Below are 144,179 nucleotides of genomic sequence, written 5' to 3'. Positions count from 1 at the left end.
ACTCTTCCTGGTGTTGGCTCATGGGAGGGTTTGTGATTGGTACAGATCATAATTCCTTATCTGCATAAAGGACTTGTGCCGTGATTGGTGCAAACGCGTTATACAAACCCGCTGTTTGGCTCTCTTTTCAAGTCAGCTGGGAAACACCCTTTTTGTACTGCCCCTGGCCGTTGCACCCTTAAGACCACTAAAAGGCTTCTCTCAAAAATAAAAACAAAATCTACATTTCAGTCTGTAAGATTGTGATGGCATGCTGAGCTGGAGAAAGGAGAGCTGAGGCAGCAGACCAGTGGGGGACTCAAAGGCCAAAAGGACAGGACAAGAGTAGCCCCAGCAGCCGACTCAGCGGCAAAGGTCCCACAGGGCGCCGAGGCACTGAAATCGTAAGAAGTGACAGAGGCAAGAATGGATGGTGGAAATATAAAAAAGTCAAGACAGGGCAGATCATCAAAGCTGAAGATGGAAGGACATGAAGAAACACGTGGGGTGGGGGACGTGAGAGTCTAGACTCACCTGTGAGACGGGCTTCTGGAAGGCCTGCGGATGATCACTTCGATGATGTTTATAGAGGCGAGAAGAAGGGCCCACTGTGGGTGGCACCATTCCCCTAGCTAGGGTCCTTGACTATATGAACGGAGAGAGGGAGCTGAGCAGCAGTATGCATGGGCTCCTCACTTTCTGCTTCCTGCTGATGGGTGTGACATAACCACCTGCTTCAGGCTCCAGCTGTCTAGACTTCCCAGTCAGGATAGTTTGTACCTTTGCACTATGAGCGTAAATAAATTCTTTCTCTATTGAGTAGTGTTGGTCAGAGTATTTTTTTTTTAATCATAGCTACAGGAAAACAAACTGAGATGGAGGGTAAAAGCCAGAGCCATAAATCTTCAACCACAGTACTTTGAATAAGTGTCTAACTTCAGAAGTCTGGAGCAATATGTCTCTACTTCCAGGCTCAGAGCTGGAAGCCTCTGGATCAGCCACTCTAAATGCTAGGCCTTGGGTCTTCCAGAGTGGCAGACTGTCACACTGAGAGAACTTTGCCTTGCCCACTTGTGATTTCTATCCGGGAGCAAGACTGTCCCCCAGGTGTAAATCTATCTTCAACCACAAAAATGCCAAAGCCAGAAACATGAGAGTCATTCTGTAAGTTTCCTCCAGTGGCGAACACTTGCTCGTTCTAGCCTGCCTGATTTCCATCCCATCCCCTCCTCACAGATTCCCAAAGTGCTTTTCAAATCCGCAGATGACATGTTTTGTCTTCATTAATATTTTATTGCTTAGTAGTGTCATTTGAAAACTTCTTAGCAAGTCCCTGGCAGGTCTCCACCACCATCCCAGGGACTAACAATCATAGTGTAGCAAATGGGTCTTGTGAAAAGGCAACTTTCAATAAGCCGGGCCCTCAAAACCCATCCTTACGTCCCCAGTCAGTCCTACTTATTTCCAATTCATCTTCCATACTGTAACCAGCCCGTTCCTAAAACTCTTCATCTTCTCCCTATTGCCATGTCTTCTTCCTCTCTGAATAATTGTTGATTGCATCTTTGTAGAGCATCCCTTCTTCATCTTGTTACTCTTCATTGGCCTTGAAGCCTCACTAAGGTGTTATCTTCCCTCACTCCATCCCTAGCCCAGGCTGGGTTAAAACCCCCTGCTCTTCCACAATAAGGTACTATACTTTTCTTGTAACTTCTTCCTTCTGGACAGAAATCTACACGTAGAGGAGTGCCCAGTAAATAATGAATAAAAGTTTATCAAATGAGTCAGACTGAGCAAAGAAAGCTGCTATCTTTCACTTTATCATCGGGTCTCACTACATGGCTCTGGCTGCCCTGGAACTCACTGCATAAACCAGACTGGCCTCCAACTCAGAGTTTCACCTACCTCTATCTTCACCCTGAGTGCTGGGATTAAAGGTGTGCACCACCACACCTGGCTGTTAAGATACTCCCTTGAGAGTTTCTGAAAATTCTGGGATTAGATTGTCCGGTGTGGACATGAAAAAGGTGGATCATTCCATATTTCCCCCTGTGTCAAATCTCTGGCCCTCACAAGGCTATGAGCCATAATTTCTTAGCCTAAAACAAAAACACCAAGTTATGTGGACTTCTATTTGCAAATCAGTTCCTTTGATCTAAAAGAGTTGGGACTGGAAGCTGCAGAGATAGCTCAGCAGGGGCTCAGAGTACTTGGGTTTGAGTCCCAGCACTCGAATGGTAGCTGACAAACTGCTGTCATCTTGTGGCTTCTGTGGGCACTGCACACATATGGTGCATATACGAATTCACAGGCAAAACGCACACACATAAAATAAATAAATAAATTGTTTTTACACTCTTTCTGGGTGCTCCAGATGTTGAATCCAGAGTGAAACTCTGGATTTCTCTGAGTCTCCCAGTAGGAGCTATGATCAACTCTGCTGGCAATACCATGTCTGTGAAGAGAATCAAGGGACAGCTGGACAGACTTCCTGCTGCTGGTGGATGACATGGTGATGGCCACATTAAAAAAAAAAAAAAAAAAAAAAAAAAAACACAAACCAGAGCCAGGTGTGGTTGCATATGCTTTTAACCCTGTCACAATGGAGACAAAGGCAGGTAGATCTCTATGAGTTTGAGATTCAGCCTGGTCTACAACGAGTTCCAGGACAGCCAGGGCTGTTTCACATAGAAACCCTGTCTCAAAAACAAACCAAAAAACAAAAAGGGCAAACCAGAGCTGAGAAAAGGGTCCATCCAGCTATGCCAATTTGACAAAGAAAGTCATATTGAAGAAAAGATAGGGTATTTCTTTATTTTTGAAGACAATGCAGAACTAAACAAAAGGAAAATAAAAGGTCAGTTACAAAGGAGAGTACAGACTTGTGGCCCAGAATTGCATCTAATGCAGGCAGCACTGCATGGTTCTCCAGTGCCTTTGTAAAATATAACAGCCATGGAAGAGCCTTTGCTCCAAAGCCTGGACTGTGTTGTGGGAGCAGCATGGTTGTGGCTCTGGCCCCGGATAGGCAGAGTTAGGGGAATCAATCGGGGCTTCCATCCATAGGTAAGAAAAGAGCCGAGCATTTATTCTCTCAGAAGAACGCTCGCAGGTTAACTGTTCCTACAGGGACAAGTGCCAACTCAAACAAACTGTTGAACTGCCCAGGACATGATGAAAACTCAAAGACAAAGAGAAAGAAGAGCATAAAGTGAGTCAGAGAAAGACAACTCTGGACTAACACAACGCTGTGGAGTGGCCCTTTCTTCTCTTCCTTTGGCTTAGAGGGGCTTTGCCAATGTGGATTATTTGCCTCCTCTTCTCATTTCCCAAAGCATTGAGATTTCCAGAAGAGGGAACGACAATCAGTGGACGCCATGGGGTGCTGGTGGAGTTGCAGAGGCAAGCCCTAAGCAAATTGCTCTGAACCCAGCTATATGATAGAGAGCCTTCTTCTATTTTCCCTGAGCCTGAGTTTCTTAACCAATTAAAACAGAAACAATTCTTCCTTGAGTTACTAACAGTACTCAGAGAAATATGACTTTAGCATAAAGCATTTAAAAGATATTCTTGGCCGTAGTAAGATGGTAACAGAGAAATGCTGAGGATAAAGCACAGAGATTAAGAAAAAAAAATGAAAGGGACTATTGAACAAAGAAATATCAATTCAGCACTAACAGCAACAATGAATTCTGTTGCTGAGGTTCTCAAGGCAATCTTAATGCAACCACATGACAAGTTATGTTACAATGTTACATAGTCTATACATTTTAAAGTACACATTGAACAAACACAAAAGTAGTGATAAGACTAAGGTGAATGCTTCTAAAATTAGTCTGCCCGTCAGCAGGAACTCAAGGGTAGAATTTTGCTCTTAGTTTAATCTTTCCATCTCTCCTGGGGTTGTGACTCTGGGATAGAGGACATGCTTAGGAGGTGCAATGCCCTAGATGTGATCCAGAACAACACACACGTGCACAGGTGCTCGCTGACAATCTCTAACCTCAAGCGTGACAACCCAGAAGCAAGTCATTTTTCTTTGTAGGGTCTGAGATGGAGGAGATAACTCTGTGATTAAAATGCTTGCTTCACAAGTATAAAGACTGAAATTCAGATTTCCCCCGAAATGCTGTATGTAGTGGCCAACAGATTCCAGCTTTATTATTAGGCAGGGTTCTCTAAAGGAACAGAACTTATAGAGTGTGTGTGTGTGTGTGTGTGTGTGTGTGTGTGTGTGTGTGTGTGTAAGGACTTTAGTAAAGTGGCTTACACTGTTGTCTGTGTAGTCTAACAATATTCTCTCCTGACAAAAAGGCCAGAATCTAGTAGTGGTTCAGTTCATGAGACCGACTGTCTCACAATCCCAATCTTGTGCTGGAATCCTGGGGAGTCCCAAGAGAGCTGCTGGTCTTCAGTCCATGTTGACCTCCTAAGAAAAATCCATTGTGAAGGAATGCCTCAGCAACAGGATAGGTGAACTTGCCAGAGAGGCTAAGGACAACCAGGAAAAACGCAGAGCTTTCTTCTTCCATGTTCTTTTATGTGGGCTGCCACCGGAAGGTGTGGCCAGGGTTTAGGATGAGTCTTCCTATCTCACATGATCTAGTCAAGAAAACAGCTCACAGGCATGTCCAGCTGCTTGAGTTTTAGTTGATTCCAGATGTAACCAACTTGACAACCAAGATCAGCCATCCACATGGGCCTTGGAAGGTAGAGACAGGATCCCCAGCAAGCTGGCTAGGGAGACTAGCCATATCACTGAACTCTGAGTTTGATTAAGAGACCTTGCTCAGTGAATAGGTGAAAGAGAAATCCAGAACTATTCCCAACATCAATTTCAGGCCTTTATATGCACATTCACATGTGTGCACACATGTAAACATGGAAAGAAAAAAAATGTGGGGCAAAGAGGTGGGGATTGAACTCAGAGCCTTACAGATGGTGAGCATGGGCCTGTAATTAGAGTGGAACAGAAGTGGGATGCTCATGGGACAGTCACTGTTATGTGTTCCGCCACCAACACTTTCTCGTCCTGCTACCACCTCCGTCTGCACTACTTGTGATTGAGGCCACAAACAGACAAGAAAAAAAATTAAAGAGGAGATATGTGTGTGATGTGTGTGTGTGTGTGCACGCGCGTGTGTGCATGTGCCCATGCTGTGACTCTAAGGGCAGTAAACAGGAGAGGACATGCTTGGCTATGTTGCCAGAAAAAGTGTGGCAAGTATAGGGGATGCAGATGTCATGGGCACCATTCACTACACGGAAAACTTCCACCCACAAGCCTCATGTAATGACCAATTACAAACACTAAGTTCCATGAACCACAAGCTTTCTGTGGAGTCAGGAATGCCAGGATGTCACCCATCCACATGACATGAGTAGAAAGAGTTACAGAGTGATCAGGGTCACCTAGAGTTCTAGGATGTCTGAAGAGAAGTTTCCGGAAGCCAGCATACTTTGTCTGGAATGCTGGTGACTTGAGTAAGTCCCCCTGAAACGTAACTCATGGTGGTCAGTAGCTGAGCTAGCAGTGTTCCTGGCATCTGAAGGGTAGTTTCTTCACAGTGTCTATGAAGTGCTCAAACCAGCTAGGACACTGTGATCACAGTCAAGCTGGTTACAAAAGAGCGGCTGGTTTGTGGATAGCTTCCTGCTCATGGTAACCAAGGCACTTTAGTGTTCTCTGGGGCAGGAGTACAGTGAAGGGGTGCCTGACCCCTGATGCCCGGCCATGGGTTCCAGCACACACACACACACACACACACACACACACACACACACACACACACACAAACCAAACAAAAAAAATAGATCTGTAGACTGTGCCAGTTGTAATTTACAAACCTGTACTCTCAGCTTTGAGTTTACAGAGTAGGTCCTGTCTTAGTCTTTTGTTGTTTTGTTTCGTTTTTTGTTTTTCAAGACAGGGTTTCTCTGTAGCTTTGGAGCCTGTCCTGGAACTCACCCTCCAGACCAGGCTGACCTCCAACTCACAGAGATCCACCTGCCTCTGCCTCCCAAGTTCTGGGATTAAAGGTGTGCGCCACCAACGCCCAGCTTGTTTTAGTCTTTGTTAAGTAAGGATTTCACAGCAGAGCTTGGAGAGAAGGCTCAGTGCTCAAGAAAAGTCACTGATTTTGAAAACCAGAGTTGGATTCCCAACAATGATATCAAGCCACTCCCGCAACAGCCTGTAACTACAGCTTTAGGGGGTCTGAAACCCTTTTCTGGCCTACACTGGCATTCGCATGCATGTTTGCAAACACATACAGATACTCACATAATCACATACACATAAAGTGAAATTAAATTTTCTTCATGAAGGACCTTTGTAGTGAGATATTCACTTTGTCCGCCTCTGTGCATTCAACCACAATAGACCTTCAAAAATTTAAGCCAAAAATGGGACAAAGTTTAATACTGATAAGTGCTTTAATCCAGAACTAGTTTTAAAAAAAAGTTAGGACATGCAATTTCTATCTTTATATGCTATCTTGATTTCCAAAGAATCTGGATTAATAAAATATTTCTGCAAGTTTTGCCACTGAGTTAAGCTGTGACTGTGGGTAAACAGGAAAGGAAATGTGGTCCAGACAAGCACATCCCTGCCAAAGGGCCGAAATACTCAGACATTTCCTCAGCGGTGTTTCGCAGTTCTTTGTATATTTCGGTTTTTTTTTCCCCCTCAGAAAGACCCTACTCTGTAGCTGAAAGTCTCTGAACAAAACTGTCTGGATTCAGATCTCTATTTTTAGCCCCTGTGAAAACTCCCTTGAGTAAATCACTTGGTCTAAGTGGAATGAGCTCTGGGGTTAGAACAGCTTCAGTTATATTCTAGTCTCTCCAGGTAAATTTAATGCAGTTATTAAGACCCCCACTAAGGAAAACAAATGGGAAGAGGAAAGAGGTCTAGTACTAGTGATAGGTGCAGCCCCACATAACCTCACACCCGTGACTTTATGAAATGCTGGCACTTTCCAAATCATTTCTTACAAAGGAAGGAGGGAAGAAAGGAAGGAAAGAGGGAGGAAGGGAAGGAAAACAGGAAGGAGGGAGGGAAGGAAAGAGGGAGGGAGGGGAGGAAAGAGGGAAGGAAGGAAGAAAGGAGGAAAGGAAGGAAGAAGGGAGGGAGGGAGGGAAGGAAGGAAGGAAGGAAGGAAGGAAGGAAAGGAAGACATGCTAGCATAGAAAGCAAGCATAGGAAGCTGGAGAGAAGGCTCAACAGATAAACATATGTGCTGCTCTGTGGTGAGGCCTGGAGGCCGGACTCCTGAAAACACAAATGTCTGTAACTCCGGTTCCAAGCGGTCTGATGTCTTCTTCTGATCTCTGTGAGCACCTGCACACACATGTGCACATACAGTCATAGGGACACACACACACACATGCACGCGCGTGCGCGCACACACACACACACAAACACAAGCACACATGCACACAGGCAAAAGAATAAGCAAGCACCTTAGAAATTTAGATAAGCAGGTGGGAATAAAACACCTTGTGTCTCTTTTTTTCTTTGAATGAGTAGATGAAGAGTTTTCAAAAAGTGAACGAAAGGGGAAAGAGAATAGGGCAAAAAAGAAAGAAAGAAAGAGAGAGAGAGATAAAGAAACAAGCAAACAAAAAGAAATCCTTCAGGGTTTTGTCTTCGAATCCACAAACCCACCCCTACCCAAGAATTTAAACTCTAGGTAGGCAGGCTCCTTAGATTGATTAGATTGATGTGAAGTTAAGGTAAGGGGCCAAAGTTTTAGGACAGGTAGCTTATAATTTTTGTGTGTGTGTGGAGGGGGGGGGTGTTTCAAGACAGGGTTTCTCTGTATTGCTCTGGTAGCTCAGAATTCATGGGGCAATATGAATAGCTAGTGGAAGTGGTCTTAGAAAAGTAGACCAGATAATGCAACAGACAAACTATATGGTTGTGCCCACATACGTTTGTCTGTTACCATCTCATTTTTCCTCAAAAAAAAAAAACTCAATACATGACCATTTTACACGTGGGTAAACTGCAGGTCAGAGAAGTCAACTGACCTGTCTAAGATCATCCGGGAAGTATCACAGCTAGACATAGCCTAGGTGATCCAACCGTAAGGTCCCTCTAGAAGAAGAAAGCTGAAATCCTTTATAAGTGACGCTGGTGTGATTTGTGCAACTAAGAAGCTCTGGAGTTAGCCGGGTGTTGGTGGTGCATGCCTTTAGTCCCAGCACTCAGGAGGCAGAAGCAGGTGGATCTCTGTGAGTTCATAGGCCAGCCTGATCTACAGAGAGAGTTCCAGGACAGACTCCAAAGCAGTACAAACAAACAAAAATCTCTGGAGTCTAGACTGCCCTTTCATATTTCCAGAAAGGTCTCTTTTAAATCTTTTACTAAAGGCTAGACTGAAGGGGAATAAAGAGAGTGGTGGTTGCAACACTGACTTAAGCAAAAGAGGCAAGAAAAGTACCATGCTGAAGGTACTGCTAGGGGTGTGGCCCATTGGTAGAGGTTACCTAGCATGCTTAAGTCCCTGAATTCAGCCTTCAGCTAGCACCCCCAAGTGTATACTGTTCTAAAATGTTTACCTTTCTCACAAAAGGTAAAAGAGGAGGTGGCCTTTCTACTCAAAGAAAGGCAAAATTGAAGAATTGAAAGCATTAACATGGAGTTATTATCCAATTATCACACGAATTAGTACTTATTCTTGCATAATAATATCTAATGCTTACCACGTGGGTAGTGTTTTTCATCTCATATGCTACATATAGTTCTGTCTGAGACGCGCAAGCTCATTTAATCTTTACTCCTTAAGAGCTTATTAAGTGATGCAGCTGACATCATGCAGAAAGCTGGGCTTCCCAGGATCACTTAACTGTAGCCTACACCTCCTTAGGTGCCTGCCAAATTCCTTCTGAGAATAAGACCTCCATGTGACCTTGGTTAGAAGGATCGTTCATACTGTGTTCTCATAACACCCTTCCCTCCTCCGTCAAAACTCTCCACATTTTATTCAGCCATGTAGTCACATCCTAAATGGCCTGTCTCTGTAGGCTCTGTAGGCTCTATAGGCTCAAAGGGATCAAAGTTATGGGAAGAGATTATATGACCATCTCATTCACCATCATATTCCAAGCACCTAGCTCAATGCATGGAACATAGTTCTCAATGTGTAATTTATTAATCTAATTAACAGACTGATCTAAGAAACACCACTAGTATTGTCTACTGTGTGCCTGGTACTGATTTAAAGAACAAATATTAAACAACTCTAGGAGGTATTATAATTCTGCAGTTAAAAGAGAGAAAGGAAGGAAGGAAGGAAGAAAGAAAAGAAGGAAGAAAAGAAGGAAGAAAGAAAGCTGAGCATGTAGTGGTTGAGTAATTTGATCATGGTCACAGTAGCAATAGGTAGCAAAAGTCAGGATTAAAATCCAGGCAGTCTGGCTCCAGAGTCCATGTCTACAACTCATGAATGAATGAATGGGAAGAGAGAAAGCAAGAAGTAGGAAGACACTCCAACAAACATGGATCTTCCTGATGGCTCTTGATGGCTTCCTTTGAGGGTCAGGTTGGTCATTTTTCACTGGCCTTCTCTACAGGAAAGCTGGTGAGCATTAGAGTTTTGACTTGGCTGGCGAAGCACCACACACCTCTCTCTTACTTGCATTACTTTTTTGTTTCGAGAGATGAATGGCTTAAGGTGGAAATGGTTGTCTAAATCTTTAGAAAAGAACTGAAGACTGGGACTGGAGAGATGGCTCAGCGGATAAGGGCACTGGCTGCTCTTCCAGAGGTCCTGAGTTCAATTCCCAGCAACCACACGTGGCTCACCACCCCATCTATCATGGGATCTGCCTCATATACATAAAATACATAAATAAATCTGTAGAAACAGTGATCCACACAGCATGCATGGCTAGATGTCAGCAGAGCACCAGTAGAGGGCATGGGTAGAAAGCATTATTTTATTTACAATCTGCAACATCATCTTGCTGAAGTCTCTAACGCCCTAAGTAAATTGGGGAAAGTATTCAGACCAGATTGTGTATGTTTAAAGCATGCAAAACTGCTGTTATGACATCCGTGCAGACTGTTTGACTTATTCTCCAAAAGCTCGTCTGTGAAAATAAGAACTGTAGAGTCTGGGGTATAGCTCTGGTAGAACGCTTGCCTAGCAATCATAAATGAGACTTAAGTTCAGTTCCAACCTCAATTACAAAACAAACAAGTTTGTTTAAAAAAAAAAACCTTTTGCCAATTTATGGACTATTGAGAGGAATGAAAAGCAAGCACAGTTTGAAAGTAGATGGGGCTAATGTGTTCCCCAGAGGCCATGTTGATGCCCTTGGCCTGTGTAGATGCTGAGGTCTATGATGGTGTCTGTGGTGCTCCGGCAGAGGACCATGGTGTGTGTTGCTGGATACTGAAGTTTGTGGCACTCACTGACACTGGAGACCACGTGAATGTTCATGATCCATGCTCCCACTAACTATAAAGGGGAAGGAAGCTACTTTTGCAGTAGCATCAATGATTGTAGAATCACAGTTGAGAAGAAGAGGGACATAGAAGGCTCCTGTCATAACCATACTCCCACCCCCCCCCCAAAAAAGGAATAGCCTAGACAGGAAAATATCAAAGAGAACTCTAAGAAACTGTGATAAGGGCTAGGCAGTGGTGTCAGAGGCAGAAGCAGACATATCTCTCATGAGTAAAAGGCCGGTCTGGTCTATAGCGTGAGTTCCAGGACAGTCAAGGCTGTTATACAGAGAAACCCTGTCTTGAAAAACCAAGCAAAGAAAAGGAAAAAAAAAAATGTGATAAATATGCTGAGGCTTCTGGCAGGAGTCAAGTGGGGAAGGGCTCAGTTTTCTTTAAGGGGCCGGCTATTGGGAGTTTGACCATGATCCAGTGAGTATATGAGCAACGCAAATTGGACTTGTTAGTTCTTTTCTTATTTGGGGGGGGGGTGAGTGAGGGGTCACAGGGGTGGGGGCAGATCTGGGCGTACTGGGAAGCAAACGTTAGGAGTGTGTGATGGTTTGAAATGCCCCCCAAAGGGCACTATTAGGAGGCGTGGCCTTGTTGGAGGAAGTGCATCACTGGGCTTTGGGGCCTTTTTCAATTGATTTCCCACTGGGTATGGAAATCAATTGACTTCTGACTTGCTGTTGCCTATAAGATGTAGGACTCCCAGCTCCAGCACCGTGTCTGCCTGCACGCCACCATGCTCCCCGCCATGATGACAGTGGATGGAACCTCTGAAATTGTAAGCGAGCTGCCTCAATTAAATGTTTTCCTTTATAAGACCGGCCATGGTCATGGTGTCTCTTCACAGCAATAAAAACCCTAACTAAAACAAGGTACATGACGTGAAGTTCTCAAATAATCAATAAAAATACCATGTTCTTAAAAAGAAAGTATAAGATGGGGTTAAACGTACACAATCCTCAAATCTTTTCACTGGTGTTTCAAGAATTGGAGGTGTTCTTTTTGTTTCGTTTTGTGACAGGATGAGCCCAGGCTGAACTCGAACTCACTACATAGCTGAGGTTGGCCCTCTGATCACCCTTCCTCTACCTCCCAAGGGCTGGGATTATAGGCCCACCACTTCCGGTTTATGTGCTACTAAAGGTCAAATCCAGAGCTGTACACACTAGTACTCTCTCAACTAAGCTATATCCCCAGAATTATCTCACAGGATTATGCTCTCAATAACAGAGCAAGAGTTAGCACTCTTCACGGGCTGCAGAGATGCTCAGACGGCTGCTGCCAAGACTGACAGCCTGAGTTCCCTTCCCAGGGCCCACATGGTAGAAGGAGAGAATCAACTCCGTGTCTGTCCCCTGATCTCCACATGTGTGCCCAGGCATGTAGGCCATCCCCCAGCATCTATACACAATGCCAGTAAATACTGTGGAATAAGCTTCTTGTACACTGTGAAGGTGTGTCTTTGCGAAGGTGCCTTTTGACTGGTTTAATACAGCTGAATGACCAGTAGCTGCACAGGCGGGACTTCCAGGCAGAGACGGAAGAGGAGGAGATCAGCCTCAGGTGGAGGAAGCACCAAAGAGCAAGGAGAGAAAGCAAGAGGGGTAAGATGGAAGAGAGGTAAAAAAGCCATGAGGCAAAACGCAGATTAATATAAATGGTTAAGTTGTAAGAGCTTGTGGGTCAAGCCTAAGCTATAGGTCAAGACTTCATAATTAGAAATACATCTTTGTGGTTTTGGTTTTTGTTTTGTGTGAGCTGGCAGCTCAAAAAAAAAAATCCACCTACAAATAAATGTTAATTTTTTCCAAAGTTACCATTTTTACTTTTTCCATATTTTTTCCCTCTCACTGGAGGCTCTGAGACCTACTTATGGTGTGTAAGTAAGACACCACAATTGACCCTGGTCCTAGAGATGATTGGTATTTGCTGAACAAGTCAATAACATAGATGTGGGGGTACATGTCAACTCCTGTGCCCTAGAATACTTTAAAATGCCAATCAGAACTGGGGTATAACTCAAAGGTACAGCACTCACCTAACATGGTAAAGTCTAGATTTAATCCTCAGCACCAAAGACAAAGAAAAGTCTCCAGAGAGGCCAAATAGACATTACAGGTCCTACTCCCCCAACCCAACTTAAATAAATTTATTTATTTTTATTTTATATGCTTTGGTTTTTTTTTTTTCCCATGGGTGTAAAATCCTCTGGAACTGTAGCCACAGACAGTTGTGAGCTGCCACATGGGTGCTAGGTACTGAACCCAGGTCCTCTGAAAGAGCAGCCAGTGTTCTTAACCACTGAGCCATCTGCCCAGTACCCACCAAAAAAATTTTTTAATGGTAATCAAACTGAGAAAAAAAATCAGAAAATATTTAACTTCTGAACCAACTGATGTTTATTTGTCATTGCCTCTGGATCTAGTAGGGAAAAAAGGAATCCAATTTTGCTACCACATTGAACCTCCAGGGAAAACAATTTCTCCCAACAGATGACCTCTTCAGAGCCAAACACTATGATGAACCCCGTGGACCCTTTTGGAATTAGTGTTTGCATGTATGGCTTTTTTACAAATGTAAATAGATCAGCTGGGCATTAGTGGCACACGCCTTTAGTCCCAGCACTTGGGAGGCAGAGTCAGGCGGATCTCTGTGAGTTTGAGGCCTGCCTGGTCTACAGAGCGAGTTCCAGGACAGGTTCTAAAACAATACAGAGAAACCCTGTCTCAAAAAAACCAAAACAAACAAACCAAATGTAAATAGATCATGCACCCTCTTCTGATCCCAATCCTCCTCCATTCATCTTCAGGCCAGTCTACATTAATCTGCATCGTCCTCTTAAATAGTTGCATAGGACTCTATTATATGAAAATGCCATAATTTCTTTAGCCATCTACTATCATTCAACACTTAGATCTTATTTTTGTCATCATAAACAATACTGAAAATTAAACCTAGGCCAACAGACCATACAAATTGGGGTTGGTGAGGTACAGGCCATGACAGTCAGAAGAACAAGTACAGGCCACAACCACAGAAGAATACATAGGCTGTCTGCACAAAATCCTCCCATACCCTCAGTTCAAATCCCGAAGACCCAACCCACAGCCACTGCTGTGTCCTGAGCCCCACCTCGGGTTGATATTTAGTGTTCAGGTGTAGGCCATGCAAGCTAGAAAAACGGATGGGGAACTCAGGCAGAGGGTCACTACTAGGCTAGATGTCACACTGACCACCAGGTGACCCCACCCACGGACCTTCTCCACCTTCTCGGTGCCCCCATCACTATCCCCAATCACGACTCCCCTTCTCCTCACCATGTCCCCCCTCAGTTCTCACAGAGATCCCCTGCTGGGCCAGAGGTCATGCCAGCTGCCAGAACTCCAGGCTGCGAAGACTAGAAGACCAAACAGGAAACAGAAGCCAAGGAAAAAATATACTCATTCAACAAATACAAACGCAGAGATCAGCATCTTGACCTATAGCCACCCCAAACCCAGATGCCTAGATGCCAGTGTAAAAACACAATCAATAAAAGCCAGGACAACATGTCAGCACCAGAGCCCAGCTATCCAGCTACAGCAAGCCTTGACTACTCCAACACAGCTGAAGCACAAGAAAATGTCTTTAAAACCAAATTTATGAAGATGATAGAGGTCCTTAAAGGGGAAATGAATAAATCCCTTAAAGAAATCAAGGAAAAGACAAACAAAAATTGGAGGGAATCAGTCAATTCCCCAAAGAGAGCCAAGAAAAAGAAAAAGAAGCAGAAGGAGAAAACAGTTGGAGGAAATGAATAAAACTGTTCAAGACCTAAAAATGGAAATACAAGCAATAAAGAAAACACAAACTGAGGGAACACTGGAAATGGGAAATGCGGGGAACTGACCAGGAATGACAGACACAGGCATCACCAACAGAAAACGAGAGATGGGAGAGAGATCTCAGGTGTTGAAGATACAGTAAGAGAAATAGGCACATCAGTCAAAGAAAATGTTTAATGCTGACATAAAACATCCAGGAAATCTGGGACATTAAGAAAAGACCAAACCTAAAATGAAAAAAAAAAAAAACAAAAAACAAAACACATGATCATCTCATTAGAAGCTGATAAGCCTATGACAAATTCCAACACTCTTTCATGATAACAGTTTTGGAGAGATCAGGGATACAAGTCATATACCTAAACATAATAAAGGTAATGCACAGCAAGCCTATAGCCAACAGCAAATGAAGCGGAGAGAAACTCAAAGCAATTCTACTAAAATCAGGAACAAGACAAGGCTGTCCACTCTCTCCATATCTATTCTATGTATTAGTTAAAGTTCTAGCTAGAGCAACAAGCCAACTTAAGGAGATCAAGGAAAATAAATTAGAAAGAGAAGAAGTCAACTATCATTATTTGCAGATGATATAGTATACACAAGAGACCCCAAAAACTCCTACAGCTGATAAACACCTTCAGTAATGTGGCTGGATACAAAATTAACTAAAAAAAAAAAATCAGTAGCCCTCCTATATACAAATGACAAATAGGCTGAGAAAGAAACCAGGGAAACACCATCCTTCACAAAGAGCCACAAATATTGTAAAATATCTTGGAAAGAAATTGAAGAAGATATCAGAAGATGGAAAAATCCCTCATGCTCATGGATCTGTAGGATTAACATAGCAAAAATGGCCATTTTACCAAATTCAATCCCCATCAAAATTCCAATACAATTATTTACAGATCTTGAAAAAAACGATACTCAACTTCACATGGAAAAACAAAAAACAAAACAAAACAAACAAACAAACAAAAAAAAAAACAGGATAGTTAAAACAATCCTGAACAATAAAAGAACTTCTGGAGATATTACCATCCTTGATTTCAAGCTGTACTACAGAACTATTGTAATAAAAACCACATGGCATTGGCATAAAAACAGACAGGTTGATCAATGGGATCTAATCAAAGACCCGTACATAAATCTACACACCTATGGGCACCTGATTTTTGGGGCCTCATGAAACTGAAAAGCTTCTGTAAGGCAAAGATCACCATTAATAGGACAAAATAGCAGCCTACAGAATGGGAAAATTTTCACCAATTCCACATCTGACAGAGGGTTAACATTATATATATATATATATATATATATATATATAATCCAATAGTATATATTATTACCCAATAATATATATATATATATATATATATATATTAAAAATTCAAGAAACAAGCCAGGCGTTAGTGGCACATGCCTTTAATCCCAGCACTCAGGAGGCAGAGGAAGGCAGATCTCTGTGAGTTAGAGGCCAGCCTGGTCTACAAGAGCTAGTTCCAGGACAGCCTCCAAAGCCACAGAGAAACCCTGTCTCAATAAATAAATAAATAAATAAAATAAAATAAAAACTCAAGAAACTAGACAAAAACAAGCCAAATAATCCAATTTAAAAATGGGGTACGGGCTGGGTGCTGGGTGGTGGTGGCATGTGCCTATACCAGTACTCAGGAAGCAGAGGCAGAAAGAACACATGGGAGGGGCCCACCAATGACTGGTCCAGCTTGAGACCCATGCCACAGGAGAGAGCCCATTCATGATGCTGCCTGCATAGCCAAGACCCAGAGTCTGGATAGCCCAGAGACCTGTGATAGAACCAAACATGACTGGCAAAAAAAGTCAATGAAATGATTCCTAATGATATCTGCTGTACTGGTAGACTGGTGCCTTTCCCAGTTGTCATCAGAGAGGCTTCATCCAGAAACTAGCCAGAGTAGATGCAGAGACCCAAAGCTAAACACTGAGTGGAGTTCAGGGAATCCCAGGGGAGAGGGGGGAGGAAGGATTGTAGGAGCCAGAGGACAGACATCCCAAGAACATGACCCACAGAATTAACTAACCAGGGCTCATAGGGGCTCACAGAGACTGAAGAGACAATCAGGGAGCCTGCATGGGTCAGAGTTAGGGCCTCTACATATATATTATGGTTGTGAAGCTTGGTGTTCCTGTTGGACTCCTAACAGTGGGAGTGGAGTATTTGTAGAATATTAGTGGAAGATGTGCTACATTTATTTATGCTGTGGGATATTTGCTTAATGATCCAAAGATGTTTGGATTCTTTTATGTTACAATTGCTTAACTCTGTGAAGCTGTTACTTTGCCTGTCTAAAACATCTGATTGATTGGTCAAATAAAGAGCCGAACAGCCAATAGCTAGGGAGGAGAAAGGATAGGTAGGGCTGGCATACAGGGAGAATAAATAGGAGGAGAAATCTGGGAAGGGATGATTGAGGATGGAGAAAAGGAGGAGAGTAGGACTCTGAGGGCCTACCACCCAACTGCACAGCAAGCCACAGAGTAAGGAATAAAGAAAGGTATATAAAATAGAGGGAGATAAAGCCCAGAGGCAAAAAGTAGACAGGATAATTTAAGTTAAGGAAAGCTGGCTAGAGCTGGGTGTTAGTGGCACACGCCTTTAATCCCAGCACTCGGGAGGCAGAGGCAGGTGGATCTCTGTGAGTTGGAGGCCAGCCTGCTCTACAGAGTTAGTTCCAGGACAGACTCCAAAACCACAGAGAAACCCTGTCTCAAAAAACCAAAATAAATAAATAAACAAATAAGTAAATAAAATTTAAAAAATAGAGAGAGTGAGCTGAGCTGGAGGACTCGCTGCTCTAGGCTTCCTTGAGCCCCTGTCACTGTGATTTCCCTCCACGATGGACCTGTACCCTGGATGTGAGCCAACACAAACTTCCCTAAATTGCTTTAGTCGAGTGCTTTTTTTCTTTAATCACAGGAACTGAAAAGTAACTAAGGCACACCTTAATCCCGAGTCAACCTTGGGCCCTTCCATCTCCACAAGCAGAAGATTTTGAGGAGGATGAGCCTGGGGTAGCTGGGAGCAATGAAGTAAAATATGTCTCGAGGCCCTCCCTTCTGGTCAGAAGTTGCTGTCTATCATGGCCCGGCATCCTACTCTACGCCCGGCAACATGAAAGACCCCTCCCCAGACAGACTTCCTGTTCTTTACCTGCTCTTATTTGGAGGATGTCTCTAGGCCCAGATGCCTGACTTATCTCAAGCATGACCCTTGACATACATAGTTCCCTGCAAACACATTTCCCCTGTGGATCACATGGTAATTAAGTAACATGCTCTAGCTACTTTCATAGTGCCATGCCACCACTAACTGAGCTTTATGATAGGACCATGCCACTTAATGCAAATTAAGGTTTGTCCCCAGGCTTCCCAAGCCCATATATTTACTATACTCTGGGATAAAGTTGAGTTGCCTCACTCACTGAAGTCATCACCCTGAGGGCTATCTCCATTGTGTCCACAGCCTTCTGAACCCTGTTCCCCTGCTCTGTTCCCTCTACCCTCAGGGACTGGTGGTGGCCAGCCATCCTGAGAAAGAAGAGAAACACCAAAATGCAGCGGTATGTGCACATAGTTCCAGCTTCTCAGGAGGCTGAGGCAGAAGGATCACATGAGCCTATAGATTCAAGGTCATCCCGAGCAACAGCAAAATCAAATGGAAACGGGCATGAGCTACGCGTTGCAATCAGATACTCTTTCTAAAACTCAGAATGAATGACTCAAGGGGGAAGAAGAGATAGTCACATTTTGCTTGTAGCAATGTAAGAGTTACAACAGTGTGATCAGAGCCACTGAACAATAGTAATGAATGCCACTGATGCTGGGGACAATCCGCTTTGCAGATCTACTAGCTGCCAACCTTTTGGTTCCTGCGTGTTTTTAATGTTGGTTATGTTAGGTCTCCATTTCCCACCCAGTGGTTTTTTTTTTTTTTTTTTTTTTTTTTTTGGAGTGGGACAGTATCGTTCTAATAAATTTATTTTCTTCTTGTGTTTGTTAAGGTTCTTGTTGTCCTTGGTATCAGTTAGTACAGTGAACATGAAGGGGAGAGGGTAACTGTGATGAGACCTAGCCTCTTTCAGAAACAACCAAAACTAAGGATGGGCAAAGAAACCTTACAAGCCCCACTAGTTTGTAAGGTAATTAAAAATATACTTTTCTTCTTCTTCTTTTTTTTTTTTAAAGGAATTTGTCCTAGCACTTTGGAGGAAGAGGCAAATGGACTTCTAAGTTCCAAGCCAGCATGGTTTACAGAGTGAATTCTAGGACAGCCAGGGCTATTCATAAAAACCCTGTTTCAAAATAAATAAATATTTAAAAAAAGCTTGAACAGAATTATTCCACATTAGTGAACAATGCTGCTTCCAGAAGATATAGATAAAGAACAATATCATTGACAGGCACAGATTACCTCTGTATGGTTTATTGGTCAGGGAGGCCCCAATATAGGTTATTACTATTGCTCATGGTTGCCCATCATAACTAGATGGTAACCCACTATTTTCTGAAGACAACACACAGTGGTTTCAGGACATGTAAAAATCAGCCGGAAATGACCAGAAAACCTATGCCTTCATGGCTTTGGAAGACACTAGGCAGGATGGAAGGGTAATAAATACATCTGTGGTCTTACCAAGCACCAGCACCTATACGCTACAATGTTGTTGACCTGATGGGAGGATGTGCAACACTGTTTATAGGAGTAACCAAACTGAAGATCTGATTGGATCTGAGGTCTGCTCCACAGGCAGGGATTCCTGCCTAGTCTTGGAAACATGGTTAAAACTAGTGGCCAGGGAAGCCACAAGCCCCAGGTCAGAGCCTTTTGGTGTTGTTTTTCTAAGCCTTCTTAATATTTATGTTCATATCTGTAGATCTGTGCTACTCCAACAAGAGAAGCTTCTTATTGTAGCTGTACTAGAAAATAAATGACTGCAGTTGCTCGGCCAATGATGGGACGTCTATATCAAACTAACCCAGAGGCTGTGGGACCACTGGGATGGGGGATGGGGGTAGAAAGAATGTAAGAGCCAGAGGAGGAGGAGGACTGTGAAATGCTGTCCTCTGGACATGGCATGCCTACTGTATATACGGACTCAGAGCAGCTGCGATCGCTTACCAAGACTTGGGCAACGTCATGCCAGTTAAAAATTCCAGCACGATGCTAGGTGTGTTAGTTTGCACCCCTTTAATCCCATACTTGGGGAGCAGATGCAGGTGGATCTCTGTGAGTTCGAGGCCAGCCTGGTCTACTGAGTGGGTTCTAGGACAGCCTCCAAAGCTACAGAGAAACCCTGTTTCAGAAAACAAAACAAAAAATCAAAACCAACCAAACACAGAAATCCCAGCATAGAGGAGATGTCCCTAAGCCTCACTCTTGGTTGAGGAGCTACTGGCAGTTTAATGGCTGCTGGGAGAGAATCAGTTTTTCTTTAGAAGTGTGGCTGTTGGTTGGTTCCCCAGTATCCAGTAGATGCCCCCATCCCATGCATATATTGGATTCAGTGGGTTAAAAATAATAGATATGTAAGCGGAGGTTTCTTTGTCCCACCCTGTTTCATAGACATTTCCAAATAATCACTCAGAGGCTTATATTAATTGTTAATGCTCGACCAACATCCCAGGCTTATTACTAGGTAACCCTTATATTGAAATTAACCCTTATTCCTATCTGTGTTTTGTCATGTGGCTCAAGGCATGTCACCTCATTTTCCACACGTTCTGCCCGGCATCTCCATTGACCCCGCCCTTCTTCTCCCCATCATTCTCAGTTTGGCTTTTCCCCCTAGCCTTGTCCTGCCTGGTTATTGGTCAGTCAGCTTCTTTATTAAACCAATCAGAGCGTAACTTACACTGTGTATAAGAGGAAACAAAAGAGGGGGAAAGCTGTGGACATAGCTGGCTATCTTGTTATGGAGCTTCTTTCTGGGGATATTAGCGAGCTCCTCGCACACACACTTGTTGGTGTGGAAGTCATTACTTCTCCATAGTAACCCTAGCCACCTTCTTCACAGTCTTGGCGTGAACGCCATCCACGTTAACAAGTCCCGGTAAAAGAGTGGTAAAGATACTTTAAAACCTCATCTTCTGTCATGTTGTAGGTCTAAGGATTAAACCTAGACCTTCAAGCCTGTACACTGGCTAGTGGACAGTGAAGGGGTTACATAAATCAGACCAGAGTAGCAAAGTTTATTTAGTACTTTTTTTTTGGTTTTTCGAGACAGGGTTTCTCTCTGGTTTTGGAGGCTGTCCTGGAACTAGCGCTTGTAGACAAGGCTGGTCTCGAACTCACAGAGATCCGCCTGCCTCTGCCTCTTGAGTGCTGGGGATAAAGGTGTGTGCTACCAGTTTATTTAGTACTTTACAAGGAAACAGTGTTATCACACAAGGTGATAGCAAAATTGCCTGCAGTCACACAATGATTGTAGCAGTGTTTTGGGTGGAGCTGTCCTCCTTGTGATTGGAATTTCCATCGAGCAATTTCCACCATGCAAATATGCCTAGTCCTGATTAGTGGGTGTTTGACTCTGGGCAGGAACTGGGTTTTTAGGGTTCCACTCTGTTGTACCTGATGGAAGCTAAGTTTGATTGGCTGCACTCGGTCATGTGATCCCATGCGAGTCACTAGAACCATTTCTTTTAAATGGCTTTAGTAGAGGTTTTTCTCCGACCTTGCATTGTGGCAATTCTCTGATGATTCTCCCAACAATGGCTTTTCCCTATATGAAGAATACTTTCTACCTCAGCATCTTTGGACACAATTCTTTTTCTTTTAGAAAGACTATTACTTAATTTTTGGTTATTTTGTTTCTTTCAAGACAGGGTTTCTCTGTGTTATAGCTCTGGTTATCTGGAACTTGTTCTGTAGATCAGGTTGGCCTGGAAAGCAGATATCAGTTGTGGAATTAGTCCTTTATACTGTGTGAATATATGTCACTGTGACTGGTTTAATACAGGAGCTGACTGGCCAATAGCTGGTCAGGTAGAGGTTAGGCTGTCAGACAGAAGGAGAGTGAGAAGAAGAGGAGGAATCTCGGGAGTTTTGAGAAGATGCAGAGGGAGCAGGAGATGAACTTGCTGTATTGAGAAAAGGTACTGAGCCGTATGGCAGAGTATAGACAAGAAATATGGGTTAATATTAGTTATAAGAGCTGGTTAGTGAAGGACTGAGCTATCAGCTGAGCATTTGTAATTAATAATAAGTCTCTGTGTGGTTATTTGGGAACTGGCTGGCAGGACATAAAAGTCTGCCTACATCTGTCTGCCTCTGCTTCCCAAGTGCTTGGATTACAGGTGTGTGCCAAAACTACCAGGCTAAGAGATTTATTTTTTTTTTTTATTTTTAAATTATGTGTATGTGTTTGAGAGTGGATATCCCTGGAGCTGGAGCTATAAATGGTGTGAAACTTGCAGTGCTGGGAACCAAACTTGGTTCCTTAGGAGGAGCAGCAAGAACTCGTAAATGCCGAGTCATCTCTCCAGTCCCAAGAAATTCTTATATTGTAATTAAGTAGCGCATTATTAAAGGTAGACCATGACATTATATTAAAGATATGTTGAATATATAAAGCCTAGGGCACTCCCCCAAACAAAAGAAGGTATAAACCTTCTAAGCCAGGCCTGGAGGTGAAATGTGTAATAAAATATGTTCAATAGAAAACAAAGCTAGAAAACAGGATCGAGAGGGAGAGAGAGAGAGAAAGCAGGAGAAGGGGAGAGAAAGAAAAAGAGGACAGAAGGAGAGTTGGAAAGAGGCAAACAGCTTACTAATGTGGTAGACTGAAATGCAATGATGACTACCCTAAATGTAAATGGTCTAAACGGTCCAATTTTAAAGACAGTGATCATCACATTGGAGTAAAGTCCTCACTGCTGTCCCTTCAGCAAGGGCTTCAGAATAAAGCCACATGGCTTTACTATTTCTCTTTTATTTTGGGGGTAGCTCATGAGGCATCTTAAATCAGTAAAAATCAAGGTCTTTTATTAGTTCTGTGATGTTCCCTCCAGACATAATATCCAAATGTTGCCTCAATTCTATTCTGTTTCTGCTCCTGTAGTTATAAAGATTATACTAGGTCATCTCATTGAAATATATGCACCTCTTATTTTGTTTTTACTTCATTTTGTTTCTGTGGGTCTCACTATGGATCTTCTACTGTTCTAGTTCAGTAATTTCTTTCCAGCAATGCCTAATCTGTAAAACTCATACTGCATTCTTATTTTTGGTGAGTATATCAGCTATAAAATTTCCAGTCATGGTTGGAGAAACTTAGCTCAAAAGTTAAGAATGGTTGCTGCTCTCACAGAGGGCCAGGATTCAGTTCTCAGCACTCACATGGAGGTCTGAAACTGTCTGTAACTCCAGTTTTAGGGGCTCAGCTGCTGTCTGTTTGCCTCTGTGGGCTCCCACACATATAAGGTTCACACAAACTGATGCAGTGCAGTCACACAGACAAACATAAATAAGTAAATCTCAAAAACATTCTAGCTGGATGGTTTTCAACTGTGATGTTTTATTTTAGCCAGGCATTGGTGGTGCACGCCTTTAATCCCAGCACTCGGGAGGCAGCTCAGGATGATCCTTGAATGTCTTGGAACTCACTGTGTAGACCAGGTTGGCCTCCAACTCACAGAGATCTGCCTGCCTCTGCCTCCTGAGTGCTGAGATTAATGGCATGTGTCACCACCGACCTGCTGCTAAGGCACTTTCTAACAGTTAGATGGGGTTGGGACTGTTTAGTTGACCTCCTGGAATTCTGGAATTGAATCTGCCCCCCCCCCCCCCCCCCCCGTTTTCAAAAGGGGCAAATTTCAATTTCTCAGGGGAGACAGAAACTCTCCAGCTCCAGCACTGTGTTGAATCAGTGTTTGCTCCTTTAGGCTCAGGTGTCTTTGAGGCCACTCCATTTTCCAGCCATTCCTCCTAGATTAGCAACCGACCCCCCACAAGCAAAGCAGTGATCGGTCAGCACATACAGTAAGAAGGGCACCCTCTGTCAGGACTCTTTACCTCTGGCCTCTGGCCAAAGACAGGCTGTTTCTTAGATTTATTTTATTATTATCATTTCGATCAAATGCCCCTTGGGGAGAAATGGATTCAAGCCACCTCTTTAAACTCCAACGCCTCAGCTCAAAGCCTACTATATTTTTGTCTTTTATGATTTTTTTAGTAAATGCTTTCAGTATTCATCCAACTTCCTTTCAGTTTTTTGTAGTGAAAAGATAAAAGAAAATCTTTATTGAGCCTCCAAGAAAGAAAAAGTGGAGGGAGACAGATGTGTATGGTTTTGATACGGACTCTTTCCTTCCATTATTTGATAAATAACTCTTCAGCAAATACTCACTCATCCGGCTTTCACAAGAAGACTCTGTTCACCAGAAATTCTGATGTTGAGCGTGCTTTGATTATTGAATTATCGCTAAGTGTGAGAAAAGGAGAGGTTTGGCATGTACTTGCATATCTGGGCTTATTTTTCTGCGTCTGCCGTCAGAAAAACCTCCCTCAGAGACATGCAGCCTCTTCACACACACACACACACACACACACACACACACACACACGGGCTAAGCCCAGCTCTGTGGTCAGTACTATCAGAGCATGGGCCTGGACCACTCTGACAACCTTCCTCAACAGGCTGAAGCACAACAGTGGGCCAGGTGTGGTGGTGGTAAGCAAGCAGATCTCTGTGTGTTCCAGACCAGTCTGGTCTGGTCTACGTAGAGTGAGTGAGTTCCAGGACAACCAGAGCTACATAATACAGAAATCATTTCTCAAAGTACAGAGCAAAATAACAAAAAATGAAATCAAACCACACCAACCAACAAAAGAACAAGCAAACAGCAAACACACACGCACATGCGTGCACACACAGGCACATGCATGCACACACACACGCATGCACGCACGCACGCACGCACGCACACACGCACACCACACCAGTGAAAAGCATAAAAGATTTTTTCAGTGTGGCCACATTGGGAAGAACAAAGAGGTCCAGTCCGTCTTGCAGGTCCTAATGTGAGATTTAGATTTAAAGAGAATACAAATGATAGAAATACCTAAGCAGTACAAGTCAAGGTGTGGTCCTGCCCTTCACCATTATTCTGCCTGCAGAGCCTCTTGTAAATTGATCTTACAAGTTGTTGGCATGGTGTGAAATCTGTAACTGACACTGGGCCTTTTCTTTCTCTCAGTATCAATCAGGCTCCTGGGAAAATTCCAGCTTCTTAGGGTTCACACTTTCAAAGGTCTGGTAATTAAAGGGAGGCACAGAGGTGTCTCTTCGGAATATCTTCATTCCTGGAGTTGTGATTAGGGACACTGGCTGCTCTTCCAGAGGACCAGACATACCTGTAGGCAAAATACCCATTCGCATTGAAAAAAGAGTGTTCTCGTACCTTCCAGGATGGTTACCGCAGCTTGAAGCACAGCCACCCAAATGGACCCAGCTTGGCCCACTGATTCCTGGCCCTGAAGACCAATAGTTGCATGGGAGAGAATAAGTGACTTTTGCTGTAAGCCAATGCGCAGGGTTGGATAGCTTGTTACACAGCACATTTGTGGCTAACCACACACGTAGCCTCCTGAGAAGCTGGCTCAATAGGAAAAAATAAAAAAGGCTCAGCACATGAGTTCATGAGTTCCAGAAGCTTCTCTTTTCTAAGAGAATGTTCTGGCCATTGCATAACTCCCAGGTATTTTCTACTTCCCATTCTCTACATGTAGTAAAACAGTTAAAACAGTTCAGTAAACGAGCAGGAGTGTGAGGTTCCATGCTAAGTAGGAGCACCTGCCTAGTGCGTACGATGCTGTGCCCGATCTCTGACGCCACCAAAGAAAAATTACTATATACTCAGTCATGTGCACCTGCAGGGCAATGAAGACTAACACCTTGGGGCAACTGTGTCCATACTTTTACTTCTCCGTGCTTAACTTTGTGTTTGTTTTTTGAGGAGGGGTCTTACTTTGTAACCCAGGCTGCCTGGAACTCACTAGAACCAGGCTGGCCTCAGACTAGCAGTGGTCCTTCTGTGTTAGCCCCTGAGTGCTGGCATTCTAGACATGAGCCACCATGCCCTGATCCCCACTAAATCTTATTTTACATTTATACTGTGCAGCATTTGTGGGGAGGGGTGGGGAGGGACAAGGCTCTACCTCTTGTGTATGTTAAGGGAAAAAAACTGTTCAGAGTCAACTCAGCAGTGTTTCTGAAAGCCTGAGTTTATAGTAACTTTACTAAAACCTACTAGCAAGCCAAGTTTGGTGGCATGGGACCATAATCCTAGCATCAGAAGGCTGAGACAGAAGGAAGGCAAGTTTAAGGCCAGCCTGGGCTACAAAGTAAAGACTTAACTAAAAAAAAAAAAAAAAAATCTATCATTAGGATTTAACAAATTATACTATTTTGTCACATGTATCCTTTTTGTGTATGACTCTGGAGACCCAGCCCCAGCTTTGTGCATGACAGGTAAGCACTGAGCTACAGCCCCATGCACATTTTTTTTTTTTTGCATTATTATGTATCATTGATCACTGAAATGCAGTGACACTGCTGATTTATGGGATTTTTGTTTGGTTTTTATCACATTGGATCTAATCCAGGGCCTAGCATGTGTTAGGCAAACATAATGTTACTGCTGTTTTTTGTTTGTTTGTGTTGTTTGTTGTTTTTGTTTCTTTGAGACAAGGTCTCACACAGCTCAGGGCTGGCTTCAGATTCAATATGTAGCTGAAGAGGACTATACATTTCTTGATCTCTTGCCTCTTCTTCCCAAATACTGAGATTACAGTCATATACCACAACACCTGATGAGTCACACTATTCCTTTCTTTCTTTTTCAGTGCTGGGATTGAATGTGATAGGGAAGCTTCCAAAACTGAGCTACATTCTTTTGTTTGTTTGTTTGTTTCTCTGTGGCTTTGGAGCCTGTCCTGGAACAAGCTCTTGTAGACCAGGCTGGTCTAGAACTCACAGAGATCCGCCTGCCTCTGCCTTCCCAGTGCTGGGGTTAAAGGCTTGCACCACTACCGCCTGGCTTTTGTCAGGCATAGTGGTGCATGGAGGCAGAGGCAGGGGAATCTCTATGAGTTTCAGGACAGTTTGCTGTACAGAGTGAGTTCCAGGACGGCTAGACCCTCTCTCAAAACAAACAAACAACAAAACAATAACACAGCAACAAAACACTGCCCCCCCCAAATGATTCTTCTCCATTCAGCCAATACCAATTGCTCATAGCTCCTTGGCTAGGGGTAGAGCTTCATGTTCACCTTCCCTTTCCATGCTGGGCTCTGGTCTGGCTTGAGCTTGCACAGGGCTTGTGCATGCTGTGAGTTCATGTGTGCAGCTGCCCTGTTATGTCAGAAAGATAGTGTTTCCTTGTAGCCATTCACAGTCTTTAGCTATAAGTCTTTCTGTTCCTTTTCCACGGTGATCTCGGAGCCTTGGGAAGAGGGTGCTGCCTATAGATGCTTCACTCAGGGCAGATCCTTATTCTCTGCATTCTGGACAGTGTGGGTCTCTGTGTTAATTATCACCTGCTGCAATTAGAAGCTTCATATATTATTTTATCTATATACAATCTTTTCTCCTCCCCCCCCCTTACTGTTTCTTTCTTCTGAGACGGGGTCTCACGTAGCTCTAGCTGGCATTGAACTTGCTACACACTGATGGATGACCTTGAGTTCCTGACCCTCCTTCCATCTCTCAAGTGCTCTCACCGATGTGCCCAGCCAGATGCCATTTTATAAATGTCTTTTTCTTTGTTTGATATCCTTCACCATGATGCCGAATAGTATTCATGGTAATAGTGAGGACACTTGGCATATCTTTAAAGAAGATTTTTTTATTTATTATGTATATATTGCGGTAAATAAGGATCAGGATAAACAAATAGGCCGGATAGATGTTTATTCAGGGAGAAATAACTTACAACCTAGACAGATGAACATCAGGAAATTCAACCCGATCCTCTCCTGTCCGAGTCACGCCAGAAAGAGAGCGCCTTTCCTGGCCCCCTCGGACCTCCTTCCACAGGTCACTTCCGCCCATGGCTCCACCCCCCAATGGGCGTGGTCAGTGCCACAGAAGGACTATCTCACTACATGTATACAGTGTTCTGCCTGCATATACGCCTGTACTCCAGAAGAGGGCACCAGACCTCATTATAGATGGTTGTGAGCCACCATGTGGTTGCTGGGAATCGAACTCAGGTCCTCTGGAAGAGCACCCAAGGCTCCTAACCTCTGAGCCATCTCTCTAGCCTCACAGGTGGTAGGTTTAAAGAAAATGTTTTTTAAAATTCCTTTAATATGTATAATATTTGCTGTGAGATTTTTAGTGGGCTAATGAAGTCCACTAAAGTCCTTTATTCCAATTTTGTAAAAAAAAAAAAATCATATTTTAAGAATTGACTTGTACTGAAAGCTTTTTCTGTATCTATTAGAAGTACGTATACTACTCCCTTTGATCTATTGATACAGTAAATTATACTACGTTAATCTCCATAAAGAGAAAGGAAGTTGAATAAGAGAAGGATTATGCATCTCTTGAATGACAGGTAAAAAGTAGCTGGCAAGAGCCTGGAAGATGGCTGGGTGGTTAAGAACACATGCTGTTTCTGTAGAGGATATGAGTTCAGTTCCCTGAAATCACAGGGCAGCTCACAATGGCCTGTAATGACAGCTCCAGAGGGATCCCACACCTTTAGCCTCAGGGGGTACCTATACTCCTTCCCTAAATACACATAATTTAAAAAAAAAATCTTGGGTTTTTTTTGTTTGTTTTTTTTCTTTTGCAAGGCAGGGTTTCATTATGCAGCACTAGCTGACCTGGAATTCACTTTGTAGACCACTCTGGCTTTGAACGCACAGAGATCTGCCTGCCTCTGTCTCCCAAGTGCTGGGATTAAAGGCATGCGCCACCAACACTGGTCACAGCAATATTCTGATGAGATAAACAAAAGACGAGTTCAATGGTCTTCTGTGCCATTGGGAACGAATCTAAACTTCATCCAAATCTGATTCTTTTCTGACTTCCTTTTGATAAGCCTCTGCATCGACTTGGTCGGATAACTTTCCATCCCTGGGATATTCTAAAGACATCCCTACAAGGCCTTTGCATGAGTCATTTCTTAAAAATGACATCAGTGTTTCTAACTCTTTAAATCTCAGATTAAGCTATCACTTTAGAAAATCTTTCCCTTTCAATATAATCCAGCCCAAGGGCTTTTAGCCTACACTTTATTCTTTTTCCTTCCTAATACTTTGACAATAAGTTAATAATTTTTTAGTTATTTTATTTGTTGCCTCTGTCTCTCTTTGCTTTCAAATTCTAAAATAAACCTGCATACCAATATCCCAACCTTTAACACTCAAATACTCACTAAATGATCGAGACTAAAAATAGCAAGTACCAATAAAATCCATAGTTAGGAGAGTTTGGGAAAAAACAAAGATTCACAAATAATGTGACATTAGTGTTAATTAATATTGAAGCAATCTGATTTTTCGTTCGGTACTAGGGATCAAATTCAGTGCCTCATAAATGCTAAGAGATCAACAACACTGAGCTACATTCCCAAGTATAGAACAATCCTCTTTGCATGTAGTAAGGATCATGTCTGAAACTACATCCCAAGAATATGACTTGAAATATTGATTCATTTAAAATATCCACATGAGTAATTTACAAAAGTACACACCGCCACTCACAAACATGCACACACATACGCAATAAATAAAAATTTAAAAATAAGCTTCCCAGGTTCAAGTGGGCAGTCATCATCTCTCCTCCCTTCCTACCTTCCTTTTTTCCTTTCTTCCTTTCTCCCTCCCTCCCTCCCTTCCTCAATCCTCCCTCTCTCCCTGCTTCCTCCCTCCCTCCCTCCTTCTTTCCTTCCTTGGTTACCAAAGAGCCTCATCAACAAGGCCATTTAGTCCAGAAAAATCTGACTCGTTCATGAGCATTCCTTCATTTCCAGTTTTATCAGTCCTGTTATTTCAATCTCAAAAAAAAAAAAAAAAAAAAAAAAAAAATCTCTTAAATTTGTTACCTTTTTTCCTGTCTTTTTTTTTTCCCCCATCATAATCAGAGTAACCATCTGGATGACTGAAATATTCTCCTAATTAGTTGTTTCAGTTTCCTTCCTATCTTTCTCCAATCCATTCTCAACACAGCAGAGCGATCTGTTTTTGAAAATGTATAAAACTGATTCATATACGTAACCATAAATCAATGCATCAATTTCTAAAGAAAGATATGTTTCCCCTCCTTTGCAGCCACAGTCCTCCCAAGTAACTAACTACACAGTGCATATTTGCTGTGTGCGGTATTTTGAATGTAATTAGCACTACATAAGCTTGAAGGGACTGTCAGTATTAGGAGGTGTGGCTTTGTCGGAATGGGTGTGGCCTTGTTAGAGGAAGTGTGTTAGTGGAGGGGCAGGCTTTGAGGTTTCCTACACTCAAGATACTGCCCAGTGTTTCAGTTGACATTCTGATCAAGATGTCGCCTGCACCATACCTGCTTGCAGCCTGTCATGCTCCCCACCATGATGGTAATGGACTAAAACTGTGAGCACCACCTCGATGAAATGTTTTCCTTTATAAGAGTTGCCATGGCTTGGCAATGGTGGTGTAAACCTGTAATTCCAGCACTCTGGAGGCAGAGGCAGTCAGAGCTCTGTGACTTCAAGGCCAGCTTAATCTACAAAGCAATTTCCAGGGCAGCCAGAGCTGGTACAACACAGAGAAACCCTGTCTCAAAGAACAACAACAAACCAAAACCAACCAAGCGAACAAAAGAGCAGTGGTCATGGTGTCTCTTCACAGCAATAGAGACCATAACTAAGACCATGTGTACGAATCCTGAGATCATCTTTGTGAGAGCTGTTTCTCTTTAGAACTGGATCACTCTTGTGTAGATTGGGTGGCCTTGGACTCACAGAGCTCCATCTACCTCTTAACCCTGAATTCTGGGGTTAAAGGTGTGTACCTCCACTGCCTGATGTAGCCTGACCTCAATAGCTTGAGGCTGACTTTGCTTTCTGAATCCTCAGACAAGATTTAATAAATCATAAATAATATATCACTACATCCTGTGATTTTTTTTCCTCTGTGATTTTATAGAAACATATTCTTGTGGTTGTAGAGTTGGCTTAGTAGTTAAGGGCACTTAATAATCTTCCTGCAAAAATGGGGGAACTGTTCCTCATAATTTTATGTGATTAGCCACTTTATTTCCCTCTGACTTTTAAATGTCCCACCACGGGTAAAGCCCCCCTTTGTAATTATATGACTACAACAAACATCTAATTATCTAAGGTCTAACTTGTTTTACAAATGAACACAGCATTGTATTTTTAGTTCTAACAAATGAGTACATTAGGAAACTATCTAATGGTGTAACTAGGATAGATCAGTGTTGTCCACCAGAACAAAAACGCATGCATGCCAGTTAGTATTTACAACTTTCACTTACAAGGGGATTTTGTTCTAAGTGCTAGTCAATGATGAATTTATTATACTTTTAGAACAATCATGTTCATGGAAATATTGATAATTTTACCATATGTTTATATATATATATCTGTGTTTTTTGTTTTTTTGGTTGTGAGCTTAGTCTTCAATGGCTGAGCTAACCCTCCAGCCCTATATAACTGTTTTTTATTAATTGAATTCAGGGCTTTGAGCCAGGCAGGTACTCTACCACTTAGCTAAGTCCCCAGGCTTTAACTTTGATTTTTACTTTGAGACAAGGTCTCATATGCCCAAATGTGTGCTTCATTTTAATTTTTAAATTTTTTTTTGGCAATTTTAGGCCTATAACATAAGTTTGGGTCATTTTCATCTACCCATTAACCTCTTTCATCTCTCTCCTACACTAACTGAAAAACACTATCTGCTCCCCGCCCTTTTTTTTTTTTTTTTTTTTGGTAATTATTTTTGAGACAAGATCTCACTCAGTAATCCTGGCTGGCTCAGAACTTGCTACTAGTCCAGGTTGGCTTTGAACTCACAGAGATCTATCTGCCTTTGCCTTCTGAATGCAGGGGTTAAAGGTGTGAGCTACAATAACAAACCTTAGGTCTTTTCTTTCTCCAAAGAAATTGCACAGGCAGGTGATTCTCAAGAAATGTCCTTATTGTGACAGTTCTTACTGAGTCTAACTGTCAATAACAAAAAAACTTGACTGGGCACGGTACCACATGCCTTCAATCCAAGTGTTAAGAAGGCTGATGCAGGGGAATAACCTTTGAGTTCAAGGCCAGCATGAGTTACATAAGGAGACACTGTCTAAAGTAAAAAACAAAAACCTTATTTGTTCTTCTAGCTATTTTGCTTATCCAGTGTAGAATTATACCATATATAATATATGTTATATATAAATAATGATCAGTTTTTAAAAATCCATGTGCCATGTATATGGAATATTTAGACATTTAACTACCTGAAGATGAATGCAAATGATTTTCCAAGCTTATTTCCAGGTAATCATTCTATATGACTTTGTAACTTCAGATTCAATTAAGTGTGAGTCTATTACCACTAATTCTTCACTAAAATTATCGACTCTACTTTGAGTGAAGATGGAACCATAGAAAACATAATCTTAAAATATGAAATGAGGACTGGTCGTTAAGAGATTCAGACTTTAACATTTGTGTCATTCCCTACTCTCCCATTTTCTGTTTTAAATTCTCTCCTCCCGCTTTTTGCTTTCAGGCCTCAAACGTGCCAGCCCACGCACTACCACTGTGGTGGATCCTCAGTCGCATCCTATGTGTTTTAATGCTGGATTTGAAATTTTGTTTCCTTTCACGTCTCCAAACCCCAGCACGTGCACACACACTGGAACGGGGACAGGAGACCCTGTGCTCTGCTCTTCAGCATACGGCTTAGGGCTGGGTGCCAAGGAGGAGCTCAGAATTTGTGCGAATGAGTGTAGGATATACTCGCAATAAAAAGAACCGACCGCCCGGGGAGCGCCACCTACAACAGAGTTCTAGAAAGCAACCAGGTAAGCGCAGTCAAGTGAACGGGTTTTGCTCTTTAGGATTTCTTGGTGCTGGAACCGGCCGAGGTCGCATTCACGTTCTCTGGGAGGTGCTTATTTGTGCAGTTTGAGAGCCTGACGCACACAGCTGTGCGGGCTGGACTAGCGGCCAACAAGAGTGTGCAGCGAAGTCCGCATGCGGTTCCGCATCAGCAACACTCACTGTTCTGACTGCACGAGTTCTCTTGGGAAGCGTGCATCCGGCAATTCAGGATTATTTCTTCACTGGCGATTTTTGCCGTAAGGATGAGATCAACCCTGCCAGGGGCAGGACGCGCAGAGACCAGGAAGCGAACGCTCGCTTTCCCAAACAGTATCGAATCCTCTCAGTCTAGTTCAAATCCCGCGCTCTTGCAAGCCTCAACCTAATTCTACCTCCACTCCGCCCCCGCAGGATACCTATCTGTGAAGGGCGGGCCAGACAAAACACATCCCTGCTCCCTGCAAACCAGCCAAGTTTCGTAGAGTTTTGGCTTCCTACACCTCGGCAAACATTAATGAAAACCGCCGACCACATGACACGGTAGCCACACACGAGGGCAGAGGAGGAAGCAAAACAAGAAGAAAGCCGGCGCTCCGGCGGCCACGTGAGGTGAGGACTCCCGAGCGCCCTCTCCACTGATGACTCCAATTCCCGGCCTGCCCCGGGGCCGGCCGTCCTCCGAGGACTACGACTCCCAGGGTGCCGCGGAGCAGTCCGCCGCAACCTCCCACTCGGCCGCCTGCCGCTGGCCCCGCCCCTCCCCCGCCCCTCCCGGCTCGCTCGGCATGCGCCTGCGCAGCGGAGGCCGGAGGAGTCTTACCCTAATGTAAGATGGTGGCCCGTCTAGCTGTGGAACCCACCGAAAGCTGAGAGTCTCTCTCTCAGCCGTAGAGGTCGGACTCGCTGAAGCAGTCAGGCCCGGTTCTGAAGAGTTTTTTTCGCCGGCTCTGGTTCACCGGTCTCCTGTGAGGACGCGGCAGCGCGTGGAGCCGGCTAAGGGAAAAGCGAGGCAAGGCAGGCGGGTGAGTGTCTGCGGGGCTGGGCTTAGGGGAAACCCGGGGCTGGCCGGCTACGAGAGAGCGGAGGCTTCGCTGGGGCTGTGCAGGCCGCACCCCCCTTCCTCCCCATCCCCCGCCTCGCCTTCACCCTCCTCCTCCTCCGGCTGCCGCCTCCTCCTCCTCTTCCTCCCTCTCCCCTCTACGCCACAGCAGTTACCACCAGGAAAAGGCAGCCGGGCTGGAGGCAGCGCGGCGGCGGGCGAGCGCCGGCTCTCCGCCTCAGGATTTCTTCACTTGGGGAGCCGAGAGGGCTTCCCATGGCCAACCTTCCCCCGCGTTTTCCCGGCAACAGTAGTATCCTTAGGGCTCGGTCCTCCTTGGTTCCCCGGTCGCCTTTCCCCTCTGACGTCCTTTCCAACTGGCCCTGGTCCCCGAAGCCACAACCATCACTTGTACTCCGGCCGCTGCTGAGACCGGCGCTGCTGCTCATTGCCCATGCCCACCCCGTCCTGTTTGGTGCTTGGGGGTTTTTGCCCCCCCCATTTGCCCCCTTTAGCCCCTCTGCACTGATGCCGCTCCGGATCTAGCCTCTGCCCCCCTCTAGTGCTTGCAGTCATGCAGTCAGCCCCCGGTCTGTCTGCCAGACCCGAGCTGATTCCGACGTGCAGTCAGTCTCCTTTAGCCACATCTGTCATCTGAAAGCCACCCCGTGAGTATCTAAATTGTGTTGCTGCTCCGTTGCTTCGTGGAACCCACCTGTTTCTCAAACCTTCTCGAGAATAGTCGGCCCCTTCCCTCTTTCCGATACAGATTCTTTCAGCACACACTTCCAGAAAAGGGGAGCTGCCCCTTGTTCCTTGAAAAGTAAAAGGAAGTTGGGAAGTGAGTGAAATGAGGTAGGATAGATACTATTAACGTTAAAAGACCTTTCTAAAGGCTACCAGGAAAGGAATGTTTTGCATCGTGTAATCGTTTTGTTGCTCATTCGCCGTGTCGGACCATGTCTTTTTACATGTCTTTTCATTTTCGACCTCCTCCACACCACTCAGCGTTCTCCTGAATTGCCTTTCCTCAGGACACTTGATGTGGACACTGATTATACCCATAAAGAACAGCTTAGCATTTCAAAACAAGATGAATCTGGCTGGCACACACACAGAATTCATCCGTGAACACCACATGCAAATACATATGGTATTTTGATTATATGTAGGTTACGGATTCCTTTTATATTGAGAATAGATTATTAGCTACGTTATATTGATGTTTAGGCTAACTGATAACATTTATTTGTGATTTGGGTGATTTCCTAGTGTAAAATTGACTTTTTTCTTCTTTTGATCTGGGAAGTTCCCTTTTGACATTTTTAAGATAGGAGTTATGTGAATAAGTTGTATGGAAAAATACATTAGGTATGTATGCAAAAGAAAAGTTGATATTTTGGGGTAAACTTAAATTCCTTTTTTTCCCCATAGAAAAGAAGGGGGCTGAGAAGTCATAAAGCTGTGCATATACAGTGGCATTTAGCTCTTATCACCTATAGTAAGAGTCAGAAACCCGAGAGCAGTGGCAGCTTACAGTCTACAGTTTAGTGAAAGCACAATTGAAATGTACTAGTTTGCCTAGAGAAGTCAGAGCTATTGCTATAATACACCACAGTGAAATAAAGAATTACCAGAAAAGCAAATAGGATTATTGAGGTCAGATTCACATATGTCAAATTGGAATGTAATACACACATCATGCTTTTAATATATATGCAGTCTAGATAGTGGTGCCACACACCTTTAATCCCAGCACCGGGGAGGTAAGATCTCTCTGAGTTCATGGTCAGCTACACAGAGAAACCCTGGATTGAAAAACAAATTTTGTTTTGCAAACAGTGTATATGTTTGTTTTGTTTTGTATGTATACGCGCGCGCGCACACACACACACACACACACACACACACACACACACACACACACGTGAAAATATTTAGAGTCACAGTAGCAGTCTGGATACAGTTTGTCTTGGGAAAACCAGTAAAAACACTTTGTATGTCAATACAAATGCAGTTCCTCTAGACACTTTTGCACATTCCCAAGTTATTGTTTTACATATTTTACCTATAACATTTGAGTGTTCTTGTATTTGATATTATATTCTGATATTGTGAAACAGTCTTTAAGAAAATGTTAGAAAAACTGCTTTTAAAGCTTACTTCTTTCTGCAGGGCAGTGGTGGCTCACTCCTTTAATCCCAGCACTGGGGAGGCAGAGGCAGGCGGATCTCTGTGAATTCAAGGCCAGCCTGGTCTACAAAGCTACACAGGGAAACCCTGTCTTGAAAAACAAACAAAAAGCTTGCTTCTTTTTGCACTTTTTCTTTTTCCTTTTCTTTTTATAGGCAGGGTCTTTGTGTAGCTCTGACCTGGAACAAGCAATAAAGATCAGGCTGGCCTTGAACTTGTAGAGATCCTCCTGCCTCTGCCTCCTGAGTGCTGGGTGTGCCCTACCACGCCTGACCAAAGCTCCTTTTCCCCCCTTTAGCCTCTTAAGCCCTCTCTATTCTTCTGAGAACTGGGAGCAATTAATGCAGCAAATCTTGTCTTGAAGTTAAAAAAAAAAAAAAAAAACTTTTGATTTAGTTTATCAATAACTTGTCTTCAACTCCATGTAAAAAAATAGATACTGGTAGAAAGCTTTCACTTTAAACAATCTTGTCTAGATACTCTTGGCAGTCATACTTGGCTGAATTGTAAGCAGTATGTTCTGAGGAGAGGACTGTTTGTCTGATAGAAGGGGTGAGTGAGTTTTTAATACATCTTTTCTTTTGGCTCACTCAGTATCTTGTCTTTTTTTCTCCTCTGGGGCTATCAAATTCTTTTTCTAGCCTTTTGAAATAAAAGTGAATTTACTTGGGATCTTTAGGATGTCTAGAGAAGATACAAAAGTTTTTTTTGACACATTGATAGGCAGTAAGCTGAATTTTATAAATATTTTTGTGTTTTGTAACATTTTCACCTTGGCAGTTTAATACTTAATGATTTCCTTTGATAATTTTGAATTCTTTCTGCCAAGTTGAATAGTCTTCAAATGAATAGTTTGTTTGTATGAGATTTTTAAACGTGAGTTACTTAAAGTTGGCCTATCATATAATTTTTCAGAAAGTTGCATAGACAAACCTTTAATTTGATTAGGATGAAAGATACAAACATCAAAATACAAAATAGAATTCTTTTGTGATATTTGTCGACTTCATTTAATGGAAATGGTACAGATAGCTTGCAACCCATTACTTTGTTTTTGTTGTTCTAAAAAGAAGTCTTAAGGTGTAGCTCAGGCTGTCCTGGAGCTGACTATGTAGAGTAAGCTGCCTTTAGCAGAGTTGTCCTGCTTCAGCTTCCTTAGACTGGAAATATAGCTTATACCCATATAACCAGTCCTGGATATAACTCAGGACTTTATAAAAAACAGAAGACATTGCCTAAGGATGAGCACTGAGCATTAGGGGAGTTTTACTTTTGTGGTACTAGGCTGTCAGATAGAGCCTCCTGCATGCTAGACAGTAGCTTTCAAGGAGTTTTATTGTAAAATGGATTTTGTGTCTTAAGAGAATGAAAAACAGTTTATTTAAGCAGTTTGATTTTTAGAAGCTTTATTCCTTCCTCTTTATCCAATTTTAAAATGAAGCTACACCCTTCATTTTAATGATTTTTCTTATGTGACTCCAAGTAATACTTGATTGAACTGTTACTGTTTTTTGTAGAATGTGTGAGATAGGTTTAATTTGTGAAAGGTTCAGTCTCTGCTGAAAATGCAAATAGATCTGCCACTACCTATATTACTTATTGCCTTGACTTTTTGTGAAGGAAGTTACAGTGAACTAAGTTGGTTTTGAAACAAAAACAGTAGGGAAATAGGTTATACAGGTTTCTGCTGATCTAGAAACAGAATAACTAGAATGTACTACATACATTTCCCAAAGGAGTTCTTAATCTAAATGGAACTTGTAAATGGTTTTCATCCCACTGGAATAGCATGTGTCAGATAAAACTTAGAACACATTCTAACGTTTTATAAACTTTCTGTTCCCTCGGAGTTATTAGGAAAAGTCTACAAATACCCACTTTTGAAAAGAAAGTTGTGGTAATCTTGGTAACTTAAAGATTTAATGTATTTTTTCCTCAAAAATTGAGACTGCATGAATAAATGATAGTGTAATCTACTTCTTTGATCAAGTTGTGGGTATTTACACATTTTATTTCAAAATTTTAATCTCATTTTGTAGACTTAAAAAAAAATGTTTTTTTTTTGAAACAGGGTTTCTGTGTTAACAGCTCTGGCTGTCCTGGAACTCACACTGTATACCAGGTTGGCCTCTGAACTCACAGAGATCCACCTGCTTCTGGCTCAGCCTCATGAGTGCTGGGATTAAAGGCTTTCACCACCATGCTCTGCTCACCACCATGCTCTGCCCATTTTATAGATTTCTTTAGTTGAAAGATTGTGTAGTAAAATGCCAGCTTTCCCAAATGTGGTAATCTAGTGGGATCTCTCACATTATTTCTTCATCATCATCATCATCATCATAATGCCGTCTGTTCTGTATGTGCATTTGTGTGTTCACACAGATTCATGTGTGTAGGTATGCCAGAGAACAAAACTTCAGGTGTCAATGTTAGCAATGGGGACAGAGTTTATCATTGACTGAAACTCACCAAATAGGCTAGATTGGCTCTCCATGAAACTGCAGGGTTATCCCGTCTTTGCCTAGTCAGGGCTGGGATTGCATGCATGTGCCCATCATACTCAGTGAGTTTTGAGGACAAATGCCATCCACGTAAACCATCCTCTCCCACCCTGGTTCCTTAAGTTTTGTGGGTTTTTTGTTTGTTTTGGTTTGCTGTTGCCTTCCCCCCCAAAGATGTTTATGGACTATTCCAACAATGTTTTTTTTGGCTCCATGTATTTAGTTTTGGTTAGTTTTTCCATGTTAAGGAACACATTTCCTTATGTATATGAAGCAAGTATGTTACTACTTAACTATATTCTTGTAACATATTTGCATGGTTTTCTTTTGTCAGAAGAGGAAAGCCTAAAATAAAGATATATGAGTATAAGGCAGTCTGAAATGATTTTTTTTTTTTTTTTGCCTCAGTGTATTTGTGAGGATGGATTCTTTATTAAACTGTTTATATGGGAAAATTTTCCTCTTTCAAGCTTTATTTGTACTAAATGATAGGTGATGTACTTACTATTACTAGGGTAAGCTTTACTATTTGAATAGCCTGTGTGTTGATAGCTCTTCAGAAACATATTGTTTGATATGGTCACTAAAAATCTCATCTCTTAAACAGTTATGGAATAGAATTAGGAATCAAAATGGTCAAGTTGACTGTGCAAAACCAGTGTGTAAAAACAAAGACCAAATACCCACCCTAGTGGTACACACCTTTAATCCCAGCATTGGGAGGCAGACCTCCCGAGTTTGAGAGCAGCCTGGTCTACAAAAGTAGAGAGTTCCAGGACAGCCAGAGCTACACAGAGAGACCCTGTTTCAAAACAAAACAAAGCAACAACAACAGGTAGAGGGGGAAAAACAAAAAACAAAACAAAACAAAAAAAAACCCAACCCAAAACCAAACTCGAGAAAAGCAATGTAATTGGAGAAAAGAATACCATTACTTAAAAATAGTAGGTGTTGTATTACTCTTTGTAGAAGGGGTTAGCAAGTGATGTAGAAAAAGCAGTGACTGAATCTGAATGGGTGCTATATGTTGACATAACCAAGGAGTGGAATGTTCTTTAACAGTAACAGATACATTGTCACTAAGCCAAATATCTGGAAATTCATAGCATGTTTTTCTGTCTCTCAATAAGATGTTATTTTGTGATAATGGAAGAACCTATTTAATTCATTCCCTGTTTAGGCTTCAGATGTATTTAGATTGTAAATTTACTGAGTTGACATTGTCTGACTTAGGTTATTGAACCTTGGTTGTAACAGTTTTTTCTCCATTTAAAAAAATGAAAAAACTTTGCTGCTTTCCATATTTTAGTTAATGGTCTTCTGATTTTTTTTTTAATTTTCAGCAATTGTTTAGACCACTTGTGGATGACCAAAATTAATAAAAATGTGTAATATAGACAGTAATCCATTGGTGGTAAGGTTAATTCTGTTTTTCATAGAAATTTCTTATATTTTGATGCCATATTCTCCCAATTTACTTTCAGTAACTTGCTGAAAAGAGTATAGATGCTGCAAGTTCACTGTCGGATTGGATCTTTCTAGAAACCTTTCTTTTACTGTCAGTGGAGATCTAGATATTTATTGGGGAAAGAAGTTAATTTACAGGTCTGTAATCCTAACTACTTTGGAGTGAGGTAGCTTGATCATGAATTCAAGGCATGCAAGCACACACACACACGCATTCTAACACTCGGCTATATTCCCAGCTCGAATCCCTTTTAAAATAAAAAAATGAAACTTTGTGAAAAAATTTCAGCAAATAGGAGGTAGCTATGAACTGTGATGTAGCTGTCACTGTACGTCAAAGAGGAGCTCACAGCTCGTTTTCATCTCTGCCCCACTCACTGCACCCTTCTTCCTAACACTCCACACCATTCTGAATCAACTCCTAGTCATCATGTTATTTTCTTTTGTACTAGAACTCTTGACATAATAAAATACTTTGAATTTTAATCAGTATCGTGCAGTCAGCTTTTCAAATTGTTGAGTGCATATTGTAGACCCACATGCTGGAAAAATGGCAGTTTGGTTTATCTTAACAAGAATACTTTGTAATAGTATAACCAGTCCCCTTTCCAGAGCAGTATTCAAATAATGTATATCATACATAAATTTAAGTCCATTGTCTTCACATCAGAGTTGTAGGAGTGAGGCTTCATGGAGAAAGTAGGAATTACATAAAGAATATGAACTCTTTGTATCTTCAGAGCATCTCCAAAAGAACATTCCATACATTCCATGTGGGGGATGTAAGCATGAGCAAACACTTGGTGATGAGGATCAGCTTGATGTGAGGGGGATGTAAGAAGTCTTGATTTTTTTTGGAAGAAAATGTTAATTTGGTTTGTAGCAGATTATTTTGTATAAGTACACTAGAATTGGTTTATGAAGTACCTGTGTAGAATCAGATTGAATTTAATCTGCAGAGCAGTTAAGCACCCCCACCCTCACAAAAAAAGGTAAGAATCAGGAGTCACATGGTGGTATTTCTTTAGAAAGATGAATTGTTCTTTCAGTACTGTGCAGAATAATTTGGGGTTAACACCTGAATTTTGTTTGAAGCATTAAAACCAGTGGGGAAGCTGTTCTGAGAAACGTTAAAGCATGAAGGTGGAAATTCTACAGGGTTCAGCAGTGCATTAGGCCTTCTTCTTCTTCTTTTTTTTTTTTTTTAAGATTTATCATTATGCATATATGTGTGTGTGTTTATGTGTATATGCTAAGTGTGTACGGGTGCTCAGAAGAGGGTGTTGGATCTCTTGGAGCTGGAGTTACAGGTGTTCATGGCCTCCTGATATAGGTATTTGGAACTGAGTTCAGGTCCTCTTCAAGGGCAGTATGCCTGCTTAACAGCTAAGCCATCCCTCCTGTCCCTGAGTCTTTTCTTCAGACCCTTAACTTAAGCCACAAAGTGACACCATATTTGGATTGGAAAATAGGACTAAAGAAATGTGTTGTTGTCTTTCATAGTAAACTGTAATTGTTTTATACAAGGCCACTCCCTTACCTGCTCCTAGTAGAGTCTCATGTTATCTAGGCTGACGTGCAGCTCGGGCCCAAGTCATTTTTTTGCATCACCTTTCTGAGTTGCTGGGACTATAGGCCAGCATAATTGTAGCTAATTTAGAAGCAGGTTTTTAGTGAGGTAGTTGTACATGATTACGCAAATAGCCTAAAAAAGAAATTCCGTTTTTGGCAATTTTAGATACTCATTCACTGGGTAATAGTGAGGAAAACATAGAAGAAACATTAAGATAGTAAAAAGTAAAACATCTTTCTCCCCTTGGCTTTAAGAGAGTCTTGCTTTGTAGAGCTTCGAAATGTGCTGATCCCTTCTGCCTTTGCCCCTTAGAGTGTTAGGGTTACAAGTGTGTGCCACAGCGCCTGCTCACTTTTTACAACTAGAAATTTTATTGTATCTGCTTCTGTGTGTTTATTAGTATAGATAAGATGTGAGACTGCTTATTATTTGGATATTTCCACTCAGGAAATATTACTGGGTTTCTTTAAAGTTTAATGATGGCTTGATGAGATAGAAAGAGTGGCAGAAAATTCTGATGAATAAGGGCATTATATATTGAAAACTCCAACTAATCTTAAGGTTGAATAGGATTTTAAGGTCATCAGGACAGAGTATAAGGACATTGTGGAATGAAAATTTATTCTCTGATTTACTTTGAGATGCTTGGTTTTTATAAAAGTACTTTTTGGAGGCTGGGGAGGTGGCCTAGTTGGTAAAGGGCTTGTTGTATAAGCACTAGGACCTTAGTTTGGATCTCCAGCAACTACTTGCAAAACAAAACAGAACAAAACAAAACAAACAAAACAAAATAAAAAAAACAACCAACCAAAACAGCTGAGTATGTTGGGCACCTGTAATCTCATCTGGAGTAGGAAGAGAAAGGAACATCCTTGGAGTTTGCTGAATCCTTGAGCTTCATCCACATTCAGTGAGATTTCATCCACATCAGTGGGTAAGTTAGGGAGTGAATGAAGTTATAGTCCTCTGTCTGTGGCTTCCACATGTACACGAACACATGTGCAGATATACATGATCACAGGCCAGTGCATACAGATTTTAAAGATCTGGTTAAACAGCAAACCCACCCCCCCCACCCCCCCAACCCCCCGTCTGTGGGGTGTGTGTGATTGCTGTTCTGAGACCCTTGGAAGTATTTTATTCAGGTTGTCAATCCTCATTAAGCTGAGTTCCTTCACATATTGTGTATTTCTAGACAGCATGCTTCACTTTGTGAAGAAATTTTCACATTTTTAAGTTCTTCCTGCCTCTCTCCTCTCTATCCCCCTTGCCTTACTCATGCTAACAAGTGCTGTACTGTTTCATCCCCAGTTCTTTCTGGAGACAATATCTTATGTAGCTTAGGCTATTCAAAAGTCACAGTGATTTTTTTTTTTTTTTTTAGCCCTCAGTTTATTTATTGTGTACTTGTCTGAGCATGTGCCTTCCATGGGTTGCATGTGGAGTTTGGGAGTCCTTTCTTCTACTATTTGACCTCCAGAGGTCAAATTTACTGCATCAGGTTGGTAGCAAGTATATTTACCTACAGAACCGTGTTGCCAGCCCCTGAAAAGCTACTTTGTAGCAGGGGATAACCCTTGAACTGCTAAACCTCCTCGGCTCCAACTCCCAAGTTTTGAGATTAAGGACCACTACACCCAGCTCACTTTGTGTTCTTTCTTTCGTTTTAAATTTTCTATGTTTTTAGTTTTATTATATAAATGGTTTGCCTTGCATGTATGTCTGTTTGGTAAATGTGTGCCTGGTCCCTGTGGAAGTCAGAATAGGGTATTAGATGCCCTTGAACATGTGGCTGAGGTCCACTGTGTGGGTGTTGGGAATTGAACCCCCCAGTCCTTTACAAGAGCAGCCAGTACTCTTTAACTGCTGAGCTATTTCTTCAGCCCCTTTACTTTGTTTTAAAGTTTGTGTAGGGGGGGTTCTTTTAGCTTTGTAAATGGTAGATGAATAATAAATTTATTTACTTATACTTCTTGCTTCCTTCAATATCTAAAGTATTTTTATGTTGTATTTAATTTGTAAATCTCAAAGTTTTTCACAGTCAAGGCTAAAACTGGCTGAAGCCCAAAGTGTTTAGAATTTTAAATTTACACTTTTACCAGTCATTTTCTTTCTTGTGTTATAAAAGTTAGGATCTACATAATGCCATGGGTATTGTAGCTTTTGTATAATATTAATAATAATAAAAACCAAGATGTAATGCACATTATTGGGAAATACAAGTTGACTATCCCTAACTTCAAGTTCCAAAATGCTCCTAAAATCTGAAATGGGACACTAAACACTAACATGATAGCCATAGTGGAAAGTTCCATACCTGCTGTCAATGAGAGATCACAGTCAAAATGCAGATAAACTAAAGCTAAAAGATTTTCTTAGCTATCAGGTTTGTAAGTTAAGGTGTATATGAAAAATAAGTGAATTTCATGTTTTTATAGTTGTGTGCTAATCTCAATTTTGTACTTGTCTCATTAGGTATATGTATATACTCTAGACTCTCCCCATACTTTGAAAAACACATCTTCCAGCATTTCAGGGATATGCAGTCTGTATTCCTCGACATGCCCCCTATCCTTAGAGCCCCTTCATCTTTGAAATGTGTCAGAGCTAACTGTCTTGTTTTCAGTTTCACTCTATTTCAACAGCGTCTTGCTGTATAGCCCAGGCTGGCTTCAAACATCCTGCCTCAGTCTCTATAGTGCTGGGATTATAGGCCTGTGCTGTCAAGTCTAGCTGGCAGAGTTATTTTGACTTTTTTTTTTTTTTTTTAATTTATTTACCTGGTTATGGTTCTTAAACACAAACACCATTTGCCTTCTCTTTGGGGACTTTTTAGTATGATATTTTATGTGTTAATTTTGGATTTTGTAAAAGGGAACCTTTTTATTTGTTTGTGTGTGTGACATATGTGAGTGTCTGCACGGGCCAGAGAGGACATTGAATGGCTTAGAGCTGGAGTTACAGATAGATGGTTGTGAGATACTTGGGTCCTCTGAAAGAATAGGAAGTACTCATAGCCTCTGAGCCATTTCTCTAGCCCTGTGATTTGTCTATTATTTTTAAGTATGTATATAGGTGTTGGAAAAATTGTTACACCCAGGCATTTTACAGGATAGGCAGGTGGTTTTAGGGGAAACCTTTGCCTGTTAAAAAATTTGTCTGACATTAGCAATGGGGACTCAGACATCATTTTTTTTTTACTAATAATTTTAAGGCAACAAGAGATTTTTTGAGGATTATTATTATTGTGTTCTTTTTTTCTTTTTGATACTGGAGATTCCTAACTCCCCAGCCCTACTCTATTCTTTTATTATATATTACTGAATCTAGAGCCAGGAGTAGTAGGTCATGCTTGTTGTAATTCAGCCAGCAGGAGGCAGAGGCAGTAGTTTCAAGCCTGATCTGAGTTTCAAGCCTATTGAGTGAGACCTTGTTTGAAAAAAAGAAAGAAAAAAGTAATTTTAAAACTTGTAATGCAGGCCTGGAGAGATGACTCAGCAGATAAAAGCAGTTGCTGCTCTTACAGAGGAGCTGTTAGGTTTCAGTACCTGCATCGATGGCTTACAACTGCCTGTAACTTCTGGATTACGCCGTCTTCCCCCCCCACCCTCAATATACACACACTTAATAAGTAAAAACAAAATGTTTTTAAAAATTCAAAAACCTTTGGCATGATACTAAAGAAAATACTGTTTTTAATTATTTGATATATAAAGGATAAAGGACTAACTTAGATGGTTTTTATTTGTTTTGATTTGTTTTTGTTTTGTTTTGAAGCAAGGTTATCATTATCTAGCCCTGACCAGCTTGGGATTCACTATATAGATCAGGTTAGTCTTGAACTCACAGAAATCCACCTGCCTCTGCCTCTCCAGTGTACCACCATGCCCAGCCTTAGGTGATGTATGGGTGTTTGCCTATATGCACATTTTTGTATACTGTGCATGCTGTGCCTATAAAGGCCAGCAGAGTCATCAGATTCCCTGAGACTGGAATTACGGAAAAGTGGTTTGCAAATGTTCTTATCGCAGTTTCTAATACCTCTTCACAGAGCAAAAGTTTATTTTGTTATTTTGAGGCAGGGTCTCACCATTTATTTAGTCCTGACTGTCCTGGAACCCATTAATATAGACCAGGCTGGCCTTGATCCCCGCCCTTCACCTCCTTCATTCCTTCCTTCCTTCCTTCTCTTCCTCCCTCCCCCTCCTCCCCCCTCCCTCCCTCTTCCCCTCCTTCCTTCTCTCCTTTCCCCTTTCCTTTTGGAAAGTAAAACATCAACAACCCCTTTTGAAGATCAAGTAAACACTGTATACAATGTACAGGTGGCACAGAAAGTTTCTAGTATACACTTAAAACTGAAACTGATGGTTTAGTTCTGGTCAGTGGTGGAATGCTTATATTGATTTAATTTTTTTCATGAAAATGTTATGTTTTGATGTGGTCCAAATCTTCCTTTTGTAGATAAGACTTTTGCATCCTTTACCTAATGCTGAGTTGTGAAGAATTTTCAAGTTAAAGAAGGTTAGAAGGGTTAGAGGTGGAGATTTATTTTGTCTGTGGTGATGGGAAGGATGATGCTGTTTTGAGAGAGTTTTACTATATAACACATTCTGCCCTTGAACTTCCCAATCTTCCTGATGCAGCTTCCTAAGTATTAAGATTATAGGCATGAATCACCCCCATACGTCATGTTTAAATGTGTGGTCCATCTCAAGTTGATTTAATTTAACATTTCCTGATTAGTAAGATTTCACATCTTAGCATCATTGCTTCAGCATCATTTGTTATAAAGGTGTTCTTTCCTCCATTGAATTGCTTAGGTTAAAGTTGTGAAAAATCAGTTGGGCATATTTGAGCACATTTTTCTGGGGTTTCTACTCTGTTCATTCAGTCTGTGAATCTCTCCATCAGCACTCCGTGGTGTTGTAAGTTGTAACATTGGGAAGAGTAATTCTTCGCATTGGATTGTTTTTACAAAAATGCTTTAGGTATCTTAGGACTTTCCCCTTCCCTTACAAATTTCATAAACCCCATTCATACCTGCAAAACCCTTTTTTGTTATTTTTTATAGGAATTACATTATTCCTGCAGCAGAGGTGATTAGTATCTTTACTGTATTATGTCTTCCAATCAGTAAGCATGATAAGGCTCTTGAGTTATTTAAATCTTTTACTTCTTTTTTATCACCATAGGTATATAACTAAGGACCTAAGAGATATTGGGCATGCATTATACCATTGAGCCATATCTAAAACTTTTTTTTTAAACTTGCTTTCTTGCTAATTTTCAAGATAGGCTTCTCTTAGGATGTGCAGACATCCTAATAGAATGTGCCTTGAACAAGTAGCTAGGACTGCAAACCTGTACCACATTGGGTGTTTTGGTTACCTTGTTGCTTTGACATAATCCCTAACTCTAGGAAGGAAGGGTTGTTTTAGTTCACAGTTTGAGAAGATGTGGTTGATGATGCAGAGAAGGCATGGTAGCAGGAGCATGATGAGGCTGGTTATATTATGTCCGGTTAGAAAGCAAAGTGATGAATGATGAATGCTACTCAATTTGTTTTCCTTTCCCTCTTTGTATTATGTTGGAAATCCTAACCCATGGGATAGTGCTGTTTACATGCAGCATTGGTCTTCCTTCGTGGAAAAACCATCATAGATAACAACCAGGCTGTGTCTCCTAAGTGATTGCAAATCCAGTCAAGTTACAGTGAAGAATAACCATTGCATAGACTAGTTTCTTTGAGCAATATAAGAACATTTTTGGGTTCTAGTTATATAGAAATGTGCTTGTTTTTGTTTATTGATCTTGAATCTTGTGATCTCCCTGTAGTAGAATTTCTTCTTCTTATTTTCTAAGTAAATAGTTACAGGATCTGTGAATAAGAACTTTGCAAAAGCTTTCCCAGTCTGGTTTGCTTTTCATTTTCTGTTCTTTACTGTGTAGCCTTCCATAACTGTTAAGTAAAACTGGTGAGAACTACTGTCTTTGCTTTGGGCCTGTACTTTAGAGGAAAGATTGTTTTACCATTAAGTGTGATGTTAGCTTGTTAGTTGTGGCTATTTTTTTTTTTTTTTTAAGCTTTTTCTTTGCTAAGTTGTTGAAGTTACCCTTCTGTTACTGGTTTGTTCAGAAGTGTGTACCTCCCACCCCAAATCAAACCTAGGCCTCAGGTAAGCCCGGCATGTGCTCTTTACTACTGACCTGTGCCCCAGGCCCTGTTGAGATTTATTACCAGGAACGAAACATTTTTAGTGTGAGTGCCCGTGTGTCTGCATGACAATTTGTGCAGTGTTTCTGAAGGCCAGAAGACAATGTGGGATCACCTGGTGTTGCAGTTGGGAGCTCTTCTACATGAGTGCTGAGAACCAAATTCAGATCCCTGGAAGATCAGTAGAGTTTTTAACCAGTTGGTATATTTCTCTACATCCATATGGATTTTTTTTTTTCTTTCAAGAGTTGAGTCAGGGCTGGAGAGAGAGCTTGGTGATTAAGAGAATTGGCTGCTCTTCCAGAGGATCTAGGTTTGATTGCCAGCACCCTTGTAGCACCTCACACCTGTCTATAACTCTAGTTCCAGGGGACTCAACTCAACATCCTTTTCTGGCTCAAAGCACCAGGCATACGCTTGGTACACAGACATGCAGCCTATCTCTTGCATAGCTGGAACAAATCCCATTTTGTTATGGTTTACAATCTTCCTTATGCATTCCTGGGTTTTAATCTAATACTCTTATTCAAGATTTCTGTGTCTTAAGTTCACAAGGGATGTTGATCCTAAGTTCTTTCCCTTCCTCTTTTTGTATGCGCTATCTTTGTCATTATTATTATTATTATAATTATAATTTCCTTTGCATTACTGGGGATCAGATCTGGAGCCTTGCATATGTCAAGTAAGTGCATTATCATTGAGTTGTATTATAAGCTGAGACAGCAAAGAATGAATTATTTAATTTTTGATAGAATTTACCTAGGAAGTTGGTTGGGCCAAATGATTTCTATTTGGAAAGCTTGTTAATTATGGCTTTCACATCTTTAGTGGTTTTAAGAGTGACCAGATTATCTGTTTCATCCTGGTTGAGTTTTGGTAGCTTTTTTTTTTTTTTTTAAACATGTCTCTGTCTGTGTGTGTGTGTGGGGGGGGGGAAGTGGTTTTGTTTTGGTAGTAATTGGGATTGAGCCCAGGGTCCTGTGTGTGCCAGGCAAGTGCTCCATTACTAATTTATATACACAGACCTGAATAATTGCATTATTATTATTACTATTGTTTTTGAAACAGAGTCTCACTGTATATATAGCCTTGATTGGCTTGGAACTTGCTGTGTAGATCAGGCTGGTTTCAAACTCATATTCACCTGCCTCTGTCTCTCAAGTATTAAAGGAATGCACTTCCACACCTGGCATGAACTACATATTAAGCATATTGTTGGAAAATAAATGAGAGAGAAATCTGTGTCCCTAAGGCATTTCATGTGACTGTAAAACAACGGACACCAGAGCCACAGTGGAGAGTACTGTTGGAATTCACAAAACTGGAGGTCAAAGACTGTGAATAGGATTAATGTGTTCAGAGTTGTGAAAGATAATACTGAAATGAGTGGTAAAGAAGGGTTAAGCAAACCCAAGGAACACATCTATACAGGAGAACTACTGAGCCAAAGTGAACATGTATGGCCAGCAGTGAGAGTCAGGACATGTTTTGAGGCAGCAGAATTAGGCAGCATAAGGAGGATACTTTCCTAAACTCCAAGAAAGAATTTAAATTTGAGTAGAATAAAGGACTAGTTTAAAGGTTCCTCCCCATTTATTATTTTTGTGTGTGGGTGCTTTGTCTGCATGTATGTCTGTGGATTATCTGTGTACCTGGTACCGACAAAGGGCAGAACATTGGATCCCCTAGGACTGGAAATTGCTGTATTTGGGTGATAAGAATTGAGCCCTGGACCTCTTAACTGCAGAACCATTTCTCCATTCCTCAGTTTAAAGGTTCTTCCTTCTCCTCCTCCTTTTTCTTCTTTCATATTTTGAGACAGGGTTTCTCCATCTTAACAGGCTGTCCTGGAACTTGCTTTGTAGACCAGGCTGGCCTCAAACTCAAAGAGATCTACGTGCCTTTGCCTCCCGAGTGCTGGTATTAAAGGCATGGGCCACCACAGCCCAGCAAAGATTCTTAATTTAAGAGTGACATGAACATAGTTTAAAACATGGGCACCATCTAGGAATTTATTAGAAATACAAAATTCTATAGTCATAGTGAATCAGAATCAGCATTTTGGAGCCTGTCCTGGAACTAGCTCTGTAGACCAGGCTGACCTCAAACTCACAGAGATCCGCTGCCTCTAGAATCAGAATTTTTGACAAAATAAGTAACCAGTTACTATGTAAAATCATGTTTGACAGGCTTTCATTTTAAGAAAATTGGACAGCTGTATAATGCAACATGAATTGTAGAGAACAGAGACCAGAAGAGTCAATACAGATTGCTTTTGGTCTTATATTAGTAATCCAGTTGAAATAGAGACCAAAAGGGACTTCTTAAAGAAATGAAGTCAGTAGGATGTAATGACCAGATTTAGAGGATGATGGAAAATGCTGAAGCAAAGATGATCAAATTTTGGCACTGTGTAACAAAAAACTGAGTGGACCATTGACAGGAAGTCAAAAGCCTGGGTGGTATAAAGAGCTGTGATTTGTAATAGAAAAATCAGCATAATAACAACTCTGGAGAAAAATCTCAAAAAAGAAAAAAGAAAAAGAAAAAAGAATTCTTACAATTCAAAAGCCCTAAAATAAATATCTGTTTATTATTTTCATATTATCTTGATTTTTTTTTTAAAAAATATGTGAATTTGTTTTTAAGTCATTCTTAGTTTGGACATTTATTATACAATTATCTATCCTATTTCTTTATAATTTTGAAGGAATTTCCCCACTATAAAGTATATCACTCTCAAAATTGTAAATATTCAAACATTTAAAATTACAATGCTCACATGTTAAACTGTAAAGGATTAAATTGGCTTTATTGAGAATGTGGATTGCAGAAGTATTTTATTTAATACCCTGACACTGCCCAAGTTAAAAAAGTTTCTACGTATTTACATATTCTTGATGAAACAGTGTAATGCCTAGGAATTGATTCTTTAGATACTCTAGCTTTGTGTCAATTAATCCACAGACCAATTGTCAGATTTGTCAATTTTGTTGGTATTTTCAGGAAAATATATTTCTAATAAATTTGGCCAAAATTTTATCATTTTGTGTGAGAAATTTTCAGTTTGTTTTCTAATATTTTAAAAGGTTACTTTATATTTTCCTCTCAGTATTTTAATTATTAAGATTTTCCTGTCCGTTTCAAAGTATATATAATGGGCTTGTGAGATTGCTCAGTGGATAAAGGCTGAGTGGATCCCTAGGACTCACATGGTAGAAAATAAAGTAAAATAAAGTAAAACCAAAGTACATATACTAACTTTGCTCTTTAAAATTTAGCCTTTTATATCTGATGGATGCTCTTATTAGCTATTGAAGATTATCAAAGAAATTTTGGTTGGCAGTTCATCTTAACATTATTTTCAAGGATTTTTCTGCATTTTAAACTCAGGACCATGGCTTATTTAAGTCTGTTAATATAAATAATTTTCAGAAAAGCATTTCACAGGGCCTTGGGGTATGGCTCTGTACATAAAATGCTTGCCATGCAAGATGTGAGGTTGGGAGCTTGGATCCTCAGCATGTACTGATCCAAAAAGCTGGGTGTGGTGGTGTAAACCTAAAATTTCAGTGCTGGGGAGGTGGGTATGGATAGATTTTTGGGTTTAGGGTTATTAGTGAGAGATGTTATATCAAAAAGTAAGTGGTAGAAGATATTTGATGTCCTCTGCGTACATACACATGCACAAACACATGTATATACCACACATAAAATTACACAATAAAGTTTTCAATAACAATCTAACATACAGAGCTGGAGAGATGGCTCAGCAGTTAAAGCACTGGCTGTTCTTCCCAAGGACCCGGGTTCAGTTCTCAGCACCTACTGTCTGAAGCACTCTGTGGTGCATGCACTCTAATACGTGCAGGCAAAACAGTCAAATAAAATGATAAAAGGCTAACTTACATGTGTTTTGAAAATTTTATGCAGCAACCATATCAGTTAAGAAATGCTACTATATTAAAGTTGAAAGTATTTTAGTTGACACACTGGAGATAATAGCATAATCCAATTACTGGAATGATAAAAGAAATCACTCAAATATGAAAGTTGGACATTATGGTATATTGTAACCGCAGTGGCATGCACACCTATAATCCTAGCATTTAGAAACTAAGTTAGGGGGAATCAGAAGATTAGCGGCAAGCCACCCTATCTCAAAAAGATACCAAGGGGCCAGTGAGATGGCTCAGCAGGTCTTGTCATTCGCTGTCAAGCCTGATGATGTACATGTGATTTCTTGAGCCCATGTGGTAGAATTCAAGAACTTACTTTCCACAAGCTGTCTTCTGATTTCTATGCCCACACAGACTGCTGTGCATGCAACACACATACAACATTTTAAAATTTAGATTTATTTTATTCTGTGTATGTAGGTATTTTGCCTGCATGTGTATCTGTGTGCCATGTGTGGGCCTGGAACCTGTAGAGGCCAGAAGAAGGCATTGGATCCACTGGAGCTGTAGTTAGGGGTGTTTGTGGGCATCATGTGCTGAGAACTGAACCCTGGGTCCTCTGCAAGAGTAGTAAGTGCTAGCAGTTGCCCAGCCATCTTTTCTAGCTCCATAAAAACAAATTAAAAACAAAACAAAAACAAAGAATATGAAAACATTCAAAGAGTGTTTTAGGAGCTGAAGATATGGCTCAGAGGTTAAGAGCACTTTTGCAGGAATAGAGAGAATTTGGTTTCTGGCATCCATGTGGGATATCTCACAACTACCTGAAACTCCAGTGCTAGGGGATCTTTCTGTCTCTTTGGGTATCTGCAGACACATGGACAAACACACATACCCTAAGCGAAATCTCACTGTGAAAAGCAAATGTTTAGGGCTGGTAAGATTGTTCAGCAGGTGAAGGCTTGCTGCCAAGTTTAATTGCTGAACCCCCCTGGTACAAGGAGAGATTGATCAAGCGTGAGTGTTCCCACAAAGTTAAAAAAACTTTTTAAAAAGATGTTAGCCAACTGTGTTAAATCATAGTAGTACTCCAGCACTTTGCAGCTGCAGGCAGGAGGGTTGGAGGTTATGTTTGGCTTTTGCTACAGAGTAAGTTCTATGTCAATATGAGCTGTCTCAAATAAAAAATGACTAGAGAAATTATTGACAAATATGTTTGTTAGTATATTACTAAATGCAAACATGTCTGTAGGGGAATGCTTCTATCACATCTATTAATAAATATTCACATGTTAACAAACATATCTGAATTATAAATATATGTAATATTAGTTTATCAAAATAACTGGTGTAAAATATCAGGCTCTTGTTTCTGTTTTCTTTAGGTAAACATGTAAGTTTGGTAATTTCAGTGATTTTATTGTTTAGTAAATAAGTTTTAGGGAATATTTGAATATATGTGTTATAGGTTATGGGCCAGATGATTGAAAACAGAAGGGTCAGTCATAAGAGGTTGTTAAATTCTGTGTGACCATGTAATGGAATGTATTATGCTAACAAAAGAATGAAGTAGGAGCATCTCTCTCAATATGGAAGAGTTTCCAGTGTATGTTATGTATAACAGTGCAAGTTGACAACAGTGTAGCAGTCCTTAGCATTTTTTATTTAAAGTTAGTTTTGTTGTTTTCTGTCAGCTTTCTTATTTTGCTTTTTGCTTGTAATTGTTTGTGTTGTTTGAGACATGCTTTGAATAATTAGCTCTGGCTGGCCTTAACCCTCCTCAGACTATAGATGTAGGCCACCACCACTGGCTACATTTTTAAAGCATTAGCCTTTTAAAGTTACCATAACATTAGTATTTTCTACTTGTCACATACTGTATTATATACTTTGAAAAATGGAGGATATAAGATAAATCTACAAGCAGAATTTTTAGCAGCCACTTAGGAGGTAATGTGGTTTTGTGTTTACCATGTTTGTTGGCTGGTCTGATGGCTGATTTGTGGGTTTCCTGGTGACATCTTCCCTTTGCAGAGTTGTTTCTTTCAGATTTCTATAGCTATAGAGGTTGATGATAGTCTACTGTATAAGAAAACCTTCCTCTACTGAACTTTGTTTAGAGACATGTCCCCCACTGAGATTTTTTTCAATCATTTTTCCCTCTTCCTCCTCTCCCACCTCTGAATAGACTTTATATATGAACAGATTATCTTATGTGTAAAGTTAGTTTAAACTAATTTATTTGTCAGTATAGCAACATTAAGCTTTCCGTATTTTTATTTTTAGATTTATTTATACTTTATGCATATGAGTGTAATATATATATATGTGTGCACCATGTACATGCCTGGTGCCCGCAGAGGCCATAAGAGGACATGGAACTGAGAAACTTAAGAGATGGTCATGAGAACGATGCTATGAGTGCTGGGAATTGAACCTAAGTCCTCAGCAAGAGCAACAAATACACTTAATCTCTGAGCCCTCTCTTCTAGTCTTCTAGCCTATCCTCATTTTTTAAAGATTTGCTTTATGTGTATATATGTGTGGCTGAATATGTACGTGCACTGTATTGATGCAGTGCCCTCAGATGTCAGGAAAGGGCATCATCTGGTGGGTGTAGTTGCCCAGTGTGGTTAGGACAATAACCTGTGTTGTGGACAAGAGCAGCAAATGCTCTTAACTGCTTAGCCATCCTTCTAGTTCCTCTTCCCCATTTTTTTTTTGTTTGTTTGTTTGTTTTGTTTTTTTGAGATTGGGTTTCTCTGTGCAGTTTTAGCTGTCCCAGAACTCAGTCTGTAGACCAGGCTGGCCCCCTCTTAAGTACTGGGATTAAAGGTATGTGCCCTGTATGCACGCCTTTAATCCTAGCACTCCCGGAGGCAGAGGCAAGTGGATCTCTCTGAGTTCAAGGCCAGCCTGGTCATCAGAGCTAGTTCTAGGACATCCTCCAAAGCCACAGAGAAACCCTGTCTTGAAAAACCAAAATAAATAAACAAACAAACAAACAAACAAATAAGTGTGTGTGTGTGTGTGTGTGTGTGTGTGTGTGTGTGTGTCAGTGTGTGTGTCAGTACCGCCTGGCCTTCCCCAGTCAGATTAATCAGTTTTTTTTTGACATTATTATTTTATACTATAAAATGGATGTTTAATTTGTTCCTTCAGGTTGTCCACTCCCCACCCCCTTGAGACAGGGTTTCTTTGTGGCTTTGGAGGCTGGTCTTGAACTCATAGAGATCTGCCTGCCTCTGCCTCCCGAGTGCTGGGATTAAAGGTGTGCACCACCAACATCTGATATTCCTTCAGTTTTTAAACATCTTTTAATCTACACACGCAAGGTATTTTGATCACACCCTCCCTCATCCCATTGTCTTCTCATATCCCCTCCTCCCACAGAACATTTTATTCCCAAGTCTCCCTTATACTTTAATGTGCACCACACTGTGTGCATGCGTGCCTGTGCCCACCCCATGGAATTTAATTAGGGCTGCTTGCATGAGGATGGGTAGGGGATTTAATTAAGAGCAGTTTACCAGTTGTTACATCAAGGAACATGACTCCCCTCCCCACAGAACAACCATTAACTACCTATCCCTCTTCTGGGAAGGGTGAGCTGGCTGTGCATTGATGGAGTGTTGATGGGCTCAGTCTTCTGAAGGTCTTGTGCAGGACTCATGTAGGTAACCACGGATACTGAGAGGGTCATGGTGTCTTTGTTTTGAAACTTCACAGAGATGACATTCTTTTTTTTTTTTTTTTTGACAGGGTCTTTCCATTATCAATGATGAGATTTTAAAACATGAAATAAATTGCTTGCTGTTGATTTTCCCTTGGCTTTGAAAAAGCTTAATTTTATATATCCCATTGATTTTTTTTTTTTTTTTTTTTAAATCACCCAGAAAGCATCTGGGGAATATAGCAGGTCAGTTTGGATGCTCTAAATTCAGGACTTGATACTGTCTTAACCCAGATTTTAATTTGACTATGAGAATGCAGTAACTGCGCTCTAAACTGCTAGGCAAAATCGAAAGAACCAGCATTTCTTTTAGTTAAACTGTTAACTTAGGCTAAATATCCAGATGTAAAGTTATTTCACTGGAGAATATTATAATTGATGTAGATTTTTGCTTTGTGTTGATTTTCAGATACTTATGATGCCATTTTAGTGCTTTCTTTAGAATTATGTATCTTTTAAAATGTCTTAGAGTAGAAGTTTCTTAGAAAATTTGAAAGGAAAGTTGCTTATATTTATGTTTTAGTATATTTTAGGAATTTAATAGGAGTAAGACCTTAGAAGTAAGTTACATAATGATGGCTTTTCCCCCTTGTGGTTCTAGGGATGGAACCCAGGTTCTTGGGCATGTTAGGCAGGCAGGTACTCTGAACAGTGAGCTCCTGGGTTGAAGCAAGTTGATTCTTAACGATAGCATTTATTAACAATACAGCCTTCTGTGTTATGCATTAATGTGTTGAGTCAAACCGGTTTAAAACAATATGATTGGTTATTAGCATAATGAAATGGAGTGTTCTTGGAAAGAAATCCTTAAAGAGTATTACTATCCTACTCCTAGAACAGAAGACATTGTTCTTTTGTCTTATGCCCTTCTAGAATGTGAATAGAATGATGGGCTATTTTTATCTGCAGTTTCACACACTACTTAAAACTTTGATTGAGACAGTTTAAAAAATTGCTTTTAATTCTTTGCCCAGTTAGTAATATATTTTCTGGGAAATAAATAGATAAAAGGTATTTTTGTTCTGCTTGTTAATTTTTATTTAGCAAAACAATTAGTAGAAGTGTATTACCTAATTGTTATCTTAAAATTTTATTCTTATTTTTAATTATTTGTGTATGTGTGTCTATGTGTGGGTATATGCTCATGGGTGCAAGTGTCAGGTCCCCTCGTCTTATAGGTGGTTCTGAGCTGCCCAGTGTTGGTGCTGGGAACTGAACTCAGGTCCCCTACAAGAGCGTATGTGTGTCCTTAAATTAACCGCTGAGCATCTTTGCAGTCCTCCTTGCTGTCGTTACTGTTGTGTTGTGTTGTGTTGTGTGTAGCTGCTTGTGTCAGGCTCGCTCATGTGTGCGGTGAGTTGGTTTTCTCTTTTCATCTCAGTGCAGATTCTGAGGAGTGGACTCAGGCTGCCAGGTTTGCTCTCTCTCTGGCCCCTCTTTACTGCTTTTTTAATATGGCTCTTGACTGTGAGAGTGTATTTATTATTAAATGAAGCATATCACTAGCTCATTTATCAGAAGAAACACCCAAATAAGACACTAGTTAATACTTTTATTTTCCTATTTATGATACCTTTAGGATTTATATTCAAACTTTCAAGCCAGTCACTTTATTATAGAAGGCTAATTATCTCTCTTTCATGTCCAAAAGAAAATAAATTGTGTCAGGCATGATGGTGTGTGTTTATTTTAATCCAAGCATTGAGGTGGCCAGTGTGGTCTATCTAGTGAGCTCTAGGCCAGTAAGAGCTGTATAGTGAGGCCCTGTCTAGAAAAAAATTGTCCTGGTTGGCTGTAGTACATGCCTTTAATCCATGAGGCAGGCAGATCTCTGTGAGTTTGATGTCAGCCTGGCCTACAGAGCAAGTTCTAGGACAGTTAGGGCTACACAGAGAAACCCTGTCTCCCTCCCCTCCAAAAAAAATTCATTCATGTTTTTTTAAGTATATTTATTAATTTTTCAGTTTTCATAATTCATCAATTATATATTTAAAGTCTTTCTATACATATAATATTTTATATCATTATATTGTACATTTAACATTATTAATAATACACACAATATATTAATATGTTCATATGACATATAATATTAATAGGATTAATTTGAAAGAGTTCAGTGCTTTGGAATGCTTTCTGCCATGATTTGTTTGTACTGAGGGTCACTGGAGATGTTTTACATAGACATAGTCTCCTTTGATTATGTATAGGGAAACTCACACTTGTATCGATCCTGCTAACTCCGCCTCCCAAGTGCTGGAACTAAAGGTGTGTGCCACCACTGCCTAGCTTAAAAGCATCTTTTTATTACATTTATTTATATGTATCTGAGTGCATGTGTGTCACAGTGTGCATGTGGAGGCCAAAAGACAGTTTGTGGGAATGGATTCTTCTGCCATGTGAGTCCTCAGGGATCAAACTGCAATCATTAGGCATGGCAAGAAGCTCCTTGTCTCTAAGCCATTTTGTAACCCTGCTGACTTTTTTCAGTCAATCAGAATCCCTTCTGTGTTTCCACATCTCTCTTATTTTTACTGAATAATAGCTGTGTAGGAGACAGATGTAAATGTTTGGGTTGTAGTTGTAGGTGATGTCCCAGATTCTGTCCCCCTTCCTCTGTGTTTTAATTTCATTCAAATCTCTGACTGAATAGAGATTTCAATTCTCACTGATCCAATTTCTAATGGAGTAGGCTTAAGCCTGTAGAGATTTTGTAGCTTAGTTTTATTTAAATTTGAGGTCTTATGTACAGTGAAACAAGTTTTGTTAAATATGTTGTGACGGATATGTACAATTGCGTAGCCCACACTTCTGTCAAGATTGAGAACATTTCTGTCACCTGGGGCGCTCTTCAAACTGCTTCCCACTCAGTACTTATCACCCAGACTCTTTCTGTCATCAGAGCTTAATTTTGTCAGTTTATGTAAAAGGGTTAATTTTGTGACAGGTTTCTTGAACTGAGCATAATTCATTTCACAGTCATTAGTACTATGTTTATTATGCTTTGTTTTTTTTTCTGAGCAGTTTTTTTTTATTCCATTGAAAGATTTGTTTATTTATACAGTAAACATTTGTTTTTTTTTTCTTTCTATACTTTGGCTATTATGTAAAATGTGTCTATGGACATTTGCATGTAAGCCTTTTGTGAATCATATTTTTATTTTTCTTGGGATAATATCTAGAATTAGTATTATAGATCGTGTGTTAACCAGTGTGTTTAGAAACGTTACATAAAGCATAATGGTAGAGGTGTATGGAAATGAGAGATGAATCAAAAGGCTGTAATAGGCTCAGGAGTTGGATCATTTGGTAAGAATGCTTGCTGTATAAACATGTGGAACCGGGTTCAAATCCTCAGTACCTACATAAAAAGCTGAGCATGATCATGTGTGCACCTATAATAACCTCAGCCACTTTGCAGGGCAGAGACAGGAGGCTTGGGCTCCAGGTTTTGTCGAAGACCCTGTCCTAAGTGAATGAGGCAGAGAGTCATAGAACTGGGGCACCTAACCTTCTTTGGTCTCTGTATGTGCATGGACCACATGCTTACACATTCATGTACACGCTGGCACATGCGTGCGCGCACGTGTACACACACACACACACACACACACACTCATTTTAAACAAGGCTGTTATTTTCATAAGTACCACATAAATAATTTTATTCCAAGTACAAATTAAATTCATGGGAAAATTTAAGGCAGGAAAATAAAATTATAAAAATCACATTTTTACCCTCATTCATAAAGAATATATTAAAGATCCAGCAAAGAGATTTGTCACTTAGGACTCTATAAATGACAGAAGACATGGTCTAAACTAGTTTAGACCACATTAGTGAGGAAGTCTGGGCAGTGTCATTCAGTCTCAAAGCTTTAAAATACTGTATATGTTTGACTCAATGCTTTATCAGCTCTTAAATCTTTCCTGAACTCTGTATTCATTTAGCTGAGTTGAAAGTGTCCGTGAATAAATGAAAATTCAGAGTATAGCTGGATTGGTGGTTGTTTTCTCTTTCTGTTATGTGGTCTGTCCTCCCATGGCGGGAGTAGTTTTCAAACTTCCCATTTCTTTTTCTGTCTCCTTGTAATGATACTGCTGGTTCCTCTGTTTTTGAGTGTCATCTACAGGTTATGCTTCCTTTTCCATTGAAGTCACTGAATTACTTCATCTGTGGTTCTTTAATCTCTTCTTTTTACCTTCACCTGTCTAGGTTTAGAAGTCAAAGATGTTGATACAGTATTATCTTCGTACTCCTGGGTTGTGATTTCAAATCCAGGGCCTCACACATGTTAGGCAAATAAATGCTCTACTATTAATTGATACTCTTAGCCTAGGCATGGGATTATAAAATGACATTATTTCGATATACAGTAACACTATGATTTTTTGCTATGAGGAAAGTTAGAAAATTTCTGCTTTTTTTCTATAAACTAAAGGAATAGATAGATGAAAATTAAGACAAATTTCTAATTATGTTCTTCATGGTTTGAGAATGGGGAAATGTTTATTCCTTTGTCCAGAGTCTACAGATTGCTTGCAAATGTGAAGAAATTCATCAAGCATAATTAATTGTCTTAGTTACCATTGTATTGCTATGAAGGCATCATGCCAAGGCAACTTAAAAAAGAATGCATTTTAATCCAGCCCTCAGGAGGCAGAGGCAGGTTGATCTCTGTGAATTCAAGGCCAGCCTGGTCTACAGAGTGAGTTCCAGCCAGGGTTGTTAGAACCACCCCCCCCCCCAAAAAAAAGAAAAAGACAAAGATGTGATTGGAGGTTTGCTCATAGTTTCAGAGGGTGAGTTCATGACTGTAATTGTAGGGGACCTGGTGGCAGGCAGGCAGATCTGTGGTGCTGGAGCAGTAGCTGAGAACTCACATCTGATCCCCAGGTTGGAGGCAGAGAGAACTAGACTGGGCCTGGTGCAGGCTTTTGAAACCTCAAAAAGCTCATTCCATGAAGACTTTCTCCAACCAGGCCACACCTCCTAACCTTCCTAAAACTGTCCACCAACTAGGAATGTAGTGCTCAAGTAATGTGCTTGTTGAAGTGCTAATCTAATCTTTATCAGTCAGGAGTCAGATTTTGGGGTAAGTGCCTGAAAGATCAGAGAAGCAGGGTAGCAGCCACCAGTGACTTCCTACTTCTTCTGTTCTTCCTTGCAAAAGGGCTGAGATCCTGTCAGCCCTGCCCTACCACTTCATGTCTGTTCTCTCTATAGTCGTCCAAACCTTTATGGCCAGCTAGTAGCTAACTCTTCCCTCCTGACTCCAAGCAAGCTTTATTTGTCAGAACACATTCAAAATATCACACCACAGCTTATGGGGGAGGACATTCTCATTCAAACCACCACAGTAATCAATTAGTCTGTCTGTCTTCTGTCTGTCTGTTTAGGTTGTTTTGTTTTGTTTTCTTCTATTATATGTGTTGGGGGTGGATATGTGCACGTGAGTGCAGTTGGCCTCAGAGGTCAGAGGAGAAGGTATTGGATCCTCTGGAGCTGGAGTCAGAAGCAGTTTTGAACACTCACTTAGGTGCTGAGAACTGAACTCAGGCCTCTGCAAGAGCAAGAAGCTTTCTTGCTTGATGAGATATATTTTCAGAGCTGTATTTTATTTTTTTAAGCTAACAGGTGACTTCAAATTTTGACAAGAAAGTGGAAAAAAGTATTGCATAATTTATCTAAAGCATCAACATTTCCCTCTTCTCTGCAGCCTTAAAATTCCCACCTTATGTTTTCCTGTGATGTTTAGATTTTCTAAAGATTTTAATATGTACGATATCAGCTGTTTACTCAGTGTGATGTGAAACAACTGGCAGCATGGAGTAGATAGACTTACACAGTAGTTTGCGTGGCTATGTGTAGATTATGACTGCTAAGGGTTTAAATCTCAAAGTACCTGAAATTTGCCTGTATAAATAGGATGAGGGCCACTGAGGATATAGTCAGTTTATTGATGGTTAATATTCTCAGACATTACCATCATTGTTACAAATGTCTGGTGCTATATCTGATATAGTGGGCATCTATAGGATTAGCTGTTTTATTTATTTTTGATTTTACTTTAAGGCGTTTTAAGATAAGGTCTCTTTTATACCAGTCTGAATTTGAACAAACTGTAGCCAAGGTTAGCCTTAAATTCCCTGTCTTCTAGTCTAGCCTTCCAAGTGCTGGGGTTATAAACATATGTCACCATACCTAGCTTGCACTTAGCTACTTTAAAAATGATGAACTTCATTTCTTTATAAAATTCAAAGGTGAAGAAAAGTGCAAGTAGATGCTAAGGTGATCGCTCAATTTGTACATCACTTGTTAGAACCTTAGTTTGATTGCCAGCACCATGTGAAAAAGAACCAAGCATAGTGTGCACACTTGAAATCCCAACACTGGGGAGCTGAAGAGGCTGGGTCCCTGGATTTCACTGGCTAGCCAACCTAGCCTGTTTTTGAGTACTATGCCAGTGAGAAACCCTATCTGAAAAAAATGGTGGATGGAGAAAATACACCTTCTGAATGAAAGATTGCATCTCTTGATATTATTTAAGGAATAATAACAAACTCATTCATATTATGGAGTAGTGTATAAATTACATAGATTTTTTTTTTTTTTTTTTTTTTTTTTACAGTAGATAGCTCTTAATTCTCCATACTTCTTCCTTCTGTCATTGGATAGAAATTATAGGGAAGGCTGAAGTGTTTATACATTTTATAAATGTATTATTTTCTTTAGCAGAAATAAAATATAAATATATAGGAGTGATACATGCTTGTAAAGTATAGCATTTTTCATTTCACTTTATTTTAAAAGCATGATATACTGACACCTCAAGCAATTTAATGAGACTGAATACATTTAGAGACACCTTTCTTTTCCAAGTATTCTGAATGCTCTGTGCATTTGCTCTTTTAAAATATCTATACAAGTAATCTGTTGACATAGATGGCATATATTTTCATTATAAGAAGTGTATACTTTCATTATAATAAAATAGTGGTGGTGATTTGATGGTAGAATGGGAGAAGATAAATTTCCCAGTTCTATTTCTTTTTAAAGTCCACAGTTTGTTGTTTTTATATGATTATATAAGGGATCAGGAGTATCAGTTTAGTGATAGAGCACCTGTTGATAATAGCTTTTTATTTTGAAAGCATCTCAGTGTGGGTAGTTTAAAGAGTAATAAAACCCATGTTTTGACTATTACTTTGTAGATTGGAAGCATAACCTTTGAGTTGGTTGAATAGGTTTACATTGCCATGGATTTAAAACTCCCCCCTCCCTCTTTTATTTTTTGGGATGGGTGGTGTTGGATAAATGTGTTTCATGATTAGAATCCATCTAATTTCTTACACAAATAGTTCTTTATTTTATGTTTTATTATATGTAATATATTTGCTGTGTTATGCTGGGGTAAAACCCAGGGTGTTGGGTATGTTAGGCAAACCCTTAGTGTTTTGTTTTTGAGACTGTTGTATGTCTGTTCTCTGCCTCTCAGGTTCTGGCATTACAGGAGTGTACACAACTCCTGGCTGTTATTTTTAGGGAAAAATTTTCTTTTGGTGTGATGGGACTTTATTGTACTGTAGCCCGGGTAGGCCTAGATCTTTCAACAATTATTCTGTCTTCACCTCTTGGGTACTTTGAATATAGATATGAGCTTTTATACTAGATACTATTTAAAACATTCTAATTTTTGTATGAGAATATTAGCTTGGTGAATTTTCCCTCTCCTTCTCCCCACACTCGTTGGTTTTTCAAGACAGGGTTTCTCTGTGTAGCCTTGGCTGTCCCAGAACTCACACTGTAGAGTAGGCTGACCTCAAACTCACCACTACCTGGCATGGTGGACCACTTTTACTAGCAGTGCAATAATTAATTGTATATAGAACAGAAGATTTTTGGCAGTACTATTTTAGTTTAATGCTGTTAAACTGTTAACATCCTAGAATTTACTGAGTTACAATAGAAAGGGAAGGAAAGTAAAGCAGCATTTTCCCATCTTTTAAAGGATTAATAGCTTTTCTGTGTTTTGGGCTCCTTATATATCTTATTATTTAATTTTATTCTCAAAGGCTGCATAACAACAACACACCCAGAAAATCTAATAAAATTGAACATTCCACCAATTTTTTTTAATATGTAAAATTGATCTGTGTGTTTGTTTAACAAATTCTAAGCCCATTTTAGATCCCTATTAAAAAATCACAAGTAGATAACCTAATTTTTGCTGTTTTATAAATTTGGTCTCAAGGTTATGTTTCTTCATTCCCCCTTCCTGTGCTCCACTCAGCCAAAACAGTTGAAAAGGTAGACTTCTCTAAGAAGCCGTGCTCACTTTTAAGCCACAGAAGTGGGGCTATATTGACTGTAAGAAGAGATGGGTGACTCTACAGTGATCCTTCTTACCCCAGTCTTGGATAATTTGAGCCAGTACATAGCCTTGTCTGGCCTAGACCTCATAGTAGTCCTAGCATACTAGCTTCTGGAAGGCTTTTAGGTACGTGCCTAAAAGGCTTAGAGATCTGGTCCTCCCCTCCTATACTAGTTGCCTGGCTACTCAGGCTTTCAAGTATTTGTGACTACAGGCATTTGCCATATTTAGTATTCTTGAATTAATATTTTCTATTGTGTTCATCACTACTGACACATTTTAAATTGATATGAGAAATAATATTGTAAGGACAAGTTTGTAAGTCTAGATTAAGGGAAAAAATTAGGATACCTGGACAAATTTTTTTTGAAATACAGGGTTGGGTTCATCCTTAGACTTTTATACAGGTGTGGCCTTCTGTCAGATTGTTTCCCTGGAATCCACCTGTTTTTTCAGAATTGAAAATAACTGATACAAGCAGCTCTCTCTCCCTTAGTTTGCACAGTTGTGGTAGAGAGTAGTTAAGTACCACACTTTAGTCTGCTTTGATTCTATGCAGATTTGATTTTCTCTTATGATACTTTCATCAGGTTTAGCCTTTACTTTTTAAATTCCTAGCCACGTTCTGAGAGAACATGAGAGAACAGGGAGCATGTTGATGCTTGTTGTCAATTAGTAGTGTTTTCTTTTCGTCTTGTCCGTCATTTTATTCTTAAGTTTTAATTTAGTGTTTTTTTTTTCTATTAGAAAAACAAATTCATTTCTAAAAGTTCAAAAATAGAGGAACATTTAAAAAGGAAGCAAATATTTCTGACCCTATGCTTAAATGACAAATACTATTTATATGCATTTCTCCGAGTCACTCCTTTAGGGTTCTCGTCCCTTCATACACAGTTCTAGGAAGCTGTATTTTGCAGTGTGTGTCTGTAGTACAATATAGAACAAATTAGACACATTCTTTAAGTGCAGAAGTTTGAAAGTTTAATTGTATTGATATTACTTATGATTTATTAAAGCTTGACTGAGGATCAAAGCTTGAGATTAGTTTGAGGTCAGTCTCAAACTATAGAGATCAGGAAGTGGTGATACATATCTTTAATCCTATCAGCCAGAAGCTAGGAGGTGGTGGTACACACCTTTAATCCTAGGACCCAGGATTAAGAGATAGATGGATCTCTCTGAGTCCAAGGCCACCCAGATCTACACAAGAGTGAGTCAGTCAGTCTAAAAGTAATTATAATTATAGTTCACACCTTTAATCCCAACATTAGGGAAGTATATAGGATAGAAGCAAAGGCTCGAGCATTTATTCTGAAGTCAAACTGGAGAGTTTACAGTCGGAGGCTTGGTGAGAGCCTAGGGAGACAGGATCAGCCCATTCGGTCTGAGCTAGAGGTAAGAAGCTGCTGGTCAGTTGCTTTGCTTTTCTGATATTCAGCTTGAAGCTTGAACCCCAATATCAGTCTCTGGGTCCTTTTATTAATTCGTGTGATATTTAATGTCCTTCAAAAAGTTTAAAAAAATTAAAAATCTTGCTCTAATACTAAAACAGGAAAGGTTTTCTTGAGTCACCACACATTCCATAGTGGGGCTAGTTTAATCTCCTAGAGCACAAAGCATGCCAAATGGTAATTTGGAATCTCAGCTGGGCATTTGTGCCTGTAATGTTTTCAGTTATGACTGAAAACTTAGTAGAACTGTTACCTAAACAAACAAACAAAAAACAACCCACTCCTCTCTCAATCCTGGCCCTTTTAAAACTGTAACGTCTGGTCATGGTCCTCCATTTTCCTATCGCCTGTGATAATGTGCTGTGAAAGATGGAAATCTTGAGTATATACTGTATGTGGTATAAAATTGTGAGTCAGTGAGATTAAGAATTACGAAGAATTATGAGCATTTGATGGTTATGTGGGGTCTTAGGGAAAACTAGTCAAGTGTGAAGATGGACCATCTCTGGTATAGGTTCAAAGAGAAATAACACATTGCTCTTTTGGGTATATGAGTACAATATATGACTCTTCAAGGTTGGTGCATGATTTAAGAATTGAAATGTCTGTGTACTCTGCTCTTCAACCAATAGAATCTCAGTTGTGAAAGACTGAAAAAATTGCTGTTAGAGAAGAAAAACATGGATAGTTTGCAAAAAAAAAAAAAAAAAAAAAAACCGAAAAACTAAACAAAACAAAAAAAAACCCAGAGTGGGACTAGAGAGATTGCTTAGCAATTGAGAGCACTGGTTGCTCTTCCAGAGGACCCAGGTCAATTCCCAGCTCCCAAAAAATGCACAGATAAGGTTTCAGTTCTTAGGCCTCCTGTTTCTTCATGTTCCAACTGCTAATATTTATCATTTTATTTCCTTTGCCCCATGAATTCATTACATAATTATATAGAACTTTTGCTTTGTTTTATTTATTTATTTTGAGATAGGATTTTTCTGTCTCTGTGGCTGTCTTAGAACTCAGAGATCCTTCTGTGTGTACCACCACACCCAGTTATTTAGAAAACATTTTATTTTTTGTTTTTCTTTTTTTCCCCGGAGACAGGATTTCTCTGGTTTTGATGCCTGTCCTGGAAACTTGCTCTGTAGACCAGGCTGCTTCAAACTCACAGAGATCCACCTGCCTCTGCTGCCTGAGTGTGGGATCAAACCCGGCTATTTTTGGTTTCAGGGCAGGATTTCTCTGTGGCTTTGGAGCCTGATGTGGAACTCACTCTGTGGACCAGCTGGCCTTGAGCTCACAGAGATCTGCTTGCCTCGCCTCCTGAGTGCTGGGATTTGAAAAATATTTTAAATATAAAACTTGTTATTTGTTACTTCCAGCTAGCCTTTTCATTCATATTTTGATGTATATAGATTCATTTTTGTCCGTTTTTATTATGTCATTTTTGTTCAAGTTCACACTTTGTTAACATTTATGAACCTTTAATTAGCATTGATTAGCTTTAGGTTTTCTTCTGTGTTCTTACACTCTTAGTTTTAGCTGATCACGTGTGTCCACTCCACTTAGCTGTCTCCTTGCCTGTGTCTCTGCTTGTGCCTTTGTGCCCCAAGTGTTTCTTCTGCTTTCATATGTTATGTATTCTCTTAATCCCTTGCACCCACCTCTCTTAAAGCACCCCCTGCATGAGCCTCTTCCATACTGAGTTCCACATAAGTACATTCATATATAAATTAGTTAAGGTCCATATACATATGAGAGAAAATGTGGTTTATCTACTTTCCACTTTCTGCCCAGGCTGGCCTGGAACTTGGAGCAACCCTCTTTCCAGCTTCCAACTCCTGAGTGCTATTGTAGCCCTTAAACTACATTTTAATTAACCTTACAGAACCTACCATTTCCCACTAATGGACATTTAGCCAGTTATTTGCTGTAGCAAAACAGTGCTCCAGCAGCTTATCCCCATCTCCTCGTAGTCACCCGTTTCTCTGAAGTAGTCATAAGGACATGGAATTAGTGATTACAAAGTGCTATGTTGGTTGCCTTTTAAATTTTTACCATCCTTGCAGTTGGACTTCAGAGTGTATTAGCCTATTTTACTCTTCTCCTACCTATGTTTTTATTTCCAAATTTTTATTAAGCCTAACAAGTTAGATGCTAATACTTTATATGTGATTCTTTTTATTTTTACTTTTACTAGGTTCTTTCCTCATTGTCTCTTTTTAAATTTTTGACTGTCATTCTGGGGTATTGTCTTCCTTTGGCAGAAATAACTTAAAATAATTTTTAAAATTAAATTTCCGTGTATATTTTTACTCTGTGTGTTTGCTTGCATGTGCTGAAAACTTGTGCAGAAGTTTGTTCGCTTCTTCTACTGCATGGCTTCCAGGGATCAAATTCAGATCTTTAGTCTTCTGTTAGTATTCAGGGTCTGTACTGGCCTGCCCTTGGGGTTTTGACAGGGCACACTCTCAGCTGCAGCCACTAGGAGCACCACCTGTGCACATTCACTACCTTTCCTCTTTGAAGAGGGCCCTGCCCACCTCCTGTCTTTCTCTCTCTCCCTCCCTGTTTGCCTTTCTCTTCCACTTCTCTTGTCCCCAGGTACCGGACTCTGCCCCATCTCGCTCTCTTCTTCCAATAAACCTCCTATGTGAGTGCTGAGTCCTTTTGTATGACGTGACTTCTCTTCTAGGCTACCCCCCCCATCACCTTTACTCTCTGAGCTACTTCACTGGCCTTATTTACAGTGTGTGTTTGAGGTAAGTAAATCAAGTCCTAGAACTTTGGACTGGGTTACCCAAGATCTTATATCTACTTAATGGAAGAGAGATGAGGTAGAAATGAGCACTTATTCTTCAAATGCCAGATTGTCCACATATATTTTACTACTCTTGGATAACATTTGATGACCTGCTTCTGTGGAATCTCTCCATAATGTCAAAAGTATTCAGGTGAAGATGCTTTTGTATTAACTATCTCATGATCCCTCTTGCTACTTTGTCCCTTCCTTCCCTCTCAATGTGAATATACAGTCTTACAAACTTTTAAAAATTAAAAGCGTAATTTAAAAAGCCTGAAAGTGTTTATTCAATATGTCTTTTATTTATAGTAGTACACTTTCTAGAAAGATTTGGTATTCCTAAGCCCCAATATTTGTTTCCTTCTCAGCATTTAATAAATTACTTCACTAAAATGCTAATGATATTTAGTTAAAAAAAGTCTTTCAGTTGGTCATGGTGGCACATGTCTTTAATAACCAGTACTCAAGAGGCAAAGACAGGCAGAGCTCTCTGACTTTGAGGACAGCCTCACTTTACAAAGTGAGTTCCAAAAAGCCAGTGCTACATAGAGAGACCCTGCCCTGCCCCCTGCAACCCCCTCAAAAACAAAAAATAAAGAGAAGAAAACATCTTAAACCTCTTAAAGTCACAAATATTAGAAGTACAGATATCAGCCCTTAATTTCAGTTCATTTTCCTGTTGGTAGGAGCTGTTTGGAGCCTATTTTCTACCGCTTTGGATGCTCAAATTACTCAGCAGAGATCTATTCTGAATCCTTGGTTTTAATTTGGAGAAAATGGCTAATTCAAATGTATAAACTAGGTATGTTGGATTGCTTATAAATATACATGCATCTGTTTCCTTTTTTAACTTTAAATTTGAAATAACATTATAGATTCATAGGACAACATTCCAGGAACACAACTGATTAACAGCTGATTCCATCTTGGCTGCCTCATACTTACTGTACAGTAGAAAACAGAAGACACTGTTTTAGCATCCCCCATCTAATCATTAAGGTCAGACATTTTCTCAAGAAAATGAAAACAACCCACCTAATTGTTTGGCCACTTGAATTTAAAAATAACATTTTTATATCAATTCAGATAGCAACAGATTTTTCTAATGAATGATGTCTACTTCTGCTTTTGCTATGTCAGCTTCCTTATCTTATTTTCTTAGTGAAATTAAGTTTATATAGAAAAGCACTTGTAAATAGTTAGATAGTAATCCTCTAGCTTCTTGGTTTTTTTTTTTTTTTTTTTTAAGTCTAAAGAATAGATCTCTTTCTGAGTCAGTTTACACAAATTTACTGAGCTGCTCTCCCTTTCTAAAGCCAGGGTTTCATACTGTAGTAGCCCTACATGGCCTACAGCTGGCTGTGTAGTGTAGACTCACAGCATTCTTGTATCTTCATGTCTCCACTTCAGTGGTGTTGAGTATAAGTATTCCCAGCTAGATAGCCATGTCTTAACTGCTAATGATTTCCCTGTTTGAGGGTGTTATATTGGCAGTTTCTGTTCTTTGATATAATGCTTACTGAACTGAACATAGCACAGTGGTTGGTATATGGATGTGTTTATATAGAAGAGCTTCGTACTTAGGCAGCATATTGAATAAAAACACAGGCTTTTGTCTTCTTTATCCATTAACTGTCTACCTGTCTGTCTGTCTTTGTCTGGCTGCTTATTTTTTAAAGATTTCATGTGTGCCCTTAAAGGCCAGAAGAGTGTGTTGTTGGATCCTCTAGCACTGGTGTTATGGATATTTAAGCGCCACCATATGGGTACTATGAACTTTACTTAGTGTTATTTTCTTATAATTTTGTTTTCTTCTTTTCATGTTAGTCAACTCTATGTTTTTGACTTTTGGAGACATGGTTTCTCCTTGTAGCCGTGGCTGTCCTGGAACTCTGTGTAGACCAGCCTGGCCTTAAACTCAAGAGACCCAAGTGTTGGGGTTAAAGGCCTATGTGCCACCATCCCACAGGGTGTTATCTTATTATAGTATAAGTTAGATATGTATCAGTGTTTTTCATTATTTATAAAATGGTCCATCCCTACCAAGGACACTATCTGTGCCAGTGTTTCTCACTATTTATAAAATGGTGGGACACGTCTTTTATCCTGACACTGGGGAGGCAGAGTAAGGTGGATCTCTGAGTTCCAGCACAGCTTGGTCTACAAAGTAGTGAGTTCCAGGACAGCCTGGCTGTTACAGAGAAATCTTGTCTCAAAAAAAAAAAAAAAAAAAAAAAAAAAAAAGGCTGCTGGGTGGGCCCATCCATCTGTATTGATTTCTGTTAAAAATTAAATACAATTTTATTATTTATTTTTATAGCTTAGGTTTTTAGTTTCTTTGATATTTTCTTTACTTTTCTGAAGTAAGAAGTTACAGCTTCATAGAAGACAGTTGAGTATCTGATAGGGCTAGTCATCACGTTTAGCTCTCAGAAGTGGCAGTTTTTCTCATATACTCTTCATTGTAATCTTTAAAAATTGCTTTGTTGAATTGTGTTGTTTTCAAACCATTGTGCTGTGGGATTGCATCAAGATGTAGATTAGTTTGCAGTTTTTCCATTTTTCAACTGCCAATAGTGATTTCAATTCACCCTTTAGCATGAAATTCTTAACTGATTTTCAACTCTCCATAACTTAAAAAGGATTCACATTTCACAAAGCATGACTGGGTTAGAAAGATCTATTCGTTCTCTGATTTCTTAAATGCTTCTTGTAGCACTTAGTATAGAAATATTTTATAAATACATCTGTTTGCTCAGCAGTTTTCACTGGCATAGTATTATGTACCCATAAACAGTTATGGCATGCTTGTTTAATTTTAAACTGTATTTTTCTCTGGCAAGATTTTTATATTTGTAACTATAGGTGATTAAGTCTCATTTTTATCAGTCCCTTTTGTAAATTGTGATACATTTTGGCATATCCTAATTGTTTTGGTCCTTATTGGCTTTTAAGATACATAGTTAAATGTGGTAGTTTTCAACTTTGTATTGTGAGAACAACTATGTTGTCATGCACACATCATGTGTGTAGAAGTCAAAGCAGAACTTCATAGAGCTGGTTCTCTCTCGCTTGTGAACTCTGCTGATGGAGCTCAGGTCACTAGGCTTGTGCTTTCACCCACTGAGCCTCAGATTCACTTTACTATATGTTTTCCTAAAATGTGTTATAAACAGTGTGTAGATCAGGATCAAATGTCTTAGCAGGAAAAAATGGGAATTCTTTTACATTTCTAACCTAATCATGTCAGTTCTTTTTTCTTCATATGCAAAAATTTTCTGACATCTATCCTACGAACATAGCAAAAGTTAGTGTTTTTTCCTGTAGTAAATGGTGTTTTTATTTTTTTTCACATGCAGGTCTTCAGAGTTCTACATTTTAGCTCTCAGTGCTGAATTTCCTTCTCCCTTAAATTATTATAAACTTTTGCTGCTGTCTAACAAGCGTGAAGATGTCTCGCAGTCCTGATGCAAAAGAAGACCCTGTGGAATGCCCTCTTTGCATGGAGCCCTTGGAGATAGATGATATTAACTTTTTCCCTTGCACCTGTGGCTACCAGATATGCCGATTTTGTTGGCATCGCATTCGCACTGACGAGAATGGGCTTTGTCCTGCCTGTAGAAAGGTAAGTGCTTCTAAACAACTTTATTTTATAGTGTATATATTTTTTCCTATCCAGTATTAATTGTATAGTTCTTTCCCCATGAGAATGAGTGGGTCCCCCCCCCCCCAATTTTTAAAATTTATTTAAATTTCATTTTATATTCCAATCAAAGTTCTCCCTCCTTTCTTCTGCCTCCCTGGTCCTCAGGCCAAACCACCCCACTCCTCCATCTGCTCCCTCCAACAAGTAAGGGCTGCCATGGTTGGGGCAGGACCAAGCTCCTCCCCTCTTCATTAACTCTGAGCATGGCATCCCTTCATAGGCTCATGCACCGGGGCAGATCCTAGTCCTACTCCCAGGGCCCCTCACAACTGTCTCCACATAAGGAAGGCCTATACAGTTCCATGCAGGCTCCACAGCTCAGTGCAGTGCTCATGAGTTCAGCTGTCTGTAGACTTTTCCATCATGGTCTTGATCTCCCTTGTTCATACAATCCCTCCTTCCTCTTTGACTGAATTCCTGGAGTTCAGCCTGGTGCTTTATTGTGGATCTCCACATCTGGTTCCATCAATTACTGGAAGAAGGATCTAGCTTCTCTGGAGCTGTGGCTTGTAGTCCTGCTATCCTTTGCTTTATATCTAATATGAGGAGGTGGTTTTAAAACATTGTGTGATCTTTAAGGCATAATGATTAGAAAGAACACTGGATTGGGGGTCAGTGTTGTTTGTTGCCAATGTTGTGTTAACTAGCTGGATGTCTTACATCTGTAAAGTTATATAATCTCTGGCCAAGGAAATAGACAATCTTGGTGCTTTCTAATTAAGATTGGATATGATAATGTAGAACTAGGAAACACATTCTGTATTAATGTGTGGCACTAAGTGGGAAAGCAGAGAGGGGCATTCTGACGCTCAGCTGACCTTTCACCTTTTCATTCAGTTGTGCACCCCAGTCCATGGGGTGGTGCCAGCCACATCCATTAGAGTGGGTCTTCCCTTCTTGGTTAGTCTTCTCTGAAAACACCCTTCAATACAAGCCCAGAGGTGTGTCTCTAGATGATTCTAAATTCAGTCAGATTGACAATGAAAATTAATCATCACATCTGCCCTGGGATCTTTATACAAAATTTTAAATAACTGCCATCCATTTATTGTGTTAGTAGAAGTACTGATAACTGTGTCTTTATTACTGATTTGTGAAGAACACATTTTAATCACTTTTAACCCTAATGACTTCTACAAAACAGTTGGTTACAGATGAGAAGGCTCAGGCAGAATGGTCAAATGGTTTTGGAGAAAGATGGCTGTAATTCAAGCCTGGCACTCTGATTTTACATTCTTGATCCACCAGTGACCCTGATATTAGCTGTAGGACAAAGACACACAACAGAGAGATTGCTAGTAGTTCTTGAGGGCACAATGATAATTGTTTTACTTAAAGTAATAGAGTATTACTTAATCTGTACATCCAATTTTAGGATTACTTTTACTTTATACATGAGAATGCTGAGGCTTAGAGACTGGGTTGTTTTAGGGCACATGGCCAGGTAATGTTAAAACTAAATTTGAATTCTTAAGCCGGGCTTAAATATTTATGCTCATCCTTTTTTTTTTCTGTTAGACTAGCAAGGTTTTTAAATAAAAAAAGGATATGGGTTGAGGACCTGGCTTAGTAGGTCCTGAGAACTATAGTTGGATCCTGAGGATCCAGGCATATAAAAGCCAGGCATATTTTTATGACCCGAGGGGTGGGAAGGACCCTAGAGCTTGCTGGTCTGCTAGCTTAGCCATCGGTGAGCTCCAGGTTCAGCGAGAGAGCCTCTCACATGAATGAGGTAGAGGCCTCCATGTATAGACACACATCTGCGTGCACACATACACACATACCAACAAGTGTATAACAGTATTTTTGTACACAGTAGGATTTCTTTAAATATGTAGACATTCATATTTTGTTGATCTATCTTCTTTGCTTTTTTTATGTTTAACACAATCCCAATTCTTCTCACCTCCTAGTCTCACCACACACACACACACACACACACACACACACACACACACACACACACACCCCTATAGCAACCCCCAAACAGAAAATAAAAACAAATCATACAAAAGCAAAACAAGCAACAAACAAAAGAAAAAAGAACAAAACAACAAAAACCTTCTTTTCTCCCCCGTCTTTCCTGACTGTCCAATACCTCTTCATTCATTGTGGAGGTGCTCGGAGCTGCGGTGTGTCACACATTATACCCTTTTGTTCAGTCAACTTTATTTGCAAATGTCCATTGCAATGAGTCTGGTTCAAAGTCTCTGGTTTCTGGTACCCAATCATCATTGGATCCTCATTGAAACTCTTCTGGAATATTCCACGCCTGGCCTGTGCTTTGGAGATCCTGTGGTTATCATTCCACAGGACCAGCCCCTTCACTAGCTTCACTAGATGGGGGTATAAGTTAGGGTGAGCCAGCCCAAGGCCCAGCTGTGGGCTTGGGTGGTAGTTAGGCTGCCAAGTTCAGGCCACTGTTCTGTCCCCCTCAGGCAAGAGCCTGAGCCAGCTCCCCTACATCTATGAAGTCAGGGTTAGCTCTCCCCAACCTGTGGTGAGGGGTGGGATCATGTTTCCTTGTGGGGGGTGCAACTCTCTTGCTACAGTGTCCAATGAGGAGCAGAGCTAGCTGTCCCAGGCCTGGCTCAGCATGGCCCTCTGAAGCAACATGGGCCGCAATTAATAACACAAATCCAAGCTGCAGCAGGACCACAGACCCAGACATGGCCCTTAGCAGTGTCTTGCGTGACCAACACCGTGGTTCTGGGTGGGAGCAAAAGCCACCAGATGACTCTGGTGGCTGTATGGCCCCTGGACGTGAATAAGGTAACAGGTTGGGACCACACCCCCGGGCTTCTATGTAACCAGACATGGTCCTTGGCAGCAACAGGTCTGGGTGTCATCATTGCCCCAGGTGCCAGTGCAGGCCATTTAGATCAGCACAGCTCCAGTGGCAGCATAGCCTGGAACACTAACATAGCCCTAGCTCTCAGGCATCCAGGTAGAATTTTGGATGTCAACACAGACCCTAGCTGCAGTAGGACCATGGACCTAGACATGTTCCTAAGGCAGCAGCCCTGGTCCAGAAGTCAACATGGCCCCAGTTGGCTGTGCAGGCCACCCAGGCCAGCATGGCCCTGGCAGCAACATAGTCCTCAGACACCCACATGACCCAGGATGGTGGCCCAGACACTGGGAATCTGCATGGCCCTGGTGGCAACAGGCGCTGTGGACATCAACACAAACCCTGGCTGCTGTAGCACCATGGACCTAGACATAGCCTTTGGCAGCAGCCTGGGCCCAGATTTTTGTTGCCATTTACATGGCATCTAGGAAGCACAATCTTTCTAAGAACTGTGTGCAAGTACCGAGTGGTTGATTTTGTTGTTTTAACATTTGTGCTCAAAGTGATCTCAAAATAATTTTTAGAGCTTTTAACTTTTGTTAAGTAAAAATGTTGTAAAGCAGTTGGGATAGTTAGAAGAAACTAATAGTGGTTAACACCTGCTGCCCAGAATTGCATCTTTACCTTTTGTGCAGTTTTCTACTTAATTCTAACTTCATCTTATTTATTATGCTTATAGCCATATCCAGAAGACCCAGCAGTTTATAAACCACTTTCCCAGGAAGAATTGCAAAGGATAAAGAATGAGAAGAAACAGAAACAAAATGAGAGAAAACAGAAAATTTCAGAAAATCGAAAACATTTGGCTAGTGTGCGTGTGGTACAAAAAAACCTCGTCTTTGTTGTAGGTCTGTCACAGCGCCTAGCAGACCCAGAAGTAAGTCCTCTCCTTCTTTCATTGTCAGCATGACAGTCTTTTGTGATGACTTGTGTCATTGGAAAATGATAATTGACCCTGAGAAACTGGAAGAAAGTATGAATAATAATAATTTTTATAATGGTTAAGAACAGTGGCCAATTGTGATCTTAGACATGCCTTAATCTTTCTGGACTGCAGTTTCAGTTAAGAAACTAGGGACTTGAATTATAAGTCCCCTTTAGTGCTGACAGCTTGTGAAAATTAATGATCCTGTTATCCTTACTGATAATATGAGTCGTGAGCAATTTTTTCTTCTTTCCCTTCTCTGTAGCTGTGTGGACCAAGTGTTTGGAGACACAGTTACTTGAACCTACTAAGTAATCTTAATGATCTGTCCAAGTAGTAGTGTGTGTGCCACAGTGTACGTTCTGGGTTCTGGGGACCCAGACAGTGAGTGTCTTTACCAGCTGAACCATCTGAGCCATCTCAACGCTCTGCAAGTAGTAACTCTTGTTCTTTCAGAACTGTTTTAGTGAATCACCTTTCCTTTACTTTGTCATTCTAAGCCAGTATTAGGGAAAGAAGGGGGATTTGATTAAGTGAAATAAAAGACCAAGTTCTTTGTGGTTCACTCCCCTAATGGTGGCCTCTTAACTTCTCTCTTTCTCCTCCTTTAATTAGCCATATCAAAGTTTCTCTGAACTTATACTTTCTTGTGGGCTTGGGATTTGTATTTGCTAATTTTTAATTTCCATTGTACCATGAAGTGCTGTTGAGAAGGAAAATTGAAGCTGAGTATCAACTAGAATGTTTGCTTCAGTAGGAAAGTGCTGCCTTTGGATAGTTTTCCAAAATAAGTTCTTGATAACAACAGTTTGAGGTAATGTTCCTCAGAGTGCTCTGTAGTAGAACACTCGGTTGTCTATTTTCAACATCTTTTTACTAACTGTGGCAAATTCCTGGTGGGCTGGGGGGAAAAAACTTAAAACAAGATTTATTTTGGTTCATAGTGTCTGTCTGAGGTTCAGTCTCTTTTTCGCTGGCTCTGTTGCTGTGGGCCTAAGGTGAGATATCTCACCTTTGCTGGCAGCTGAATGTGAAAAAAGATGCTGTTCATTTTATGCAGCCAAAAGGTAGACAAAATAAGGGGCTGGGAACAAGTATACCTCAGTGACCCCCTTCAACTGCATGGGCTCCACTTTGCATAGTTTCTGCGACCTTCCAGTAATTCATTCAGTTATGAATATGTAAGCAAATTGACCATTGATTAGGCCAAACCTTTCATATCCACCAGCTACACACTGAACCTTCAGTATATGATCCCTTTGGAGGGATAATTCCATATCTAACCATAACAGAATCTGCTGGCTGTTTTTTCTAAGGACTATTTATTCACCAGTTGATGAGTTTATATCAAGGCCTCAAAATTCCTCCAGATTGATAGAGGAGAATCGCAGGGAGCACTTTCCCCCACAGCCTGGTCCCACTGCCATGTCAGCCCCAAATAACACACAGAGGCATTGTATTAATTATATAAAGCTGTTGGCCAATGTGTAGAGCTTCTTATTGGCTAGCTCTGTCTTAGCTATTAACCCACAATTACTAATATATGTATTTCTACATGGTCTTATCTTACCATGAACACCAGACTTATGTGTCCTCTCCTCCTGAGATCACATTGGGACTCCGTCTGACTTTTCCCAGAAGTCTTCACCTCTCCTGGTCCCACCTATCTTGCTTCCCTATTGTCCAACAGTGCTTTGCTCATTAACCAATAAGAGAAACATATTTACAGAATGGCATCTCCCATCAGGGAGCCATTGCTTGGAATAACCTATCATGAGCATTAAAAAATAACTCAAGTAGTGCTAGGATCTGGGCCAGTAAGTTGGCTCAATGACCTGAGTTCAGTCCCTGGATATTCTGTAATGGTAGGAGAGCATCAACTCTGCACAACTGTCCCCTGACCTCCCATATATGTGCTGTGGTACACGTCCACTCCCCTGTCCTGCCCTCTACACACAAAGAATTACTAGAAGTCTAGGTCCAGGGACCGTGTCAGTAGTGTTTATATCTTATTCAGGAGACCTGCTTCTTTTTGCAAAGGAATTGGTCAAGAATTCATACTTGTGATTTGGACATTAACAAACTCACCATGAGTTTGAGTCAATCTGTCTTCTTTATGAATGTTGGGTCAGCCTTAGCTAAAGAAGTAAGGTCCTGTCACAAGAAACAAAACAAAACAAAAAAAAAAAAAAAAAAAAAAAACAAAAAAACAAAAAAGGACTTAAGTAAGGAATATTAAGGGAAGAGTTCATTTTAGACTCACAACTTAATTTCAGCACTCACTTCTTCCATTTTGTTTGTAAGCTTCTGTTTTCTCCTTTCCTCAGGCAGATCCAATCTCACCTCTCCTGTGACTTCTCTTGACCCTGCCTTAATCTGCCTTTGTCCCTTTAACTCTGCCTTTCAAATTGTGTTTTATTTCTCCCTGTCTCTCTGTCTCCCCCCACCCTTCTGTGTGTGCGCGTGCATGTGTACATGCATGCTATTGAAGGAGCATACACTCATGTTAGACAGTGATCGGGTAGAGTTGGTTGTCTTTGACCTTTACCTGGGTTCCAGGGACAGAGTTCAGGGTGTCGATTGGCACAACAAGTGCTTTCACCCACCTCTCTAGCTCACTTCTGTCTGTCTTTTTGTTACTTCTCCTTAATCTTACTGATTACTTTTGCCTTTTTGAAATTGCTACTTTGGTGACTTGCTGGAATTTTTATCTTGATTTGAGAGCTTTTACCTCTTGTTTGTTTATATATCTTTAATTTAGCCAGCTCTAGTAGCAATGTGGAGCCACATCTAGAAGTGGATTGATTATCAAGTGTATTCTTGCTAGGAAAAAAAAATCTTAGAAGCTATGGTAATTTGTTGATGATTAGGAGGTAATTTTATCTTAAAGTTCTAAAAGTGCAGTTTTAAAATAACTTTTGTCTGTCATAAAATTTTATATCAGGATTAGTTATCAAATCTATTCTTTTATTAGTCAATAGAAAATAATCTTAGAAGTGGTAGGTAATTTGATTAAGAGGTAATTATATCTTAAAAATCCTAAGATTTCAAGTTTGTGGTGATAATCATTCTTATGAAAATCTGAATTTTGTGAAAATATACTATGTTTGATGCTGAAGTTAAGTTAGGTAGCAAGCCAGACAGAGACTGTTTGTAGGGCAGTGGAGAAGATGAATTCAAGTGCTCACGCATTTATGAAAAGAGAAATAGGGGACTAGAGAGATAGTCCAGCAATTAAGAACATTTATTGCTCTTGCAAAGAACCCAAGTTTGGTAGGTCACAATCATCTCTAACTCCAGTGAGAGGATCTGACATTCTCTTCTGGCATCTGAGGGTTCCACACACACATAGTGAGCATACATATATGCAGGCAAAACACACTTGCACTTAAAAAACAAAACAAAACAAAAAACAACAACAAAAAATCAAAACCCAAAACAAAAACCTCTCCAAGAAAAGGACAGTTAGGATCAGCTTTGAGTATTAATGATATTAGCTAGGCAGCAAGTAAGATCAGGTAGTGTCCCAGGTATGTGGTTGGTCCAGAGTGCATTTCATTTGAGGAATTAAGTAGCTATTAAAGCAGAAGCGATTCATTTTATATATGAGAAATTGGGGAAAAGGCAATTTGAGTATGATAGAGCTCCTATTTTGGTGTGTTCTGTGCTGATGATTGATTTGTTAATCCATTATCCACTATGCAGCCTCATGTTGCCACATTATTTTTTTTTTTTTTTTTTTTTTCTTTTTTCCTTTTTGGTTTTTCAAGGCAGGGTCTCTCTGTGGCTTTGGAGCCTGTCCTGGATTGCTACGTTTTTGTCTTTCTTAGAAGTGTTCATGAATAATTAACCGTATTCCAAAAGAATACTTCTGTCTCTGTTTTATCAATTGTTTAGGCAAAAATCTAGAGTGTACATGTTAGTTAATGTAGAATGTTTAAATTCTTTGAATTTTGTAACACGATAAAGAAAAGGTTCAGAGACTGATATTAAGTAAGGTTGAGGCTTCAAGTAAAGCATCTGGCCACTAGCTTTTACCTCTACCTTAGCTCAGATATAATAAAATGTCACCACAGAATTTCCTTTGCTGTAACAGCCTGCTTCATATTGAACCATTGGTAATTTGCTGATTTCCTTTTGAGGCAGTCTGTTGCTCTAAACTCCTGAACTGTCTGTGTTGTGAGTTATCATACCTACATTTTTATGTAATTCTTTTCATTTAATGCTAACATAATTCACTTTTTCATCATGCTGAGTACATCATGCTGAGGTACTCTGTAAGACACTAAGCATACTTGTGTATACAAAGCAGTACCTGCTTATTTGCAGAGGTAACAGTTCTGTGTGAGGAGCTCTGTGTTGCTTCAGTATGCCATCTTCGGGCTAAGGTGTTTCCTGTGCAGGGAATGTCCATGAGTTTCTGAATGAGAAAGACTTCTTCCTGCAATGTGATTTCTTTGTCTGGAAGGCGAGAGTTGAGTGGTGAAAAATGTGATTGGGGCAAGTTGAGTGGCCTTAATTATGAAAGTTTGTCAGCAATGCTGAGGAATTTGCATTACCCTGAAGGCAGTGGGAAGCTGCTGACTGTTCTCAAGAATAGAATGACATGCTGGCTCTGTGCTCTGGAAATCCTCTGGGCATGCGGATGTAATCTACTAGAGACTGTTTCCATTAACCATTGGTCTTCAGCTCTTCAACTCTGAAAGTGGGGCATTGCCTCCAGTGTACGGCCAGAATCTAAACCCATAGCTCTTGAATGAAATATTACCTATCTTTTCTCTTTTCCTTCTTTTTTTTTGGGGGTAGGGGGGATGGGGTGTTTGAGACAGGATTTCTCAGTGTAGCCCGGCTGTTCTGTAACTCGGTTTGTAGACCAGGCTAGCCTCAAACTGAGTGATCTGCCTGTCTTTGCCTCCTATGTGCTGGGATTAAAGGTGTGTGCCACCACCACCTAGCTACCTGTCTTTTTCTTAATGACTTAATTTCACTGGACCAGTTACCAGGACTTGATGCAGCCACTATTTCCTAAATAATAGTCCCTTTGCCTTACTCCTATAAGTCTGTATTCTACCCCGTAGCCAAACAGATTCTATCCTTCATTTTCTTACAAGAGTCTTAATCAGAGTAAAACTCAAATTCTTTATAAGGGCCTGAACACTACATGACCTATGGCAAACTTCCTTTCTGCCACTGTTTTTATGTCTTAATGAAAAATGACCCAGGTTTCTTTGGGCTGGTCTCCCCTGTGCCCTAATACTCTTATACCAGGTAGAAAACCTGAATTTCAGTTTCCAGGAGACAAACATGTTTCCCAGAAGAGAAAAATAAAACATCCATAGCCTGTAACACTTTTTGTGTTTTTGTTTTTCAAGACAGGGCTTTTCCTGTATAGCCCTGGTTGACCTGGAACTCACTCTGTAGAACAGCCTAGTGTTGAACTTGGAGATCTGTCTGCCTCTGCCTCCCAAGTGTTGGTGCCACCATACCTGTCTTGTATAACACCTTCAAAAGACAAGGCTGGAGAAATCCTTGAGACAAGTCAAGCATACATATGAATAGGACACTTAGATAAAAAAGTAAAAGTATGAACAAAATCCCCAAAAGACATTCCACTTTCCTTGAAAAGACTTAAAAGTGAATTCTTAATGGTATAATCTCTCCTTATATATTTCAGAACACACACACACACACACACATTTATACACACACACACACAGAGAGAGAGAGGGAGAGAGATAACAATTATGAAAAGATTTTTCTGCATGTAAGTACTTGAGTACAGCTACTCTAGAACCTACCTACCTGTGATCTGTGGCCTTTTAAGCAATAAGCATTATTACTACTTTGGAGTTTACTATGTCGTTTCTTTGGTCTGCCTTAGCCCTATTAGAGAGGAATTTCTTTTTTAATTTGCCTCTCAAATAATTTGCGATAATATTCTATTTCTTGGAGTGTTTTTAAACTACAAAAAAATAACCTTGCATATAATTTGTAGAATCACTAAATGTAGCAGTTAAAGAATTTATCTGTAAATTCAACTTATGTCAAAACTGAGAAAATGCTTTGTTTATGTATATAATACGAAGTTTCTAACTTCCTCCTTAACTCTAAGCAGGCCTCATAGCTACATGCATGTTTATAGGACATTCAGAACATGTAGAGAAACATTGTTGGGCAGGGCTAGTTTGAGCCATGGAAGAATCCCTGGAGTGTTTCCCTCTTACTTTGCTGAGGTCTCAAGTGGCCCCTCAGTGCTTCCTTCAGTGAGCAGATCTGCTGCTGTAAACTCCCGTATGAGCAGATCTATGCTGCTGGAGGACAGCTGTGTGCTGCCACCCTTGGTCAGCAGGCATTTAGCTAATATGTTAGCTGAATTGGCATTGAATATTGAATGCAGTTTCAAATTCTAGTGGTTTCTTTTCCATCCTTTAGCCCAGGAACAATCTGTGAACGAGGTTTCATTTCATTAGCTGACATTATTATTATTCTATCAGTCAAGAGGTCTGGGTAGAGAAAGAAAGTGGAAATCACTGTAGTCACCTTTTAATCTTATAAACACCTAAAATATAGTGAAGTTAGTGTGTGTTAAGTTGAAATCTGTTAAGAATTAATGGCACAACATAGACTGTTCATTGAGGAAAAGAACAAAATTTAATGTTGAGGTAGTTCCAAGTCATGGGAGAGGTTTTGTATCTTATAATATTATGATCACATTAGTCAAGGTTATGTAAGTTTGTAAGAAAATCTAAAAGATCACTGTAGTAATCACAGAGTAACAGGTAAGAGAGATTTGAGGACAGGAAAACACCAAGAAGTGATTAAGGCACTAGAGGAAGAATATAAGTTGGTTTTCCAGATGAAGCTTAGCAGCAAAGATTGTGAGGAGGGAATAAGCTATGAGACAGTTACAGCATAATGGATTTACTGACATAGGAGATTATACACAAAGCATAGAAGGTTGAGGGGATGCTATTAGCATATTTGGAATTTATAAACAGTGGCTTAAGTGTAACATACAATAGATTTATGAGACATAAATGTCATTGCTTATGTCTATTCTTGTATATAATTTTGATCATTGTTTTGATCATTACTGCTGTATAAAAATCATTTATTAGTGACAATACAGTTGAATTCTGTGAAGGTAAGATCCCATAGAATATTGACGCAACTATTAGAACATAAAAATGTTAAACTTCTTAAGGCTCAGTTCCCCCCAAAAAGAATAGCCCTTAGACTCTTTAAAATATCCTGTGAATTAGCTACATACATGCCTTGGAGGTAATTACATTAATTAGAAACTTTAACAATTACCAGTATGCTTTTCACTTACAAGGGATGGTGAATGTCCCCATTATAAGGATAAAGATGATAAAAGCGGGGACAGTTTATGCCTTATTTCTTCTTCTTTTATAGGTTTTAAAACGACCAGAGTATTTTGGGAAGTTTGGTAAAATACATAAAGTTGTCATCAATAATAGCACATCATATGCAGGCTCACAGGTAACTCATAGGGATTTTTGCCTTAACTCCCTATGGTCTGGGCTAGACCTGGGCTGTCAGAAGGAAAGTTTTCTTTCTGCAATCAGAAAGCTTGAGGGTCAAAGAAGTTATACAGTGTAGTGAACTCTGTTGGTGGGATGGGGGAGTTTTTATGTTCATTTGATCCCTCAGGTCTTAGAGTAAATGGCTCAATGGAATAAGAGGGAAATAAAACAAACGTTTATTGAAAGGGTTAAGGGGTGGGGGTGGCTACCAGGCGAGATAATTAGGTAATGACATTACCTAATGATAATTAATGATAATTAGGTAATGATTTATAATCAGTATAAATTGTAGATATTGAAAAAGTAGAACAACTTTGTCAAACTGGCATTATTTAACAACATGTGTTTACTTTTGAGAGTATTTGTTTTGATACAATGTCTGTAAATCTGATCTTTTAAAATGAGCTAGTAAAAAGAACATTATATCAAAAAACTATTACTTCTTATTATTACTATTATTATTAACAATATTAGTGGTGAAATAAAAACTAGAATTCTTAGGCAGGTTGCAAAAGAATTTAATTTTGCAGTATTGATTTGAAACTAATTACAATGGAATGGGATGTGTTTCACTTTAGGGTCCGAGCGCCAGTGCTTATGTAACCTATATCCGGTCAGAAGATGCTCTCAGAGCAATACAGTGTGTCAACAATGTGGTGGTAGATGGCAGGACACTTAAGGTAATGTGTTTCTCTTGATTATTTTCTGTCTTTTAAGAGGAAGGGGTAAGATTAAAAAGTACCTGGCATTTAAATGTTAATTTGAAGTCATTTATTTAATTTGAAGGTTGTCTTTTTGGTTTATTACATACGAAGTATTAGTACTAAGTAGCACTCTATTTTATTTACTAGGTAGGAATACACATTATTGAGAGGACATTATAATTTTAGTTCAATTTCTTTTTTTCTTATTTTATGAAAATAGAACTGTTCTCATCACAGACGGGTTGTTACTAAATACCTGTAAAAAAAAAAAAAAAAAAGAAATTTTCTTTCTTCTTTACTGAGCTACTTATAAACATGGAATAGGCTTTTCTATGCCCCTGGGTGCCTGAAGAAAATTTAAATTTTCAAATTTTGGAAACCATTCACTTAGATGTTTTCTCTAGATCTTCTAAATAAATGGCTACAATACGTTCACCAGTAATAGTTCAGCTCACTATTGTTCTCAGTCATGCTTTGTTCTGTCTGTGGCTCATTTTAGGTGAAGTAATAACAATAATCATGGAAGGTGACATCATGATAACAATACATATTTTGAGTATTCTTTCCCCTTTTTTCCCTACTTCTTCCTCCAGGCATCTTTAGGTACAACAAAATACTGCAGTTACTTCTTAAAGAATATGCAGTGCCCGAAGCCCGACTGCATGTATCTGCACGAATTGGGAGATGAGGCAGCCAGCTTCACAAAAGAGGAAATGCAGGTAGTAAAGGCATGTGAATTACCAATTCAGTACAAAAGGAATTACTTTTAAAGTTAAAATTGTAAAGGCAAAAAGGAAGATTTGTTACTGTTTTTTTTTTTTTTTTTTTTTTTTTTTTTAACTGGTATTACTTTAAAGTAGCATTCCCAAAGTATGTCCTAAAATGTCTCTTCTAAGGACATGGTTACATTAAAAATGAGTCTGTGGTCAGCTGAGTCAGAAAACTACATTAGTGAATCTGCAGATTGATTTGTTGCAAAATGTAACAGAGGCAGTAATGTGCCAGCATATATTCAAAAGGGAACCTGGCTGACAGCAGGATACACTTTCCGAGTCCACTTTAAGGGGAGTGTCAGCAGTAAGAAAGCCAAGGAGTTACAGTAATTATTAGTTGGGTGTTTTGTTGTTGCTTTTCTCTGTTTTGGTTCAACATCTATTCTTTATAGAATATTCTAGAAAATAATGTGTCCAATGATGGTGATAATCATTTTTAAGCAGTGACTCTATTTTGAAAGTGTCCACAGAGTAGTCATTGTCCTTTTAAAAGGTAACTTGAAGGCTTAATATCCTGTCTTCTTTTTTACGTTTCCTCTTCTCCTGTCTCCTTTCAATTTGTAGTATAAACATGCCTTTACAAGTAAAAATGTTGACCATACGGCATATTAAAATGAGGATTATACCAAAGCACAATGCTGCAGTTCCCTTTTGTAGATGAGGACTTCAGATTGTTGCTGTGGACTTTTGCAGGAATACTTCTCATTTAGAAGGTGGGGGGCATTCATTGCTATTTTTTATTCCAGGTCAAGCTAGAAAAATATATGAGCTCCTTGAAAGGCAGATTGTAAACAGCATGAAATTTTGTCTCTTTTGACTTGGAGTTAATGCAGATTAAGTCCCATTATATTAAACATCTTGGTGATTTTGACAATACTCTTTGAAATTAAAAAACTGTTTAAAATAATGATATTCAACAGGGTAGACAATAAGTGTTTTTCGGTTAGTACTTTAAAATTTTTGTTTTGTTTGGGTGATTTTTCTTTAAATAAATTAAGTTTTTTTTTTTTTTTTTAATTGTGTGTGCATGTGTGTGTGGCGTATATGGATATGTGCAGGTACCTTCACCTGTCGATGCACCTGCAGAAACCAGAGGTATACATGGGGTGCCTTTTTTGGATGGCTCTCTACCTTCATTTTTGAAACAGGGTCTATTTGGTTGATCTGAGACCAAAGAGTACCTTGTATTCTTGTATTCTCCATACATCTCTGTTTTGATTACACGCACACACGCACTCATGCACGGCCCCAAACTCTGGTCCTGGTGTTTGTACAGCAGCACTTTGCCCGCTGAGTCATCTCCCTAGCCTCTGGGTTAACCTTCTTAGATGAAATCTAGATAATATTTCAAATTGCATTTTAAGTAGCACCTATATACTTGCTGTCACAGTAGAAATTTGTCTAAGGATTTCAAAGTCCAAGTTGATTTCATGTAAATCTGTTGTTCAACAACAAGAGAAAAATGCACGTGGTGAGATTTTTAACTGCTTGAATAAATTGCTCCATAATCACTTATATATCGGGCTGAGCCATAATTGCTCCAGAAGTATTGCTTACAGAAGTGATTTTCTAGGTGCTTCATGTTTTAAAGACATAAAATTCGCATCTTAATATATTTTTCCTACCTTAAAACTCATTCATAGTATGCTCTTTTGAACTGAATTTAAAATTATCCAGATAATTTCTTTGCTAAAATATTTCTCAGTTTGGAAAGAAAATTTGAGTGAGTTGAATCATGGCGAAAACCATAAGCCATGTTACTGTGTCGCTCAGAATTGAGTAACCAGCTCATGTGTCAGAGTAGGGAGTTGTGCCGTGTATGCCGGACACGGTGCAGCTTTTTGTGCTAAGTCAGACCATACCACCTTTGTTTCATATTCATTTTATTTTTTTTTCTGTTGTATTTTCATTTTGCCACACTAGGTACTTAAATCACAGCTTTAAAATACTTGTTATCAGTCAGTGAAATGCCCTTTTAGTCAAGACACACATACAGATGGTATGAAGTTTCTCATTGTCATTTATTTTTGTTTACAGTTTGCTTCTGCAGTGACCTTTGCCTGATTTCTCCTGTACCCTTTATGACTTTGCCTTCTGATATAAAGCAGTGTTTTCTGGTATATACAGTCGATGCCAGCAAGGTTTTCTGTGAAGGCTAGCCTATGAAGTATTTTAGGTTTCTAGACTATAGAGCTGTGCTCCACTATCCCTGTCGAAACGTTTTGCTCTTACTCTGTAGCACAAAGTACGTACAGTGTATATACGTGAGTGTCCAGACTGTGTCCCACAGAAACACTTGGAACTGCTTCTTCCTGGGTTAGAGTTAGAAAGTAGAGAGTAAAAACAAATTAATGACACTTTTACCTGGTGTTAAGAAAAAGAAAAATGTCAGAAAACTGGATTCATTGTGCCATTGATCTCTAAATAAAAGCAGAAGTTGTTTAATCATCAGATGTTCTGCTTCCCTTCCAGTTGCTGTGACAGACAGCATGACCAAAAGTAGTTTATGGGAGGAAGGAGGTTAATTTCAGCTCACAGGTTGTAGTTCATCTTTGAGGGAAGTCTGGGCAAGAGCTTATGGAGGAATGCTGCTTGCTTTCCTGCTGATCTGCTCATAAAAGCTAGTTTTCTTTTATAGCTCAGGAATGGTGTCCTGGGCCAGACTCTCCTACATCAATTAACCCTCAAGGTAATTCCCCACAGACATGCCCACAGGTCACTGATTGGGCAATCCTTCAATTGGCAATCTCTTCTTAGTGATTCTAATTTTGTCAAGTTGAGAATTAAAGCTAACTGGGGCATCAGAAAACTCAGTAGTGACCTGTTACAGGTCTCAGTTGTATGAATGAAACTGCAAGTAGTTGCAGTTTTTTTTTTTATTATATTTGTTTATTTATATATGAGTTTGTGCAAATGTACATATGTGTATGTGTGCGTGTATATGCACATGCGACACAGCACATATGTAGAGGTCAGAGGATAGCTTGTGGGGTTGGCTCTCTCTATCATATGTTTTCCAGGGATCAAACTCAGGTTGTAAGGCTTGTCAACAAGTGTGTTTACCCACAGAGCCATCTTAGTGGCCTCCTTCTGGTGCATCAGTTCTGATGGGATGCTTTGGTCTATGGAATATCTATAGTGTACCTTAGCTGGGATAACTTGTTAGTCTAAAAGTTTGGTTAATATCACTCTCAGGTTTCTTTGACTCTGTGAGAAAAGTAATGTTCTCTTTATGGTACCTTTAATAATTAAAAGGTAAAAGCATTTCATAACAGACTAAGTTTATTGAATCCCACTGCAGTTTTAATTTCTTCTTTCATTAGGCCGGTAAACACCAAGAATATGAACAGAAGCTACTCCAAGAATTATATAAATTAAATCCCAATTTTCTTCAGCTCTCTACGGGTTCAGTTGATAAGAATAAGAACAAAGTGACACCATTGCAGAGGTATGATACGTAAGTACTAAGCACTGATACTACTCAAGTCTGATGTCTTTCCCTGCTGTTTGTCATTCTTTTCATTGTGTATGTTTTTTTAGACAAAATTCATAACAAGGTCTATCATTTATACATCATCTTCAGCTATATAGAAATGTTAGATCGTAGCTTCTGAGTATGATTTTTATTTTATTTTTATTTTAAAACAGGGTTTTACAAAGTAGCCTTTACTGGCCTGGAGCTCACTGTGTAGACCAGGCTGTCATTGAATTTACAGAGATCCTCCTGCCTCTGCCTCCTGAGTCCTGGGATTAAAGGTGTGTGCCACAAGGCGTGGCTAAATTTGAATTTCTGTTGCTTCCTGACCCCTGATAACACTTAGGTGGTTTGGGTGGTAGATATTGACTGAGTGTTTAAACATATTAGTACAAAGTCCCATGATGTTCTTTAAGTGATGTTTAATATCCAGCTTTAAGAGTCTGGTATCTAGTAAAATAACTAGCTTTCAAATGTATCAGTAAAAATTACACAGATCATTGTCAGTTTTTCTTCAAACATCCTTTCATTTAAAATTCTAAAGCAACTGTCTTTTCCCTTTGCTGAAGATTATTTAAGTAGTAAAGATATTTTAAATATGAGTATTTATTTCTTACATACTTACATGATGGGTATCTATATGTATATAGATAGATATGTAAGTAGGCATCAACATAAAATCACTGTATATTAATTAATGTGAGGTTTCTTTATGTTGCATTTGGGAACAAAATCTAAATCCAGCATATCTTTTGAATTGAGCAAATTGATCCTCTGCTCTAATAATTTGTACTACTCTTTCTAGATGTTCAGCCATGTGCTTTTGCTCATTACCTACCACTTCTGTGGCACTTGACAAAAGAATAAATTATTGTAGTCAGCATTTCTGGTGCATCCAGCACATATATGCATCATTGGTCTTATTAAAAATAGTTTTTCTGCTTGGTTAAGTTACTTTGAAATGATGGAATACAGGACCGAGAGCAGGAACTGAGGACGACATCAACTGTAATGGATAAGGATGAGTGGTTTATAGCTTGGCTATAAAATGTAGGTTGAGACATTATTTGTGCAGCAGCTGAAGATTATGAAAGGAATAGTACCTTGTTGGGGTACTGTGCTATGGACACTGAATAGACCTAGTGGTAAGAATTGAGTATACATTGTGCAGTGTAAGTGGGCATGACTTGATGTGGCTCGTGTAGTCCACGTGAAAAAATGTTGAATTCAGACTGAAGTGAAAGGAAGATGTAGATGCAAGTAGAAATTTGATGTGCTTATTTAATTTTAATAGTCCTGTGTGGCAGGTAAGAAAACTAAAAACAGAGCTAAGTGTATTCCCCACATATCAGTTAAAGAATCCCTGTCACTTTAAAGACTAGGCACATCTTACTTTGCATCATTTAAAAGGTTTAAACTATGCCACAGTTTTAAAGGAGAAATTGCTAGAAAAGAATATGATGTGTCATATTAGTTTTATTAAGTGAAACCATTTTGACTGAAAATAATCTGGTAGTTCAGGGTTGTAACTTTGAGAGAATTGATAAGCTTCCTTCAGCCACAGATAGAGGGCACTAGTATATTGTCTAGTAAAATATCAAAAGGAAAGCTTCTATAGGAATTTGCCAGTTTTTATTCCATGGAGAGAAAGTGTATATCGTTGTCATCACCACCACCACTACCATCATTGTTATTGCCATCCTTTTTGTGGTATTGTGGACCAAATCCAGGACCTTGTGTGTGCTAGGCAGACAGTTTACCACTGATCATCATCTCTAACTCCCTTTTCAAAGGCATGGCTATGTTCTTACTGAAAATTAAAATTAAGCGTGCTCTGATACTCAGGTACTGTTTGAGTAGACTGGGAGGAATTAGTACATTAATTCTCTTCTGAATTCCTTGGCATTACTTGGTTCCTCTAAACAAAAAAGGTACTAGGTGATGGTGGCACACCTTTAATCCCAGCACTCAGGAGGCAGAGGCAGGCAGATCTCTGTGAGTTCGAGGGCAACCTGGTCTATAAAGACATTAAAGGAGAGCCAGAGCTACAGAGAAACCCATCTCAAAAAATTAAAAAAAAAAAAAAAAAAAAAAAAAAAAAATGTAGTGTAGTTCCTCAAAAAAGTACAAGATCTCTCAAGCAGAACTTGTTAAATCATTAACAGGTGTTAAGATATCTGTGAACTCTGAAATTTCATGCAGAATTTTATTTGTCAATTTTTTCTGTATGGAGGCATTGCTATGCTGCTAGCTAGAGGGCTAGAAGTGGATCTATAATTAATAGGAAAGAGTGATTTTCAAAGTATGGGCAGGAACCACAAAAGTGGTTTGCATTTTAAATATGCATCTCCAGAAAGACTTTCTTCTCTTTATTGTAGAAAAATGATTTACAATCTTCCATTTTTACTTTTGTATAAAGCCCAGAGCTGTTTATTGGTAATTGAATGGGTAAAACTCTACTAAACTAGGATACTTACATTAAAATTGGTTGTTAGGGATTTGTTTTTGTTTGTTTTTTGGCTTTGAATTCTGTCTTTATTTCTTTTCAGTCTCTGTCCAGTTCTCATTTATATGTAGTTACTATACATGTGCATACACAGAGGGAAGCTATTAAGTCATCTGGGGGACTCTTAACACTACTTAAGTTGACTACAGTTTAAAAAAAAAAAAAAAACAAGTTATTAGAGCCACTGATGTAATGGATTAGTTTAGAAAGTTAGATGGAGCAATGACCCCCCACTTCATAATAGCTAGTCCGAGAGACTCAGTGGCAAGGGTGAGGCAGTTTATGGCCTTGCCTGGTAGGGCACTGACAAAGACAGAGTGATAGATAGGCAAGCTGACTATCATCCTTGCATCCCTGATGAGGGGCCTTTCCCCTTTTCACCATTTGCTGAGTACTCTGAGGTACAGTCAATCTTCACGTTGCCTAATTTTTATTACCTACTGCTTCAGTGCATATATTTAGTCATGTAACATACCATGGCCTGTATTTTTCCATCCTGAGATTAAACTTCTTTGGGGTCTTGGAGCAGACAGATCTCTTAGGTTTGAATGAAAGGTAGCTAAAAGCCACTAGCTGTTTGGACAGGGGACACAGGGCTCCCTGCTTATCTAAACCCTAAGCTCATCTGTGGCAACTTTTATATTAAAAATGGAGCATTGTATTTTGTTTCTCATTGAATGAGTCAGGAGAGGGATAGTTGAAGATAGGATGTGAGGGTCTGGGAAAATGTCTCAGCAATTAAGAGTACTTGCTACAAAAGCATGAGAACCAGAGTTGAAATCTCAAGTCGTAGTGCTGTGATTTGGGAAGAAGACAATTACTAGTAAGCAGCTTGGAATTTATGCAAAAATAAAAAATGGAGATTGTAAGTAATTTATCCACAATAGAAGAGGAATGTCTTTCTGGAGATCCATAAAATGATTTCTCAACACTACCCTAGCTTCAGATTCACTAATTGAAGCTCTGTCTCTATGGGTGGTATTGGCACATGCCTGTAATTCCAGTACTCAAGATGCAGAGGCTGTGAGTTTGAAGCCAGCCTGGTCTACAAAGTGAGTTCCAGGATAGCCAGAGTTCTTACACAAAGAAAATGTGTCTTGAGGAGACAGGGGTGAGGCGGGGGAGCCTCTGTCTCAAAGGAATATGGTAGAGTGTGATAAAGCAAGTGGTCCAAGTTGCTCCTCTGGCCTCCATATGTACACATGGCACATGGAGAGGTACATACACCACACACAAGTAAATACATAAATAACATGGTTTTAAAGAGACGGTTCTTTGGGTCCTCATTTCCTAGAAGAGAAGTACAACAACAACAACAACAACAACAACAAAAAAAAAAAAAAAAAAAAAAAAAAAAAAAAGTGTAGTTTAAGTCAACTTAAATGTATAATGTCCTTTTGAAAGTTAAACTTCATTACAGAGATACAGAGATAGAATAAATGAATAGAGGCTTTACCTACTGTGTAGGAAAGCTTACCACATCTTCAGACGTCTTCCAATAATTCTAGCTAGGTGCGGTGATACATGCCTTTAATCCCAGCATTCAGAAGGCAGAGACAGGTGGGTTCTTGTGAATTCAAGACCACCCTGGTCTTCATAGTGAGTTACAGGGTACCAAGATTATATAGTAGACCCTGTCTCAAAAAACAAAACAAAAATTCTTTGCACAAACATGTGGAAATCAAGGCATTTATTTTTGTTTTATAATACATGGTTCTAGAGATTATGAGAAAACCATTTAAATCACTACCCAGCTACATGCACTTCAGGTTTGCTGAGGCATTTGTTTTCTTGCCTGTAAAGAGTTAATTGTGCTGCTTAAAAATTGGCTGTATTGTAATGGCATAGCAGTAGTTTAAATATTGATATGTACTTGACGTTTGTACAAGAAATGTATTCTGTGAAGACAAGTTTTGTATGTGAGTAATAGAAATCTATCGTTTATGCTATTACAAATTTAGGTATCTCCCAAGATTTTTAACACTTTGGTAAACTTTTTCAATGTATGACTTATTTGTTACCCTTAAAGACTTATTTTTGACTGGACTCAGACTTAGAAGTAGAAGCTCTTAGCGAGTATAGCCTGTGTCTCTTGGTGATTTGTTCCTGGCACTTTTCTTTGGCTTCCTTCGTTCTCTTGGCGAAAAGTTTAGCATATTATGCAGCCTCCTCCTTGTTTTTCTTTGTTCGTTGTTTCTTCAGGCGTTTGTGTTGCAGGACACGTGGAGTAACAAGACGCTGAATCTTGGGCGCTTTGGTCCTGGGCTTACCTTCTTTGTTTAAAGGCTTTCTCATGACATATTGGCGGACATCATCTTCTCCAGAGAGATGAAAAAGGCTTTGGACTCTGCTAGCTCTTTTAGGTCCCAACCTATAAGGAACAGGAGTATCTGTCAGTCCAGGAATATCCTTCTCTCCTTTTTTAACCTATGACCAAGTTGAGAACACTAAGATTGCCATCCATGATGCATCCTCGAACAGACTTGCACTTCCTCTCTCTAGTTCTCCTTGGTCTATAACAGGAATGCCCCTTATTCAACAGCAGGCACAAGGGTCAAAACGCCTTGCTTCCTGGGAAGACCTTGTTTGTCATTCCAACAACTAAGTGGGACCAAGTAATCCTTCCACTCTTCACCTTGAGCAACAGCAGCTATTTCTGTGGCCATATGCTTTTCATAGAACATGCGAAGCCTGCGTTCATCGTCCACTTCAATGAGTTTCTGGCAGCCGGTGGTGGGGAAGAAGATATTCAGCTTCATCTTTACACAGCCGACCGCCTAGGAGGCGCCACAAAAAAAAAGCTCATCTTAATAAACAAACTTATCCAAATATAAAGAAATATGTTCATTTAGAAATAGAGTATATATGCATATGTGTGTACCACAGTATGCCATTGAAATTTGAAATTGTCAATTATACTGGCATCTTTATATAAATTTACCTTATATTTAAAATGTAATTAAAATAAACTTGTTTTGAATGTAATAAACAAGGGAAATGCACCCTCAACTTTTTTCTATCCCATTTTCAGCTCCCCCTCCCTTCCCCATGATTTTTTCTTTGGTCCTTCTATTGTGTAATTGTTTCATGTTCAAAAGATCTTTTTAAAGGACTTCCATCAAACTATTGTTTTGGTTGGTTAACATTGTCACTAAAAAAGACACTAAAGAAGACTTTGAGACAAGTTAGGATAGGGCAAAATTTGTCTTGAGTATTTGTCTTGAGATTGAAGTAGAGGCCCAGTTATATGACTTACACTGCTTGCTTACAGATAGTTTTGAATTTTGGTTTCTATATATTTAAAATAAAATATTGACATTTAGTCTTGAGAGTAAATCTAATCTTGAGAGGCTAGGGAGAATTGATCCCTTTTTACTGTGTCCCATCTTTTTAATACCTTTGTTCTTAGATCCCTAGTAACATAGTGTTCCAGTTTGCTTTCTGCTGCTAAGATAAACACCATGAGCAGAATTTTGCAACTTGAGGAAAAGCTTATGACTTACAGTACATCATGAAAGAAATCAGGGCAGGAGCTGAGGCAATAACTAAAGGAAAGCTCACGGAGAAATACTGCTTACTGGCTTGCTGTCCATGAGTCATTTAACTTGCTTTTTTATACTGATTACCACCTACTGTAGGCTTGAAACCCACACATTAATCATTAGTCAAGGAAATGCTCCATAGACCTTCCTACAGGCCAATCTGACAGAGGCATTTTGTCAAGTAAGGTTCCCTCTTCCCAGATGACCCTGGCTTGTATCAAATTGAGGGAAAACTGACTAGTACTCCAGGTGTTTGAACTTAGACTAACTTTATTTTATATATCTTTTGAAAAGTTTTCCAACTCTTGATTTCAACTGTTCAGGTTGAATAGAACTTATAAAATGTTAGCAAAACTTCTTTATGAAAATGTGTTTATAAATTTTATCTAGTTTATGCATATTTTTCTGGATGTTATTTGTTTATGTGTTTGTACATGTGGATTCATATGGTAGAAAGAACTGGCTCTAGCAAGTTGTCCTTTGTCCCTCATGTGCAGTTTGCACATGCACATGTGTGCACACATAAACAAACAAATGTAAGAAAGTTGCTGTTCTACAGTCCACAACCCCAGAGAAGCTGGGGAACAAGGAGGCTCCTAAGAGAGACATACGTGGTCCCCCTGAGAAGGGGAAAGGGACAAGGTCTCCTGAGCAAATTGGGAGCATGGGGGTGAGGGGTGGGGTTGGTGGGGTAGGGAAGGAGGAAGGAAAAGAGGGGTGACAGAACATGAGGGGGCAGGAAGGTAGAGTTGGGCGAAGAATAGAGGAGAGCAAGAAGAGAGATACCTTAATAGAGGCAGCCATTGTAGGTTTAAAGAGAAATCTGGTATTAGGGAAATCTCCAGGGATCCACAACGATGACCCCAACTAAGAATCTAAGCAGTAGCGGAGAGGGCACCTTAAATGTTCTTCCCCTGTATTGAGTTTGTTGACTACTTTAAATGCCATCCTAGAGCCTTCATCCAGTAGCTGATGGAAGCAAAAGCAGAGATTCACAGCCAAGCACTGAGCCAAACTCCTGGAATCCAGTTGTAGAGAGGGAAGAGTGATGAGCAGAGGGGTCAAGACCAGGCTGGGGAAACCCACAAACACTGCTGACCTGAATAAGTGGAAGTTCACAGACCCCAGTCTAACAGCTGGCAGCTGGGCAGTCACCATATGACTGAACCAGAACCCCTGAATGTGGGAGGCCTGGGCAGTCTTGGTGGCCACTGGCAGTGGAACCAGTATTTATCTCTAGTGCACAAATGGACATTGGGAGCCCACTCCCCATAGAAGGACACTCTCTCAGCCGAGATACACGGGGGAAGGCCTAGTACCTGCCCCAAACGATGTGACAGACTTTGATGATCCCTCATGGAAGGCCTCACCATCCCTGGGGAGTGGATGGGTGGTAGGGTGGAGGTTCAGTGGGAGATGTGAGACTGGGAGGGAGAGGGAAGTGGATTGGTATGTAAAATAAGATTTTTTTAAATTTAAATAAAAATTTAATTTTTTTTAAAAAGTAAAGTTGCTGTTAAATATTGCTTATTTTCATTGGTCTCTTCTGGCCTCTCTGATTTTTTTTTTTTTTTTTTTTTTTTTTTTTTGCATTATCTTTAATTCAGACTGCCTTTTTGTTAATATTTTTGTTAGGAAAAAAAAACTTTATTAAAGTATGTACCATTTATCTTTCCTATACTTGTAATAAATATACACACTTGCCCTTTCTTCCTAGAGATAGGATTAGTATTTGTAGAAATACTAAAAAAAAAATATATATATAATGGATACTAAGAGCCTGTAGAGAGCATTTCCTCACTGTTTCTTTTTGTCATTTTTCCCTCTCTGTGAGCAGCTGTTTATCTCAGCCTTAAATTCTGGGGCCGGGGCCGGGGCTGGGGCTGGGGCTGGAGAGACTTCCTGCTTTTCCAGAAGTCTTGAGTTCAATTCCCTGCAACCACATGGTGGCTCACAACCATCTATAATGAGATCTGGTGCCCTCTTCCTACATATATATAACACACACACACACACACACACACACACACACACACACACAGTATTCTGCATGTACATACTAAATATTAAAAAGGAAAAGGTTCCAGTTGCTAATTAGAATGTGAGTATGTGGGGAAGAGAAGGTTGAGACCTTCCGTGTACATTTTGAACCCTTAATAAGGTCTTGTGTCAGTGTTTCAAAAACATTGTTTATTCTTACTACTTTGGTGAGGTTTTTTTTTTTTTTTTTTGTCTGTGTTTTGTGTGTATATATGTGTTAGAATGATTTACTCTTCCTTTTACTCAGTTTGTTTTCTTTTACAGCCCCATTGACAAACCTTCAGATTCTCTCAGTATAGGGAATGGTGATAATTCCCAACAGGTAAGATATAGCTAAACTATCTTCCATTTATCTGTTATAATTGAAAGCAAAGTTTGTTCTATGCAAATGAAATTTTCAAACTGAAAAGTACTTTAAATACTGACACAATTAAAAAATACCTTGAGAGACTGACTGCTTTGTTAAATGTATAATATTTAGCTTTCTGCATAGAATGTATAGGATGTAAGTTAGTTCCCCCCCCCTTTTCTTTTTTTTTTTTTTTTTTTTGCTCCATATCCTCTCCAGCATAACCTGTCTCTTGTGTCATTGATTTTAGCCATTCTGACAAGTAGTTATAAGATGGAATCTCGTAATCTTTTTGATTTGCATTTCCCTGATGGCGAATAATAGTGATGTTTCTTTAAATTTATTTATATATTTTGCATCCCAATGAGTTTCCCCTCCCTATTCTCCCATTGCCTTCCCTTATCCATCACCTCCACTCCCCAATCCACTCCTCTGTTTCTGTTCAGAAAAGGGCAGGCCTTCCATGTATTAAGATAGCATGGCATACAAATTGCATTAAGACTAAGCACCTCCCCTTGAATTTAGGGTGGGCAAGGCAACCCAGTATGAAGAGTAAGTTTCCAAGAGTCAGCCAAAGCATTAGGGATAGTCCTGCTTGAATTGTTAGATTCTCACAAATAGACTAAGCTGTACACTGTCACATACATGCAGAGGGCCTAGGACAATCGCTTGCAGGCTCCCTATTGATCCAGACTTTGTGATGAGCCAGATTAGTCCTTCCTCTCTCTTCAGCAGGATTCTTAGAACTTGGGCTAATGTTTGGCTGCATGTTTCTGCATCTGTTTCTATCTGTTACTGTAGATAATTCTCTGTTTAGATATGTGCCCCATTTTTAATTGGATTATTTGGTAGTTAGATGTCTAGTTTCTTATGTTCTTTGTATATTTTAGAGATCAACCCTCTGCTGGATGTGGGGTTGGTGAAGAGCTTTTCCTATTCTGTGGGCTGCCATTTTGTCCTGTTGATGGTGTCCTTTGCCTTACAGAAGCTATTCAGTTTCATGAGGTTCCATTTACTAATTGTCAATCTTAGTGTCTGTGCTACTGGTGTTATGTTCAGGAAGTTGTCTCCTGTGCCAATACATTCAAGTCTATTCCTCACTTTCTGTTCTATTAGTTTCAGAGTAACTGGTTTTATGTTCAAGTCTTTGATCCACTTGGCCTGGAGATCTGTTTACATTCTTCTACATTCTGACATCCAGTTATGCCAGCATCATTTGTTAAAGATGGTTTCTTTTTCACATTGTATAATTTTGGCTTCTTTGTCAAGTTAATCCCTTTTAAATTATCAAAATTACCTTACTATTATACAGTATCATAATGTACCAGTATCCTTCAAGTCGACTATAGTTCCTGGTTGCATTGATTTCTGTTCAGATGGTTTCAGCTAGCTTGCCTTTTGAGTTCTTGCTTTGGAGTTGTTTGCCTGTTTTTTTCCTCTTTGATGGCAAATGTGTTTTTGCTCACTGTACTTTCCTGTAATAACACACACACACACACACACACACACACACACACACACCATTGATATACAGAGACTTGAATGAAACATAAAACTTTGCTGAGCTTATTAGTAAATAAGAAGACATAAAGTCTGCTGTACTAGCTAGGCCTTCACTCATTTTCATGGACAATGTTGAACAGCTCATTGGCTGTAACATTTCAAAGCAAATTGTCATTTGAGGAAAACAGGAGGAAGTTGTTAAGGGAGCATTTACTTATGTTGGCACATGTGACGTCTAGAGGTTGACATGTCTTCCTCAATTGCTATCCCATCTGATTTATAGACATATTTATTTTGGTATGTGTGGGAGTATGCTCACAACCACATCTGTCCTGGGGGATCAACCTTAGGATGGCAGGCTTTTTTTTTTTTTTTTTTTAACCCACTGAGGCATCTTTCTGGCCCCATTCACCATAATTTCTGATTTATTTTCTTATAGTGGGGTCTTTGATTCAGCCTAGAGCTACATGGCTAGCTGAGCTAGCTAGCCATCCCCTGTGGTTCAGCATGTCTTGTTCTCCCCTCACTGGGTTAGGCCTTGTACCTCTACACCTGGCTTTTTATATGAGCACTGAAGATTCAGGTTCTCATATTGTGCAACAAGTACTTTATCTGCTGAGTCATCTCCATGTCCCCCCCAATCCAGGTAAAATAAATATATTTCTAATCTCGTGTGTAAAGAATGTAGAAGAAAAACTGATAAAACTACAATACAGGCTTTTCTAAGTTTTTAGTCACAAATTCTATAAAATAGCTTAAATTTATGCCTTGGTGTATTTTGAGTTGACCTTTTTTTTTTTTTTTTCTTATTTTAATGAGCTAATGGTAATTGGCTGGATGATCTTGCAGAGGACCTAGGTTTAATTCCTGGTACCTATATGGTGGCTTACAAGTCCTACCTGTAGTTCCAGGGGATCCAATACTCTCTTTTGACCTCTGTAGACACCATGAATACATGTGTGCATGTGCATATACACAGGCAAACCATCCATTCACATAAAATAAACCTTAAAATTATTTCTGTTAAAAACAAAGTAGTTACAAGAGGTAATCTTTAGCATATAATCAGTGTTGGTGATTTTTTTTTTTTTTTTTATTTTGAGATAGGGTCTTGTTTACAAGATGGTTTTGTATTTGCTATGTAGCTGAAGCTGGCCTTCAGTTCTTGATTCTTATGTCTAAACCTTCCAAGGGCTGGGCTTGCATAATTACACATCATGCCTAGCTGTTTTTCCAACCCGAGTACTATATTACTTTTCAGATATATCTAAGAATTGTAATATTTTGTACCCATCTTTATATTTTGGTCACATCATGTTTTGATACTGGATTTAGAAAATGCATTTTAGGATTTTTATCAGTTAGAAATTTTATGTCATTCTCTTTTCGTCTTTGAATATATCTCTATTTCTGTTGCCATCTCAAAGTTGTATCTTAATACATTATACTTTTCATAGACAAATGTAAGGCTCCTAAGATCTGAATCTGTACCTCAGGTACTCACGTAAAAGCTGAGCACAATATTATATATTTATAAACCCAGCATTGGTAGGGCACGGTCAGGAGAATTCCGTACACTGCTTAAATAATCTACAAATTTAGTAAGAGACCTAGTCTCAAAAACTAAAGTGGAACATGTATAGGAAGATACCAACCAAGTACATATTTCTGGCTTTTGTATGAACTTATACACATGTGCACTTACTTAAATGAATATACACAATTATGCCAACACCCCCCCACACACACACAGAAACCCTGTAAATACGCTTATAAATTTGAACTGTAATGTTTTTCTATGGCAAGGGATCTGTTTGTTTGTTTGTGACCTTACCCGTACTCGGCAATGGTACAGTTATATTCACAGCTCTATGAAGATTTAAATGCCTTTTACCCCCATGTTGACTTTCCATTAGTTGTATTGAGTTGATCAAACAGCATATATTGGAGTCATCTCAGAATATTTTTTATGTATGAACATTGTTAATATTAAATAAACTTACAATAATCTTAGTCATCCTTTTATTTTCTCAAGACATTTTGTATAAATAGTGCACAGATAGAGGAATGTTACTGTCCCTCAGACCATGGAATTAAATGCCTCAGTATCACAGAATGATTTAGCCTCCTAATAGGCATAAGGGTTTTCTTTTTTCCTTTTGTTTGTTTGATTAGTTGTTTGTTTGTTGTTGTATTTTCCTTTTGATGCAGGGGGTTGAACACAGGTCTTATTCATGGCTATACTCCCAGCCTCCGGAATTATTTTTTTTTAATGATTGTTTGGGAAAAACTTAATTAGATCTTCCTTTATTTTGGTTAAAAACAAAAATACTTAAAATCTTCTAATATGCAGAAGGAGCTATCATTGGAGCCATTTATTGTCTTGCTATCAATTTGAGCATTCCTGATCATTTATCTTTGCCCCTAAAAGTTCTCAGTCTTGAGCAGTTGCTATATAATGAATTCCTAGACTGCAAGGATTTGTGAGGGGATTTGGGGAGTTGTAAAAGAAGATGAGAACACTATTTTTTTTTTTTAAGTACATGTGTAAATTAATGAATTGCTTACTTTTCTGAAATTCCACACTTTGATTAAAAAGTCAGGTGTTCTGGTTTGAAGACCACTGTTAGAGACCATTTATTGCAAATGTTTTAAATTGTGGTTTATTAGGATACAAACTTATCTTGACTTCTTCCTCTTTCTTTTAGATATCTAACAGTGATACGCCTTCACCACCACCTGGTTTATCAAAGTCTAATCCTGTCATCCCCATCAGTTCATCCAATCACAGTGCAAGGTCTCCTTTTGAAGGGGCAGTAACAGAGTCACAGTCATTATTCTCAGACAATTTTCGACACCCCAACCCTATACCAAGTGGGCTTCCTCCTTTTCCCAGCTCTCCACAGACACCCAGTGATTGGCCTACAGCTCCAGAACCACAGAGCCTCTTCACGTCAGGTATGTATTACCTAGTATTAGTAATCAGACTAATGGAATACATTTTGGTTGATACACTTCAGTCTTGTTTTCTTTCAAGTCCCCCTTTTTTAATAAAGTAAATTATTTAAACTACATGGTATTAGATATTGTGTAAGTTGTGTTGTCTAGAAATTACAGTGTTGGAGAGCAGATTCATCTAGAAATCATTACCATATTATCTCAAATAAATACTCACTGCACTGTCTGGGCATAGTGGCACACACCTTAATCCCAGCAGAGGCAGGCCGGATCTCTTGAGTTCTAGTACAGCCAGGGCTACACAGAGAAACTCTTGTCTCAAAACCCAAAGGGTGGAAAAACAAACAAACAAACAAACAAACAAAAAAGTTACTGCTCTGGGAGTAACTTAGGACTCAGCTTTTTAAGTCAGAGTTGTGTTTATGAAATCAAATTTAAGATATTCCCCATATAGTCTAATTGGCGTAAGTAATTTACTTAGTTGTAATAACTAAATTTTGTTCCCTTTCTGCCATTTTATTTTTAAAATTTTTGTTTGGCATGGTTTATATTTGTATGAGAGTTATGCTTTTACTGTTTTATAAATTTATGTTTTAACTGAGATCCACAGCACAATGCCAGCCACTTGCTGAAACTTTGGTGTCTTTTACTACATCCCATTCAGATGAAACTAGACTGAAGAATGATTTTTGTTCTCTTCCTTGAAGAGACATGGCTTTATACATTTGTCTTGCTGGTGTGTTGTGAACGGCCAAGCAGAGCATTTGGGGTTAGAAAGCAGAGAGCACAACATTTTCACCCACTTAAATATTTGTATCATTCTGAAAGATAACATAAATTAACAACCACAATAATAACTGTGATGTAGGTGATTAAAAACATAGACTATAGTGCTCTTAATGACATGTTGGGTTTGATTATGAATGTTTGGATATAACTTGGCTAGCAGAGGAGTTTTTCTGATCAGCTCAATGAATATATCATTAAGGTTTTATTTTTTAAGATTTATTTATTTTATGTGTGAGAGTGCATGTATGACTTTATGACAGATAAGGGTATCAGATTCCACTATAGATGGTTGTTAGCAATCATGTGGTTGCTGGGGCTTGAACTCTCAACCTTCAGAAGAGTAGCCAGTGCTTTTAACCACTGAGTCAACTCTCCAGCCCCTATCAATCCTTTTTTGAATTTAATAATTTAACAATGAAATCACTGCTAGAAATTATGAGGTCCTTTGGAATTAGTGATCTTGCATGTTTGTTTTCTATTGTACTGTGGCATGTTTAACTGGTATAGAGTCTGATGTAGGATGTTTAATGTACACTGTGAAGATAGACTATTTATGCTCATCACTATTTTTCTCCCCAACAGAAACAATCCCAGTATCTTCATCTACAGACTGGCAAGCAGCATTTGGCTTTGGCTCTTCTAAACAGCCAGAGGATGATTTGGGTTTTGATCCCTTTGATGTCACTCGAAAAGCCTTAGCAGACCTGATTGAGAAGGAACTGTCCGTCCAAGATCAACCCTCCCTTTCTCCCACGTCTCTTCAGAACTCCTCCTCACACACTACAACCGCCAAAGGTCCAGGCTCTGGATTCCTACATTCTGCTGCACCGACAAATGCCAACTCTCTTAATAGTACCTTTTCAGTCTTGCCACAGAGGTTCCCTCAATTTCAGCAGCACCGAGCAGTTTATAATTCGTTCGGTTTTCCAGGCCAGGCCCGCTATCCTTGGATGGCCTTTCCACGCAATAGCATCATGCACTTGAACCACACAGCAAACCCCACCTCAAATAGTAATTTCTTGGACTTGAATCTCCCGCCACAGCACAACACAGGTCTGGGAGGGATCCCCATAGCAGGTAGGTTCATTTAAAGCCTCTGAGAATATGTGTATATTCATGTCTTTAGGTTGCTGGGTGGTGAGGGAAGAGCTACTGGGTAACAAGAGTATACAATAGAAGTTTCTATGAAAAACCTTACATCTTTAACCAATTTTTTTTTTTTTTGATTGATTGATGAATGCCTTGTAATATGGAGCTTTATAAGGATGATGGAGTATTATACCTACTTATTGTTTGGAAGCATTGTATTTAATAGGATAGTTATTAGACCTTCAGATGATATGTAAACACAAAAGAAAAAGAAAAATTGGGCTCTGAAATTATAGTGTTTTAAAGGCCAATACCATAGTAAAAATATCTTGTGTTATATTCTAAAAATAAAGTGGTTAAATTTTTTAAAATCAAAATTAATGAGAGCATGAGGGATAAAGCCACTCTGACTGCTATAGCAATTGCTTGTTTTGACTGATACATACATGCATGCATCAAAGCTGTGCCATATGTGCATACAACAATATTTGAGAACTTAAATTATCAATGTCTTATAAGTGTATTAATATATCACAGACATACTTTCTGTGGAAAATTGTTTAGGAGAGATTTTTATCTGTTAGTTGGCTATTTATTTTTAATTTCTGGGAATACTAAATTAGTATGAATAAGGTAATATAAGTTTGATACCAGAGGACTTCTGGTTTTGTACTGCTACCCTTGAAGGTTTCAGAATTTTGGGGTTTTAAGATCCTATATAATAGTTTTAAGTGAAGCATCTTAGAAAGGAATCATTCTGGTTAACTGTTTTCATTTAATTTGGGCTTTACAGATGATGTGATAAAGCTTGCTCCCCTCTGGTTCTCTTCAGGTAGAACAGAATAGTTCTCATTCTGTTGTGTATTTACACAGTTGTTTTCACTCCTTGCCATGGCCTTTAGCCTTTAATGTATGTCATGGCATTGTGTCATTACAGACGTATATAGGTACTCATGCTCTTGTTTGCTAGTTGACAGGTGGACTTAGAAGCATCAATAGTCATTGGTTATATTCCTTTAGAGCCAGCAACATTTCAAGTTCTACATGTAGCTAGGTCTCAGATTGTTGTTATGGGTACAGTGAAGTTCAACAGTTGAAACAGTGAGCTTAATGTTGCACGTGTTCCAGTGCACCTGCTGTAGTGATTTGTACATTTGGTGGGTTCATGATATTGCTCATTGAATTATACGAGGTTGTAGGGAACCCAGAGTAGCATTTTTCAGACCTTTCCTTGTAATATCTATTGTCATTCCTTTTCCTTTTCTTCCATTCAGTATAGCATACTAGAATGTAATTTGTTTGGGTTTGCTTTGTTCCAATAATCTAGAAAGAAGACATTTTATTTCTTGTAGTGTGCCTTTTAGCTGGTTTTAACATTCATAGTTAAGGTCCCCTTAAGTATACCAAACATTTAAAAATCATTTGCTAATTATGATTAACATTTTCAGTTCCTTTATGCCCATGCCTAGGTCATGCGGGGAATGCAAAAGTAGAAAATACAGATGCTATTTCGGGTAGTTGATAGTATACTTGAAGAATTAAAACGAAACTCTTACGGGAAACGTGGCTAACTGTATGTGTGGTCCTGAACTCTGAGAAACAGTGTAGTTAATTATTGTTGGAGAATTTTTTAAAGAAGTAGAAATTGATCTGTAATTTGGTATTTTGAATTTGGGTTAGCAACAAAAGAGAAAGGTCTTTTATGTTGATGTAAACCTCCTGAATAAAGGCATAGAGACAGATGTGTGTGCCATTACAATAAGCAGAACTGTTCTCTATAACTGTCCTCTATAACAAGAGGTGTTCTTTAACTTGTAGGGATGAGATAGGCAAGAAAATGAGGAGCTCTGGTAGAGAAACAGAGTGCACATGATATTGGACTTTGGTTTTAGATTTTACTCTCTTGCCCTTGTTTGACTTACTACGTGTCTATCTTTAATTTACTAGGCTGTCTATATGTTCTTCCAATGTCTGAGGTGTTCTTGTTCATTAGCACTCAGGAACACTTACAGATGTTTTAAACAAGTAGATGTTTTGAATACCAGCAGTGAGGTATCTTTGATTTGTTGAGTGCAGGCCTTTTTGTGTGTGGGTTTTTGTTTTGTTTTGTTTTTGAATCTTTACCTAAAATAGATGATTATTTTTAAATGTAGCATTGAATTATAATTGTATCCTTTGGGATTCCCCCCCTTTGCTTATACTCAGCCACAGAACATTGAAAAAATTTTTCAGAGATGCCAAAAATGAAGTCACCAAGTTTAATTCTGAGTATTGGATTTGCTGTGGGATGGGGATAGTTATTTCAAATTTTCAGTATTTGGCTATGCATTCTTATTTGATATTTAAATGGTGACTTATAACTAAGCTTGTTATTAGTTCCTTTTTGAAGTACTGAAGACTAGAGAAACTTAGTTTTAATTTACAAAAAATAACTAAAGTTGTTAGAGTTACACTAGAGTCTTGTTAGAACTAGTTAGTATTTGACAGATGTCTCAGAATGTGCTAATAAGCCTTAGAATGGGTACAGAATTGTAACTAGATGATTTAGGGTTTTCAGTAACTATTTTAAATGACAAAAGAAAACATCTGAAATGCCTCTAATTTGAAACAGTTTACTAAGGAATTATCTATCTCCCTCAACCACAGATGTATTTGAATTGGATGGCTGCCAGGAACTCATCTTTGCATCCTCTAGTCTGTATCATGGTGCCCTATTCAGCAGAGCTGTTAATGCTTCACAGCAGAGACCACACACTGTTTGTGGGGCCTCCTAATTCTATTGTAGGAAGGGAAGGAACATATACTTACTCTTCAGCTGTATAGAGAAAATAGGGTCCTGATCTATAGGAACAAATCAGAGGTGGCAGCCACCATGTTGTGCAGATGCTTTGTCTGTTTACTACATATTTGCATTTAGACCTGTTTGTTTTTATTTGTTTCCATGAACTATAAAAACTCTGATTTATCTGAAACCTATCATGGGCAGAACAGTTGCCAGAGGTGTGACAGAGATTCAGCTTCCATTCTTTTGTCTTACTGAAAATATTTTTGTGCTTTAAATTGGTTATTTCCTTTAGAACTGAAGTATTTGCAGCAGGGTTTTCTGGGCTTGTATATCTGGTTTGCTAAGTCCAGCAGATAAGTGAAATATTCCTGTTAAGCAATTTTGATTAGTAAGTAGGTAGAAGGGATTCATTTAGGGGTTTAGTTCCTTCATTTTAGGATTGTCATAATGTATTCCATCAGTCTTAAGTAATTTAAGGCTGCATACATGTTCAGTTAGTAGTAAGCTAGGGTCACAGCCCAGATCTCAGAATCAGTGTGGAAGTGGTATCGCCATGCGACACTGATGCTCCCTTTCACAACTGAAGGCCACTGGCATGCGCTTCAACTTGGCTTTCTCCCCATAATTGACGTTTGCTCTCATGTACTCACAATCCTCTTGTTTTGCATTAGCAGTATTTCTTCATGAGACAAATTGGCCCAGCTTAGGAGTATGATCCATAAATACACAGAAAGTGGAATGATGCTTATTAACTGGAGCAGTCAGTCTCTTGCGTAGGTCCATATTAGTACTGATGTTCTCACCAAGAAGTGGAGTTTAAATTTGCTTTGATACAGCCTCCCACTATGTACTTGAGGGTATAAGAGAGTATGCTAATTGAAATAACCTGTTCTATGGATTGAACAACTTCTTTCTGCAGTTTGTCAGTTAAGCTGTCTTTCCAAATGTAATTTTGCAGATTTATTTTTTGCTAAAATTCTTATGTTTTTTATTACATAATGCTAAAACTTATTTGGAAAAAAAAATAGTTTAAGTCTGTAAGCAGTGTTTCAAGGTATTACTCAAAAATATTTGAAATTGTTTAGGCTTTGGATTTTTCATGTTTTTGTTAATTCAAATTTACTTATAAGACATTTTTCTTTAAATTTTGTTTTGATAGTAATTATTTTCACAGTGACTATTGAGTTTTGTGTCATGCATAAAGTGTAGTGAAATAATTATCAATTATAATTAGAACTGGTATCATTCATGTGTAGTTTTCTGACTAGAAGTAGTCATCATACTTTTCAGTCAATTGGATCATTGAACTGTTAATATTTACTATTTTCTAATTACCTCAAAAGTACATGGTAAATTTCAGATGCTATATGTTAATTCAGTCAATTAATATTTGTATCTAGTATTTCTTCTTTTTCCTAATATATGACTTACGCCTTTGGAACATGGATTTATAATTTTCTTCTTTTAAAATCAGTTTTCTGTCCTGTAAGTCAAGTCTTAATTATTTTTTCCAAACTAGTACTTACCGCTAAGGAATGTCTATATAAGGGTCCAATTGGCTTGGAAAAGAATGGCTTTCCTGGTCTTTAATCTTTTCTTTCTTTTTATTTATTTTTGGTGGTGCATTTGTAATCTAAATCTATTATGTTTGATTTTACCTTAAGATAAGGGTGTGTTTAGTTTACTTTTAAGGTACTCAATACTTTAAAATTCATGTCTTGTTTCACACCCAGATTCCAACCATTAAGCATGTATTTTATATATGTATCAATATTCCAAATACTGAAGTCATTTTTAAAGGGACTGTTAACAAATCTAGTCACCCGTAACTAGACCATGACTGACTTTTCCACAGGGGAAGAAGAGGTGAAGGTTTCGACCATGCCACTGTCAGCCTCTTCCCATTCATTACAACAAGGACAGCAGCCTACAAGTCTCCACACTACTGTGGCCTGACAAGAGAACTGAAAGGAGAGGATTAGACTCTGGGTGCTTGCATGGGCAACTGGATTTTTGCATGATTCCTTTCTGATTTTGCATTTAATGTATACACCCAAAAGAGCCAATATAAACGTTCCTCATGCCTACAACTAGCTTGTACCTCATAGTTGCTAAAGTATTCATTAGGCCTTTAACATAATTTATTAGCATAATAATTTTGGCATTGTTTCTCATGAGTGATACTATTTTTAACTCATACAAATAAACTTATAGCACTAATTAAGATCCCAAAGGAGATTAGCTAGACCTGTTCTTATTCTATTATTGGAAATATACAAAAGAAATGCTAGTTCTTTGTTTTTTTGTTGTGAAAAAAAAATGATAAGATTCTAATCTACTCCTGAAATTTTTGAAAACTTAATGCTTTTGTTTGTGAAAAAAATATGATAATATTCTAGTCTACTCCTGAAATTTTTGAAACCTTAAGATAATGTCTATTGCATTCTTTGAATTCTTGAAAAGAAAGAATACATATAAAACAAAACTGGTGGTGTCATTTAATGCTCAGAAGGATGTTGTCAGCCATTGTTTTTAGTTTCCTAGATTTATATCATATTATGCATTACATGTAAAGAAACTGTTTTGTTCTTCATTTGCACATTTGCACTTTTATTTTTGAATGGTTGTTAATTATACATAGATGGTTAAAAGGTAATTATTATGGCCTAAATGCAATATAATCTCTTTTCTAATGCACTGCCTAGTATACCAGGAAATGCCTCAAAAACAGAATTTCAACTTGTAGTTGATTTATTAGAAACTTGAACATGGGTAAACATTGTATGTAAGTAGTAGCCATAGTATAACATTTTTATTGGGCAAACAGTAGTTCAGTGAGATCTGTTTGGAAACTTTATTGTTAAATAATTGACATGTGATAAAAGTACCTGGCCAGACTAAACTTAGAGTAGAAGAGAGAAGCTAGGGTCCTGTACAACGAGACTGTATAAGTTGTAATGTATAACCATAGATGATCAAAGAACAGTGGAGTACTTTATAAAGGCATAATGTAAAGTGATACTTCTGATAATGCAAAAACTTCTTCAATAGTCTCATGATAATAAAAAATAAACTGGACTTAGTTCTGAGCAGTGGACAAAAGCTGATTTTAAAAATATCACCATAAAAGCATCTGGGGTGAAAAAGAAAGCCAGACGTGTTGAGATTAAAAAAAAAAAAAAAAAAAAAAAAAGTTTAGGAAGTATGCCTTAGTTTGTTAAAAACAATATGAAAAGGGTATTGTGAATACCAAAAGAAATCTAAATATTATGTTAAATGTAAAAATTTAACATAATATTAAGAATAAAACATCTTATTTGAAGATGTTGCTCATGTTATATAGCATTGGCATTTTCTGGGTTACCTTTCAATATAAAATATGTTGACTTCCTGTTACTTATAACAAAATAAATGGCTTCATCCTGAAGTATAGTGGAGCAAAGTAAAAATTTATTCTTAGTTTTTTTTTTTTTTTTTTAATTTGGTTGAGATCATAGAATTGACCAATTCTCTACCTATCTAATTTGTGTTTCTAAAGTTCAGCATAAACATCAATCTCCAGGTTGCATTTAAAAGTAAATTTATAGCAACATTATAAGAAAGCCACTGTCTTAGAAAATCCCAGAACACACTATATACTTATTAAACATCAGCCCTTAATCAGACCTTGATTCAATTATGGTTTTCGTTTTACTATTAAAAAAAAAAAAAAAAAACAAGATTTTGCTGTATATTCTGTGGGGTTACAGGGCTCCTGGGCTTTTGTAATGATGCTTACTAGATCTTAGCGTCCTCCAACTTTGAAGTGAGCCCTCATTGGCTCCAGTTTCTTACAAGGCCACAGGGCCTTGTAAGATGATTGGCTCTTGTTTACTTACTTCTTTGTGTTTTGAGGAGTGTTGCTGTACAAAACTGCTTCCCCTATCTTTCTCTGTTCTGTTTCATTCATAATTTATAGAGAATTTGTCTAACGTTTTCCCAGACTTGCTCATAGTCCCCAATAAGAGTCCCAAGACTGTCTCCTCCCTGCCTATTCTCTTCCCCCTTTACTTCCCACATAGTATGAACTCAGGAAATGCTTCTTTGGCAATTAGAACTCAGCATCACAACTTATGTAGGATGGTTTAAAACTTTTAAGAAATTTCTAGACCTTATAAAGCCTCACATTTTTGTTTAATATGTTTGTTTTAGAAGTCTTTAAAGTCATAATTAACACTAAAGCATGGAAGAAATTATGGAGCACATGAAAGTACCATTTCATGTGGTGGGCAAATGTAATGAAAGTGGTGGGAAGACTGAGGAATTATAAGAAGTTTCGGGTTAGAACAGTCTTGTATGATGAATTTTACACTGGGATACCATTAACTTCACTTCTTTGACCATTATGGAGCAATTAGTCTTTTCCTTAACACAGGGATTGTAACCTGGAGTTCCAAACTCTTGGAAGGTAAATGTGAAATGATGAGATTGTGTTCATGAACATATGCTTGCTGTTTTTCTCAGGAAGATCCATAGTTATTAGATTGGTAAAGAGTTTGGTGACATTCCCCCTCTCCCAAAAGTTTCAAACCACCAAGAACGACCGCCTTCAAAAGCCTTTAGCCCCTGAAGGAAGTAGAGACCTGTCCCAGCTGACTTTTAGCTCTGGGATACAAAGTGCTTTTTTATTTTCTCAGAGATTCCAGTAGAAGATATTTTGATTAATAATGATTTTCTTTTCATTCTACATTTTTGTAATTTTCAGGTGGTACTTTGGTACATTCTCCCTCTTATTTCAGCAAAGCATTTATTAAATTTTTTTGTGTGTGCTGTAAAGTGACCTGAACTAGATAGACCTTGAGGGTTACGGAGTTGAATAAAACATACAGACACCAATCTAATGGCAGATTTATTTCACATTATTTTCATCAGGTCAACCTTTGACACTCTTATCACAACTGCTACAGCAATCCAGACTGATTCCATTAGTCATCTCAGTAACTTCTCTTCAGTTCTGAGATGTATACTGATTTGAAGGGAGGCTAAAAAACATAGAAAAGACATATTCACCATTCTGTTTTATACTTGTATAAGCTCATGTTTCAGCATCCTGCAAATTGAATTGTGTGTTTCTTTGAAGTAAGCAACTTTGATGCATTTTGTCTGTGCATAGTTGTCCTGGCATAGTTTATTTGATGGTATTCCAGGTACCTTCAAAATTGCCAGAACTTTGTTCTGTGTTGACACAGATTTATAGCGAAGGACACCCAGAGAGAAATTGCTGCAAAAAACCCAGAGAAAGAAAAAGAATTGATCATTTAAAATCCCACAAAATTGAACATAACTATGTTGTTCGTGTAGACATGGGGTGTGGGTAGGCCTTTCCTCTTGTTGATTTATAAGGTTTTCTTTTTCTTTTCTTTTTTATCATGAAGTTTTCTCAAATCGGTTTAATTGGCTTAAAAAATGAAAACATAGTAGCCTTTTCTTTTTATTTGTTTTTTGTTGTTTGTTTGTTTGTTTGTTTTTTGTGACAGGGTTTCTCTGTCCTGGAACTAGCTCTGTAGACCAGGCTGGACTTGAACTCACAGAGATCTACCTGCCTCCTCTGACTCCCGAGTGCTGGGATTAAAGGTGTGTGCCACCAATGCCTGGCTTTTTAATTAAAAGAAATAATCTATATTCTATGAAACAGACAAAAAATCAGCTATTTGGTAGTAAGCCAGTACATCTGCTCTTCATACTGTCTCTCGCCTTTGCTGAATGAACACTCACTTTGTGCCTCCTGAGGTTGGGTAAGTGGCTGTAGTGGATGCAGATATTTACACCAACATGTTTAGTGAGCAGATCAGACATTGTGCCAATTTCAAAGCAAAACAACAGGAGTTTGAAAATGAGCTGATAAGGGAAAGGGTTTTATAAGAGTGGGATGTTGTTACTTTGGAAGAGGACTTGCATTTAAATTAAAAGGGAAAGTTGGAAAAAAGACTGAGCCACTAACCAAAAGGACCAGGAAATAGACATGACTGAGGTGCATGGGTCCAAGTAAGCAAACGCCTGGAAAATGAGGAAGAGAAGCTTAGTCTCAGTATGGTGAAGTGGGTACTGTAGAGTTTGGGCATAGTGTAACAGTATTGTAGTATTTTAAGATGATTAATTTGGTAAGGTATTTCATTGCAGTTAGGACAAATTAGAACCCAATTTCAGGATGTCATCCATTGTTGGCCAGTGGAAAAAGATGGCTTAATCTAGACCAAGTTTGACTAGGTCTCTAGTGTCCTTTTTAAAACCAAAATTACATAAAATGGTCCAAAATGGGAGCTAGGTTTTTTTAAAAAACTTTTTAATTTATTCTTCTCTCAAATAAAACAGACCAACCACAGTCTCCCACCCTCTAATCCTTCAACGCCACCCCCTCCCCAGATCCACTGCTCCTCCATTTCCCTTCACAAAGGAGCAGGCCTCCTAGTGGTGTGAACAAAGCATAACATGGTGCAATCAGAGTAGGCATAGCCCCTTCCCCCCCCACACACACACAAACATCAAGGCGGACGAGGAACTCATGAGGAAGAAAAGGGTCCCAAGAGCAGGCAGAAGAGTCATCAAAGACACTCCCACTCCCACTGTAAGAAGTCCCACAAACATCCCAAGCTAAACAATCACAACATGTTTGAAGAGTCAGTGATTGCTGCTTCAGTGTCTGTGAGCACCTATGAGCCCTGCTTCGTTGATTCTATGGGCATGTTCTCCAGGTGTCCTTGACCTCTCTGGCTACTACAGTGTTTCCTCCTTCTCTTCTGCAGGGTTCCTTAAGCTCCACTTAATGCTTGGGTGTGGGTCTCTGCATATGAGGAGCTAGATTTAAACAAAACAAAACAAACAAACAAACAAACAAAAAAACCCAAGATCTCATGGTTTGTCATTCAGTCAACACTACCCTATTCTTTTGTGTGAAATCCAAAAATAAGTCACCTTCCACATTACTCACAACATAGGTTAACAGAAAATTCTAGGTCAGCCTCTTCTTGACTATAAGATTATTATTATTCCAGTTGACCTCAAACTCACTATCTCCTGAGTTCTGAGTGCTGGGATTATAGGCATGTATCACCATCACCGGTTTTACGCAATGCTGAACAATGAACGCAGGGTTTCATGCTTCACCAACTGAGAGAGCTACATCTTCAACCCCTCTCCCCAGCTCCATTTTCTAAAAGATCATATCTGTGTCATCACAGGCTGTCCTCAAATTCCCCATCCTCTATATGGAGTGCTGGGTTCACAAGTCGTTCCCATGATACTCAGCTGGGGAAAAACGTTCATAAGATGAGGTTTTCTCTAGAGATTTGGGGGATATCAAAGAGTTGTGTGTAAAGATGGGATTGTGCTTAGAATTTTTCACATAGTTCCCAGCATATGTGCTTTTTAAATGATCCTTGGTTCAACATAAAGTTCAGGTGTGGAAAAAGCTAACAGTTGGGAAATTGATTAGAAGGTGAAGAGGATGAAAACAAATAAATTCAAAATTATAACATCAAAATATCCAGTTTTGCTGGGTGTGGTGCCACATCCAGCACAGAGGCAGGTGGATCTCTGTGAATTCATGGCCAGTCTGATCCACATAGTAAATTCCAGGTCAGTCAGGACTACGTCATCTTATAGTCAAGAAGAGGCCAGGAAGGCGTTTCCTGTAAACCTTTGGTGTGAGTGATGTGGAAGGGGACAAAGAACAGGATGGCGGCCAGTGGATGACACATAACAGAAATGTGGCCAATGTGGTGACCTCAGTGCTAAGTAATGGATGAGAAGAATGGTGAATTGTGTGATTGGAAGGGCATCTAGCTTCTGTAGCCCTGTACTGTCTCTACACTATTTTCTTTTAGTCTTTGGGTATGATGTCACCTGTAGAATCCCAAGTCAATTTTCCTATGGGTTGAAATGATTCAAAGGCAAACTTCTGGAAGAATTATAGGAGAATATGAAGGGGGAGTACTGGGAGGGCCCAGAAAAAGCCAAGGGTGAGATGAGACAGGCCTGAGGAAGCTCTGTGCGAAGGAGTGATCGTAATGTTGGGATCAGAAAGAATTAGGGGTGGGGTAGTTGTGGGGGACATGGTGAGTCTGTTAAAGAGCCCATTGTTAAACCAGTGTCTCCCAATTCAGAAGCAAACTAGAAGTCCCAGCATAAGCAAAATACTTCACACAATTGGATTAGGGTATTCTGCTTTACTGTAAATTAAAAGCACATCTGTGAAGTAGAGAAAATTTAACAATCTCATAGTAAACACAAAAATATTTTGGTAATTTTCCTCCAATGAGATTATATTGTATGAACAAATCTACAAATTTGGAGGCTAATATACTTTTGGTCCTTATATTTTGTATACTTAGATTGGTAATCTTTACAAAAAGTTACTGAAATAGAGCAGAGCAGGAATGAAGGTGTGTGTGCTGTGTGTGTTTCTTCATCTAATTAGTAGTGGACGAGGCCCTTTTAAAGTTAACTAGATTTGCTTTCGTATATGTAGAATGAGATGTTAGCAGTGACACGTTTGTGAAACCATGCTGACTGAGAAGACACTGTTCATGGATGCTTGATGTTACCACCACATAGCTTTATTTCTGTTGCTTGATAACATACCTTAACAGAAGAAACTTAGGAAGAAAGGTTTATTTTTGCTCACAGTTCCAAGTTAAAGCCCATCATTTACAGGAGTTACAGTGCAGGAGCTTGTGACAGCTGTCAATATTTCATCGTAGTCAAGAAGCAGAGGGGAATGAGTAACCAGTAGTATGCTCAGCTAGTTTTCTCCAGTTTTACACACCCAGTACACAAACTCAGGGAGTGGTGCTTCCCACATCAGTTGATGTAATTAAATAATCCCCCATAGATGTGTCCAATGGCCAGACTGACCCAAACATATTCTCATTGAGACTCTCTTCCCTGGCTGATTACAGATTTTTCTCAAATTGACAAAACTAACCATTATACCATTTTACATTGCTAGTCATAGGGTGCCTAGAAGAACTGAGGGTAAGCCTAAGTAATTTTAGCTATTTGAAGAATTGACTAAAGTGCCCCAAGGTTCTGTAAGATAGTATAGAATGGTGACCTTAACAAGCTTCATCTTGATTTCACTGGTAGGCCTTTTCACACTCTTCAGATTATTCTAAAGATTCCCGGAAGCTCCAAACTGACTGTTGCCACACCTGCTTCTTCTTAGTCCTCAGATCCGATCCGCTATAGTGCTGGTAAATTCAAAAGCATTACCCTGGAAACTCCCTCCCATCATATAATTTATAAAGCTTTTAAAGTACCCACGCCTTTTTTTTTTCCTTTGATGTGAAATTCATGTAAAGTAGAATTAACTATTTAAATATGTGTGGGTCACTGGCCTAGTACTGCTCTTTAAGTATTTCATTGTTAGTGAGAATTTTGGCCTTTTATTGTTGGGGCAGTGTGATAATGGCTATATCCACACTCAGTATTTTATCTAGTAAGCTAAAATGTAAATAAACATCAAATTTTAAAATATTCATATCTCTTCATCACTTGAACACTTTGTTTGGCAGTTTTCATCCTCCCCTCAACCCCCTTTCTCACCATAACAAAACCCAGAAGAACAAGGAGCCAAAGCCTAGATCCTTTATTTCTTCTAGGAACACCTGCCTGCATAGTTTTCAAATGGTAATAGTAGCCTTAGTGTCTTCAGCGTGCTTAATTAGCATCATGCAAGAAAAGCTTTACTTAGCCAAGGTATAAAATATAGCATTTGTTCTTTGTGTATGCATGAGGCTTTGAGTGTAGTGCCTGGCTGAGTATGTATGTATGTAATGTAATTGTCGGGTAACTCTCCACCTGATGACTATAGCAGAGAAAATATAGTCTCATGCTATTTTTCTGTGACTTCTCATGTCCTGATGTGTTTTCATTTTATTCATATGTTCAGGATTAATGCTGTCTTTTAAAAATAGTTTCTGTCTTTCCATTTTTGTTTTTTCCAAATAAAGACTTTTGTATTAAAATCTTTAGTACAAAATTTTACTACTAAATAAGACCATCCCATTTTGCTCTTTAGAAAAATGTATGAAGAAATTTTGAAGATTTATAACACTAAAGAGTTCTGATAGATGCCACAATGTTTAGCCATTCTCCTTGTGATGATCAAATAATCATCCAGTTTCAGAAGGATGTGATTTTTCTTTTTGGTAGTCACATTCAAACAACAATTTAGATCTCTTTTGTCCTGTCTATTTTCTTTTATATACAACTCATTGGAGAAAAGAGCATTAGGAGTCTGAATTTTCTTCCATCCATACGACAGAACATAAAGATTCTAATGTTGCATCTCACAGTTTAACTATTCTAGAGGTTTTCTCAAGTCAAGGGCTTTCAGCTGAGAGTCAGTGAAAATAGAAAAGGTTTTCAAAATGTCCATGGACCAGCAGATATCACGTGACCTGTGAGCTGTCTGGTCAGATGTGGCCCAGTGATCTTGGAGGAACCTAAGAAGGGGTGGGAGGTTGTGGCCTTTCAAGTATTCTTCATGTAGATTTCATCATGTAATTGCCAATGTCAGAACTAAAATAAAGACTAAAAAGTGATGAGATTTAATTAAGGACACTTAAGGCCAACATGCATTACTACTAGAAACTGCTGATATCTCTAATATCATGAAACAAATAAGCCAACTGTGTAATAGTGGCCGTACTAAAGGTGTGCTCTCGAGTTCCAGTTTAAGAAGAGGTATCCTGTGCTACACCCTGTAGACTCTAAGCTGCTTTGCTGGCTTTTTTCAGTCGAAGACATTGTTGCTTTTAGCATACTGAAACAGGAAAAACTGTACAAGAATTTAAAGGTGATAATACCATCAGCATCTCGAAGAAAAAGAAAATCAAGAAAGCTGACTCCAGTCAACTCTTAACAGCCTGCTGCTCATTCCTCATCTGGAAAAATTGAATTCCAATGACTCGACTCCATATTTATAATGCTATTATTCTCAGAACACAACAGAATGGTCTGGAACTTCACTGGGATTCTCTGATACCTTGGCACATTACTTGTAGTCTTTTGAAGAAGTTTGACTCCCTGAAGCTGTGTGGTTGGTTTCTTTTTCTTTCTTTCTTTTTTTTTTTTCCCCCTTTCATTGTTACATCTGTTGACTATCCAGCTAAATGAAGGTAAACCAGGCCCTGTGTTATGAAGTCATCAGCCAGTTAGGAATCTTGCATTCACCAAAACTGAGTGTTGGATTGCATGCTATTGTTCTTTGCTATTAAAATAATACTTTTTATTAAAATCTATAGTTTTGGCATTTGTACAAGGCCCTGTGTTTGATCCCTAGCCCCTCTCCCTGCTCCCAAAATGAAAAGGAAAAAAACCCACCATGATTATGGATTACTGTTCTCTCTCTCTCACTTTTTAATGCCCATTAAGGAAAGACTGTCAGGTTCCTTTCCTTACCTCTTCTAAATTTGTTTACTAATAAGCATCTGGTCCCAGTCCACCCTGCTAGAGATGCAAGCTCTTAAAAGCCTGACATGTTGGGCTTGCTTTGTTCTTTTGTTGTTTTATTTTGAGACAGGTTCACACTTTTTAACCTTGGCTGGCCTGGAACCTGCTTTGTAGACAGAGCTGGCCCTGAACTCAACAGAGATCTGCCTGCCTCTGCCTAATAAGTGCTGAGACTACAGGCATGAGCCACCACAGCCAGCCTCTCAGTGTATTTTTAAATTCACTTAAATATATTTACTAAAATAACATGTGTTTAAATAATCTCCACATATACAATTTAGATTACAACAGTTTCAGATTTTAATTTTTGAATAGTTTACATGCCGCCCTGACAGTTTGTGTTCACATCTTTTTCTTTCTTTGAACAAAAATTCCCATTTCTTGCTCCATGCAATTTCCCACAATTAGTGGGGAGGTAGCAACTAGATGTGCTCAGTATATTTGTATTGTATTTTGAAACAGCACCTCATGTAGTCCAGGCTTGCTTTAAACAAGATAACCTTGAGCTGCACTGTTTTCTGAGTGTCAGATTACAGACATGTGATACCAAGTCTGCTTTTATGTAGTGCTGGGCCTCAAACCCAGGGCCTTATATATGCTAGGCAAGCACTCTTGAACTGAGCTACATCCCCAGCCCCATAACTAGACCTTAATGTTTGCTATTTGTATGCTTTTCTTTCTGGATCCAATAATCCTAGATTGTTCTGTATTAAAAGAGAAAATGGTGTCTATCAGAAATACAAGTTGTCATTCAGTATATACTGTTACTAGAAACTTTCTACTTCCTATCAGTTTATTTCCAAAATGGATTTGGATCTTTTAAGTGGTCATTTTCTTTTCTTCCTTTCTCTTTTGAATTAAAACAACACATTTGAAAAGAAGGCATAGTCTGGGTTTTGGAACTGACTGAGGAGCAACCACTGCATTGTTAAATTTGAACCAGCAGGTTTCTGACATTGGAAGGTTTTGATATTCAATTCAGGCAAGTTTTTAAGATATTCTTTAAAAAAAAAAAAATCATGTACTACTTCTTTCAGTAAATTATTTTCTTTCACTAAAACATTAGTTCTGATTCAGTTTGAAGCTCCAGAATATCTGAAATAAGAATTACAGTTTCTGACTTATATTTAAAATGTATTCTCATCTAATCTTCCTTCCCTCTTCCCTTCCTGCCTTCTTTTGCAGTGAGCTTGAATATTGACTGAGAATTGGTTCTGTCAAGACCATCTCTGGCAATCTGTTCCAAATTCAACTATAATAATCATAACTAAGGATGAACACTTACATAAATACATATTAAGTGATTTTAAAATAAAGTCTTTTTAGTGGACTGGTGGTAAGCATAGAAGTCTTTGAATTCATCAGAGTCTCTTGAAATGCTGTCCTGCACAGGAGGACTCACTTTTGTGGACTGGATAGGATGTGCTCTTATTGGGACAGACTGTGTGTGTGTGTGTGTGTGTGTGTGTGTGTGTGTGTGTGTGTGTATGTGTGTGTGCGTGCACGCTTACACGTGTGTGTGATTCAGCACCAGGTGATTGTGTTGTTGAAGAATTTCTGTCCTTTGAAAGGAAACCACTTGAAAACAGAAATAGAAAAGGTTTCATTTTACCCTAGTAATTAAGAAGGAAAAACAAAATGGCCTTTAAAAACCAACAACAAAACTTATGTGCTTAGAGCTGTTTTGACTTTTCTGCTAAATTGGAAGTTGAATTTCTTCTGTACTCCTTGCCCCGACACGTACACAGCTAGCTTCCTCCATTACCAGCACCTTCCAGTTGATGAGCCTGCACTGATACAGCACTATCACCCAGATTCCACAGATTGTAAGAGAGATGCTCACCCATGCTGCTGTATATTGTGCAGAATTAGACAGTCGTGAATGACATGTGTCAGTCTTTGTAGTGCTGTCCTGATACTATGTATTCTGTCCGTCCACTTATCCCTGCCCTCTAAACTATGGTCCATGGTTTACTCTCCCTGTACTTTTACCTGTTCTGACTTTGTCTTCTTTGGGGATAACATTACTCTTTTCAGCTTGCCTCTTTTCACTTATTAATACACATTTCTAGTCTTTTCTCCCCTTAGAACACATATTGCACATCATTAGTGAAATTTCAATATGCACATATTTGTTTCAGAAAATGAGCATTTGTATCTCAGCCAATCTCAAACCTTAACAAATGCCTCTTGGTTTGCAAAATTTTTACATCGAGAAACTCCTGGAGGTGTATGAGTGGTCTGTTAAAACTGTGTCTGAAGGTGTATGAGTTATCTGTTAAACCATAACTATACCCATTACATTCTGTTTTAATATAAAGTAATGATCATGTTCTGAATTTTTTAATGAAACTACAGCAAAGTAAACCATTCTAAAGCTTGCATGCAGCTTATAACCAAGTTATGAATTTTCTAGTTAAAAATGCTTTAGAAAAATGAATCATTTTGGTTTCATTTGAGATTTTTGCAAATTCATAAGCCCTGAAGATAGTGCTGTGCTTGTAAGAGGTGTCGTTTAGAATTGGATGAGGCTGACTAATCTCACTGATGTAATAAAGTGAACTCTATAATAAAGATGCAATAGACATAACTGTAGTGATTTAACTTCTAGAACATTGGAAGATCTCTTAATTATAAAAATGATGAACATCAGAAATCTTAGACATTTCAGTAGACATAGAACTATTGGAAATTGCTGCAAAATTGGCAAAGCATCTAATCTGAAACTTGTACCCCAATTTAAAAAAAAAAAAAAAAAAAAAAAAAGGCTTATCAATGCCAAACAACCTTATTGGGAATATCTTCAGTCATTCAACAGGGATATGAGAAGCAAGCAGATCAGTATGACTATTATGGGAGTGCGGGAGCAGGGTGGACCGAGTCAACAGTCACTGCATTTTTGGGGGTGATGTTGCTTCTGGCGCCTGCAAGCTTGGACCTACTTTGTGTGAGAGTTTAGCCTTGGAATCGTCTAGTCAGAATAAACTTGAATTGTAACCTATCTCTTTCTTACTTCCCTAAAACTCCAACCACCACCACCACACATTGTTTTACAATGTTGCTACTTTCCATTTTACTGCTTATTTGATGTACACAGGAATGTATGAATGTATGTATGTATGTATGTATGTATGTATGTATGTATGTATGTGTATATATACACACACATATATAATACATATGCATATATAGATTAGGTAGTGTTGGTCTTTCTTAGACAATTTTTAAAAGCTTGGAATTTACAGAGTTCTTTAAGTATACTGGTGAGCTGTTAAAGAACTTTGTTTTAATAATTAGAAGTTCTTTTTGGCAATTTGTAATTGCTTATTTTTTTCTCTCATAGTTAAACCAAAATCTTTTCATCTTTTCCATTTGTGCCTTTTTAATGCTGTTTGAAAAATCCACAAAGGTGGTTGGTTACTGCTTGCTTCCTGTCTTTTGGATGTAGAGGAGATTCTCAGTTCAGCCATTCATGTAACTTGACACCCAGTTCTCTCTGTAGCTATCTGTAATACATGTTACTTGACAGTGCCCTTTCTTGAAGCGAGTTTATCTGATGATAGTAATTACGGATGGTCAGATAATAGATCTGCTTTTTTATGCAAGCCATTCTTACTAACCGTACCTGTCCTTCTATTTGTGCTTACATAGTTCTTTTATAAAAGCATCTAAAAAAAGAGGGCACAGAGGCTCAGACTGGTTCCCATTGTGGTTCGACAAAGCTTGTTCTATTTCTGACTTAGACGTACACATGCATCCACATGGCGTTTTAGACCCTCAGTACCAGTCTGGTTTGTTGTTTTGTTTTTCTGGACAGGGGTTCTCTGTGTGGCCCTGGCTGTCCTGGAGCTCACTCTGTAGCCTAGACTGGCTGAGATTCACCTGCCACTGCTGGGGTTAGAGGTGTGCACCACCATGCCTTGCTGTACTAGTTTTTTTTTTTTTTTTAACATACCATGTCTGACTAGTAAAGTCATTTGCCTTTTCCCATACAACATTACTGGATATTTGGGGTTTTTCCTTTTCTCCTGTACTCCCCTGATACATTTAAGGGAAAAAAAAAAAAAACAAAAACAAAATAGGAATGTGTACTTGATATTTTTTGTGGTTGGATTTGTTCTAGTTAGAGTGTATTCTGTTTATATGTCCCCATCTTAGACGTTTGCCTTATGAAATGAGGGCATAATTATAAAGTGATGCCTATGTGCTATTAGTGATGTTTAGTTTGTGTAAAGAATGTAGTAATTTTAAGAAGTATGGTTTTCACTCTTGATTTCTGTCACCTGTACAGTTGGGTTTTTGTTTCCATGTTTTGAATTTCTGTACATTCAGTTAAGTATACCAAAAAATGGAGGAGTTAAATCACACCATGTGACGGAAACAGACACAGTATCTAAAGTTCTACCTAAACTTGTCTAGGCTATTGTTAGCCATGCTATTCCTAACCATCTTTACTCCAAAAGAGACTCATTAAAAACAGCACACCAACAACCTAATGATCCCATACCAAATGAATTACTTTGATTGGTTTGGTTCCTTATGGAATGTCTTTGTGACCACTCTACTCTGTTTGGGGGCTGATGTGTCAGTCGGATGAAAGAAGAGTTGACTGCGAAGCCTGTGATTGGAGCAGGCGGCTTAAGAGAAAGTAATCGCAGAATATAGGAAGAGGATGTGAAAAGTAGTTGTCAGTCAGTTTCCAAATACATTTAACTTCTGAAATATTTCAGTTGGAAGGGAACTACACCTCTTGGCAAAATGTTGCTTATTTCCCAGAGTAGTGTCTTGAAACAAAAGTTGAGAGAATTCAAATGTGTGGTCTCTGCAGTTTGGCCCTTGCTGCTGGGTGGCTTGTCCTCAATAATGGCGCTACAGGCTCCTCTCTGAGGACGAACACCCCAGGCTGCACCTGGAGAACTGAACTGGCCTCCCTGTTGCGGAGCCCTTTAACTGCCTCTACATCTCCCTTCTTCATGTTACTTGGTCTGTCCTTTTGGTTAGGAGAGCCTGTTCTTTCCAAAGACTGTGGATGGGGTGAAATGACCTCTGAAATGCCATATCTGCCTTTTCCCATGGCTCAGTGTTAGTGACCTGAGACTCAGCAGAGGCTCTTCCTGTGTTCGTGATTCTACACATAGCTTGTTCTTGCATTAGATCATTATGGATTCTATTTTAATTCACAAGAATTATAATACCCTCACGTTACAAATAGATAATATATGACTATTCTAGCTTTGCTAATCCTTTCAAGTATAATACCAGATCCTCTTCATGTAACTGTCTTCTTTATATACCATGTCATTTTTATTTCCTTTTAGTATTATTAATATTTGTCAGAGTATAGCTAGAGTGGTATGTTTTAGCAACTTCTGTAGCCTGTGAGTCATTGCTCCCACGTGGGAACCCCTTCACCCATCCTTTTCTGACTGCTTTGGACAAGGGTTTTTACCAACCTGGAAGCACATTGTCAGTGTCATTCATTGTGTTGCCTGGTGAAGATGGATACTGTTTACCAAACCAAGGAGGGAAGAACAGATGTGAGTGAGTGACTGCAGTGCACTGTGGCAGTGGCAGGAATAGCCAGGGTGAATTCTAACGTGCTGGGCCCCTGTGGTCACCTGCCTGCCTCTGTTCTGCCCAGAGGGAGGCTCTTTCTCTCTTCCCTGTGTTTCCCCGGCACCAGTGAGTGATCCCGTCTGCAGAGTGGCAGGGTTACTCCCTTCCTTCTTCAGCCTCATCAAACCTGTTTGTCTGTACCACATTGTTACATGCTCCCATTAGGTACCTTGTCTGTCTTCTTGTACTGGACGGATCTCGTGAATCCTGCCAGGACGAGCACTGGTTGGCAGCAAATCCCACAGACACAAATACTTTTAAAGTTATACTGATTTTTGGTTACATTCTTAAGTTATATAATGGGTTAATTCTTTAAAGGACTGGAGGCTACTCAGCTTCTCATGTGCAAAATAAAGCTGCTACTTAACTTCATTGGACTCTTAGCCCCGACGTAGTGATCTGATCTAGATCAGAGTGCAGGAGACGTGCCTGGAGTAGAAAACAGATAAAAGATGTTATACAAATACTGCCCTTTATATCAAAATATTTGCTTTTTAAGAAGCATTTCTGGCCATGCATGGTGGCATACACTTTTAGTTCCAACACTTGGGAGGGACAGATAGACAGCTATCTACAGCGCTAGCTTGATTTACATAGTGGATTCCAGGCCAGCTGGGGTACATATCGAGACCCTGCATCAAAAATAAATTAAAAAAAATAAATAAGTTTAGCATTTCCTATTTAGACAATCCAGAGCACTGAATTTTTTTTTTTAAAGTATATATGTTTGTTAAAGTGTATGTGTTTTGGCATCTTAACAGTATTGAAAACATCTTAGTGACTCATTTCTTTCTTGTTTACACTGAGGGAAGCTTTTTGGATCCTCAAACCTTCACCTGGCTTCAGAGAGATTTTCTTGTTTTTGAAAAGAACCATTTGTTCATTGGATAATGCATGTAAAAATTGAGCTTTATGTAGTCTTCAAGTCTGAGCTACCTTGAAGAAAAGGGAAAAAGCGTAAGATACCAAGCTCTGTGACATATTGTATTGCTCACACTGTGTGTGTGTCTTCTAGAAGGATCTGGGTGGGGGGGGAAAAAAGGACAGATTTTTGGGAAAGTGAGTAAAAATTAAAGAGATCCAGGAAGCATTCCAGAGGAGTAGAATGACTGGAGGTACAGTTTAAAAAGCACAAAGTGTGTGTCTAGCAGACCCACATTTTTCCTTTTATGTCATTTCTACTTGCTTATACAGGTATAAATAAATTTTAACTTTTAAATAATTTTGTTTAGGCCCCTGATACTTTCCCTTAGAACTTTTGTTATTTGCATTCTTTGTTTTTTTTTTTTTTTTTTTTTTTTTTTAAAGTTTAAATCTACTTTAAGGTCTGTGGTGAAACTGAGGGTTTTGTCTGTGCTGAGGCAACTCAGCCTTGCCATTTTTGTTTGCTTTATAATAAACATTGTTCTAGAAATCGGAGTATTAACCATCATCTAAGTGAAATATTTTTCATAAGCCACTTGCATTTATGTCTAAAAGATATTTTTTTAACAGTCGTAGTCCCGTATTAATAAATTGCAATGATTTCCTTTTTTTTTTTCAGCTATCCTAAGAATATCTTTATATGAAACTTCTAGTTTGACTTTATTTTTTTAATTTTTTTCCCTTAAAGTTAGGTTTGGCATAGTTCATTCATATTTGAGCCACTTGAAGACAGGCTGTTGTAGTTTGAGGGAGTTAGGTTTTTACTCAGTACATACTGATGAGGCTGGGCTTGAACCCCAGACTAAAGTGAATGGTGTGAGGAGAACATTGGTGCAGAAATGGATGGAGGCCTATGATGAAATCAGGGAAGAATGAAGCATTTGAGGACAGGCAAATTATGTATATTTGGGTGTTTTTCAGAGTAACTGTGAGAAAGAGCTTGAAGACTGACTAACTGCTTTCTACTGGGGCTCCCAGGCATGGCTTCTCAGTGTCAGGCCACCCTTACAGGGTAATTTAATTTGGAATATGAGTTCTCTGGTGCCAGTACTGCAGTTTATGGCAGAAAACTAAGAATTAGGACCCAATTTATGAACCAGCTGCTCCCACCCAAGCGTTAAGAGCTGGAGGACTTGGCATGTTTGTGAATTGATCAAACTTAGTTGATAAGTCCTGTGTGTTTACAGATAGTTCTGCTAGCACTAATTATGTACTTTAAAAAATAAAGTCAGTATCATTTTTACCATAAAATATATTTAGTGACTGGATCTCCTTGCTCTGTCTTTTTGAGTTCTGTTTGGGGAGCCATTCCGTTCCATGTCTTTCTTGCCTTTGCAATGTTTTGGCGTGGGTAGACGTGCTAAGCAGGGTGGCCGCACAGCGCATCTTCAAGCACAGTGCTGCAATGGCTAGGTTCCTAAGAGAGCTGAACACTTGGCCAGTTCCCGGCAAGTAAGAAATGTGCTGCCTTGGCTCATGGGGAGGTTTACCGGTGACCCGTAGAGAAACACTTGTTAGTCATTTATCAAAAAGTGAATGTGCTTCTCTTTTCTGTCCACAATAGGGTAAGGCGCAAAGTAGAGTTCAGCTAAGAGACTCAGTGTCCTACTGCACGTTCAAGGCTATATTGACAAGCAGCCCTAGAGCTGCCTTGTGCAGCCCAGTGTTTTCTGCAGTATGCCAGCTGACCTGCTCACTGGGAATTCCTAGTGTGAATCCTTAAAAGAAAATTAAGTTACGTCAGATTGAGTCAGTGTGGTCCAGCTTGTGACACAATTTGGAGAGAGGATATATTATTAGAGCCTCAAAAGCAAAGGAATACCTTCCTCTGTCAATGGTTCTGATGGGTGACTTTGCCCCCACCTCCCTTCCATGACACTTAGAATATCTACAGTCACATCGGATTGTCACAGCTGTCACCTGGAGGGTATGGTGCTGGTAAGCATCCCACAATTGTAGGACAGCTACCCACATGAGGATGGTAGTGCCATTGCCCAAACAAGCCAGGGTGTGGCTCAGTGACAAGAGCACTTGCCTGGCACCACCCAACACACTACAAAGACAAACCTGGATGTGTTTCCAGGAATGAACTTGTTGGGGTCTACCATCAGAACGAATCCACGTCAAGCTGTGAGGTAGGGTAGGTGGAGTTGGGTTGATGAGGTTGGTTCCTTCCTCTGCACCGACCTTTGAGAGGGTGGTGAAGTAAATCTTTCTCCTAGGTACTTTAGAGTATGTTCCCATTCCAAGAGCTAAGGCTGTGGGTCTTGTGTGCTGTTTTCCCCCCCCCCCATCTCTACTGTAAGCCTTACATTATGTATGATCTGAGGCTTCCAGAATATTTAGGTACCTGCTTTGTTTTGAGTGTGTGCACTTGGGAATGTTTGTTTTTTCAGTAAAGATTGTTAAAAATTATAAACCAGGTAATATTTCCCAAGACCCCTTACATCCAAACTATCCTGGGAAGATCATGGTTTCCTGTTATTTGAGTGTGGTGTAGCATAGATGACTGTCTTTGACGAACACTATAGCTGAACTGTATTCTTCTGTAGTCAAGGCAACAAATAGCCTTTGATTAAAAAGAAAGAAAAAGTAAGCTTTCTTTTTTTCCTTTTCTTTTTTAAATAGTTCTTTCTTGGCAACCAAGCCGAGACGTAAGGTGTAGAGCTCTGGGAGAGGCCTGCTTTGCCGTCTTTTGACTGTATTGTGTTACCAGCTTCATAGTAAATTTTTCTGAGTATGTCACCCTATAAGTGTTCTTCCGTTTTGCTTTTGACAATTGTAAAGTAATGGTTAGCATATTATGAGTGAGGTAGGGAAGAGAGGAGCCAGTTGTTGGCTTAGGTATCCCAGTGACCTAGACCTCCCTGACCAGCCAGGACCATGTGGGAAGGGCTAGGCCGTTCTCTAACCCTTCCCATATAGTTAGTTACACAGCATCTCTTTCTTCCCAAGGGGATTTGTTTGCCTTCCAGGAAGGTTCTTTCCTCAGAGTTCAGCTTTGCTCCATAGGACAGCGTTCTCTGTTTGTCCTCCCGCCAGTCCCCCGCCTCAAAAACCAGATCATGTCTTACCCACCAAACCCTGTGTAGTTGAACACAGCCTGTGGCTACAGCTTTTTCCAGGGCAATCCTCTTTATGCCTAGTGCGAGTTGTGGGCCTAGAGGGTTACACTGATGAGTATGTTTTCAATTAGGATGTTTTTGAGTTCCAGCATCATGTCAACTTGGAATTCACCTGTACTTTCACTACTCCAGAAGTAGAGGCAAGAGGATCTGTCATCCTTACCTATAGAGGAAGTTCAAGGCCAGCCTAAGATAATTGAGACTGTGTCTCAAGGTGGTGGTGGTGGGGCTCTTGGGGTTTGGGGTGTAGTGATACAGTGCTTACCTAGCTCACAAGAGGCCCTGAACTTGACCTTCAATATCACAAGATGGGGGGTTGGGGGGTCTCCTGGCTACAAAGTGCAGACTGTTTGAGGTGTGTTATTTCTTTGTCTTGCCCATCATCCCTGATAAACAGGCCAGTAGCACTTCTGTTTTCTTCTTTGTGTCTTTTCAACTGTGGGCCTCATAAGACCCTAGGCTTCCCTGTAAATATTTGACTCTTAAAAAAAATCAATTAATAGTCTACACAGAGTAGACCAAGAGAGCTTGGTATATGTTGTTCTGTTTTGTTTTTTTCCAAACAGACCCTCACTGTCTGGTTTCAAGTTCCCAGAAAAGCTCTATATAAACGGTTTCAAGTCCCAGAAAAGCTCTATATAAATAAACAAGGAAGGGTAACTTTTTTCTCTTTGGGGCTAGTCTTGCCACGTTGCCATGGTTCTGCCCCATTCACCTGTGGATTACTAGCTGGTCTAATAGTAAGAAATGTCCCTATCTGTTCTTTATCTGTTACGTACAGACTTCTGCCTGCCTGCCTGTCTCCCAGGGCTATTGTGAGGGTCAAAGGGAATAATGAACTGTGCAGTGCCTCGTTGGATGTAAGACTCAATGCAAATACTAAGCAAGTGTACGAAGGGCAAGGCTTGGTAAAACGCCAGTTGTGAAGGAAAATTAAGATTGAGGAAGCTCCCGCAACCCCATTGTCTTGTTTACCTGGTGTAGTGTGCTCTTTTTTCATGCAGTTCAGACATGAGCTTCATCGCCTTTGTCTTTCATAAGTAAGGATAGTGCCACGAAATACTGCATTTGCTGAAACCTAGCTGGCATAGGTCACTGATGGGGTAAAGCAAAATTTGATAAGAAAATTCTGAATTTATCAAAGAGCATAGACTGCCTGATCAATTATTGTCACCGTTGATTGCTGACCAGTTCTGTAGAAAGAGATATTTTTGCTTTTCAAAAACTGTAGTTGGTTATTTGATTCATTCTTATTACCAATAAAATAATTATTCTAAGGAGGTGAGGTGTTAGACTTCCCCGGGCCCAAATAATACATACGGATTCTGAACAGTAGTAAACCTCAGTTTAAGCCACAGTTGATACACATTTTTGCATTGGTAGTGGCTTCTGTTTAACATCCTCCATAAACAACTCTGAGAACTGTGGGACCCCATCCATGGCTTCCACTCTGATGATGGAGAATGTGAGGAGTGTGGAGCAGGGTGGGGTGGGCAGATGCTGGGACCAGCTCTGTCAGGAGGTGCCCAGCCTCTGCTTGCTGCTCTTCAGGAAAAGTGTCTGTTCCAGATTCAGAGGTCTCTTCATTACCTGATTCTTGAATGTTGCAATTTTATAGTGAGGAGAACGTCACTTTCTTTTACTATTGACTTGTGTTTATTCTTCATAAAATGACTTTCTTCCATTTAACGGACTCAGAAATGAGCTCCTGTAGTGACCTTTTTTTCTAATGGTTCACATCCATTGAGCTGGCATGGCCTCACTGAAATACTGTCATGTAGCTGGTGCTGGCTTGTCTCCAGAGCATCGAATCCTACAGCTGGATTGTTGGTTTGCACACCTGTAGTAGTCAGGAGGCCCCTCCATCAACCTGAGAAAGCTTCCTCTCCCCCACTTGAAGTCCCTGAGCTCACAAGCCAAATCCTAACCCAGTTTGTCTTGCTAGGGCGACCCACAAATGCTCAGTAAAGAAAGAATAATTCCTCTCCCGCTTAACCACTAAAGAACAGCATATGTTTCTAACGTCAGCTTTTTATTTTTTTTTTATCTTTCATTTTTTGTTGGTAAATCTCCCAGACAACAACAGTTCTGTAGAGAGTTTAAATATGAAGGAATGGCAGGACGGGCTAAGGGCACTTCTACCCAACATTAACATCAACTTTGGTGGACTGCCCAATTCTTCTTCCCCCTCCAACGCCAACCACAGTGCACCAACGTCCAACACTGCCACCACGGACAGCGTGAGTTGGGACAGCCCTGGCAGCTGGACAGACCCAGCCATCATCACAGGTAACTTCCTCACTCCCTTGAGCTCCACCCACAGCCGCCAGTGTGGTTTGGTTTGGTTTTTTTCTTTTCTTTTTTAAGCACAAATTAAATCAGAACAGGGGTCTTTCCGGCATAAATTCCTTTTCACAAAGCCTGATTCATCCTTAGGGTCATGATGAACCTGTCAGCTTAGCTGTGTGCCTCGGTTGCTCCTTTTGGTGTAAGTAGGTGTTACCTACCGTCTGGCAGCATGCGTGTATTTTGTAGGCCTCAAAGTACAAAAGGGTCTAACTGAGCCATCTTAAGAGAAACATACTCCACTCTTTATAAAGCTCTCTATATAAGGCTGTCTGTGTACGCATCCCTGCTGGAGAAGGGCAGGCGCAACGGGAAACATGTCATTTGCTTCTGGGGATCCTGGGGCTCTTTGGGGGAAGGGTGCTTGTTTTGGTGGACTTCGGGTTTTGTTTTTCACTGTTCCGCCTCTGAAAGTGAAGGAGTAAAGTTTATAGTGTAAGAGGAGCGTTTGTATAACACTAAATTTTGGTCTTTGCTGGAGAAGGGGGTAGGGGGTGGCTAGGAGGACATTTTAAAAAGGTTTCATTTGGCAATTTAAAGTGGTAATCTCTTTTATTTCCTGGGTAAACAACTCACTCTTTAATCTGAGTAACTTGGTGCCCTTTCCTTACAAACTCACCATTTCCTTTTTGTCTCCTGTTTCGTTTGTAGGTATTCCAGCATCTTCAGGGAACAGTTTAGACTCTATTCAAGATGACAATCCTCCACACTGGCTCAAATCCCTTCAGGCCCTCACAGAGATGGACGGCCCCAGCGCTGCCCCGTCACAGACCCACCACAGCGCCCCCTTCAGCACACAGATCCCTCTGCACAGAGCCAGTTGGAACCCCTACCCACCTCCTTCAAACCCTTCCAGCTTCCACTCCCCACCTCCAGGCTTCCAGACAGCCTTCAGACCCCCCAGCAAAACCCCCACAGATCTGCTACAGAGTTCAACACTGGACCGCCACTAAGCAAAGAGGGAGTTGAGAAGGGCAGGATCTGTCCCACCCTGTTTTCTTCCTCTCAGCCCACTCACAGCTCCCGGCTCATCTCTTACGTTCTGAAGAATCCAGTTCCTGGTCGTTTTTTTTTTTCTCCCTACCCCCAGATGCGATGCGATCACAGCGTCTTTACCATCTTTTCTTTAGTTGTAAAGGTTTTGGTTGATCCAGCATTTGAGTGAGTGACACTGTTGAATGTTTCTGGGGGGAAATGCCTTTTTAAGCAGAGGTAAAAGAAAATCAAAAGGCAGTCTCAATACTTAGAAAATTACTGTTTGTCTGTCGCTCATAATAATGACATAGTCTGCTTAGCAGAAAATGACGATTAATCTATAGGAAAGGTCAAGTAAATGCATTATCAACTGCAGACTGAAAACCAGGCTGATTTTAGTGAGATTGCTAAATGCATGGGGGAGAAAGCAGTGGTCCTGGCATCCATCTTGCATTCAGCTTTTCACTATTGCTGGAAAAATGCTTTTAACTTTAAATTCTTTATTGAATTGATGGGAGGACTCAATTGTGTCGTTAAGCAAAGGGATTTATTGGAAGTTGATGGCAAGATAAAGTATCTATAGTATCTGGCCTACTGCTAAAGAGTTTATAAGGAGGGAGAAGTAATTTTTTTTAAGGAGAAAAATTTTGGCTTTAGATTTAAATTCATATGTTTTAAAGGAAAAAAGTATTCACAGATTTAATACCTATCCATAATATAAGAGCTGAATTAAAGTGATTTCTCAGTCTTTCTCCTCTGTCAGAATCTTTTTCTCTTTGACCCTACGTTCACCTGGGTTCACCTGGCAGGGCGTTCTGAGCCAGCACTGCCCTGGGCCATCTGCTCACCAACAGGAGCAAATCTCTGACCTCCTTGCCTGCAGCTTTTACTTAACCCTGTAGTTTCTGGACGTTTGTGCAGTATTGAAAAGACAGGAGAAAAGAAAACAAACCTGGTTATAACCTGATGCTAAAACTAAAAACAAGGAAATGTACCTCTTTCTTCAGAATTAAAACTAAAATCTTAAATAAAACAGAAAACTTGATGGTGACCATTGGGTGATTCTTGCTTTTGTTTTCCCAGTTTGTTACTTGTGAATCTGAGATATTTTTGTGATACAATGACATTTGAGTCTCCACTAGCTTTTACATCTGCAGCTATAGAGGGTGACTTTGAAGGGAACAGAAAACAAAGTAAAGTTCTTTCTGTCAGTCACCGCTAGTTTTAAAGATCAGCCTTGTTGTCCACAGCAGCCCCTCCCAGTGGCTTTCATTAGCTGAGACCTCTACCAGGCTGCTAGAAAATGCAGGCAGACCTTCCCAGCCAACAGGAGTGCATGGGATCCTGGCACGTTAGGTGGTTCTCCAGAAGTCCTGTCAGGAGCAGCAGCATCCAGTTACTGGAAAGAGATGATGAAGCCCCCCAGGGTGGGCAGTCAGACACCCCTGTTACATATGGCCAGGGTAGGGAGTGCCTGGCAATGGAGAGACACCCACTAAAAGGGGAGATGGGATGGATGCTTCCTCCCCAAACCCTAGGAATCCATTCAGTCTGTGTATCTTATCTTAGACTGTACCCAGTTGACAGTCTTGTGAGGATGCTCAGAGTGAATCTTCTAGAGGACAAATAGAGTAAGTAGATTGAAGTTATATATGATGCGTTTTGGAGTTGCTTTTTTTAATCTTCAATTTTACTTCATTTAAAGAAAGAAGGAGGTTTGTTTTTTGTTTTTCTTTTTTGGTTTTGTTTTTTTAATACTTGCACATCTATAATCTCAGCACTCAGGAGGCTGAGACAGGAGGATTGCCATTAGTTCGAAGCCAGCCTGGGGATATAGAACGAGACCCTATCAAAAGAAAACAAAGTAAAAAGAAAGCAGTATTGTAGCTAATAAACAGTATAGTCTCAAATATCACAAGTACAGGCTGAACAAGAGGGTAAGAAAAGCAAGTTTTGTAAAATAACCAGAATGTTGCTGTGATGTGGAAGATGCGAACTAAACTGTGGGTGCTGTGCTAACCTTTGCTTTAGTTTCCTGCACCTTCACGGTGCAGTTACAACACTGAGGGAACACTGGCCTTTTCAGGAAGCAGACGGACCCTGCAGTCACCGTAGCAGTAAAAATCCTGCTTTCTCTGTGAAAGGGAAATTCCACGAGGATGTAATTGTGTGTTTAATGGACCACACCTACTCTATAAAGGTGTAGCCACTGTTTAAAAAAAAAAAAAATGACAATAACCTGTGCACCTCTCTTTGTCACACTGCTGGGTCTTTACTCACAGCCATCATCAGCTGTTGCCTTCATTTTTCTGGCAGTCTTTCTTCCTTCTGCCGGCGGTTACAGCTCTAGACAGCGATTGTTTAATTTTTAAAAGCCGAGCAATAGAGCAGGCCCAGCAGTGGCAAGAGAACAGTGGTGTCTCTCTCCTGAGTCTCTGGGTTTGGTGTTATCTTCCGGGGTAAGTTTTAAAAGCCCGCTTGGGGAAGACCGTGGGTTGGGTCACTGAGTCCTGGAGATGAGGACTCTTCACCAGTTGTAGTGCCTGGTGGTGTGTGTGACTGACTGATAAGGCATGGATGATTGGACAAACTCTGAGGGATATGGAAAGCACCTGCAGCAAAGTGGCAGGCAGGCAGCCTGTGCTTCGGAGGCAATAGGAACGTTGGTGTGGGCGACTTCCCTGTGACTCTCAGTCACGTGGATCTGGGTAGTCTCTGCTCTCTCTTCCTGGGTCTTCTGTTCCTTACATTCCGATGATTATTCCCTGGCCTTTCCTCCTCCAGTTTCATACTTTGCTAGAATGTTTTCCAGTAATTTCTTAAGTAGAGATAGAAGAAAAAACACATTTTCACAAGGATGTGTCTGAAAATATTCTATAGTTTTGGTGGGTAGCTTGATGGGTACGGGGTTTTAAGTAACATTTTTCTCTTCAAGAATTTGAGGCATTACTCCGTCACTTTGCCTTCGTTCAGCATTACTGTTGAAAAGCCGGCTCACATGCAGTCTGGTTTTCTCCCTCTTGAGTGTCGTCTGCAGTGTGGCTCTTGGTTCTGGGCACAGTGACCGGTCATCTGGTCAGTTGTGAGCAGCTCTGGGCAGTTTGTATTTACTTCCTCAGTGAGTTCCTCGCACTTAACTCTCCCAGTTCTCCTCTCCGAAGAAAAAATCTCAGCACTGAGATGCGGGACTCGGGACATTTCTCGTGATTGCCGTTGCTGGCTTTCATCCTGCCTTGTGCTCAGCTTTCTAGGCAGCCTCGCTATTGCTCCCTCGTGTCTTTCTCCGAGATAATTCCATCCGTCTGCTTTGATCTTTTCTTCCAAATTAGTAGCTTCTTGGAGTTTTTTGTTTTTTTTTTTTTTTTAAATACTTGATTGTCTGCTTAAGAACAAGACCAATAATTCTGACTGAAGTATCTGAAAGTTTGAGTAGGTTGCTAGCTTTGAGCTTCTCTGTCGGGAGATTTGGTGATAATCGCCTGTTATCTGTAGGTCTCCCTTGCCTTTGCTGCTTAGGACTGCGGAGAAGAGTCCAATGGGATGGGAAGGGCCTGCCTGCTGGCATTTTAGAGCTAGTTGGTGGTTGGGAGGGGGTGTTGTCCCTCTGTTTTCATTGAAAATACCTCACTACCTTTCTGACGTGGAGCTGAGGGATGAATAGGGGTAACTATAGCTAAAAGCCCCTAGAAATCCTTACCATAGTCTCACCGGACCCACTTTATCCCTGCTTGAGGAGAGGTGCCTGGTTTTACCAGATTCTGTGCTTTTGGGGATTTTGTGATGTAAGCAGGGTTGCGTCTCACAGCTCTGCCTACTGACAAAGGCAGAGCTTCCTCAAGTCAGCTGTGAGACTTCATTGATATTTCCGCTGCACCCCGCGCCCCATTGGCAGACTTTGGGGGCAGACATGCAGTCAGATCTCTAGGTTTGATCTGTCCTCTCAGGGTTTGTATTCTGGTTTTATAAACCAGTAGGCATAGTTTATCTCATAGGACTAAGAGGGAAGTCTGTCTTCTGTTAGTGGCCATTGAGCAGTTGCCATTGTCTTGGCGTCCTTTATTTAAACAGCACTTTAAATGCCTCTTCCAGTGAAGTCCTTTTGATGTACAATCAATCAATCAGGTTTATTAAATTTTAAGTTGGATGTTAAACCACTTTATGTGGTTTTAAGGAAAGCTGCAAATCAGATGGGTGTGGGTCATTTTCTAGACCTAAATAAATTAGAGCAATTCTAGAAGTTGTGTATGTGTGGGGTAGCCTTCTCTTAACTGTATGGGAATTATATTTTCAGAACAGGTAATAACTGCGGATTGTGTATTTCTGAGGAGAAAGTCTGCTAGAATAGACATCTAAAATCAGTGAGTGTTCCATAGTGGTTTGTCTACACTGAGATTATAGTTACACTGTGCGTGAGCTTTTATATCATTTGATTTAAGACCTGCATTGTGTTAACCTTTAAATGAAACCACACAGAACTCACAGTGATTTTGAGATGGATCACACCTGTCTAAGTCAGATGAAATGGAAGTCACTGTAGCATGAACTACTTGGAAAATACAATTTTGTCACAGAGTCAACTCTGTTAAGGACTCAATCCCAATTTACTAACAGGAAGAATTCCTTTTGAAAATATATTTATAAGAAATTGCTCTGAGGAAGCAATTATGTGACTTTTAGAAATCACTGTAGGAGTTGGCACAAAGGCACTTTGTGTTGGGAGATAATTGTGCCTCTTAAGTTTCTCACAGTTGGAGGAAGCCGGCAAGCGTAATGGAAATTAATAGTGCAGACAGATCTTTTGATATGTGGTCTGGATAACTTGAACATTCTAAAAGTGAACACTGCTATCTATTACAGTTCAGAAGTACGTGTTATACCAGTTTAGCAGCAGGAATTCCATTGTGCAAAATGCAGACAAATAGGCCAAGCATTTCTGTGGGCTCACAAATTTGTAGCAGTGCTGGAGCTAATTGTTACATACCTGCTTTTATCTGTGGCTTCACAACAAGTACTTGGCCAATTTTTTTGCTTTTGTTTAAAAATGACTAAGAGACTGTCAATTGGTGGCACACGCCTTTAATCTCAGTACTGGGAAGGCAGAGGCAGGTGGATCTCTTGAGTTCCAGGACAGCCTGGTCTACAGAGTGAGTTCGAGAACAGCCAAAGCTACACAGAGAAACCCTGTCTCAAAAAACCAAAATAAGTAAGTAAGCAAATAAATAAGGGTAGCAGTGAGGTAGCCATTTTCCTTTAGGATGAGCTCAGTAGCCATTAGTGCAAAGGTGATCATTGTTTTTGTTAGGAATCTGGATGAAGAATACCACTGTGATCAAGGTGAAAGAGAGGCTTGGGTCAACTTAATCTAAAATTCTTATGAAATGATACTACTTTGGGCTGGACCTTGTACTAGGGAATTAAGAGGTTGCAAATACAAGAAGATCCCTTCTCTCAACCTGGAAAGTTTTGCATAGTCAGCTCTAAAAGTTTCAGAAGGACAAAAGGTCAAGTATTCCAAGGAAGAGAGCTTTGGATAAATGGAGACTTGGCCATGGGGAGCTAGGAGGACCCTGGACAGTGACAGGAAGATGGGATTCTTGAAGCATGCTTAGTTAGGCTTTGCATCTTAGTTTGGAAGGAAAGCACTTGGGGTTCCTGAGGGGATTTGTGAGAAAATGGGCAGAAAAGGGGGTAGGAGATGCTTTTGTTGAACAGACAACAGATGTTTCTAAGCAGGAGGAAAATGTGGTGCGGTTATGCTTGGTGAATGAACGCAGTTTTCAGTGGGAATGGCAAATAAGGAAGCAGGATTCTTTGGATCGGTGAAAGAATCCAAGGGATCTGTGTTTGGCTACAGTGAACTGTCCGTACCCATAGGAACTGAAATTGTGCGTGTGTGTGTCATCAAATTATAAAATTGTTCTTGCCGTGGTAAGTTTAAAAGCCAAATTCAGGTGAAGAAGATTTTGACAAGGAGGTAAGAATGGAAAGAAGGGCAAAGAATTTGAGAGAGTTCAAAAGCTCTAAAAATTCATTTGAAGTACTAAGTCACAAAGGATGGAAGACAAACTATTTCATAGCCTTCTTGGGTTTCTCCCAGGTCCTGTCGGTTTGCCGAGAGCCGAGAACACATCTAGCCCATTGCATATTATAGTCTTGGAAATGTTGCATTTTATTGGCACGCAGAGACTTCCAAAAATGTCTGCCTGATTTGGGAATGAAATACACAATAGCCTGCCTCTCAAGCCAGACTGTTGGATAATTTCTGTATTGTGTGACGTCTTGTGAAAAGGAATTACTGTGGCTCCAAGAGAACACATCTCTTGTTTGGGAAAGTGTTGGTTTGAGGTTCCAGCAGGCCTGGGGTGGGTGGTTTTGGAGTTCTCTCTATTAAGGAAAGGGTGAGACAGGAACCTGGTGGGAAGTGAATGTCGGTCTAAAATGAAGACCTAACCGCCAAGCTGAAGGAGTACTGTTTCAGAGCAAGAGTTACTGGAAATTGCACTGGTCAGATTTCATCAGGAACCCAGAGAAGGAACATGTGGGAAAGGCTTGCAGCTTTGGAAATGCAAGGGATATAGAAAACTGCCAGCAAAGTGCCCTCAACTCCCTGCAGCACAGGTTGAGGATGCCCAGGAGGATGCTGGGAGAAGCTCCCAAGACACCACCTTTGCCAGCAGCCACCTACCTGACCATAGCCACCTGGAGAACGATGACATCTCCTGATTCACCCTCTGGATTCAGCTGGGTGCTGTCCCTGGCGTGCTATGGATGGCAATCTGAAGATGGATGCAGCTCACACAATGATGCTGACCATGACTACAGACAGATAAGCCAATGCCTGTGCTTTAGAGGGCCTCAGCCATTTCTGTTGTCAAAACTCCCCATGGACTTCCCACCACACCTTCACAGTGCAGGCCCACCCACCTGGAGCCTGGACTAGAGAGGGCCCTGGTCTTCCTCTGCTTCATGTTGTCTGTGCCTGTATTCCTGGTAGATGTGTCCTCTCAGCCCAGAATGTATAAACCCTTCTGTTCTCGCTCCAGCCATCTGCTTTAGAATTGTCCTCACAGTCCACTGACTTGGTGGCCCTATTTCCATAGCTATACTTTACATGTGCCTTTTTTACACTGTAACTCGGTTCTCTGTTGTCTACAATTTGGTTCACTGTGTCAGTGGGGTCTACATCAGGAGATGAAACTGCAGAAATGCTGAGAAAAATTTTCTCTGAACTGAATATGTAGACTTTTGTGCCATTCCCTAAACATTACGATGTAACTATGAAGCATTTATATCACACTAGGTATTTGTTGTAAGTAAGCCGAAAGTATCAGAGAGGATGTGCATAAACTGTGTGCACACAGTAGGCCATTTTTAAGTAAAGGACACGACGAACTTCCATAGACTTTGTTTGATGTTCCCAGGAGATCCTGTTATCAGTCACCTCCGCACCCAACGCGCAAACATCAGTATCAAGGACAGCTGAGTCTCCTCAGCTTGGCACAGTTCCTGATACTCTTTTGAATGACTGTGGGAAGGAAGGAAGGAAGCTTTGAGTGATAGGGTGACATTAAATCTTATTGGAAAGTGGTTTGTGATGATCTCTGAAGGATTGCTTTTGAGCTGTTGGAGGGGCTGCAAGCTAATTGTGGTAGACAGAAGAGTGACGAATTTCAGATGGGGAACTGCCTGACAGAGTGTTAATGACAGCACGAGTGTAAATCAAGGAGATCAGAAGCGCCTAGAAATTAGAGGAGACAACGCTATTCAGAAAGAATATGAACAGGAAAGCTGAACTGGAGTCGGAAGCGCGTGTGTGGGCTCAGTCCTAGGAAGAGATGCTTCTCCCTCCAGGACAGCAGCAAGAGCAATCAATACACACCCTGTTCTGAGGTAAAGGCAGGAGACATGGTCCCACCAACTCAGTATAATGGCGAGTCAGAAAAGGGGGTCACAAGCTTGGGAGCATAGAGGTGTGCAACATGGGGAGAGGTAAGCAGGTAGCAAGAGGAACTCAGGTTCATAACCCCGGTTCCAAAAACAAGGCATTGCCCAGAAACCCCGAGTCTTAGAGAAAAGGGAGGCAAGAGGTGGAGCTGCTGGCAAAGAGCAATGAGCCATCTCTCCAGCCCAGCAGAGGTGCTCTTAGTACTACTGTCTGGGTGGGCACTGATGCCCACAGTGTGGGTACACGGAGGTTATGCAGCCTACTCTGCATGGAAGACTACACTAAGCAAGTTCACCCTGTGTGATCCCTAAAGTTCATGGTAATTTGAGATTGTTGCAAAAAATAGCAGCTAGACTTAAAAAAAAAAAAATCAAATTCAGTATATTGGTTTTTCTCCCAAGGATGCCTATATTTTCTTCATAATATTCCCACCAACCCCCTCCCACTAGTCAATAAACATTTATCGAGCAAGAAGGAGGTTCTTGCTGTGATATGCTACAGGAAAACTCGTCAAGAAAACAGACATGACTCTTCTAGGGCGCGGATGCAGGTGACCGAGATGACGATGAAAATTCAGTGGCTGTGATCCGTGAAAGGTGCACATCATCAAAAGGAAAAGGATATTGAACAGCAGAGCCTACATTTAAGACTATTCTTCAAACACCTTGAAATGAGATCACAGATTGGAGAAAAATATCTATAGACTGTGCCACACAGAGAGAGAGAGATCCCAAATGTATAAATAATGCCTATAAACCAATCTTAAATAAAAGGAGGCCAAAGACAACATATGGATTAGGACGTATCTCACTCACCGTTACTGTAATAATGAATTGATGTAAGCATTGAGGGAGGCTGTTTAAAAATGGAAATCACTCATTCACTTTACCCCCATGCTTCTTCTTCTGATAACGTGGACACACTAAAATGTTCACTGTGGCATTGTTTGTAAGGAGAAACTAAAAGCAGCCTTAGTGCTCACTCATAGTAAATCTTGTGGCTCCTGCCGCAAGGACCTGGGCACACACAGCTGAGAGAGGCCCTTCTTTCTTGGTACACAAAGAGAGGAGGGTTGTGAGGTAAAGTTTGTAAGCTGAGCATATGCCCAGCGGCTCATGCCTTTAATAGCCACAAGCAATTCTGTTTAGTCCCAAGTGTGAGGGGTGTGTGGGACAATAATTGTGTTTCTCTGAGGACTAAGTATGCACAACAGTGACAATAATATAAAATAGCACTGGGGATTTTGTCATCATGAAAGAGTGATGAGGGTTGAGACTTGGTTCTTAGTTACCAGCCCACATCCTGTCCACGTTCAGTATGTGAGGGTTGTTGTGACGGTTGAACTGGAGGCAAGAGGAAGGATAGAGAAGGAACAGATGGAGACTGTGTGGATGGATGCTTTAGATAATCGCAGATTCAGACTGCCTGGGTGTGCCAGTGTCACCATTTGCCAATGTGGTGACATTGGACAAGGTAAGATGTACAAACCTATAAACTTCATGCTACCCAGGCATATAGAATCTGTTATGTAGGGGAAGCTTAAACACAAGAATCTGTAATAAGTACTTAGCATTTTACCTACTCAATGAATGTTAGAAACAATAAAATGTCCTGTTACTGCTGACATCAGAAAGAGATCAGTGGGTTGAAGGACCTGGGCTATTGGAAGAAGAGGAATTGGATGATTTTTGCAGGTCTCGATAAGACTTAGGAAGAAAATCAAGGGAAGTTCAGTTAAGGGAGAGAGCAAGGCCAAGGATTAATCAGTTTTGTGTTGTGCTTGCAAAATACTTGAGGTAATTAACTTAGAAAAGGCTGAGTGGGGGCCACACAGCATAGGGGGAGTATGCCGTGAGCAGGCAGCCAAGGTCATGCGCCAAGAATCAAAACGGAGAAAAGGAAAAACTTAAGGCTCCCAAACCCATACTTAGCGGTGCACCTCCAATGGCCTGGGCTTCCCACAAAGGTCTACCTCCTCCACCTCATGTCACACCACTCTGGGGACCAAGGGTCATTGGAGGACACTCAGCCAAAGGAGGACAGGAGGTAAAGGGAATTCTTGTTTTTATTTAAAAGCAAGATTGAACTGAATGACCCGGGAAGCCCCCTAATGTAAATTCACTTCTAAGTAGCAGCACCAGATTATCTGTCAAATCCTGCTGCTGGAGCCTTACTTCTAGGACACTAAACAACCTCCTGACTCACAGCCTTCAGCTGAAAACCCTTTAAATGAAATGGCAGGAAGTGTCCCCCACTTACCCACAGGCATCGGAAAAGCCCAGCCCTATTTTTGACCTCTGTTTCTTTATCTGTGTGCAATGATCTCTCTACTCCTGTAGATGTAAATGCAGTACTGTAAATGAATGCACCCCTAGAACCAACTGAAATAGCGCCCAGATGCAGGAAACGCTGTAATGACTTCCTGTGGAAGTCCTTTGTGGAGTTCCCCTTCTGGAATACTGCTGCTGTGTTTTATGCTGGTGTTTGGAGATCTGAACAGAACAGATTTCTGTCTTGTTAATGGATTAGCATATGGGCAGCCCTTACAAGACACACTGTTCTCCGCACCTCACTCAGGCCTGGGGAGGAACCCACACGGTCCCTGCAAGATCTCCTTCAGTGGCTCCCAGGTTTGAGCTTTTCCAAAAAGCCCTCCTGGGGGATGCTGATGCTTGGGGTTTGATTGCCTCAGACAATCAAGCTGACAGCTTGAGTAATTTCCTTGATTACATTTGACATTGAAGAGTTACTAATCTTAACCACATGTTGTGATGACAACTGTCACACAGATACACACACACACATACACACACACACACACACACACACTCACACACGTACGTGAAGGAAGGAAAGCTTTTCATTTTAGTAAATGATGCCCCTTCTGAGTGTGTGGCAGGAGATCTAAATTGTTTTATGGAATCCAAGGCTCGAGAAGCCTTTTAGGAACCTTCCAGGGTGTGTATCCAGAGAAGGCTAACTTTGAATCCAGTGCAGTTATACAAATTTGTGTATTTATCTACTGAACTTACATTGAGTACTCAGTATCTAGAAGGTGCCAAATAGAAACCATGTTTCTCATTACAAAAACAAAAACAAAAAAAAAAAAAAAATCATAGGCTCAAGCAGGAAAATGACATAAGTATTTCTTCCAACTTTTTAGTAAATATTTTTGTATTCTTTGACAATTTCATGCACATATGCAGTGTATCTTGAGCATATCTACCTCTGACTCACCCTCTTCCTCCCCCACTCACCCTCCTCCCACTCCTATGTCCTCCTTCCTTCCTTTTTCTTCCTTTATTTATTTATGTTTTTATAACCTACTGAGTCCAAGTAGTGTTGCCTGGACATGGACATGGACAACCCGCCAGTGGCCATACCCATGAAGACAAAACCTAACCACCACAAAAGACGAGCATTAGTTGCATCGCTTTATTGATTTTGTAGTATTTGTTTTTCATGCTCCTCTCGTCTTGCCTATTACTCTACTGTGGTTTGTTCTAGGAAGGTGACTTTGATTTTCGTCTCTACGACAGAGGGTTCCTTTAGGGTCTTCTGTAGAGCTGAGTTACTGGTCATGAATTCCCTTAATATATATTTTGTTGCAGAAAGTTATTGTTTTTCCTCCAATTATGGCAGGTAGCTTTGCTGGGTATAGAGTTCTCAGTTGGCAGTTGTTTTTTAGGACTGAAAATAACATCATTTCAGGCCTTTCTGGCTTTTAAATTCTCAGTTGAATTACCTGCTGTTGTTCTGATGGGCCTGCCTGTCTGAGGGTCTTGGTGTTCACTCTTGCTGCTTGCTTTCTGTTGTATGTATTTAGTATTGTCATTGTAATATGACTGGGGGAATTCTTTTCTGGTCTTGTCTTTGTGGTGTCTCAAACACTTCACATATCTGGAATGGCATCTCTTTCCCTAAGTTTGGGAACTTTTATGTTATGGATTTTTATTTTATTTATTTATTTGGAAGAACCTTATTTATTATATGTATTGTGTTCTACCAGCATGTATGCCTACAGGCCAGAAGAGGGGCCAAATCTCATTATAGATGGTTGTGAGTCACCGTGTGGGTGCTGAGAATTGAACTCAGGACCTCTGGAAGAGCAGCCAATGCTCTTAACCTCTGAGCCATCTCTCCAGCCCTGTTACAGATTTTTAATTTAAAGATTCACTTATTTTTACTTTATGCATTTGAGTGTTTTTGTCTCCATGCATGTTTGTGTGCCACGTACATGCAGTACCAGAAGTGGCCAGAAGGGGTACTTGATCCCTGGCACTGGAGTTGCAGATAGCTGTGAGTCACCATGAGGGTGCTGGGAATTGAACCTATGTCTTCTGCAAAAGCAGCCAGTGCTTTTAACCACCGAGCCATCTCTCCAGTGCCATGATTCGTTTTTGTTGTTTTAAAGATTTTGTGTGTGTGTTTGTGTGTGTGTGTTTGAGTGTGTGTGTGTGTATGTGTGTGTCTATGTGTGTGTGTTTGTATGTGTGGTGTATGTGTGTGTGCATCTATCTGAGTGTGTGTGTATGTGTGTGAGTGTGTGTGTGTGTGTGTGTGTGTGTGTGTGTGTGTGTTGCTATGCTGGGATTTGCTTTACACCGCTGGAGCCCAGCTGCCGGACATTCCCATTATATAAATATTATACCAGGCAATTAACAACAGTCACCCTTCCAGCTTCAATGAATGTTGGAGGATAAACCACCAAGGGTAGCAAGGAACAGCCTCTGGCTTTAGTAAGGTGAAGATCAGGGCCAGGGATGGGACACACACCTTTAATCCCAGGACTCAGGCAGAGGCAGGAAAATCTCTGAGTTCAAGGCCAGCCTGGTCTACACAGTGAGTTCTAGGACAGCCAGGGCTGCATAGTGTAGCTGCACTGAGTTGGAAGGTGAAGTCCTCAGACCCCTCCAGCTCTAGCAGATCCCACTCGGTGTTATGTGAGAGGGGCAGACAGGAGCTATTGGTGTCTGCAGTCTCCATGTTCTGTGTGGTTCTGAAGCATGAGGAAGGAGAGGTTTCAAGCCCCATCTTGGTACTACTTTGGGTTGCTTGAATTCCACTAAGGCCATTTCTGGTCCTGTGTATCCAGGGCTGGTGTGTGTATGATCCAGCACTTACCTCTTTTTTAAATTAAATGTGTGATATTCACACATTCTTACAATGTTTGGATCCAGTGCAGCCCCGTTCCCTCCGATCTTAGTTGGGGGTCTACTGCTGTGAAGATACACTGTGACCACGGCAACTCTTATGAAGGAGAATATCTAATTGAGGTGGCAGATTACAGTTTCAGAGGTTTAGTCCATTATCATCATGGTAGGGAGCATGGCAGCGTGCAGACACACTCGGTACTGGCTGCATCTTGGTCAGAAGGCAACAGGAAATGGTGTGTGACATTCAAACTGCCATGCCTCGTCTACTTCTCTCCTCTATCCTGCGCCCACCTCTCTCTGCCCCCCCCTCGTGTATGTGTGGTGTGTGTGAGTGTGTGTGTGAGTGTGTATATGTGTGTGTGTTTGTGTGTGTATATATGTGTGAGTGTGTATGTGTGTGAGTGTGTGTGTGTGTGTGAGTGTGTATATGTGTGTTTGTGTGTGTATGTGTGTGAGTGTGTATATGTGAGTGTGTATATGTGTGTGTGAGTGTGTATATGTGTGTGTTTGTGTATGTATATGTGTGTGTGAGTGAGTGTGTGAGTGTGTATATGTGTGTATATGTGTGAGTGTGTATGTGTGTATATATGTGTGAGTGTGTGTATATGTGTGTGTGAGTGTGTGCGCATGTGTGAGTGTGTGTGTGAGTGAGTGTGTGTGTTGCAGCATGGGCAGCCTCTCTCAGGGCCCCTCATCATGAAAGAAAACTGACCCTTACTTTTCCAGTATCCATCAACAGCCAGTAGTTCCTCAGATAGGGGCAGGACTTCACAAGCCCCTCCCCCATGTATGCTGGGAATTTCCTGGCTGGGACTTGTTTATACCTTGTGCATGAGGTCCTATGCGTAATGAGTTTGGGTGTGAACTGCCACTGCTGTGTCCAGGAAATACTGTTTCACTGCAGACATCCACTCCCTCTGGCCCTTACAATCTTCCCATGCTCTTCCTCAGTGATCCCCGAACCCTGGAGGTTACAAGTAGTTTTCCCACCAGCCTGGTCCCACAGCTGTGCCAGCCCCAAATAACACAGAGAGACTCTGTATTAGATATAAAGCTGTTGGCCTGTTACTAGAGTTACTTATTGGCTAGCTCTGTCTTAAATATTAACCCATTTCTATTAATTTAAGTGTTTCCACGTGGTCTTATCTTACTGGAGAGATGGTTCAGACCTCTGTTCTCTCAAGTCTCTACATCTTGAATCTCCTCCTACATCTCCCTGAATCCTCCTTGTCTCCTAGTCCCACCTATCTTGCTTTCCTATTGGCCAGCAGTGCTTTATTCATTAACCAATAAGAGAAATATATTTACAGGATGACATCTCCCATGAAGATGTGATATAGACGGCTCATTTAGAGCTAAAAGCTCCACAATCTCTTATTCTCTGAATTGTGACTGAATGTTGGTTTCTGTATCAATCACCATCTACTGGGGAAAAAAAAAAATCTCTGATGACTTGAGAAATGCATTAGT

The 144,179-nt window shown here is 39.8% G+C and overlaps 1 protein-coding gene and 1 pseudogene across 6 annotated transcripts; one reads left to right on the top strand and one right to left on the bottom strand.

Moving 5' to 3' along the window:
- The first annotated feature begins 33,066 nt into the window (after positions 1 to 33,066).
- On the top strand, positions 33,067 to 130,659 carry Cnot4 (CCR4-NOT transcription complex subunit 4). Of its 6 annotated transcripts, none has more exons than XM_051175864.1 (12): positions 33,067 to 33,371; positions 70,947 to 71,212; positions 74,824 to 75,021; positions 82,486 to 82,572; positions 83,195 to 83,296; positions 83,914 to 84,039; positions 87,417 to 87,550; positions 95,921 to 95,978; positions 100,217 to 100,466; positions 101,838 to 102,332; positions 128,364 to 128,576; positions 129,285 to 130,659. In XM_051175864.1, the coding sequence occupies exons 2-12, from the start codon at positions 71,039 to 71,041 to the stop codon at positions 129,584 to 129,586; spliced, it is 2,139 nt and encodes a 712-aa protein (XP_051031821.1). In that variant the 5' UTR covers positions 33,067 to 33,371; positions 70,947 to 71,038; the 3' UTR covers positions 129,587 to 130,659. The 6 variants fall into 6 exon arrangements, with proteins under 6 accessions (XP_051031821.1, XP_051031822.1, XP_051031823.1 ...); XM_051175865.1 differs by having other exon boundaries at positions 33,068 to 33,371; positions 87,417 to 87,541; XM_051175866.1 differs by lacking the exon at positions 128,364 to 128,576 and having other exon boundaries at positions 33,068 to 33,371.
- On the bottom strand, positions 92,106 to 92,833 carry LOC127215424 (40S ribosomal protein S6-like; annotated as a pseudogene).
- Positions 130,660 to 144,179: the final 13,520 nt, after the last annotated feature.

Source organism: Phodopus roborovskii, unplaced genomic scaffold, assembly GCF_943737965.1.
Source record: "Phodopus roborovskii unplaced genomic scaffold, PHOROB, whole genome shotgun sequence".
Lineage (NCBI taxonomy): Eukaryota > Metazoa > Chordata > Mammalia > Rodentia > Cricetidae > Phodopus > Phodopus roborovskii.
The sequence above is the reverse complement of the archived record's forward strand: the minus strand, read 5'-3'. Positions and strand labels throughout refer to the sequence as shown.

Bases quoted from the DNA above. Each gene is read 5' to 3' on its own strand.
- Cnot4 (XM_051175864.1), top strand. From the start codon at position 71,039: ATGTCTCGCAGTCCTGATGCAAAAGAAGACCCTGTGGAATGCCCTCTT. The intron at 100,467-101,837 runs GTATGTATTACC...TCTCCCCAACAG, and splicing joins ACAGAGCCTCTTCACGTCAG to AAACAATCCCAGTATCTTCA. The intron at 102,333-128,363 runs GTAGGTTCATTT...TAAATCTCCCAG, and splicing joins GGGAGGGATCCCCATAGCAG to ACAACAACAGTTCTGTAGAG.